The sequence below is a fragment of the Corylus avellana genome, chromosome 5, assembly GCF_965113065.1.
Source record: "Corylus avellana chromosome 5, dhCorAvel1.hap1.2, whole genome shotgun sequence".
Taxonomy (NCBI): domain Eukaryota; kingdom Viridiplantae; phylum Streptophyta; class Magnoliopsida; order Fagales; family Betulaceae; genus Corylus; species Corylus avellana.
In genome coordinates this window covers 19623531-19765306 of record NC_142494.1, presented here as the reverse complement: position 1 = coordinate 19765306, position 141776 = coordinate 19623531, and the positions used below count along the sequence as shown (strand labels likewise).

Sequence of the window (141776 nt, the reverse complement as noted above, 5' to 3'; positions counted from 1 at the left end):
TCCCTTGGAAAACTAGGGCTGTGGATATTAAGGACTTTCGTCCTATTAGGCAATGTTTTCTATCTTTTGTTTTATGTTCTCAAGTCAAAGACATTAACAAACAACCTAACACACAAAATGTTTTCTCCTTTATGTTACATCATAACACTTTTTTAAACAACCTCCCCCCTCTTCCTTCCTGAAAAAAAAAAAAAAAAAAAAAAAAACATAGCCTTGGTCTTGTGGGTGGTGTTTATTAAATCATCTCTAAAGTCCTATCCAACAGGTTGAAAAAAATGACGAAGAAATTTATTTCCAGATCTCATAATGCGTTCATTAGGGGGTGACAAATTTTATATTTGGCTCTTATAGCTAATGAATGTCTTAATAGTTGAATTAGATCAGGATAACCTGGTGTGCTCCGTAAATTAGACTTAGAGAAGGCTTATGATGATGTTAACTGGGATTTCCTTCGGTATCTGTCGAGGAAATGTGGCTTGGGGAGAAATGTAGAGTTTGGATAGCTCACTTTATTTCTACAATGCATTTCTCCGTGATGATTAATGGCTCTCCTTTTGGATTCTTTAATAGCCTTGGGGCCTAAGACAAGGGACCCTTTTTCTCCTCTATTATTTGTGGCTGTCATAGAAGCTTTGAGTAGAATGTTGTCTGGCAGTGGATAGGGAGCTCTTATCAGGTTTCTCGGTGGGGTCTAGAAATATTGACGAGCTCCTAGTGTCTCTTGTCTTGTTTGCAGATGATGCTTTGATCTTTTGCGAGGCAAATCCAAACCATATTTATCATTTGTGTTGCCTCTTATGAAGCTATCTTAGGGTTGAAGATTAACTTATCTAAATTAGAGTTAGTCTTCGTTGGCGTTGTAGATGATGTTGGTGGTTTAGCTCGTATCCTTGGTGGTAGGGTGTCCTCTTGTTTGCCTTCATAGTTTTTGGGTTTTCCTTTGGGAAATTCATACAAGGCCAAGTGAATATAGGATGGTATTGTTGAAAAAATGGAACGTTATTTGTTGAGCTGGAAAAGGCTTTATTTGTTGATCAGTGGTAGGCCGACACTGATTAAAATCACTTTTTCTAATTTGCCCACTTATTATTTGTCCTCTTTCCCATCATCATAGGTGTTGCTAATCAGATTGACAAACTTCAAAGGGATTTTCTATGAGGTGGAATCGGTGATTTGGGGGTTTGACATTTGATTTAGTTTAACCAAGTTGTCTTGAGGAAATGGTTATGGCGTTTCGCCACATATAGGGAAGCTTTGTGGAAATCGATAGTGGAAACCAAATATGATAGCATGAGGAGAGCTTGGCAGTCTAAAGAGGTTGTTGGGCCCTCGGAGGCGGGGGTGTGGAAAAACAGTAGGAGGGCGTTTGACTGCAAATTGGCTTTCATTTTCTAATTGCTTGTGAGATAATACAGTTAGGAGTCTTGACTCACCCAGCATTATGGAGGTCACTTTAGTATAATGGCCAAACCAATATAGTAGCTGATTAAACATGCTCTTGAATTAGGGACAGCACAGAACCAGTTTTTATCAGAGACTTGAAATAAATTTATTAGGGCTGGAACCTTTATTGTCATAACTTTTGCAAGGGCTTTTTTAGTGTGCATTGGTGGGCTTTCATAAACTTCTTGTCCTCCACTATAGTTAGTGAAGATTGTCTCTCTCTCTCTCTCTCTGCTATCTTTCACAGTGAGCTGGAAGCAATTAAGGTGGAATAAAAGCAAAACAATTAAAAACACTTTGTTGGTCCAAAATAAATAAAGCACTATTTGGATAAGCTTGCACCCATAACTATAGGATGAGGTTACTAAGAAGAGTATGCAAGTTAGGTTAAGATTACCCCTCTCCCTCTCTCCCATATTGAATAAAATAAAAAATAAATTAAAATTAAAAAAAAAAAAGTTAGGTTAAGATTAGGTGGATATGATATTAAGCTTTAATCATATCCAACCGAAACAATTCCTGCCCACATTAACCAATCTTTGATTCAAAGGTTGTCAGTGTCGTTCACTGGTGGTCCCTATTACTCATTGCACCAGATGGCCTAAAAATGTTTGATCTCGTAACCCAAATTTAAATTTAGGGGAAAAATATAAAAAAATTAAAATAAATTAAAAAAAAAAAAAAAAAAAAAAACTCACAAACTAATGGTTGTTTTTTTTTAAGAGTTTTACGATGTTCAAAAGGTGCTAAAGTAGCCCAGCAAATTATCAAAGTGTGTCAAAAATGCCACTTTTTTTTATATTCCAATAATACTCTTATTCTTTAAAAAAAAAAAAACTAAAAAATGAAATTTAAAAAAAAAAAAAAAAAAAAAAAAAAAAAGGAAAGGAAAGGGGCGGCTTTCCTTTATTATATATATATATATATATATATATATATATATATATATATATATATATATATTAAGAATGATATGTGTTGCCATTTTTATTGGCGTTGACATCACATTTAACAGAATTCGTCATATTTTTTAACAAAATTTGACTCTATAGCCTAAATTGTTTTTTTTTTTTTTTTTTAGAATATCTTAGAAACCTTTTATTTTACTTTCATACGATATAAAAGCGATTTGTAATTTAGACTAACTACAGTGACTAATTATTTATTTATTCCAATTTTTTTTTTCTTTTTAAAAAATTGTTGTTTTTTTAATTATTTAATTGTTTAATTTTTTAAAAGAATATGGGTATTATAGGAATATAAAAAAAATAAATAAATAAGTGACCTTTTTTATACATTTTTGTAGTTTGATGAACTAATGTTAAATATTACATTTTCATCCTATTGAGTTGATATAATCATTAGTCTTTGATTTTTTTTTTTTTTTTTTTTTAACAAGACTTATGGGGACTGTCAGAGCAGTCCAGTGAAATGAGGGTGTAATATGTAGTTTTTACTCTAGTGTTGCTGCTAGCTAGCCAAAATGGTTAGGTTACGGTTTTGTAGTGTGTGTGTGTTCGGACCACACATGTAAATTTTAAAATAACAAGTATTTTGAAAAATCAAAAATTTTCTATGCCCTTAGTTGAGCATTTTGTACTAGTTGGTTCACATCGGACCCAGATTATAGAGAGAGAGAGAGAGCATAAGGAGCTTCCATGGATGAGTCTATGAAATTTTGTTCATGAATTTGATTCGTGAGCTAGCTGCTGTATTTTGGTGATAAAATTCTTGTGGAATTCCACAAGTTAACCTACTAGCTATAGTGAGAGGGAGCTTGTTTTGGTATGTATTAGGGATTAGAGAGCACTAATGAAATCTGCTTAACCCCCAAGCCCACCCCCCCCCCCCCCCCCCCCCCCCCCCAAAAAAAAAAAAAAAAATCCATTCTCTAAGGAAATCAAGGTCAAGTAATTAATTATGAGACCCAGAATATATTTTTAGAAATCTAGAATAAGTTCGCGAGAATGCTATATTGCAAAATGGATTTTAAAATTAATAAGTAGGTAAAAACTTTGAATTTCCTTAATAATATATTTTTATTTTTATATTTATTTGTAATAGAGCTTGTAAAAGTATACGGAAGGGTCACAGTCCGACCAATTTAATTAAATAGATCAAACTTTTTAACTCTAACTCTTTAATTTTTTATTAGGTTTATATCGAATTCGAGGGTTATGTCAAAAATTATCTGTCATTATGTCGTATGTCGGGTTTTGGTTGTATCAAAACATGAATATAAGATTATATAGATTAATCATAACTCGACCCATTTTATTAAACGAGTTGACTTTTCAACCTCATTTAATTTTGTGTTGAGTTCCCCGTGTCAAAAATTATCAACTCTATTTATTTTAAACATGTCAAAAGCACGTATTTTAAATCTTAATCATAAAATAAATAATATCAATTTCAAATGCAATGAAAATGATCATATTCCGTAGAGACTCTAGATATTTTGTAGTAGAAAATTAAATGAAATTTAATTAATGTGAGTGATGCCACCAAATCCAACAAGCGTAAAGTTAATTGATCGACTTTTTTTATAATAATAGCCGTCTAATAATGGTGAAGAAGCAGCATTCCATGAACCAGTTAAGCAACCATCATCGTCTCTGTCAATTCTTGGCTCCATGTCATATTATTTGTCGTCCAAAACAGAGTGACACATACTCGATGATTGGTCTTTGGATTTCAACGATGAGACCATTTTGGTTTTTCCTACACAAAGGGCAATTACAACCATATTCAATGCATGAGTTTTATATAGAGTTTTTATTACAATATCTAGTAACGACAACTTTTCTATTTTCCTTTTTCCACTTTTAGTTTCGGAAAATGATTTTCATTTTTACATTTTATAAATTATTTTTTGAGTTTGAGTTTCTCATTTTCAAACAGTCAGACTACCACCGGAGTTCACTAGACCATTAGATCCTCCCGCCAGAGTTCTCCAAACCTTTTACAGAAAATCATAGGTCGTTTTTTGCATTCGCACATTTTCGTATGATCCAAACATAAGAAAATATTTTTCAAAAAAAATCATTTTTTTATTATCAGTTGATGAGACTCCGTGCTGATCGACAGGCGACAGCTGTCCCGCCGTTTCCTTACATACATACATGATTCATCGGTGATGCGTCAACACATATGTTGACATTCTTACTATAATATACAATACTGGGACCCATTAATATATATATTAATTAGAAATGGATTAAAAAAATAATTTCTAACATGTTACGAAATGCAACGCAGACAAGATTCGTCTAAACCCTGAATTAAATTAACAAGTAATCCGCTTGGGCAGCTGGGGTTTGACTTGGAAAGCCATGATGTGAGGGAACCAATAAGAGCAAATTATATATATATATATATAGTTGTCGTTATCTATATACTCGTATGCTTTTGCCTGGATTCTAAATTCACTACAATATTTTAATTAGAGCTCGGATTCCAAATTTCAATATGAAATGGAAAACGAAAGGATAAATCGTAAGATGAAATGACATTTTAATTATATCCAATCAGCATCAAATCTTTTCATTTCCCCCTCAATAAGATAGCTCGGTTTCCTTAATTTACCATATAATGTATAACCTCGTCCGGTGTTCATTTAGGGTGTCAATTTATGTTCGTGTGTCGGATTGAAGTTGTATTAAGGTAAAGTTATATAAACTAATTCTAATTTGAACTTAATTAGACGGGTCAGACCTCTTAATTCATAATCAATTTTCAACTTACAACTTTAATTAAATATCATGATCTATCAAAATAACGACATCGGTCATATTTACAAATTACGATGTACAACCCACAATACCCTCGAAGCTCATGTCTAACGCCTACTCTGATTGCTCATCATCTGCATTAATACCCTCTATAAAATAAAATTTTACAAGTGAAAAGTGAGTCAATAATTGTAATGCTCAACATTTATACCAAATTATTTTTCTGCATTTGTAAATTACATGAGGTGCTATTGCAACAGAAAATAGATCAAGCTGTAACTGTAATAATAAAATAGCTTTAACTAAAAATTCATAATTACAGTTATTCACATGTCTTATACAATTATGTTCCATATGTACAATCTACTGTTACATTTATATTTGTTCACACTTTTTAAAATTATATTTACAATCAAAAGATAACGTTGCTATACAGTTTGACAATTTTATTGGTGGAACAGAGTTCATAGTTCAATAAGTAAATATAATTGACATGTTGTATATGTGCACTTGAGCCCTTTTCAACATGTTCAATATGACCATGTTCAATGTCCTCTCTCTCGTTCAACCGAAAAGGGTAGTGCTCACCACCCCGCTCAACTAGGTCACCGCTAACTAACACCAAACAGATTGAGTTGCTGAATGTTCTCCCCCATTCAACTTGAAAGGTCGAGCATACCACCTTGCTCAACTAGGGTTCCACTGCTTAAACCCATACAGATTGGGTTTCTTAAACGCACCACCCCGTTCAATCTTGGTCATCAAATGATTAATTTCAATTGAATTTGGCACATTGAGCGTATTACCCTTGCTCAACCTCAAGTTTCGAGCGTACAATCCCTAATCGAAATGGGCTTGCCTTGGGTTAACATTCGTACTAACACCTTTTTTTTCTTACTAGCATAAAACTATTTCTTTGAAAACTAGTTTTAAAAACTCTCTTTGTACTCTGTATACCCTTCATATATTTCTTTTGAAAACCTTGTTCTCAATCATATTGCAACTATATGGTATAAAGAGTTGTCTCATATCCATAATTAATACTATGCATGATAAAACATTAATATCATCCTTGGTAAACAAATTACTTAGAAGATGCAGGTAAAATCAACTATCAAGAAATTTTATTTACACATGGTAAAGGCATTACTTGTTGCTCTTAAACCTTTACTAACTTTTACTCTGTATTACGTGCCCATCTACAACACATTATGTTCATTAGTTAGGACTAATCCTTCTTTAAAAACCCTAACACTTCATCTAGTCCTTAAAACAATATCTTTCCTCAAGAGAACTCAAATTTTTTTAACTTCTAAATTTATCTCATTTGAACGGCTAGCGATTGAGCATTGAATAAGACATTTTGTTACTATCTCGTTCAAACAAACCCTATCTCATTTGAACAAGAATTTCTTGTCTTGAAATTTTCAACGTAAAAGTCATTCTGAGTCCAAATTTTCTCATCACCAATCTTGTCATTCATATCATATAATCATAATAACCGATTATGCATTCCAAAGTACCTAATATAGTAATGTACCATCAAATTATTCATTTGAATTAAAAACCCAATTTCCCGTTTTATTTGTTGTATAATAATTCTATTGAAATTTAAGCATCATAACCTCTAATGTGTTAACATAATCAACATTTAATTGATAGAACCTAACACTACAAAAAAAATGACATTTTCTGACGTGGCTACAGTACCTATTTTGTTGCCACGTCAGAAAATTTCTGACGTGCAACTTTTAAAACGTCAGAAATTTTTTTTCTGACGTTTTAGATGTTGGAGCGTCAGAAAAATATTACAAATTTGAAAAATTTAAAAATGATATAATTTCTGACGTTGCAAAATTCGCCACGTCAAAAAATTTCTGACGTGGCAGAAAGCCACGTCAGAAATTTTCTGACGTGGCAAACCACCACGTCAGAATGCTATATATATATTTAATTTTGTATTTATTTCCTGACGTGCCAGGTGTCACACGTCAGAAATTTTCTGACGTGCGACACCTGGCACGTCAGAAAATTATATACATATATTATTATATTTTATATATATAAATATATATATATAAATTAAACTTAAATATATGTGCAGCTTTGAATACGCGCGTCCCATCTCTATCTCATCTGCAGCTTTAATTTGAATATTAATTATTTTTTTATATATCTTTTATGTCCTGCATGCAGCTGGAAGACCACTGCCCAAGGTCCCACTGCCCAAGGTCTCAGCTTTTTCTTTTTCTCTTGTTTTCTCCGTTTTCTTTCTTTCTTCCGCGCCATAGCTGAAGCTTGATCAAGCTTTTTTTTTTTTTTTCTCTTCTCCACCCACCGGCCGTATATATATATACTCTCTCTCAAGTTCAGTAGTTTCTCTCTCACGAAGTCTCTGATCCTCCGCAGCTAAACCCGCCGACCGTCTCTCCGCCATCGATCTCCGGCCGTCGTCCTCTCTCCCTTCGTTTCTAGCCCCTACAAGAGCTCCTCACAGGTATATATACAAGAGCTCCTCCGTTTTCTGAATGTACACTTTAGTGTTCTTCTGCAGTTCTTTGGTAGTACATTTTTTAGTGTTCTTCTGCAGTTCATCGATCTCCGTCTTCTGCAGTTCAAAATGTCAAGCACATAGCAAAACACTAGGCATGGAAGTGCAGGCTACGGTTGGCCGGACAGGTTCTCTGTGGCTCTATCTATTAATCTAAGATCAACAACACTGTCAAATTCCAGTCAAACCTTGACATTTTGAAAAAGGAGATGAAATTAAGGCCTCTTGGCAGAAAAGCTTTCTTGACGACCCGGCCATGTTGTGGCTGCCAATCATTCAATGACCAAAGCAGTGGAGCAAATTTCTTGACCAAAAATTCAAGATTAAACAACATCAAACAAATTGAAAGGTGCAAACAAAAAAGCAATTAATCGTAAATTCAACAAACAAATAAAAAAAAAAAAAAACTAAATTTTCTGACGTTGGAGTTTTACCACGTCAGAAAATTTTCTGACGTGGCATTAGTAACACGTCAGAAAATTTTCTGACGTGGTAGAATTTGCCACGTCAGAAAATATTTCTGACTTGTGATACACTAAAACGTCAGAAAATTCTGACGTTTTATCCACTAACACGTCAGAAAAAAATTTTTACTGACACCTATGTTTCTGACAATCAACACACGTCAGAAAAAATTTCTGACGTGTCGGACACTGGAAAATGTCAGAAAATTATGGTCAGGAAAAAATGGAGAGAGAATTGGACAAAATCTTTACCTATATGATCTTTCTTTAATATTTATGTCTCCATAACTTAAATAAATGGAGAGAGAATTGGACAAAATCTTTACCTATATGATCTTTCTTTAATATTTATGTTTCCATTAATCTCTCAAAGCTCCTCTGTCTTTCTCTCGCTTCAAGTACTTTCTAAAATCTCTCTCTAGGTGTTAGAAGACAAAGGAATGAGAATTTTGCAAATTCACATCTCAAAGGGTTGGTATTTAAATAGGCGGCTTATTCGAACAAACACGATAGCCATCTAAGCATCGAGTTTCCACCTTGGCTAATTTTGTGTGTGACACGTGTATGATTCGAACGTGACTTGTTTCGTTCAAACGAGAACATTTTTTTAGCTATTAAGAAATTCTCTAACATGTGACACATTGCTTTTGACTTAACACGTGGCATTTGACTTGATAATCTCATACTTGAACAGGGATGCTTCTAATATTACCTTTGCAAATGTAATTGCTGTTATTATACTTATTTTGTTTGCTTTTTTCTAAATGAAAAGCTTTAAAAATTTATAAGAGTGGTGATTTTTCAAGCACATTCTTTAACCAAGTATGTGGCTTCTTCCTTTGTATTTGGAATCATTTCACAATATCTCTAGAGCAAGAGTGGAAAGACTTGTAACCATTTATATATATATATATATATATATATAAAAGAGACATATTTTATAATAAAAAGGTGTAGTGAAGAAACTAAATATTGCTAAATGACCACGTATTGCATTCCTTGCTTCCCTCCCAAGTGCCGCATTGCCCCGTTTCACGCGCCAATTGCCGCCCACACCCACCCCCTCAAGCTCCCCAGCCAAACTGCACCTAACCTTACGTAAAGCTCGAGGCAAATTAATTCATGAGGTAATTCTTAGGTCTGAAAACTCACACCTTTTGACGTGAGTTCCATGTACCAACCGTCCAATCTCGCTCGTTGCACTGGCTTCTTCTGGGCCGTTGATATCTCCGACGCTAAGGATCCCGTTTACGCATGATTATATCGTGTTCCGTGAAGTAGGTGATCGATCTCTTTTGAGAAAACAAGGGTCACTCGCGCCTCAACAACCTTTTTAGGCTTTCAAGACACAAGTTCCTGTTAAGTGGGTCTTATGTCCTACTGTCCTAGGGTGCTGTGCTGTTCCGGACATTTTAGAGTCATATGGTCCTTATCCGTTTTCATCAATGGGCTCGTGTATTTATTTATTTGATTTATTATTATTATTATTATTTTTTTCTGAATGGGAGAGATTGTGATGTGGTGTCATAAGTCCTAAATTATTATCTTTTTAAAATTATTGCATTAATTTAACCAACTTCCGTGCATATGCACCTCATTTTAGTGGTTGTAATTATGTTTTCAAATTGCATCTAGTGTTGGATATAAAATTATATATGTCAGTTTTAATTTATATTCATCAAACCTTATCTTGTTAATTTTGTGTTAAAAACACGAGTTGTGTCTAAAATTGCTAAGTCTTTTATTAGGTGTCGAGTTCGACCTATTTTATAAGTTAATTATAACTTGACTTATTTTATTAAATGAGGTAAATCTCTTAACCTTAACTCTTTAATTTTATATTATGTTCATTATGGATCGTATTAGCCCTACATCACAGCTTCAAAATCCAGTCGTACAATAAAATAGCCAAAGATGTATATGATGTTCTTAGAATTTTGTTTACTAAAGTGTTTTAGAAGTTTTTTTTTTTTCAAGTGTTATAATGTTACATAAATGGGTTTTATAGTTTAGATTGTTTTGTTAAGATTTTTATTTAATAAAATAAAAGAAGAAAAAAGGGGTCCTTTTACTCATTTATCACGCAAAGGGTATGAGTCAACTCATGGGTGATGTTTAAGTTGTCCTAATTTGTCATCTCATTATCCAACTTGGAAAGTGGGAACCTGATGAATGCCCACGTTCCTGAACCGTACCCACCACCCACAAAGTGAGAAGAGAGCCCACGTCAGGCTCAGGCTCAGGCTCAGGCCCAGCCAAAACGGACAAAAACAAAAAAAAAATTACATAAATAAATAAAAAACAAAACAGGAGGAAAAATGGAAAAGGTAAAGTTTTTGGCCTTTTCCCATGGTGTTTTATCTTTCAGTTGCAAAACAGTCGGTACCTGCTCGTGTCCCTGAAGGCTGAAACAAGACCACCACCATCACCAACAACTGCAGCAACCCTGAACATTCACGTACGAACACGGAGTGGGGGGGAGAGTCCACGTCATCATCTCCAGCTCCTCACCCAAATCCAAACGTCTTGTATTTGTTTTTTCCTTTTTTTTTTTTTTTTTCTTTTTTTTCTGTCTTTGAATTTGGTGTACGACGGTTGACCTAATACTGATAGATTCGTTGCCATACGAAACTCAATTCACTCGAACGGATACATACCACAAACACGCGCATTAGAGAGAGAGAGAGAGAGAGAGAGATGGGCAACTCATTTGGGTGCTCTGCGTCCGGCGAGAGGCTGGTATCGGCGGCTCGAGACGGCGATTTGATTGAGGCCAAGATGCTGTTGGATTGCAACCCATGCCTCGCCAAGTACTCTACCTTCGGTGGCCTCAATTCTCCTCTCCATTTCGCTGCCGCTAAGGGCCACAACGAGGTGCTTTCCCTTTTTCATTTTCCATCTCTCTTGTAGCAGTTGCCCGTTAATTTTTATTTTTATTTTTGTTCTTTTCTGGCTATCATTTTTCTTATTGTTTTTAATTTGTATTCTTTTGGGTGTGTGCGCGTTTGAATAGATTGTGACGTTGTTGCTTGAGAATGGAGCTGATGTGAATTCGAGGAATTACTGTGGCCAGGTACGAGATTCGGTGGTTTTCTCATCTGGGTTCTGTTCTATATTGCTGATTCTTTGTTAGATAATATCTAGTTTTGCATTTAAATATTTGGGTTTTTCATTTTGATTTTGAGCGCGCTTTGGGACATGGGTGTGGATATTCTAGAGCAGATACGAGTTTGCTGGCTTTGCTATTTTTTAGTCTGGCTAATTTTGCATTAGTATTAGATAAAATTGTGTGCTAGCAAACGCTGCTATCAGAAGGATTTGGTAGCTTGAATTATGCTCTTCAATAAGCAACCAATTAATGGATCTGTTGAATCTGGTTCATTAGAGAGCATTGACATGAAAAGTTACTGAATCAATTAAGAGCAAAATTTGGGCAACCCATTAATCTAAACTAAGATGATTGATGTTCCCACTGATTTTGTGAATATGACGCTTGTCATTTCTGTGACCCTTTACTTGCATTTGTATTTGAAGACGGCGTTGATGCAAGCGTGTAGATATGGGCACTGGGAAGTGGTGCAGACTCTTCTTCTCTTCAGATGCAATGTGAGTTTAGTTCATATATTTGTTCTTCGACAATCTTTTCTGTTTTACATATTTTTCTTTTTTTGTAAGCTTCCTAGCATAATCCTAAGCCCCCATGTGGCTGGTCAGAGTCAATTTGGGATGAAATGATTTTATCCTTAAAGTCCTTTCTTTTTTCTCATATGTGATGTCACTTTTCAAGAATAAATTGAATGTGACCCATTGTTTTGAACATTTTCTTTTTCACTTATTACAGGTTACTAGAGCAGATTATCTTAGTGGGAGGACAGCTCTCCATTTTGCAGCCGTAAGTGGCCACGCTAGGTGTATAAGGCTCGTTGTGGCTGACTTTGTTTCAAGTGCTCCGTATGAAGCCATACATGCACATACAGGTGGTGATAGAGGTGATGGCATAGATGTAAAGAACAAATACGACCAAAGGTTTGGGGCTTGAACTGATACATTAAATACATAGATACTGCCACGATGAACATGAAAAATGAGTTCATTCCTGTTTGTAAATATTCAAAAGCCTAAATGCTCTGTTAACAATAGAAGACTGCGTACTGAATGGGAACATAAATGAAAAATGGCTTACATGAATTCTTGCTGGAAGAATTATAACATAGACATTTGAATAGAATTTTTATTTTCCTCATTGGACAAGCTGTCATCAGATAAGATATTTGCCCAGTCATGTCTATTATAGATTCTACATAGCATTCCATCTATACATTTTATTTCTGCTATTTATTTATTTTTGTCCAGTGCAGTGCGCTGTCCAAGTTTGTAAATAAAGCAGCTGATGGTGGTATCACTGCTCTTCACATGGCTGCATTGAATGGGTATTTTGATTGTGTACAACTCCTACTTGACCTTCATGCAAATGTTTCGGCTGTAACATTTCACTATGGAACGTCCATGGATTTGATAGGTATGCTCTGTGTTTAAGTTTGGTAGCTTTTGTATCTTGGATGGTTGTTTCGTGATCATGCTTCAGACTGAAGAAGAAGTACATCTTTGCAGGAGCTGGAAGCACTCCATTGCACTATGCTGCTTGCGGGGGTAATTTGAAATGCTGTCAGGCAAGATTATATGAGCCTTGTGGGTTTTTGAACATATTTGTGGTATCTATTGAATTTGAAATGATGGTGTTCTTTCTTCTTCAGATCCTCCTTGCAAGAGGCGCCTCTAGGATCACCTTGAATTGCAACGGGTACAGTATCTGGGTCTTCTGGTGTTAACTCATGGTATTAGTTCATCTATGTGACAAGAGTGAAGAAAATTTGTCTATTCTTGCAGGTGGCTTCCTATTGATGTTGCCAGGATGTGGGGGCGCCATTGGCTTGAATCACTGCTAGCACCCAATTCTGACTCAGCACTACCAACATTCCCTCCGTCTAATTACCTATCGCTGCCTCTCTTGAGTGTCCTTAACATAGCAAGGTAATATTAAATTTAATTATGGCTTCTGAAGGATCTTATCACTTTGAAAGTGGTGCTGTAGTAAAGAAATCACAGAAGTTTGACATGGAATGCTTAGCTTTGTAGAGGTTACCTTGGTTTTGGCTGGATGTCAGCTCATGGTTTTCACTGGGTTACTGGCTATTATTTTGTAAAATCCATAACTGTATACACTTGATGTGTTTGAAAGAAAGTGAACTAGATGAGTAGTTAATATTGAGTGGAATTCTTCTTTATGTGAGTAGTATAAGGCACATATGATGGGTGGCAGTGTCTAACGCCTCCTTTTTGAGTATGTTGTTGATATATAAGGATTTGAGATCTGTCAAAGAAATGCTTCTTCTTACAATGAACTAAAGGATTTCTCCCTGTTGAGGTTTGACACTCATGGTTTCTGCCACTAGGTGGAATCTTTGTTGTTGTTGTTGTTGTTTTTTTTTTTTTTTTTTACCCAAAAATAAAACCTTTTTTTTTTACCAGAGATGTCACTTGACATTCAAGCAGGAAAGGTTGCAATTTGCAAACCATGCGGTTTCTTTTGTTTGCAGATATTAGCTTAACCATGTTGTCTGCTATCGCTTGATGCATATTGTTTCTGCAGTTTAAATAAGTCTATAAAGTCTTCTTACTAGTTTACCATGCAAATCTGAAACAGTTGTTTACCATTTTCTTTAAATAAAGAAGTAACATGACAGAAAGGTCATGGAAACCCAACTAAATTCAAATGCATTAATTTGTTCTACTTAAGCTTGTAATTCTAAGATGTGTTTTGAACTTATTTTTTAGAAAATTGAAAATCCTTTTGTATCACTTTTTTGGGATTGGGAGGGGGTTTTAATTGAATTCTAGACTATATCTTTTGTTTCTTGTAAATACCTGCGAAAGCAGGCTGCTCTTCACCTGTGTGGACCCCAATTTTGTAATGGTGCAGCTCACTTAATGATAATGAAAATGACATGACGCTTGTGAAATGCTCTGCAGAGATTGCGGACTGCAGTCGTCAACAACCTCCTCTGATGACACTGATGTCTGTGCTGTTTGCTTGGAGAGAGCATGTTCTGTAGCTGCTGAAGGTCTATTCCCTCTCTTTTGTGCGCATCTGTGCTTGTGTGTGTGTGTGTGTGTGTGTTGAGAAGTAGATATTTATTCATCTCTACTCTTTTTTCTTCTTTTTTATTTTTCCTGTTCCTTTCTCTTTTTCTGTTTTCATGATTCTATACTATATGATTTGTTCTTATTTTTTTCATTTTTTGTTTTTGTAGCCAGAACATATCCGAATGCTAAGTTATCAGCGTTTTAAATTTAAAATAATAGTAGTCAAGTTTAGCAGTGTCAACTGGTATTTTGGTTCTTTCTCCTGGAGTTAAATCCCTATGTGGTTTACTCGAGGCCGAATTATGATGGAGAAGCATAGGGATACAGATTAACGTTGCAGTTTCTATTTCTTTCAAATACCTCAGTGAAGGTTAGATCTTTCTTAAGATAGACAAGTGAGTTCATCAACAAGGTTGGCTAACCTCTAGCTGGCCAGCTGTTTGGTACTAATTGGAAATGAATAAAATTGACTTAATGACTTCTCACTCATGGATGAGTTTGGAAAGCTATTTATTTGCAGCATGAGTTCTTGATGGTGGCAATTCACGAACATTATTGATAAGCTAGACATGTTAAGAATATTGAAGCAAATGGTAGCCTTAGTTTGCTAGTCACAGAACTTGATTCGTCTTGCCAAAGGTACCCATGATGTTATGAAGAAAGGAAATTGCCCATAAAAAAATATGGTTGTGATGAGATGCAGGAAGATAGAAGCGAAGATTAGATGAGGCAAAGTTGTCCGAGATGGTTTGGTCATGTGTGACAAAGACCTATAATTGGATCACTATGAAAGAATTATTTGATCTGTTTAAGGTGCATAAAGTGGACAAAGAACAAAAAATCTAGAACGATGTGACTGAAGAAGTGAGAAAGAACTCATCAAAGAAGATGAATGGAGAAGAATGGTTCATTAGCTGACCCCCATTAATTGGGACTAGGGCTTAGTTGAGTTGAGTTGATATGTTTATGAATGATATATATTAGAAACAGTGAAGATGAGCACGGTGCTCCTCTTTTGCTGATTCATTTTCTTTAGACTTCTTGTCTGTGAAATATGAGCATGAAGCTAGCTATCACTTCTTACAAAGGTTTACCTATGACCAGTGTACCCTTCACTACCATTGGTGTCCTTCATTATTGAGAGAGATGCAGAGTAAATTTTCCTCTTTACATGATTTTCCAAAACTTTTTTATGGATTAGTTGTTGAAACATTGAAACTTACTATAGAGTTCTTTAATTCCATAAAGTCGATCATCTTGGACAAAGTAATTTTTCTCTATTTTTCATGTGGGTTTCCTTCCAATTACTTGGTATGACACTTTTAACTTATCTATTGGTGTATATATGATTTCAGGATGTGGGCATGAGCTTTGCGCAAAATGTGCTCTCTATCTTTGCTCCACAAGCAACATTCCTTCTGAATTGGTTGGTCCACCTGGGTCCATTCCATGCCCTCTATGTAGATATGGAATTATCTCTTTCGTCAAGTTGCCTGGTTCCCAAGTGAAAGAAAATAAACTACATATGTCCCTTGGCCTCTGTACCCCTTGCATGCTTCACCCACGTGAACCCGACCATCCATCTCCAGCTCGTACGCCAGAGATCCGAAAGAATCGTGTGGCTTCGGTTTCTTCAGATCTATTCTGTCCGGTCACTTGTAGCCCATTTCCATCTGTTACCATTCCTTTATGCACCTGCAATGATGGTCCATGCCCATCATTTGAACCGCGGGAGGTAGAAATACAAGATGAATCGCCACGCCGCTCACAAGCAACAACAATGGAACATGATAAAATGGAAGGGCCGAGACTGGAGAGAACCAGTTGTTCAAGCATGTTTTGGGGCAGAAGAAGCTGCAGCAGAGAGCATCAGTGCAACTCTGAAATAAATGCTTAACAAGATTGGTTGCTGGATGGTCTCTTCCATTCTTCTCTGATGATAGAATTTTTTATTAACGACAGGCAGTCCAAGGTTGTTGTGTTTGATCTCATCTTCCCAAAAAATGAAGAATATACATGATTCCATGTTTGCACCCGGTATTTGTTCGGCTGGCTACATGGTGACAGGCATTTTGACCACATTCTCGATTGTTTTTAAGGTATTTACAGGGCTTATGAAATTTGTATGTTGGGAACTTGGGCTTGTAATTGATTTGTGATTGAAGGTCGTGAAAGAGCCGAGTTTTTTTTCTTTCTTTCCAAGAAATGTACGAATGATCGTAAATAGTGTTTTTGTAGAGTAATCTGTTCGTAAATTTGATTTTGTGAAGCGAGAAAATGAGTTGCTGGGTTCAGAGTGGTTTATTCCATTATTGCTAGTATATATAGCTTTTGCCCTCGACATCTTCAATCAAGTAACAACATAGTAGCTCAGTATAGGCAAGATCAGAAGAAGAATTAGTTAGAATACAGAGAAAGCTCGATCTGGTTGAAAGAATTGCAGTGGACAAACCTATATGTGTAATTTGTAAGAGCATTCCTAATAGAAGAGCCAAATGTTACTTTTATCTAAAATAACTCTTCAAATGTTTAAAAAATCTCCTACATTGGATTAGCTAAAAGAAAATGTAAAATAGATATTTGATTAGAAGAGCTAAAAAAAAAGTTAAATGTAGCGGCACTTTTTCAGTGAGCTATTTTATTTTTCATTGTTTCTCACATGTTTTCTCTTTTTCTCAAATATTTTTCTATTTTTTCTCTGCATGTTTTTTTTTCCCAAAATTTTTTTCATTTTTCCTCTCATATGTTCTCTTTTTCCAACTTTTCTTACTTTTAATAATATTTTAATAGAATAGATAGAAATATAGCTAATCGGATGTAAAGACATTTAAAAATGGCTTAACTAAACTAGATAAAAGTGAGTTTTTAAAAGCTATTTTACATAAAATATGGCTCCTCCATTGTGAATGCTCTAAGAAATTTATTACCAACATGGAAAGCTCTTCGAATTAAGCGTAGGACTTAAAAGAATCTCCTAAATAGGTCCTCTAGCCCATTGAAAAGACTCAACAAAGCTAGAGCCATGGCTCCTCCGACAGACAGGAGAAGACTTTGGAAATGCTCCATATGCCTGTATATAAGGCTTATGGTATACAATTTCACTACCTTACACACTATCACTAATACTCTCACCTGACCAGAGACCTCCCTCTCTAGCCCTTTGAGGTCGGGGGTTTTTTAATGTCTTCTATATTTTTTGCAAACAGAGCTCTTCCTTCTCTAGAAGGCAGCTTGAGGCTATTGTTGGTTCCGTACGCTAACACTAAGCATGCCGAAGTTAAAGAGAATATTACATGTACTTTCAAGTACTTACTCCTTAACGTAACAGTGAAAAATTACCATTAATATATTATATACAGATTATCTCGTTCAAAAGTTAATGGTGATTTTTACTATCATATTAAAGAGTTAACACACGAACAGGAGCGGAACTACCCTTGGGCTTGGGAGGCCACAAGCTAAGGGATGGTCCCAAAAAAAAAAATTTACATTCTAGTTCCACCCCTGTACATGAAAGTACATGTTGAGTTACATGGTAGAAATTGGTGTGATTCTTTTTGCTATTCCAAGACATGCATTTATATTGTAGAATGCAATTAAAAAAACAGCTTAACGAATGGGGAGAGATTTGCTGAATTTGGGGTTATAGGGGAGGAGACACATTATGCTCTTTCTGCAGAGGGTGTATGAAAGAACTGCAGACGAGTGAATAAAGCCGTTAATCAGGTTTGGTTCAAAGGAGTCTCTAAATTAAATGTCTGTCTGAATTGTTTGACTTATAAAATGATGCTGATTCAATTAATTAATTAATTAAATTAAATTAAATTAAATTAACTCCCATTAAACAAAATTAGCCTTTATTTAAAAGTCGATTCTCCGCTCATTACACACGTCTTCTAATTTTCCATTCTCGACAGTCCAAAGCCGAGAATAAGAATTTCAACTCAAATCCAATTTAATTAAATGGCGTCAAGCATCCTTTATAAGATGTACATCACTGAATTTCACAAATTCGTTATAATGGGATTTTATTGGACACAATTGATAATGACCTTCATACTAATTATATATTCCAAAAAATTCCCTGGAAGAAAAAAATATATATATAAAAAATCCAAAGAAAAAGTAAAACCATGACACGTTTTAGTGGGAGCGTTTGGCAAACCCCTTCATCATCCCCTTATTACTGTTCATGTACAATTTCTCCAAAAAAAAATTAACATAAAAACATTATATATTTTTTTTTTAACTTTTTTATATCACATTATTTATTTTTTATATCGTATTATTCACTTTTTAATATAAAAAATGCACATCAATTGTTTTTAGCTAAATAAGAAAGGAAAAAAAGGAGTTGCCAAACACATCACATTATCACAATATTCTTGGAACACTCTTATCATTGCATGCCACGTACACACTAGTTGGAAACCTATCATCGACCAAATCCTTAAAGAAACCTAAAAAAAGTGATCATGGGACCCCTGATGTCCCAAAACCTCAATAAAGGAAAAACAGTACCTAGTACAGCACGGCCTATATACTGCAACCATGGTGATCGATAATACAATACCGACAAGATGGAAAATGAAAAAGAAAGGAAAAAAACAAGCTTTTATTATGGGTGATGGAGGAGGAAGAGGAAGGAGGAAGACCCATCTATTTTGATGTTATTCGATTTCTTCATCAATATTGCTTTGATTGATTCATCTTCTTCTTGCAGCGGTTTCTCTCTGGGCATTGAAGTAGACTGCAGCCACTGGCAGGCCCAAACCATTTTCTTCTGAGAATCTTCTGGTGTTGAAATGGTCTCTTGTTGCAGGAGCCCTCACTGTCTGCCTTCGTCCCTGCTTGAACAAGATGAACACGTACCTGTGGATGCCAACTACTGGCTTCGGGGTCTCATACGCCACCGTTTCGTTTCCTGTTTAAACAAATTTATTCTAAATCCTTCATTTTAAGTCATAACCATTCCACAATTTAAAAAAAATTCACATTTTTACTCTCACATTTTAAGTATATTTACTCTCCGATATAAAATATATTGAAAATCACTGTTAAATTTTAGACAAATTATTATTTAAATTTGAATTTAATGATGATTTTCACTGATACGTTAAGGAGTATACACTTGGAAGTAGAAGTATATATCATTTCTCTTCAACAATTAGTGCGGATGTGGGAATTATATAATACAATAAGAACTAGCTAGGGTTAGCATAAAAGTAGGGAGAGGGGCATTAATGGAAACTCACCAAAAGAAACATCAGTGGTACCAGGAATGTTTGTGACCATCCTGAAAGATATAATAAAGTCAGAGTTCAACGACACATATTCCAGACTAAAGGATCTCCGTACAGTAATTTTTTGACTAAATTGTTAGTAATTTGAACAAATAATTATATGAGAGAATCATATGAGACTCGTCTACTCAAATAAATTTTGAGCTGTCCAGCTATTTATCTAAGCAAGTGAGTTTTCACATTACATGTTCAAATTGTTAGCAATTCGAATAAATAATTGTTGTAAATCCCAATCTTATTAAAGGCGGGGCACAAAAAGGACCAGGGCTTGATGATACAAACCAGTGGAGATGTTCTCTTAAATATGGATCACTAGGGCTTGGAGCATCTGGGTCTGTCATAATCTTAAAAGACAAGAAAGAAGACAATTAAAGTTGACATAGCAAGCATTGTAGAATAGATTGTAATACAACATATATAATTGTTTTGAACTCACTAGTGTATAAGCGGTCCTCATGTCGTTCCCACCAATCTCTACACGAGGTTTAGAAACAATGACACAAGGCATGAGCTCATGGCCATTGGAAACTTGCTTGTTAGAGCTGTAAGTCACATTCATTCCAACACTTGGGCTGAAAATGTCCACCACCTCTCCCACCACTCTCCCAATAGTCAGTGGTTCCATGAGCCTAGCTAGCTTGACAGAACCACAGAGAGAGAGAGAGAGAGAGAATACGGAGAAGTGCTAATTAATTTGTGGTATTAATGTTGGCGCAATGGGTTTTATAGGCACAAGGAAACATTAGAAGCTGAGAAAGAACCGATGCTTTGGAGATAGCTAGGCTAGGCTAGGTTGTCTATTTAGGGAAAGGACATGTGTCTTAGGCTTCCAAACTGATCAAACACTGTCTCTTATCAAGAATGTGGAAAGATGAGAGTAGAGAAGAAGGTAATTTGCTGAGTTTGTACGAAGATATCCCTGTTATGCAATATTTTATGTCTGTCATGCAGAATCTAACATGTCTTTCGCCAATTGGTAAACGATGGCTGGGAATGGAGAATACAACTTTTTTTTCCCCCACTATAATACAATATCTTTGACAAATGGGAATTCGGCTTTTAAGATGCTTCTCTACATGCACACACTTTCTCACATTGAAAAGGTTCAAAGTATCTTTCAACAAGCTTGGGAATGTGTTTTTAATTCAATGGAGAAAGACAATAAGCAAATGGAGCTTGTTATAGCTATCTTCTTATAGTCTTGTATTACCGGTGTTTGGCTTTAAATGGTATGGCACGGCATAATTTAAGAATCCTACACTGATTTTTTTTTTTTTCCTTAAATAATAACACATTTTCCACTTTTCTTTTCGTGGGATTTGTGTAGATAATAGGATTGTATATTGAAATTTGAATTACACATATATGTTTGCCATTGGCCTTAAAAAATGAAGGGGCTTAGAACTGTAGTAGATTTGATGTAAGAAAAAACAGTAAAAATGTTTTGTATGCAAATTGATAAAAAATTTGTTTTATAGTGATTTTTTTATTTGAATAGTAATAAAAAGTTATTGATATAATGTAAAAAGTAAGAATGTTGGGAGTTGATTTTGAGAGGAATAGTATAAGTCCATTTTTAAGGCCACTGGCAAACATAGCCTATTGTACAGGTGGAGCCTAGCTATATATAGAGGCCAATAATACAGATACACACATGCGGGACAATGTACAATATATAACCTAATAGCCTCTTCAAACTCAAAATTAATGCAGTTTGAGAGACCGCTTTGAGTTTGGAGACAAGATCGTAAAACTACCTTGGAGCATGTGACTTTGTGAAGAGGCCTGCGAGCTAATCATGGGACGTAATGGATATGAAGTTGCAATGAGCATTGAATAAGATGGTGGCGGATGAAGTGATCACAATCAATCTCAATATTTTTTGTTCGTTCATGATAAAACGTGATCATTATGGGCAATCTCAATAGCACTCATGTTGTCGCAATACACAGGAGTATTGAAGATATTATGGTATTAGCTAGAGCACGATATTCTGCCTTAGTACTAGATCAAGCAACAACAGTTTATTTATTACTTTGAACCTGTTCAAATGTCATAGCCTCAAATAGTGCTATTCTTGAACGAACTTACACCTTATATTCAAGTTTTCCTAGCCTTGGGCCTATATAAGCATCATAACCTACGATTTTCAAAAGACCCAGGGGCTGAGGCTGCCTTCATTCTCTAACATCTTCTAAAGTTTATTAAACTACACAAATCAAACCTTTGGCCACCAGTCTTTTGGTTTGGAGAGGAAGTGTTAAGGATATAAATCCTTTTGATTAATGAGGATATGATTTGTGATTATTGTTGATTTGATTTGTTATTAATTACTCTTAATTCAAGGGATTTGTTTTTTATTTGAAATTATGTCAAAGCTCTATAAATAGAGTTATGTACTCAAATCATACATCAATGAAACATGTAGCCTGTAAGACTTTAGTGTGCGGATGTAGGCTATAGCCAAACGGCCCAAACCACCTTAATCTTTGTATCATATTTATCTTATTATGTGTTTCTATCTTGATAAAAATTGGCCAGAGTTATAGAGTTATTGTAGTAGGAAACAAACAGGTCTTTTGTTGCATACAATTTAGGTTTACTACAAAGGATTTGTAAGAATAACTTATTGTAATTTGATCTTTATAGTGGATAAGTTACATGAAGTCGGCTGCCCTTGAATTAGCTTCTTTTTTTTTTTGAAAAATTCTTTAAAAAGTTTGCACTTTGTTAACAAAATTATTGTGTTTGCTTTTATTTATTTATTTATACTTATTGACTAGGATTAATTGTTGAGCCGCTAAGAAAACACCTATGCACCCCCCCTTTAATTGTTATTTTGGGTCATTGAGAGAATTTCAAAGAAGGTGGAGGGCAATCTCCATCCCCTCCACCCTTTTTCTCGTTAATTGTTTTTTAGGATTTTTTATATAGGTTAATTGTTGGTGTGACATATCTACCTTATTACGTGGCTAGTAACTTGATAATTGGTTGATATGATAAAAAATTACAAAATAAATTTTTTTAAAAAAGGTCAGAAATGTAAACGAAAAAGCGAGTGGATCATATGAAAAGTGATAAAAATCTAGAGTGCACGAGTACTATTAAATAGCAGTTGTAACATATTCGACCATTAATGCTAATAGTTGCAGTATGATATATACATCCAAAGCAGCACGTGTAAAAATGTCTGCATGGAATATCAATAAACCCCCTCTGTGGTTGACACGTATTTGAGTTTGAAAGAATAAGATGAAATTATTAGCTCTCAAAAAGATGCAAAAAAATTTTCCCTTATTCCTCCTTTTCTGGCATGCCTTCATTGCCTTAATCATCAGAATAAATTAATGGAAAATCTGACGTTTGACACGTGTCTCTCACTTTTGATAAGACACTCACTCTTTTTCTGATCAAAATAGCCACGTGTGGGCTCTATTGGACGTAGAATTAGAATTTCACAGACATTGCTATTTCTAGTGTTTTCTTGTGTTATTAGCTTTTGCCCTTCTCATTTTGCGCAAAAGTATCAAAATTAGTTTTCATAATTCTTTTTTTTTAAAAAAAAAAAAAGGGAAGCATTCCATACTAATTGAATAAAAAGGTTACGAGCGAAAAGTTCTTACAAATAGAGCAAAAACTTTAAAGCAAATTATAGTCGAAACTAAAATTATAGTCGTCAACTGAATTCACAAAAATTGATGGGAAAATAAATTCATATTTACCATTTTATTTTTTACTTATGGAGTAAAAGGTAATTTAGGAAAAATGCCAAAAACCTCTTGAAAATTTTCTAATCCAAAAACCTCTCGAAAATTTGTAAGTTTGGCAATATTGTTTTCAAAAATATGTTTCTAAGGTCCCTGAAGTTTGACTTTATATCAAATAATTCCCTAAGGTTTAAATTTTATTAATTTACTCCGTAAAGTTTCAATTTATTATCAAATACATATTTTTGTCTCCCTTCTGTTAAATTTGCCACATTATACCCAATCAAAAGGTGACATGTGTTGAGGACAGTTTTTGAGTAGTGACGTGACATGACTTTTGTGAAGCGTTGTTGTGTCCAAGGAGGCGTCGGGCTGCAAGATAAAAAATAATAGGATCAAAGCTATCGGCGATTGCTCTAGCGGGGAAGCTCCGATGCATAAGTTAGATTTTGAGGGAAGAAAATATAAGCAACAAGTAGCTGAGCAAGAGTTGCGATTTACATTTTATAGGCATGAATCAATTGGTGTTTCCCGAAACCTCTTACCTCCATATCCCTAAGTATTTGCTAGGCAGTTACTGGCAAAGAATATGGGTTGTTAGCCTTTATGTGATCTCAGAGTCCTGAGATTGTGGGAGTGGCGGTTATGCCTAGTGCTAGACGTGGATGTCCGAGTATCTATCAAACACGTGTTTGTGTTCAAGTGTTTGACAACAGGTCTATGTTCTGTTGAGCGTAGATAGTTGTTTAGATACTAGATAGGTTCTTCAGTTTATCTAGGGATCATAGATTTCTCACCATGCGAAATGACCAACCTATCCTCGGCCTCAAACTATTATACCTGTAGTGAGTTGAAGGTGTCTGACTGGGCTGTCCAAACCCTCACTTGGGCTGTCTTAGCGAGTTCATTCATTGGTTTGGGCCTAAAGGCATGTTGGGCTTATGTGGCTGATCCATGACCCAATAACATGTGTCCTCTTTAATATATATATATATATATAGAACAATCCAAGGATTTAGATCGGGCCTAAGGCAAGACAACATGTGGAATAATTTCTCTTAAAAATACGGCAGAGACATTGCTAGCCCAATTCCCTTCATAGTCCAACCTAGGAATTTTTAGCCCCTTAAGGTCAAGTAGAACTTCGGCTTGCGCTATATCTCTATTTATGTTTTTGGGCCACTCAGGCCCAAAAATGCATGTTCCATATTCTGATTCACCCGACCAACACAAGCCCATTTTTCCTGTCTTGCCAAACAATCTCTTTAAGGTTGTGTTTGGGACATTTTGAAAATCCATGCAGAGAGTGGTTACTAGGTTTACAATACGTACGGTGGTTACAAGCCTTTCTCATCATCATTTGATTTGAAAAAGCTACCAAAGACAATTAATATCCTTAAATTTCTTTTAGATTTTAGTACAAATTTCATTATAATTACTTTATCATTAATTATTAACAAATCATGCAAAAATTAAAATTAGGATAAAGTCCACTTAACTCTCTCAAACTATCACCTTAATGACAATCTTACCCCCCAAATTATCAATTGCGACAATTTACCCTCCAAACTACCAAAGCAATGACAATGTATCCTCAATTTTAATGAAATGACAAAATTACCCCTATAAAATTTTAGTAAGACAAAAATACCCTTAAAATTTATTTAAAAAAATTAAATTTTAGTATTTTTGTTTTTATTTTAGTAAGGATAATTTTGTCATTTTGTTAAAATTAAGGCTACATTGTCATTGTTTTGGTAGTTTGGAAAGTAAATTGTCGCAATTAATAGTTTGGAGGGTAGCTTGTCATTTGAGTGATAGTTTGAGAAGGTTAAGTAGACTTTATCCTTAAAATTATAAGCAATTGTTAAAAAAACATATGAAAAAATGTTTATGTTTAATACTCACCCAATCGACTCCCAAAGTATTACTATTTTTGCATTTTAGCTTATAAAGTTTAAAAAGCGACGATTAGCTTCCTTCTCCCCTAGATCTTAAATTTCTACTCATTGAGCGAGAGTCTGACTTTCGAAATGAAAACTATCAATTCTATTAGTGTTAGTTGTCTTGAGTTCCACTGATGCCCTAATGAGGCTAGATTAGGTTATGTTCCGTTGGACTTAAAGAAGCGCATGCAGTTTTCACCATTTACGCCCCTCATGTGTGGCTCTTAACAGTCAAGTATAAAATAGCTACAATTTGTCTCTCATCCGACCTTGTTAAATATATTGTATAGATATATTGAAGAAAGAGAGAGAAGGGAGATGGTGAAAACATATAATGACCTACTTTGTATGTTTTCTATATTGAATTATATTACATAGCTCATTATTTATAGAGAGAGAATAAGTAGCGGACAAAAAAAATCCTAAATTAAACTCTATAACACATAAAATAAATAATCTAAAATAATATTAAATATATTCTTAATGGATGAAATAACAAATAAATATATAGGAAAAAATATAAAAAAGTCCGTCAAACTAATAATCGTTTGCGATAGAGCCTCACATTGTTCAAAAGGTTTTAAAGTAGCCCATCAAACAACTAAAATGTATCAAAAAATATCACATTTTTATATTCCTATTATACCCCTATTATTTTAACAAATAAAATAATTGTAAAAAAAAAAACCAAACAATTTTTTAAAAATACAAAAAAAAAAAAAAGTTTTTTGGAATAAATAAATAATTAGTCATTGTAGTTGGCATAAATTGCAAATTGCTTCATGTCATATGAAAGTAAAATCAATGGTTTTTGAGATATTCCAAAAAAAAAAAAAAATTAGTCATTGGAGTCAAATTCCGTTAAAAAATTGTTTTTATTCGTCAATTGTTTTTTTTTTTGTTTTTTTTTTTAAATTGTTTTTTTTTAACAATTATTTTATTATCTTATTTGTTAAATGAATATGAGTATTATAGGAATATAAAAAAGTAAGTGACTTTTTTGATATATTTTAATAGTTTGATATGCTATTTTAGTTATTTTTTAACATTATATGGTTTTACCATAAATAACAATTAATTTAGAGGACTTTTTTTATCTTTTTCTCAAAAATATATATGTTGCATTTAATAATGAGCATTGAGCATGTGAGAGTAAGGTTAAACATTTCTCAACATGAGAGAGAAGTAACTACTCTTTACCCAAGAAACCCATTGTCTTGGATCAATCCAACCCATCAGCAATCCATCAGCAGCAAACAAAGAAGAGAGAATAGAGGAGGAATCTCTGCCTCTCTCATCTCACCCACTCCTGTCTTCTGCCAGTTTTTGTAGCTGCACTTTAAAGATACCCAATTTTACACCATTAGAGAGAGAGAGAGAGTTTCAGAGATGCCCAGTCACTGCCAATTTTACTTTTACTCACGCCAAGTCATTTCACAATCTTTCAAAATCTTCCTCTTTTTTTTTTTTTTTCACCCTTTCAAGAATCACATATCTTATTTTTCTTATTTATTTATCTTTTTCCCCCATTTAATCATCTAGGCGTGTACGCATCTATGACTTATCTAACCCAAAAAAAACCCATTAATGCATTGTTTCTTTTGGTACACAACCCCCCTATAATAGCTGACGTCTTTGCAGTTTGCATGCAGGTTTTCATTTCCTGCCGTTGATGACATAAATGTGGGGCCTGATGAATTATTTAATTTTTTTAAAAAAAAAAATTAATTTAAATTTGAAAAAAGCATATGATGGAATAATTTTCTGAAGACTTTCATCCTCCAGACCAGACATAATTAATTTCTTCTTTATTTATTCTGGTGCCATTGATTTTACATAAATTCAGGCCATCAATAATCCATGGTAGGATTGTAACCAAATTAATACCCTACACCTAATGAAATCACACCTAAGAAATGAAGGTCACTAGTTCGAATCCCTCTTCTCTCTCCTGTTAGTATGTGTCAAAAAAAAAAAAAAAAAAAAAAAAACCCAACACCCGCCTTAAACAATTAATTTAAGATCTTGCATCATTTTTTAAATTTGTTCAACACGTTCCATAGAATTTAAAATTCAAGAAAAGGAAATATTTACTTATTTCCTTCTTTTTTTTCTTTTTTTTTTGTTACTGCTAGTTCTATTTGGTAACTAAAAAAAAAAATTCAAATGACTCACGGATTTTATTTCCTGTTCATGTGCTGAACGAACTAATTATTACCATCTGAATTTTATTTTTTGGGGACCATCGAGCGGCTTGCCCGTGTTATGCTGATCAATACGGTCGTGCAATGAGTACAGATATATGATGATTACTTAAAAAAGTAATTGATAAATAGTTAAATATGATTTTTTTTTTTTAAGAGGAAACATTTCATTCTTGTTCATTCATAAAAGTCACGAGTAAAAAAAATTCTTACAAATAGAGCAAAAATTTTAAAGTAAATTATAGTTAAAGCTAAAATTACAGACATCACCAATCATACCAAATCAACCATATATAACAAAATCATCCGCTAACTCATGACTAATCGTCAGGTTTAATATCATATTTGTACTAAACAAAAACAATCCAATGTATAGGTAGCGCTTATTCTTCGGCCTTGAGAGCAGAAAACCCCTAAGCCGATACTCATCATCCTCAACCCAAAAGCTAGGATATCGTTCACATGTGAGGTGCACATGAGTTTTTAATAAAATTTATTTCAACTTTGTTTCTGCTATTGAAAAAACATGTGTTTTTCACATGTTCAAGGGACACGTGTCGCTTTTATAGATTAGGTTGAAGGAGATTCCTCCAACCTAGTTTGGAGGAAAACTCTATCCCATATTAAATCATTAATGTCATTAATAGCAGTTTACTAACTTAGACTAAATTTAATGTGTCTTTTAAATGTTTATAGACACTTGACACTATTTTAAATGGGTTGAAAGATATTTTCTTCAGACCGGTTTGGAAGAAATTTCTGTCCTAAGAGTAATGTTATTATTCACACTCATTTCACACGCTGAAGTAGAGCGTTTTAAGTGATTTCCTAGATATTGTCAACCACTTAAAAAAAATTCAACTCCAAACATTCTTATTTGTTACATCGTATCAATCACTTTTTACTATCATTCAAATAAAAAAAACACTACAAAATATATATATATATTTCATTTTTTCATATCAAACATTTTTTTTTTCTTCACATTGATCAATTTTTGCTACAATAACAAGGCAATGCCAAACGAGCCCATATTAAACATTCTCATTATAACAACATACTTTCAAACATTGCCTATTAAGTGATCAAACTGTGTTTCTTACTTGTCTTAACCCCCAAAATTATTGTGCAATTATTCTCTTTCATTATAAGTAAGATGTTATTAGATTTCCCATAACAAAATCCAAGGGTGATGAGTACTAAACTAGCTTTTCTAACACTGCTTAATCCAAATTTAGGGAGCGGCTCACCTCCGGTTCAAAACCTCCTATTTTGTCTTATCTCTATTCCAAATATATATATATATATAGCTTCCTAAACTATTATTTATGACTATCAGTTATTTTCAATTTTCACAGTATTGGACTATTTGTAGTTAAAAATGGACGGAAACTTGTGCAAATGACTTATGCATGCAAATCTTTTATTTAAAATGTTCAAATTACCCTTAAAAATAAAAGTTTAGGGAGTAGCTAACCACTCCAAAATGTTTTTTTGAAGTGACCAAATCAGCCTGAAGCATAGTTTGATGGAACAAGATCTTCTCCTGTTTATTTGAACTGGATAATATCCAATTAGTTATATTATAAAGATATTTTTGTCTTTTTTCTTTTTGTGTGGGCAAAAATACTCTTCCAATTTAAGTACGTAACTGGATATTATCCTAAAGATGATCATAATTCTAATTAATTTGGCCACCCTCAATGGGATCTGGGGGGTTGGCCAAACCAACCTCCAAGATTACAAGAGTGGCCAAACTACTTTCCAATGGTACGACGGCCATTTGGATAGTTTAATTACCCTTATAAATTTTATTTAGGGTGACAAACCACCATTCAGCCCAAATGAATGGTTGAACCACCTCAAATTTTAAGAATAAATGCAAATATATGTAATGTCAATTCTAGAGAATAAGTGTATTTCTTTCTGGTTTTTTTTTTTTTTTTTCCTTAAGGATAATAAGTGTAATTTCACGTTCTTAGACACATGGCCTTAAAACTGCCGTTGGATCTTTAGCAATATGAGTCACATTTCAGTCATTAGGGTAAAAAAACAAGAGGTTTTCAACACTGTTTAGGGAGTTATAAGAAGATGAAGTGAAACATTTAGCCATGACTAATGGATTTTCTGTCGCAGGTACCGGGTCCAGAATAATACTATATTATACTTGACCTTTTATTGTTCTTCTTCTCAATTATACTCTGGGTTTTTTTTGTTGTTGTGTCGCAAAGTTGCAGAGCCCGTGAAGCCGTGAGAATCTTTCGCAAAACGACAGTCCGAAGCTTCTTTAATTGTACAAGAATATTGACCATACTGTTTGCATATATATATATATATATATATATAAAGAAAAAATATATTTATCCTACAAGCTTAAGATTATAAAAATAGGTAAATTTAATCACTTAATCAATACTTTAACATTTCTTCTCATGTGTTAAGGTTCGATCTTATGACTTTTGAATCTGATATCATGTTAAACTATCATTCATCCAAAAAGTTTAAGCTTATATAAAGAAATAAATTTAATCACTTAATCAATACTTTAATATTACATCATTTTCATTTTTATATGTGACTTATATATATGGTTCCATTTTCAACCTATAAAGTTTGTTAACTTTGTTTGTATTTATGTCTATTTTTAAATGAAAACATTTTTTCCTTTAATTTATTCTTTCTTTTCACAAAACCTCAACAATTTTTCAATAAAATTAAACCCAAGACCTGGGCTGGGGCTAAAAAAAAAAGTTAATAAGGATTTGTATTAAGTGTTGTAAAAAGCATACTAGACGGACCACGAAGCCAGGCGTGCTGGGTTTCCGGTGGAAGGGACAGCTCAGAGCTCAAGGCCATAGCCAGTTGGTAGCCCTCACGTCTCATCAAATCTCTACTCCTGATGTTGAAGGTCAAAATGTGTATAATGTATATGATCGTAATAACGAAAACAACCCTCTCCACCAAAGCTTGAAAGCTCCAGCCTCCTATGGAGGTAGGTAGCTGCAGATTCGCTTCGATTCCAGCGCTGTCCCTTATGGCCTTTTTCGTCAATTCCCAACTCCTGGTCTCAAAATCTGGATCTTGGACTGTGACTGGGAGTCTTAGGAAATTCCTGGGGCCCATTCGTGTTTTCATTCTACAAGCCATCGTGGGGGTAGGGGTGGGGGTGGGGGGGGGGGGGGGGGGGTCCCCCCAATCCCCAATCAAATCGGATCAAGACGAATACAACAAATTTTGGATTTCGTCGGAAAAATTATGGCTACTAATTATCAACCCATACAAATGAGCCTATTTATTTTATTATGTGAAGTTCAAATTTATTTTAAGGAAAAATATATTTTTCTTTTCGAAATTATTTATTCATTTACACTTTAATTTTTAATATTTAAAAAGTGATACTTAATCCTTTTAAATTTTTAAAATTGTTGCAATTTGACAATTCTGACTTTTCTCCCAAAATACTCTCATCCCAAGTTTAAAAAAAATTTTAAAAATTAAAAAGTGTCTAGTCTGGGGTGGCCGAAGCCATCCATTAATTTTTAATTTTTTTAAAAAATTCTAATTTTTTTTTTTTTTTTTTTTTTTTTAACTCGGGATGGAGACATTTTGGAAAAAAAAAAAAAAGAAGTCAAAATGATCGAATTGCAAACAATTTGAAAGTTTGGGCGGTCAAGTGTCACTTTTTAAACATTGGAGGTCAAAGTATAAATGAGTAGATAGTTAAAATGTATTTTCTTCTTTATTTTATTATTTTAAATCGAGATTCTTGGCCCCGTTTGGTTTTTGTCTTTGTTATTGTAGCTCTTTGTTATTGTAACTGAAAATAATTAATGTAGTATAAAGATTGGTATTCATATTTAATATGAATAAAAGTTTTGTTTGTTAATACTTTTTAGATTTTTTTTTTTCTGGTTCAAAAAAAGTGTTCAAAAATAACGTAATATTAAAATAATTTTTTGAGTATTTTGTTAATATTTTTTTTTTAAATTTTGAAACAAGTGTTATAAAAAAAACTTGATAAATGTTGTCAATAATATGCTTTGGCACCGTACCTATGTTGCTTGCATTCTCTCACCCATCTTCCCACCATCTCCTCTCTCTTGTATTTATTTTTTTATTTTTATTTTGAAAAAATCAAGATGTTGAAAAAGAAAAGATGGTGAGGAGATGGGTGGGAGAATGCATTGCAGCAAATCTCCTTTGGCACCGTACCTGTGTAGCTGCTCAACGGCCAGCATAAAAGCCTCTTTTCCCATTACACTCATTTTCTCAAGGACGGACTATCACACAACTCACGCTGAATTTTACAATCAGAAAGGTTGATTTAGTTTTGCTTTTTTCACCCTCGTCCCTCTATTCCTTTTAATTGCATTTATATAACCAACCCGAATCGTCTATTTGGGACCATATGAGAGAACGAAAAAACAAAAGTATGGATATCGCACCGTACGGAGTACACTCTTCTCAAATAAAACATATTCGACGACGGACCACGAAGCCAGGCCGTGCTGGCTTTTGACTAGATTGCCACGAAAATAATATTAATTAAAAATAATAATAAAAAGAGAAAATGTGGTGGAAGGAATTCTCCAGTACTGCAGAATCTTCCTTCTTTTTTTTTTTTGGTAAACAAATCTTCGTTGTTTAGTGCGACAAGATTCTTGTTTTGTATATTAAATTGTGAGAAGAAGTCGTAGAAAAAAACATATAAAAAAGCTAGACTTTGTAGACTCTACCATAAACCATGCAACTACAGCCATGCAAAGTGCAACAAAAAAAAAACCCACCAAAGACAAAAAAATATTCATGAAAGCACGAACAAAAAGAAGAAAGTAATATATAGACAAAATTCCGCACTAAAAAAAAATATATGTAGGGAGGACAAAAGCCGGGTTTTCTGAGAGGAGTTTGGTCTCAAAGGATAAATATCAAGGCCTACGGGGGTTTTTATGCAAATAAAAACAGGAGTTGCCGTTACAATGCCTCAAAGTCACGTGACCTGCGTGCTCTTCTCTGACACATATAACTTATTTTGGCTTTTGGCGCAGTACGCCTCCCTCTCTTTCTGTCTCTCTCTCTCTCTCTCTCTGTCTCTGAGCTCACCCACTATCATCTATGGCTTTCAAACTTCCCAACCTCAATCCCTCTGTATTTATGAAGGACCTTTTTATATAGCCCTGGCCATCTTCTATTGCTCTATTCAGAGTCCAATTTTATGTAACCTTTGCCACCTTCTTACTGTAACAGCTAGCAGCTATGGCGGTCAAGCCTCAAATTTTCACTCTTTTTGTGCTTCACCTATTCCTCATGGCTGTTTCAGACCAAAATGAGCAAAACCCAGAAAGAAAAGCTCTCCTTTCCTTCAAAAGCTCACTTGAAAACCCACATGTTCTTTCCCAGTGGAACCAAGAAACTCCACACTGCCGCTGGGTCGGTGTCTCCTGCCAACTCGGCCGAGTCACCCAACTCGCCCTCCCAGCTCGTTTCCTCAAAGGCCCACTGTCTCCCTCTCTGTTCTCTCTCTCCGGCCTCATTTCCCTCGACCTCTCTTCCAACTCTCTCTATGGTCAAATCCCACCTCAAATATCCAGCCTTCAAAGCTTGAAAGAGCTTTCTCTGGGCGACAACGAGTTGTCTGGGGAGATTCCGGTCCAACTCTCTGAGCTAACGCAGTTGCAGACCCTCAAACTCGGCCCGAACTCTCTCGCCGGTAAAATCCCAGAACAGCTCGGAGAAATGACCAAGCTCCGAACCTTGGACCTCTCCGGCAACGCTCTCACCGGAAATGTCCCGACCCGGATCGGGAACTTGACCCGGCTCCAGTTCTTGGACATTGGAAACAACCTCCTCTCAGGTTCTCTCCCACTAACACTTTTCACAAAGCTTCAGTCTTTAACCTCCTTAGACATATCAAACAATTCCTTTTCTGGTACAATCCCACCCGAAATTGGTTACTTAAAGAACCTCACTGGCCTTTACATTGGCATTAACATGTTTTCTGGTCAGTTTCCAAAAGAAATTGGTGAGCTTCGAAAGCTTGAAAACTTTTTTTCGCCGTCTTGTTTTATAACGGGTCCATTGCCCGAGGAATTGTCTGAGTTAGAATCACTAAGCAAACTCGACCTTTCATACAACCCATTAAGGTGTTCAATCCCAAGGTCCATTGGGAAGTTGCAGAATTTGACTATATTGAATCTTGTCTACGCTGAGCTCAATGGGTCGGTCCCGGCTGAGCTTGGAAACTGTAGGAACTTGAAAACTTTGATGCTTTCCTTTAATTCGTTATCTGGCTCGTTGCCTGAGGAGCTTTCTCAGCTCCCTACGTTGACGTTTTCTGCTGAAAAGAATGAGCTTTCGGGGCCATTGCCTTCCTGGCTTGGAAAGTGGGAAATGGTGGAGTCGCTTCTGCTTTCGAGCAATCGGTTCTTGGGGAAAATCCCGCCCGAGATTGGGAATTGCTCTATGCTCCAGCACCTTAGTTTGAGCAATAATTTGTTGACGGGTTCGATACCGGAGGAGTTGTGTAATGCGGCGTCGCTTATGGACATTGATCTTGATAGTAATTTCCTGTCGGGGACGATTGAGAAGACGTTTGTGAAGTGTGGGAATCTTTCCCAGTTGGTTTTGGTGAATAATCAGATCATTGGCTCGATACCAGAGTACCTTTCTGAGCTTCCACTGATGGTGCTTGACCTTGACTCGAATAACTTTACGGGTGTAATTCCTAGGAGTCTCTGGGATTCCACAAATTTGATGGAGTTTTCTGCTGGGAATAACCTGTTGGAGGGCACTCTCCCTGTGGAGATTGGCAAAGCTGTTAGTTTGGAAAGGCTAGTCATCAATAATAATCAGTTGAAAGGCACTATTCCGAAGGAGATTGGGAATCTCACAGCTCTCTCTGTTCTTAATTTGAACTCGAATCTGCTGGAAGGGAACATTCCAACCGAGCTTGGAGACTGCACTGCACTCACTACATTGGACCTTGGAAACAACCTTCTGCTTGGCTCTATACCGGAGAAACTTGCAGACCTAGCTCAGTTGCAATGCCTCGTCCTTTCTCACAATAACCTATCTGGGGCCATTCCTTCGAAGCCATCCTTTTACTTTCGTCAGGTCACTATGCCTGATTTGAGCTTTGTTCAACACCATGGGGTGTTTGATCTGTCTTTCAACAGATTGTCTGGCCCAATACCTGAAGAATTGGGGAGCTGCGTGGTGGTGGTGGACCTTTTGATCAGTAACAATATGCTCTCTGGCGGAATTCCGAGATCCCTCTCTCGCTTGACAAATCTTACAACCTTGGATTTGTCAGGGAATTTGCTGACGGGTTCCATTCCACCGGAATTCAGTGAGTCCCTCAGGCTTCAAGGATTGTATCTTGGAAATAACCGGCTCACAGGAACAATTCCTGGAAGCTTAGGGCGATTGAGTAGTTTGGTGAAACTTAATTTGACTGGTAATAGGTTATCCGGTTCGATTCCAGTAAGTTTGGGGAAGTTGAAGGCGCTGACCCACTTAGATTTGAGCTCTAACGAGCTCAACAGTGAGCTTCCTGCATCTTTATCGAGCATGATGAACCTTGTGGGGCTTTATGTTCAGCAGAACAGACTTTCTGGTCTGGTTGATGAGCTGTTTTCCAATTCCATGTCCTGGAAGATTGAAACTATGAATTTGAGTAATAATTTCTTTACAGGGGAGTTGCCACCTTCTTTGGGAAATTTTTCCTACTTGACACATTTGGATCTTCATGCCAATTTGTTTGCAGGAGATATTCCACCTGACCTTGGGAATCTGATACAACTTGAGTATTTTGATCTTTCCAGGAATCGGCTCTCTGGACATGTGCCTGAGAAAATATGCAGCCTGATCAACCTGCTTTTCCTAAATTTGGCAGAAAATAGATTGGAAGGGCCTATACCCAGAAGTGGTGTTTGTCTGAACCTATCAAGAATTTCACTTGCTGGGAACAAAAATCTGTGTGGGAGAATTTTGGGTTTAGAGTGCCAGATTAGAAGCTTGGAGAAATCAGCTCTCTTAAATGCCTGGGGACTTGCTGGGATTGTGGTAGGAGTAATATTCATTGCTCTTACTGTTGCTTTTGCTCTACGAAGATGGATTACTGGAAGCTGCAGGCAGAATGATCCCGAGGAGATTGAGGAAAGCAAGCTAAACAGTTTTCTAGATCAAAATCTCTATTTCTTGAGCAGCAGCAGATCGAAGGAACCTTTGAGCATCAATGTAGCCATGTTTGAGCAGCCTCTTCTGAAACTAACCTTGGTTGATATTCTTGAAGCCACCAACAATTTCTGCAAGACAAACATAATTGGAGATGGGGGTTTTGGAACTGTATACAAGGCAATCTTGCCTAATGGAAAAACAGTTGCGGTTAAGAAGCTAAGCGAAGCAAAAACACAGGGTCACCGAGAATTCATGGCTGAAATGGAGACTTTGGGAAAAGTAAAGCACCAAAATTTGGTCCCGTTGCTTGGATACTGCTCAATCGGCGAGCAGAAGCTCCTTGTGTATGAATATATGGTCAATGGGAGCTTAGATCTTTGGCTGAGAAATCGGACAGGAGCCCTTGAAGTCCTTGACTGGGACAAACGGCTGAAGATTGCAACTGGTGCTGCTCGTGGGCTTGCTTTTCTTCACCATGGATTCGTCCCCCACATCATCCACAGAGACATTAAAGCCAGCAACATCTTACTCAATGAAGACTTTGAACCGAAGGTGGCGGATTTCGGGCTGGCAAGATTGATAAGTGCTTGTGAGACTCATGTCACAACTGATATTGCAGGAACATTTGGCTATATTCCTCCTGAGTATGGGCAGAGTGGGAGATCCACCTCAAGGGGAGATGTTTACAGTTTTGGCGTGATTTTGCTTGAATTGGTGACTGGGAAAGAGCCAACTGGGCCTGATTTTAAGGAGATTGAAGGTGGGAATCTGGTTGGCTGGGTGTTTCAAAAGATCAATAAAAGGCAGTCTGCTGATGTTCTTGATCCAGCAGTTCTCAATGCTGATTCAAAGCAGATGATGCTTCAAATGCTGCAGATTTCTCGTGTATGCCTCTCTGATGTTCCTGCTAATAGGCCTACCATGCTTCAAGTATTGAAGTTGCTGAAAGCGATCAAGGATGAGTGAATGCAGAATTTCTTTGCCTTTGCCTTAGTAGGGGTAATAGCTTTGTTGTCATAATATTTGAGTAAACTATTTAGGGAGAGTTGGGGATGCTAAGTTGTTTACAGTTTCTGTTTACTAATCTAACCGCAATTTAGAGCTTCAAGCATGATTGTGAGGGTTTTATTAAATAATTAGAGTAAACAGACCCTTCTCCTAGTCTATCTTTACAGCTAATCCATAATTACAACTCATTGCTGTAACCTATCTTTGTATTGAGCTAATTCATATATTTAACATGTGCCAATGAAATCTTCATCTTTCATTTTTCTTCAGATAATGTACTCCGAAAATTATTCCTGTCAATCTGGATGTTGGGTTGGTGCTCTTTGCTCGAAAGAGCGGTCTTTCAAAATGATAAGAAGTTGAGTTGCTTTGCAGCCATACTCCACGAGGCCTCAAAATCTCCATGGCTCAATTTATTGAAGCATTTGAAGCTCAAGCCAAAAGCGGTATTTTCATTGAAGCTGAACCCAATTGTGTTCTATTAACGGTATTTTCATTGTGGGAATTAATTGTTTCTCAAACACTTGTTTAAGGAAGCAAGTATTCAAGATTTTTGGTTGAAGGTTGATTCTCTATTTTCATGGAAAGTCTTCCAGGATTTGTGTTAACAAAAGTAAAAACTGATTGGTTAAGAATCTAAAAAGCCATGCCAGAAGTAAAATATTGGGGTAGCTCATTTGACAGCTGATGGACAAAAAAACTGTTATAACTAGATTGTTTGTTTATTAGACCGACTATTTTCTTTTTATGCCTAATTGGGTGTACGTTTGAGGGGTTTAAAAGTGTGCTTAATACTTAAAAAATTCGTTTTAAAAAAATATACTTGTTTGGTAAAAAAATTGAAAGCGCTTTTAAGAATATAAAAAGTTTTAAAAAGACAAAAATTTACTTTTGGCAAAAGCTTAAAATTGAAGCTTTTGTCAAAAAGCGTTTTTTTGACTTAAAATTTCTATTTGTTAAACGCAATCTTAAACATGGTCTTGAACCACGCACTCAGCTGCGTTTTCATTGATTGATTACTATCCAACCCTGCGGAGTCACTAACATTTGTTAGTTTCTTTTGTGAAACCAAATGCAAAGAACATTGTCAAATGTCTGTTGATATCTATATGATAGAGGTTTAGCCTCCCTAGATTGGGTTCATCTTCACCCTGATTTCTCTCTTATCCACCTCCCGGCCTCCATCTCAGATCATAACCCCATCTCTCTAAACACTAATACTACCTCCTCCTTTTTGCCTAGACCTTTCAAATTTGAAGAATTCTGGACTCTGGATCCCTCTTGTGGTCTGGTCATTGCAGCTACTTGGAAGCATTTGGTTTCTGGCCCTCCAGGCCTTGTTCTGGTGAAGAAGCTGGCTCAAACAAAAGCAGCCCTTAAAAGGTGGAACAACCTTATTTTTGGTAACATTCAAGCAAAGATCAAGTCCTCTCTGTTTAAGATTGATCAGGTTCAGATTTCCCCTCCCAGCTCCCAAGCTAACTTGCAAGAATCTCTACTGAAAAAAGAACTTGATGGTTTATTGATTAAAGAAGAATCTCTTTGGAGGTCGAAATCCAGAGAAACTTGGTTGCAGTGTAAGGATCTCAACACCAGATTTTTCCACTCCTCTACTCTGATTAGAAGAAGATCAAATGCAGTAAACTTTTTGAAGACAAATGAAGGGGCATGGATTTCTGATAGAGCTGAAATTGGAGGGAATTTTGTGTCCCATTTCTCCAATTTGTTCTCCTCCTAGGTTCCTCCTATTGAAGAAGATATGCTTAGTCTTTTTGATCCTGTTGTCTCTGCAGAGGACAACTCTTTCTTATGTGTCTTACCTCCTGAAGAAGAGGTGGTTCAAGCCCTCTCCAGTTTAGGATTAACTAAAGCTCCTGGTCCGGATGGGTTCACAGCTCTCTTTTATAAGAAATACTGGTCCATTGTCAAAACTGATGTTCTTGTTTGCATTAGAAATTTTTTCCAGAATCATCATCTGCAGCAGGAGCAAAATCACTCTCACATTGCTTTGATTCCAAAGCAGCAGGGTTCTCATTCAGTGCACCATTTTCGGCCTATCAGCTTCTGTAACATTGTCTACAAAATTATTACAAAAATTTTGGCCACTAGATTGAAGACTTTGCTCCCCAAGATCACATCTCCCCTACAATCAGCTTTTGCTCCTTCCAGAAATATCCAAGACAACACCATTCTGGCTCATGAGCTTCTGCATTCTTTCAAAAGCAAAAAAGGGAAAGGGGGTTTCATGTTTCTTCATATGGATATGGAGAAAGCTTTTGACAAAATGGAATGGGATTTCATATTATCTGTTATGAAGAAGTTGGGATTCCATCCATCTTGGATTAACTGGATCAGACTATGCATCTCCTCTTCTTCTTTCTCCATTCTTATTAATGGAAGCCCCTTTGGTCAGTTTTCCCCCAAGAGAGGCCTTCGTCAAGGTGATCCCCTCTCTCCATTCCTTTTCATCTTAGGCACAGAAGTCCTATCTAGATTGCTGTTTAGAGAAGAAACTCTAGGAAACATCAAAGGGCTGAAAATCTCCAGGAATACCCCAGCCATCCACCACCTCCTTTTTGCTGATGATCTCTTGATCTTTGGTAAAGCCACCCTCAAAGAAGCCAATAGTATCTGTTCTTGCCTTAAGAAATACTGCCTCTGGTCTGGCCAATCCATTAATAATGGAAAATCTTCTATAAGATTCTCAAAAAACACCAACCTCACCACTGCTGCAATGATTCTTGATATCTTGCCCTACTCCAAAAACCCATCAAAGTCTATTTATCTTGGTCTCCCTATCCTCTTAGGCAATTCCAAAAAAGCAACTTTCCTCAATATCCTTGATAGAGTTAAATCTAAGATGGATGGATGGCGTGCAAAGTCCCTCTCTCAAGCTGGAAGGTTGATGCTTATCAATTCTGTGGCTACAGCCATCCCTTCCTATGCCATGAGCACTTTCTTGCTCCCAAAGAGTCTCTGCAGCCAGTTAGACAAGGTTTTCAAAAAATTTTGGTGAGGATTTCCCTCATCAAAAACCAGGAATCTCTCTCTCAAGTCTTGGAACTCTATCTGCACCCCCAAAGTTTTTGGTGGCTTAGGCATTAGGAGGATGAAAAATGTGAATCTAGCCCTCATATCAAAGCTTGGTTGGAAGCTCCTCACGAGTTCAGACTCTCTTTGGGTGTCCCAGCTCTCAGGTAAGTATCTCCAATCTGAATCTTTCCTCTCCCCCTCTTCCCTTTCTTCCTCTTCTTGGCTGTGGAAAGGCATCTTAAAGTCTAAGCCAATCATCTCTCAAGGTGCTTGCCATAGGATTCATAGTTTTTCCTCCCTTTCTGTTTGGAACTCCTCCTGGATTCCTACTGTGCCTTTTTTCACCCCCACTCCTCTTCTTCTGAGTAGGTCTTCTTATCCTGACTTGATAATATCGGATCTCATTACCCCAAATGGCTCTTGGAATCTCCTTCTTATGGTCTCTTTGTTCACTTCCCCATGTGTCAAAGAAATTCTAAAGATTCCAATCAGCCCTAACCTTTCCACTTCTTTTCTTTGGACCCCCTCTTCAAATGGCAATTTTTCTACCAGCTCAGCTTATAGGTTGATTAGCAACCCTAGAACCTCTACTGTCATTTCTCCTCTTGAGTCTAGCTCTTGGAAGGCTTTATGGAAGCTTAAGCTTAATGCTAGGTTGATTTTGTTTCTCTGGAAAATTGCTTGGGACATTCTCCCCTCTAAAGTCAGGCTGAAAGCTATCTTCAATATCCCTAATTCAGAATCCCTTTGCCCTCTTTGCAGCTCAGAAGAGGATTCTCTTTCCCATCTCTTCTTTCGTTGCATTTTTGCTAGAGTTGCATGGAGATCCTCTTTTTGGCCTCTTGATTCCTTAGCTTGGTCCTCTCTTAGTCTCCCAGACTGGATAAAAGGCATCATCTATCCTTATTCCTCTTTTGGCATTCCTAAAGCTGAATTCTCACTTGTTTCAAATTTATGCTTCGGTTTTATGTGATCTTCTCTGGTTTTCTAGAAATAAAGCAGTGCATGAAGGCATTATTCCAGATATCATTTCTTTGGCTAGCTCCATCAAAAGAACCTCTCTGGATCATGCAGCAGCTTGGAAGTATTCCTCCCCTATTACTGTAAAAGAATTTTGGTCTCCTCCCCCAGCAGGTTCACACAAGATCAATTTTGACACTGCTATAAAGGAAAAATTTTCAGTGCAGGCTGCTGTTTGCAGAGATTCAAAGGGTCACATTGTTAAGGCTATTTCCCAAATAAATCCTCCATGTGATCCCATCTATGGTGAAGCTCTTGCAGCTCAACTTGCTGCCTCCTTAGCAGCCTCTTTGAAGCTCACAAGTTTCTCTCTTGAAGGTGACTCATCGGTGATTATAGATGCTTTGCAAAACCCTTCCATCACTTTTGACTAGCATATACAATCAGTGATTGCCAACTCTTTGTTACTCCTTAAAGCCTCCCCTCTTTGGGAGGCATAGAAAATTCACAGAAGTGCAAACTTCTACGCTCACCATGTGGCTTATTGGGTTGGGCCGCGACAAGAGTGTTCTCGGGCTGCATTCCCACTTATTCCCCCCCCCCCCCATCATTCCCCCCCCCCCCCCCTCATTCCCCCTATGTAGTGGAAAGGATCCACCCCCCTCTCTTTCTTTCTCCTGTTGTAAGGCCTTTGGCCCCTTGGTTTGTTAATGGATGTCTTGTTACAAAAAAACCAAAAAAAAAAGACCACCCTCCCTAATGGCAAGCACTGACATCATTTTTCCTTATCTTTCTAAGAATAGTATTATTTAATAGATTACTATTAATCTATTAATATTATTCAACAGATTACTATACGACTCTCATATAATTTAATGATGTAATAGTAAAAGTTAATATTTAAATATGTAATTTTCTATTGTATAACAATCTACTAAATAGCATTATTTTCCTTCTAATGTTGGTGGGCCGGATTTATGAAATATAACCTCTAAATGGTATTCTTTTCTTTGACTTTCGCATGTTAATGCGTCTTTCCTTCCCTAGAATTGGACTCAGGCCATTTCAACCTAGTCTATGACGTTGAAGGTGGTCCAAAATATCTGAGACATGAGCACCTCAGGCTAGCTCCACCCCCTGGCCGCCCAACATGAGAAAGCCTTAATACCATGCCCAAGTCCCAAAAAGTGCAATGAAGTCTTTGAAAAGTAAATTCCCAATTGGTCATGGCATATATTGAGGACTGGGTTTGAATTTCTACAATGAAAAATTTTTATATATACCTGATTAGTTTTAGCCGTTTTAAATTCGTATTGATGTACTAGTGGGGTTGAGTCAGGCTATGAATCAGTCGGACTTGAGAAAACGTTCCCTCATGTGTGGCTCCCAACGGGTCAGTCCTACTATAGTCAAGTCCAAATAGAATAACCACAATTAGTCTCTCCAACCTACCATTTTTAATTAGGAAAAAAAAAGTACTTGTAAAGTAGGAGTGTCAATTCGTGCTCGCGTATCGGAATCGAGTCATATTAAAATATAGATATAATTCTATATAGATCAATCATAATTCAACCCATTTAATTAAACGAGTTAAACCTTTAACCCTAACCCGCTAAATTTGTATTGGAGCTCCCAAACCACGTCAAAAAAAGATCGGCCATACTTTACCTAAAAAAAGAAACTAAAGATAGATAGATCAATTTCTGACCAATCAGCTTAAAAAGGAAAAAAAAGAAGTTTCCTTTGGGTGAGAGGAAGTCAAATAAAGGCAGCTACTTTTCCTTCTCTCTTTTCCCTTCTTTCTCAAACTAATTAGGCAAGAGATGAGTTTCTTTTCCCTGTAAAGAGACGTCTGTAGACGCCAAGGCAAGAAAATTAAAAGCAACACGAAAAAAAAAAAATTTTAGAAATCCAGCCGGAATATCTTCAATATTTTCTAAGGCGGAATTGGAAAGCTCCACGCTCTCTCTCTCTCTCTCTCTCTCTCTCTTTTGTCTCAACACATTGAGATACCCGAAACACGTCAGCTTCGTCTTGACGTCCCTAATCATCATTTTCCATTAATTAATTTTTGGCCCACCACAAGAAAACAGCGAATAATCCAAAAGCTCTTTTTTCCTATTTTTTGTAATTTTATTTTTTATTTATATAACGTAGGCAAAAGAATAAGTAATCAATTAAGATTTAAAGTTGGGTAACAAATTCAGTCTTTGCCACTTGGCCACCGTCCAGAAACAACAACAAAAAAGTTCCAGAAAATTAATGCGGTGCGCACAGCATGAATATGAGATGTCATGGATCTTACGTTCCATCAAACAAAAGCACAAGTAATGTCATTAATCCTTTATTAAAGCACAAAATATCTGATTATTATCTTTTATTAAAGGTTTTTTTTTTTAATAAGAAGAACATATCCGATTGTATTAGTGTAAGTAAGATGAGGCGACCTTTTATTTATTATATTACACTTTTTGAACACTTTATCTTTTTTCTTTTGATCTCACAGTCTTCCAAACAATTTGATTTTTTTTTTTTTATTAGTTAATTTCCCAACAACTTCGCCCACCACCATCGAACATCGATCACATCACATCAAACTAATTAAAAAATAAAATCAAATAAAAAAAATTAGCCGCCTGAAATTAAATTATCGTCTTCTACCCGTTCCTCTCGTTCGTTCGTTCGTTCATTGTTCTACAGAGCATCATGGATTCCACGTTTTAAGGCATAGCAAAAAGGAACGACACAAAATAAATAGAGAGAGAGAGAGAGAGAAAGAGAAAGAAAAAAGTTCCAAGAAACTTCTTGAAATGGGTCCCATTTAGGTTGATCATGCACGTGACACAGTTTTAGTCACGTGCATGTTCCACAGGGACTCGGATCCAGTGCTTCACTCCTAAATTCCAGTCTACTGAAACAAATACTAATCAATTACACACCCTCTGATTATTAGGATCGTCCCAGTGGCACTGCTTGAGCCACGGTGCTTTTCGATCATCAGCGTTACTCTGACAATCCAACGGCTCTGATTTCGCGATCCCCGCCCCAGGCAGGTGCAGCCGCAACTCCGTCTCATCCTCCTCCCCCGCCTCACCCTTGCTTTCCCTCGCCCTCTTCCCACCGATCGCCACGCCGAACAGCCTCGCGCTCGTTTCCGTCTCCTCGCGGAGGAACCGCTTTGACGGTATCAAATCTAGCGGTTTTCCGGCGATCTCCGATTGGTTACTATTCGCGAAATTTGACATCATAGTGAAGATGTTGTTGCAGAGCGATTTCATTTCCGCCAACTCTTTGCTCAGCTGCACGTTCTCTTTCCTTAGCCTCTCGTTCTCGTCGGCTAGATCCGCCGGTGCTGTGGTCGGCGATGAGTTCGTGGAAATCACTTGCTCTTCTCCGGAATTCGACGGCGATATCATCGGCTTCACGGTCGGAATCGCCGCCATAGTAACCGTCACCGGCGCCGGACCTGTTCCCGTCGGCGATGTAATCTTTCGGCGCTGAATTTCGCGCAAAAGCTGCTTCTCCCCTCGACGGAAGTACTCGTTGGAGAACTCCCATCGATCAGGTACTACTTTTCTAAATCCCTACGAAACCAAAACCAAAACGAAAAAGAAAAAGAAAAAGAAAAATCAAAACCTGAAACTACAAAGCTTTATAATTAATATAAACAGCGAGAGAGAGAGAGAAAAAGAAAATTACATAGGTGTTGAGCTGGCGGACGAAGCTAGAGAAATTGTTGTGCTTGAAATATTTGGGGAGCAAATCTTTAGCGAAAACGGTGGGGTTCCAGACGATGAAAGTGGATCCGTCGTCGTTCCATGAGATTACGTCGTCTATGATGTGATCGTCGACCAGCTGAAACGTTTTAGTCAAAAACGGCGTCGGTAGAGATCTCTGGGACTCGCAGCTGGTTGACTCGCCGTTTTGCTCCACCGGCGGGGCCATAACAAAGCCCCAAACAAACCAAACTCTTAAAACAAAAGAGAAAATATTGGAAGGGAAATTGAGAGTTTTGGTCGGAGAGGACGGAGAGAGAGAGAGAGAGAGAGAGGTGTTTGGTAGTTCTAGAAGCTTCCTGTGGGAATTTAATGGTGAGAGAAGAAAGGGTAACGAAGAAAACGAGAGAGAGAGAGAGAGAGAGAGAGCGAGCTAGAGAAGATATGAAAGAACGAGAAGCTACTACGCTACGTCTTATCTCGGGAAACTTCCGTGTGAGATCCTTCTGTGCGCATGTGCGAACGTGGCAGTGTACCATCTCCTTGGATAGCTGTTGTGGTAAAATCAGTTACGTACGTAATTGAAATTTCTGTGTCTCATTTGGGGAAAAACATAATAATATGTTTTTTTATTTGTTTGTTTGGGCTTCAGAAGGAAAAGCCCACCGTTTTTTACTTTCTTTTTTTAATTTACATCCGTTAATCCCTAGATTTTTATTTGTTAGGGTCCAGGTTCTAGAATCTAAGCAAATATCCAACATAATATAAATGGTAGAAACCACTAACGTGACGTTTGGTTTACAGAATTTAATTTTTTATAGCGTTTATGTTTGTAAGAAGAACATACTATTCTTGTATTTAGAAACAATTAAGAATGTGAGATAGAATTTATAAAAATATAGGATTTTCATGTTTAGTTTTGCTCTAAATTAAGCTTTCATATAAAATAGTTGGTCACTTATGTATACAAATTTTACAAATGATCATAGTTAAACCCAAGAGTAGCATTGAAAAGAAAAATAACCATAATAATATTTGTAAATTGTAAGGTGGTTTAGCGTGTGCGCTAGAAATGAAGGCAGAGAAAATGTGAAAAGAATCCGTATTTCAAGCAAAAGGCAATTGAGTATAATATATGAACATAAATTTTTTCTAAATCGGTCCGGCAGTTCTTTCCCAAATTATCAGATTCGTAGTTTAACAAATCTAAAGGCTGCTTTCATTATTAATAGTCTCTGTGGGACCAAAACATAGTAAAGGCATTTTCATAGATTTCTTTTCCTAAACAGTTTTTTTTTTTTTTAATGATTGGATCAAAACACTTATTTGAAGTACAACAAAAGGAGAAGAAAACAAAATAAGTCCTTGAAAATTAATCTTGACTATCTCGGGTGTTAATTATCAATTTGTTTCCATCAATTTATTTTCTACAAATTATTTTTTGTTTTTATTAATTAGTTGACTTGCTAGCTATTTAGTCAACAGTTTATACCAAGTACATCTACACTTACATTAATCAAAAGAGGAGAGATCTTTGAATATTCATAGGGTGAAATTACATCTCGGGTCGTTTGATATAATTCTGATAATATCCAATTGTTTTAATTAATCAATTATTTTATATTGATTTATCCTTTAAAACTTGCATTTTTATCCTATTTCTTATCTCACTCCAATCACAGTGAATAAAAGTTATAAAACGGTGTAAGCTAGAAAAATAAAAAAAACAAACAAACAAAACAAAACAAAAATCCAACCCAGGAGTTTGGTTTTGGGGGCAAAGAAGCATGTGGGGATTTGTTATGTGATGCCACTCATCAGCTGTTGACTGTTGTGGTGTGTTTCTGGATTCTTGCGAGTCTGTCTCCGCAATATCTTTTTCCTCTTCATCACCTGAGCATTCGGGCTTATTAAACAAATGTGTCCACACTTCATAAAATTACCATTGAATTTTGAAACAATTAATCTGTATATATTTTATATTAATGGTAATTTTTACTATCATATCAAGAAAAGTACCATCATTCATTTTTTTCTTTCTTTTTTTGTTTAATCTTTTGAAAAATTATGTGATTGTAACTTTATGTTGACTCTGTTAAAAAATTGAATGAATTTGGGTAAAATCTACTTAATCCTCTCAAACTACCACCCCAATAACAATTTACCCTCAAAACTATCAATTGCGACAATTTACTCTTCAAACTACCAAAAAAATAATATTGTACCCCTAATTTTAACAAAATGACGAAACTATCCTTACTAAAATAAAAACAAAAATACTCAAATTTAATTTTTTTTCAAATTTTTAAGGGAATTTTTGTCTTATTGAAAATTTTATAGGAGTAATTTTGTCATTTTGCTAGCATTGGGGAGTATACTGTTGTTGTTTTGGTAGTTTAGGGGGTAAATTGTCGTAATTGATAGTTTGCGGAGTAAATTGTCATTGAGGCAGTAGTTTGAGGGGGTTAAGTGGACTTTACCCAATGAATTTATACGGAAAAATTGATTTGATAACCTAGAGAAAACTTAAGGAGTTAAAAGATAAAAATAAAATGTTTTGGAGTGATTCAATGACTTTCCCAAAAGATAATAGAATCACATAATCACAATTAGGCCTATTCACCCAGTCCAATTTTTGGCCAAAACAGGAGACCGGAACCGGGGTACCCCAGTTCCTAGTTTTGGGCAACCAAAACCGGGAACTGTGTCCCGGTTATCTGCCGGTTCCGATTTTACCCGGTTCGGTAACCGATTTTTTAAAAACAATATTTGCCGTGACCCACGGTCACCTTCTCCAACAACATTCTTACCGGACCTAGCCACAAAAACTCTTTTCCCTCAGCAAAACCTAGAAAACCCACAACCCAAAACTCCTCTCCCTCAGCAAAACGCAAAAAACCCACAACCCAAAACTCCTCTCCCTCCAGATCGTCCATGTCCATCCGATCTTGCGCTGATATCTCCTCGTCCAGCTTCTCCTCAACCGCCTTAGCCACCGTCAACTTCACCAGAATCTGCGCACCAAAAATTCAATGCCAATACATATATGTATTATGTATGGACAAAAAGACACAGAGAGAGAGAGAGACTATGTGTGTGTTAGAGAGCGGCGGCTGGGTAAGGAAAAAGAGAGGCGTGAACTGTGAAGTGAACCCCTAAGTTGCTAAAACCAATATATATATATATATATGCACCCGGTTCTGGTTTCCTGGTTTTTACCGGGTGCCAAGAACCGGAAACCTGAACCGAGTCTCCGGTTTCCTAATTTTCCGGCTCCGATTCCGGTTCCCGATAATTTTTGACAGCCCTAATCACAATCACCAAGTTAATTGTTCAAATATAAATAAATATAATAATAAAATTGCATGATGGAAGTTCAAGTCAAGTATTTGATTTTTACAAAACACAATTTCAAACGATATTCATTTTCATTTTGTTTTCGAGGTTTGCGCCCCCCCCCCCCCCCCCCCCCCCCCCCCCCCCCTCTTCCTTCCAGCTTCTCCCCGGTTTACTTTGTTGGTGGACACTGGAATCCACCGCCACTGCTACCATTTCCTCCATTTTATTCCGGCTGACAAATTGATTTAAGTTTCTAGCTAGAAATAATTTTTCGTAACTTTTTTCCTCTGAGCAGCTAGATAATTTCATCAAATTGATTTGGATTCCCAGCCGCCAAACGGCCAAACATTTGTTTGTCTTTGAACAATGTCCCCTTAGAGCATTTCCAATTAAAGAACCAAATATTACTTTTATCTAAAATAGCTCTTCAAATGTTTAAAAAACCCTCTACATTGAATTAGCAAAAAAAAAAAAAATGTAAAATAGATATTTGATTATAAGAGCTAAAAGAAAAGTTAAATGTAACAACACTTTTTAAAAGAATTATTTTATTTTTCATTGTTTCTCTCACCTGTTTTCTCTTTTTCCCAAATTTTTTCTTACTTTTTCTCTGCATGTTCTCTTTTTTTCAAATTTTTTTCATTTTTTTTCTCACATGTTCTCTTTTTCTCAAAATTTTTCTTACTCTTAATAATATTTTAATATAATAAATATAAATATAACTAATTAGATGTAGAGACATTTAAAAATGGCTTAGTTAAACTAAATAAAAATAAGTTTTAAGGAGTTATTTTACATAAAAATATAACTCCTCCATTAAGAATGCTCTGAGGTGGTCAGAAAAACAATAATGGTGAACTTCGTTGGTGGGGGCGTGTGTTTCTCGTCCAAACATTTCCTGTCGGTCCCCCCATAAACGGGTCAAAATTTGATCCATTTAGCACGAGTTCACAACCACGCATATGGTGGTGATACAAACCCTTGGAGTACAATGCTTTTTATATCCAATATCCAATATACCTATTATTTTATCCACCAAAGGAAACCGACTTCTTTGTTCTTTTGCTAAGGAGCCATTTTCCTCATTAAGGAAAATCAGAAACAAACAACATCCGCAAAAACAAATAACTTATTCATGAATATTATTCATTGCCTATTTTCTAAAATTGTAATTTAGTTTCCCCCCCCCCCCCCCCCCCCCCCCCCCCCCCCCTTAATGTAGGATTAGTTAACAACATTAATTGATGATGTTAGGCCATGACCCATGAGTCATGTAATCCTAGAGAATATCATATCATATACATTCTATGCAAAATAGGCCAGATCTTACAAGAATCATGGTAATAGACAACAACACTATATTCCTATTCAAACACAACCCCTTAATTTCAGGATGCTTATTCGGTCAAGCTTGACCTGACCAACCTAAATCAAACCAGAACATAAGTAGGTTGGCTTCAGATTGAACATAAAGTGAAGCTCATAACCTGAAACAGTAAAGTTGCATTAACTGATCACTATTTCTTTCCAATTGCATAAAGTCACAGTATTTCAATAATAAAGTCAACAAAATCTTCAAATGCATATCAATTAATATTAGAGTTGAAAGAAAATTGGATAAACGGGCATGAGGATAAACTGCTTAGCCCATCAGGGGTGAAAGCTTCTGGATTACTTGGTAATTGGTTCTGGAGGGTAGGGTCAGTTACCCGTAGGAGTTTGATTAACGGTGAGGATTGTTGTACAGTATGCGTTTGAGACGTGCAATTAATCTGAGTAAAGTTCTCCTATGTTATTAAAAAAAAAAAAAAAGAGTTGAAAGAAAATTGGACATGCCTTGAGAATCATGTTGGGGTTCATTTTGTATGTAGTTAAAAAAATGAAAATAAATTGAAGACATGAATGCAAATTCATGCAGAACATTTTAAAGTGTGAAATTGACAAAACAGAGAGAGCATTAAAAGTTATGGTCCAAAATATAGAGCAGTAACAGTTAAGTGGTCCTTAGCTTTTAATCGGTCATAAAGTGTTAAATACTGGGAAAAACATGGGCATTTTTCCTATGCATAATATATACTATTCCTATAAAACAAAAAGGCTGACTGTGGGGAGGGGGAAGATCAAGAAGAAACAAACAATAAGAATATGCTTGTGAGTAACCCAACTTGCATTTAAAACCTAGAGTGCTAGTAGCTGCAAAATGGTGACAATTATGATCATTACAATGATGAATTCTGCATGAGTAAGTCTGAGAAAGGGATATGGGGAGGACCAAAATTTTCTTTACAGCTTAGATCCCAAATGTGGTTTAGTATATTACTAACAGTAGTAGTCATATTTTGAACTCTGCATAGTGGCAAGTATCCTGTCGAGGATGGCGATATCAGATTTTTATTTAACATACAGAAAAGATGTATAATATGATGTCAATACGAGTAACAACATACCAGATAAGACCAGCATCCTATGGGGAAATGGACTATCTGCTTGCTTAATGAGTTGATTACTAGAAGGTGTTGTTTGCAAGAAATATTGCAAATTGTCTCCTATTAGATGCCTTTTTTTTTTTTTTTTTTTTTTCACTTTTTCCTAGTAAAGAACATAAAATGAAAACCAGACAACCTCGTTATATGCTTGAATATGTCTCAAGCCAGTCACGATTAGATATCTGATATGCAAGACAGTACTGTAAAGATGACATTTAGGATGGAAAATTAACAGCATAAAATTTAAACTCTCATTCTAGTCCACTATAAATGTTAAATGCATAACCAACTGTACAGATGAGTTGACAAACAAAATTACCAAATAAAGCATTTGTAGCTCAGCAGATTGTGCGTGTGATCATTTAGAAGAATTCCATTACAGCCACAATGAATAGACAATCAACAAGTCGCAGAAATGGAAGGTCAAAACCAAAAATCATTCATCAAGACACGTACAAAATGCCATGACGATACAATACAAGGCTTCCTGAAGTGAAAACAGCCCAAACAAAGACAACCCACCAAGCCAAAAACAAAGCCACTTCCTCCACAAAAGCAGAGCAAGACAATAGACCATATTCAGATTGGTAATTTCCAAAAGAGTTACCATCAATCTGAGATAAGCCAACAAAGAGTAGAACCAGGATTGGTGGCGCAAAAAACTGCAAAACTATGAGACATAAGTAGTGGTTGTGAAGAAAAACCTTCGCCCTGCTAAAATCCAAATCTGGAACCTTGCTAGCATGCAGCCGTTGGTACCAAGATAACAATGCCTCATTCAAATACATCTGCACGTTTGGTCTTAAAGCCACAATTTGCAATAAACCCGAAAGCAACAAGCACCAAACCCTTAGCTGATTAAAATCCGAACGAGACATACCAACATTGCCAATCAACCTCTCAGCATTCCCAATTTCACCACCCGCACGCCCTCCTTTCTCATCATCATTGTTCTTGTTAATAAGAATTTCAGAAAATGGATTAATCCAAAGCAATGCAGTGAACATAATCAACATATTATTCGCATAAAGAATCATTCTAGCAAACCATCCACAATAAATCATCGACAAATTGCTTCGAAGCTGATCCGTTCCAAGCCAAAACGCCCTTGCATTTTTCAATGCCGGCATAAGCAGAAACCCCGCGAGGCAGCCCATTAAAACAGCAACAAAAACCCTCCCGAACCCACTAACTAACCCAAAATTGAAATCCAAAACCCTAGGAACAATCTCAGAGCAAATCATAAGCCCTAATATAAACCCCAAAACCCCAACCAGCATACTCAGTTGCTTCTCCGACCACCTCGACGCAGATTTCTCGAACGAAACCTTCGCAAGCAATACAAGCAACTTACAAACACTTACAAATCCTAACAGAAGAGGAACAAAAATTCCATTTTCCCAAAACCCAGAGCTCTCTGAAGCACCCAAGTAAAATTGAAGCAATAAAGAATAAAGGCACACGAATGAGAGAGTAAAAACAGTGCGATACTCATCGAAATAGAGGCGGGATTGAATATGGCTGTCGTCGAGCTTGATCCTGAAGATCTGGGCATTGTTCTCATCGAACTCGAACTTGTTCTTAGATTTGTTCCTCTTCCTGGGCTCGGCGTTGGCTTTGGAAGATAAGTTTTGGTAGCCGTCGAGATTGGCGCTTGCGTTGGAGCTCTGGGGTCGTCTAATGGCGGCTCGGGGACCGTCTTGGTTGAGGTTTTCGGGTTGGATGTAGGTGTAGAGGCCATGGAGGGAGATTGAGGGGATTTTGAAGAAGGAGAGGAGGAAAGTGAGGGAGACAGTGAGAGATGAGTGGAGTAGTAGGTTCTTGTATGTCAGGAGGAATTGGAGCATTGTTTTAGTGTCTTTGCTTCAGAGGGAACAATGGGATTGCTTGAGAATCCAGATCTCAATAAGGGTTTCAACTGGAACTTTGGGTTTGACGGTTGGTCCAGGAGGAAGATGGATCCTTTGATTCCTTCTCACGTTTGGTCGTTTTGGTGGGCTTGGTCAGAGTAATCTATTACTTTTATTATAATAATAAGGATTTTGAGCTCATTCATCTATTACTTTTATTTGAACCAATTTGTTTTAGATTGCTATCTATTTTTATCCAGTGTAATAGACAAGGGCTCTAGTTTAGACCCCACATAATTTTGATTAATATTTTTCTATTTTTAAACTATGCATGAATATTATCACTAGTACTACTTATACTACCATTTATACTAAAGTTATTTTCATATTTATGTTCTATATACAAAATATGTCTATAATTGTCTTTTTTTTTTTTCTTTTTTTTTTTAGGAAAATTTATTCTGATTTCATTAATAGAGTAGTTAAGAGCATAAAAGCTCTTACAATCACATAACATAAAGTTCTGAGAGATTATAGTCTAATCTAATAGATTACACGTCATAGAGGTCAAAAACATACAGATCTTACATTGAAATCATATCTATGACGTCGAGCATCGGCAAACCTCGCCCAATCTTCAGCTTATAGAATAGATTTGCTATAGGCAGACTCCTTCTCGACCCGAAGGCTAGAAAATTATTCACGCCCTCAACCCAAAGGCTAGGACAACAAAGCATACACGAAAATACAAGGAAAAAACAAAGCAACAAAAACCCACAAACCAATAGCACCATCGGAGTGAGGAGCGGAGGGAAGCTGCCAGAAGAATCTGGCCAGAGCGCAAAAGACATAAAAAGTCCACAAACACCAAAGGAAGGCTGCCAGAAGAATCTGTTCGGAGCGCAACATTTCTAGCATCGGAGCGTGGATGCCCAAAAAAAGATGCCAAAGGTGTTGTTGGAAGCGGGCGGAGCTGGAGAGCGCAGTGAAGGTGCACGTGTTGAGGTGGGTATGACGGAGGGAAGTAGATTGAGCTTTGAAAAGTCCGATCCAAGAGCCCAATCAAAACCTGGACAAAGACCTGGCCGAAGATAGTGGACGGCACGACTGGCGCGGTGGAACTGAGCTTTCTAACAGGGAGGATGGAAGGGCCAAGAGCTAATACACTATATCCGATCATTATTATATAGTGTCATTCTATACTGTAGTTGGTACCTAACACCACCTAAATGCTTCTTGGTCTGTAAGACAAGTTCCCAAATGCCAAAACAAGCCTAACTCCAGCTTAGACATGTGGATAGAAAATATGGGCTTTGAAGCAAGTATAGGTGTATGAGTTTTACAACAATTAGAAATGAAGCGATACACAATTATAATAATCAAGAATATTTGCTTTAGAACATATGAACATATCTTACAAACTTGTTTACAAACTCTTACAAGTAGTGTGACTTCACCCTCAAACTATTTACATAAATACATGTAAATGTACTCACTGTATGGTCTATATTACATTCTATGCTTCTACTTGAAGAAGTTGTTGCTCTTTTATAGAAAAATGGGGGAGAAAAAAAAGAAAGAAAGCATCTTTACTTTTTGAAAATGAAGCTTCACATGTTTAATTATTGTTTGTCAACTTGCATAATCTTTTGCCTTTTACAAAAGAGTTCACCAAACTTCTTGCATGTCTTATCTCATCATTCTATCTAATTGATAAGGTTGAAATATTCTCCGTCTCCTATCTATGGCGAAGCAATAGGGCTTTGGTTGTCTTCAATATGACATCTTGACATAGTGCTCTTATATCATCTACTAACAAGGACAAATTGCAATAAATCAAGGTTTGTTTATTGTTATCATGTTTTCAAGCAAATCTTCAGCTTTTCTAATTTGATATTTTGTAAGAGTTTAATCAATTGGAATTTCGCTAACAAACTATCTTTTACTGGTTGATTCTTTAATTTCTCTTACCATGTTGAACAAATCAATTAAGCTTTGTGCCCAAGAATTAGTTTCTACAACTCAGAAATAAACCATTATTTCTTCAAAGTATTCTTTTTCTGTTGTTGCTTTTAAGTACCAAACCTAATAAGCTAGAAGACTTTTGGGAAAAATATAAAAAAAGCCTCTCAAACTACTAGTTGTTTGCAATAGAGTCTCCTAATATTCAAAAAGTACTAAATAGCCCGCTAAACTATCAAAATGTATAAAAAAAAAAAACCACCTTTTTATATTCCTATAATATCCATATTCTTTTAAATAATAAAATAATTGTAAAAAAAAACAATTTTTTTTTTAAAAAAAAAAAACCAATGGACGAATAAATTCAAAAAAAAAAAAAAAAAGTTTTTAGAATAAATAAATAATTAGTCAATGTAGTTGGCTTAAATTACAAATTACTTCATGTCGTATTAAAGTAAAATCAATTTGGTAGTTTGATGGGATACTTAAGTACCTTTTTTTTTTTCTTTTTTTTTTGGGAATATCTCAAGAATCATACATTTGATTTTACTTTAATACGATATGAATCAATTTGTAATTTAGGCAAACTACAATGACTAATTATTTATTATTTATTCCAAAAAAATTTCTTTTCTTTTTTTTTTGTTTTTATTCGCCCATTGGTTTTCTTGTATTTTTAAAAAAATTGTTTGGTTTTTTTTTTTTTACAATTATTTTATTTGTTAAAAGAATATGGGTATTATAGGAATATAAAAAAATAAGTGTCATTTTTGATAAATTTTGGTAGTTTGGGGGCTATTTTAATACCTTTTGAACATTTAAGGCTCTATTGTAAACGCCTGGTAGTTTGAGAGATTTTTTTTATATTTTTCCCAAGATTTTTTCTGACTATCCATCCTGCTATCCAAAAGGTAAAGTATTTTCTCTAGTTCAAAATGCTTACTAGATAACCAAGTAATGTCTTAATCATAGAAGAAAACTACTACTATTAATCTATTGTTAGAACTTAAAAAAATCGCTTGGTTGATGATTCCCCATTCTAATATCTTTAATATACCAATCAGATTGATATTTTGATGACTTCGAAGCTGGATTTGTCTGATCTTTACTCTATGATTTTTAATTTTTTATTGAAAACTTTGAAAAACATATATAGGGAGGGAGAAAGCTTTTTGCTTTCTCGAATAAACAAATTCTTTTGATTTTTCACACTCAATATTTTAAAAAATCATTTTCTGGTAAATCAGAAACAATGAGAAAATTGTTTATCTTTACAAAATCTTTTTCATTACTCCATTTTGTTTTATCAACAATATTAGAGTAAATTTTTTAAAATTTTTATATCTTTGTTGTTTGCTCAGCTATTTTATTTACCAAACAAAACATATGTTGCATAAACTTTCTTTTTTTCTTTTTATATATTTAAAATTTGGGATTTCTAGGATTATAGAAATATTTTATTTCCGAATAATAGTCTTGTCTAGGTGGTTTTGTTAAACTAATTAATGATTAAGTGATTAAATTTACATCTTCCTATTAGCTTAAGCTTTTAGGATAACTGGTAATTTAACACGGCATTATAGTCAAAGGTCCTGGAATCGAACATTGATTCTGTCAATTCACCCATCATTTAAATGATTAAATCTACCTCTTCCTATCAGCTTAAGCTTTTGAAATAACCTGTAATTTAACAGGTTGGAGCTTTCCAAGCCTTTTTGGCAACACTATTTCAATCACCTTGATTAGAATTCATTAAATCCTGCAATAGAGATTAATAAATATTAGCTGCTTCTTTAGAAATTCTTTATGATGGTTCTTGCAAAGATAATCCGCAACATAATTGTTAGAACCTTCTATAAATTTAACTTTAAAGATATATAATTTGCATTGACTTTGTATCATTTTAAGAGACTTGTTTTTCCTTCATATATATCTCATTCATCTATTTTTTAAATTTATTATTAAATCTGTATGATTATGTGGGTCCTACAAATTTAATAATAGATTTGAAAAAGAGATGAATGAGAGATTGAAAAAATAACAGTTCTCTCATTTTTAATATTCTTCCTCTGATAATATTTCTTTTATTTGTCAAAAAATCTCTTACATCTTTATCATCTTTTTTATAATAAAGTTTGCAGGTGCAATCTAAATATGAAAACTTTTTATTGCCAATTTAATAACAAAAGGTTATTTTTTAGATATTATGGGGAAATTACACTTACTCCCTCCCATCCCAATCCAATTTTTAATGTTTCCCAAAACTTTTAAAAGTTGCAATTGACTCCCCAAACTCCATACTCCTTTCACTTAGCCCCATTTTCTAGGGAATATGACTCACATGGAATACAGGTGACATAGAAATACAATTATGCTCATAGATTAAAAAATAATAATAAAAATAAAAATAGAAAAAATAAAAAAATAAAAAAAAAGAAGGAAACTTTACTTACCCCTTATCTTTCATCACTTTTGCAATCACTGCCTCAAATTTTAAAAGCTCTCAATATAGAGGATTTAAGTTTAAAAATTTTGTAATGTCATCCATACTGTTAAGATTTTTCGTTAAATCCTAACGAAAGACATGAAAATTTTCAAAATACCCTCAATTTTTTTTTAAAAAAAAAGAATAAATTGATACAATCCACATCTAAATTGTAACGGTAGGGGCGATATTGCAAACTTTTTAAACTTGAATAGCCGATATTTAGTGTTTTTAAAGTTTTGGAGGGAGTTATTGCAAAATCGATGAAAGATTAAGAACGTAAGTAAAGTTTTTCCTTTTTTATTTGATGCAGGGTTATGTTATTTTGAAATATATATATATCTCGGATATAACAAAAAATCATAATAAAAGGGGTAAGTGAAATGACTAGGTAGGTTGGGGTCAATTGCAACTTTTAGAAGTTTTGGAGGATATTGCAAATTACGTAATAATTTAAGGGGGTAAATATAGTTTCCCCAACTATGATATGATTATGTTCATTTGGTCATAATTCTTCTTTTTGGAAGTGTTTTTTTTTAGACTATGATATTTTTTAGGTCTAATTCCTACATGAGATGTATCTCCTTTGAAGCATTTGTTTGAAGGATAAGTTTATCTCATTTTTTTTCATATATAAAATAATTAAAAAAAAAAAATCTCATTTTTTAGAAAAAAAAAAAATCAGAACTTCTAAATTGTTTTTATTTGTGCTTACTAATTCTGAATTTTTTTAGTCCAAATAATTTTATTTTTATTTATTTTTCCTTTTTAAGTTTTTCATGAAGAAAAATTTATTTTCAAAATAGAGTTTTTTATATAATTTCTTCCACAATACTTGATGATTGTTTTGAAAAAGACGCTTCTTGATGCATGTTTTCAAAAGAACGGAAATCATATGTTCTTATATAAGCGTGGAAGTCGGTGCAATTGAGAGACATGGGTCGGCTACAAGAATTCAAAACCAAATAGAAGAATAATATTGCATGGGCCCACAATAATCGATCGGTGACCGACTTTTCATAGTCGTTGGATATATTGAAATAATAATAATAACAAGAATAAAAAGAAAACTTTGACGATCGAGTTTCAGGTTCAAGCTCAATATATCAAATGTGGACATGCATTTTAATGTATTGAAATATCTCCACAAAAAATGAGTTATTTTTATTGATATAAAATCAACCTGGAGCATGAAGCGGAGGTCACTAGTTCGAATCTCCTTCCCCCTCTTGTGCGGACATATCAAAAAAAAAAAAAAAAAAAATCAACCTGGAGCAAAATGCTCTATCATACAATGTCAAAGATACAAGTTGAAAACTCTACGATTCCAATACTATCTATTACATACCCAATAACCTTAAGGGTATTACAAAACACACCTTATAAATATCATGATCACAATCAATATATAGATTTGCAGCATAAACCAACGAATCACATCTCTTCTATTTCATTGTTTTATTCAGAAACAAAAAAATAAAAAAGAAAGTAAAAACACCCCACTCTCAATGAGGACGTCACTAAATTGGGTGCATAATAAGGTGAGTACACGTGGTAATATAACAATTGGTCATCAAAAAGAAAATAGAACAGAGAAGTAGCCCCCAGCCAAAATGAGTAGATGCATAGCCTAATGCCATAAAACTTCCACACTCCCCAAGTACATGTTTGTATCTTGTGAGACCCCGCAGGCACACGAGCTTGACAGCTACATCTTTATTTTTGCTCCATTCGAATACAGGGATGAAGGAAGTACCCGGTAGATGTTGACTTTTGCGAGAGAAAAGTTAAAAAAAAAAAAATGGTTGATAATGTTATTTATTTTTTGGGAAGTATCAAAACCAACGCACCATGTTTTATATATTATATATAAAAACATGTGTTTTTTAATTTTTTTTCTGGTGCAGCACGATAAGGAGAATCAACATAAAACTAAACGCTTTTGTTGTTGTCGTTGAAATATAAAATCTGAATGTCAGATTGCAGCTGGCTTCCACGTTCAATTAATGGGTTATGATAATTGATAAACGACATGACCAAAGAATTTGAAACGACGCTTAATTGTTCGGTTGGTAATGGTGCATATATTATATGCACATACATATTGTGGGAGAAATCAAATCATGCTACCATTTCACGACCATGAGTTTGAGGGAACTAGCCCCGGCCGGTACTGTTTATGCATCATCAATGATTATGTTTGTTAATATGTTTTAGAGGTTTTTTTTTTTTTTTTTTTTTAAACATCTATTTAATCAAAAGAGATTACAATAGAAAAAAATTCAATTTTGACAGACCCTTAGCACTTCAGTGATCTCAAAAGAGATTACAATAGAGAAAAATTCAATTTTGATAGACCCTTAGCGCTTCAGTGATCTGGAAGGAGACCAGAAAAGATAAAGGCACTAGCGAATGCAGCCTAGCCTATTAAGGCCACAGCGTTCAATGATGGATAAAACCATCGGGAATAAGAAAACCCTTAAAAACTTAAATCTTGACAAATTTTCAAACAAACTATGAAAATTAAGCAAAAAATGAATGGTGAAAAAAAGATTTCCTTCACAGACACAAAGTCTGAAACCTAATCGATTTGGATTGATTTTAAAAATTCAATCAAGATTAGTACCTCAATGAACTAAAAGAAGACCAAATAGACGGAAAAAAGATACTCTACACATACACAAAGTTTGAAGCAAAACCGGTTTGGATTAAACAAAACATAATGAAAATACATGACAAAAAGCAAGAAAAAATATCTAAAAGTTCAAAAAACAGCAACATCAAAAGAGGAGGCGGAGTCGTGGAGGAGCTGTGCTTGCGTGAGGGATCACAAGGTTCGTAGTTTGACTTGTAGGAAGGATGGCTTTAGAGAGCAGAATCTATTCTTTTTCTCTCCATTACATTACATCAACTTGGTGAATTTGCAAAGTAAAACTTCCCCAAAAAAAGAAAAAAAAAATATCCCTCGTCGCCGATCGAGAGATAAGCTTCAACAAGTTGCATTAATTGCATTGTAATATATATGAAATGATTAAGTAACCAGCTTTATGATAAAGATTTGATTTGGCCAACAGACTAAGACCGGAGACTATATTTCTGCCTGTCCTTGTCTACATCTCTCTCCTTTCTATCCCTTTGCACCAATCCAAATCTTCGCCCATTACACCATACAATAATGGAACGACTCATCATCATCTGTCGCTACAAATATCTCACGTTTCAAACTCTCCTAAACAAAATATCTACCTTACTAAATTATCTGTAAACCAAGCTTAAGAACAAATTAATTAATAGGAATAACAAATGAGTAGAATTTTTTTTTTTTTTTTTTTCACATTATTTTTGTATGACATGCACCTATCAAACCTACTACATACTGATAAAAATACAAGGCCAATTTGGTCATCCACCCGAGCAACAGCAATCTTTTCTAAACTACACTAATTAACACGGCCATCTGGCCCATCACCCCCACAAACAAAAAAAAAAAAAAAAGCAAAGAAAAATCGATATTGAAAGAATCTTTCTCAGCTGACAGGTGCCATGGTGTACGTTAGGAGGAGTCTCTCTCTCTCTCTCTCTGTCGACTCTAATCTTTATCACCGCCTGCTTTACCTTCAAGCTGTGGGACCACCTGCGGGGACATATAAGTCCTTAATCTAACAAGAGATAATCAATTAACCCCAATCAACCAACGGATTAATCACCAACTAACCTGATCTTGAGATATTGGAGGATTGCACGGGTGAGATGATCCTCTCCTTGCTCTCTTGTCAGCTCGACCGTCCATTCTGCCTCTACCGCTTCCAGCTACAAACCCAAAACAAAGAAATTAGATTCTCAGCTCAAAATAATTCAAAAAGTGCCCCAAAAAAAGGGGTCGGATTATAATGTCACAAATATCTCGAGGCATATTCGGCGGAACACGAATTTCTCTAGGCCGTGTTTGACACGTACGTTTAAAACAGTAATCACGTTAACGAAGCCGACAAGAAATAATTAATGCATTAACACAAAATGTGCACACAGACAGGACTTTACAGGGAGAGTTTCAGCTTTACTAACATGCGCCAGTTGCACCACACCGGCGCAAACAAAACAATGAGAGATGGCTATCGTATTTACCGGCGGTGGCATGCTTTACTTTTCTTTGCGCCTTCAAGTCTAGGGTTGACTCCGAGCTGTCCGGCAAGTACCGGTCCAGCCGGAGAATCCCGCTGTTGTTTTCAAACATTGCACGCACAAACGAGGCCTCCATGGTGTTCAAGAAGTGCAAGTGCTTCTCGTTGGTCCATGACCCTGTTTGATGGGCTGCTACATGCGACTCCATGGCGCCTGAAAACCACCTTTGATGTCGCCGAGTAACAGCTCCGGTGGTTCTGAGTCGGGTTGTGTTGTAAATTTTCGCAGAAGGTTGCGGGGTCTTTCATGCGTTAACTCATTTGAGTCTTTTATATAGGGTAGCTTTCCTTCTTTAAGAGCTACAAGGGGTAGTTGAGGTGAGAGTATTGGACGCGCATACTCGCCATCATTGTGGAACACGTGTATTCTTTAACTGTATTTTCCTTTTTTAAAAATTAGAATCAGAATAAATAAGTACATTAGAACGTCTCTAATAGGTAAATCAATTAGTTGGGACTACGCCTAATAAAATGAAGATCACTAGTTCGAATTCACTCTTTAATAAGTAACTCAATCGGTTGAGATCACGCTTAATAAATCGAAGGTTACTAGTTCGAATCTCCCTCTCCTTTTGCGCGGACATGTCAAAAAAAAAAAAAAAAAAAACCTTAAAACTAACTCTCTTCTATCTCAAAATAAACGCAACTATTTCATTCAATTTATTTATAATTTCATATTTAACGCATACTTTTAAATGCTACATGTATCATTGCTCATTCAAATTTTAATATTAATTTTTACAGTCACAGTTTTTTTTTTTTTTTAATACATGTTGTATAACTATGATTGATGAATCACTGACAAATTGCTCTGCCAAAACAATATCACTGATACATGTAAGAATTTCCTCCAGCCAAGTTGTATCTATGACTTGCTTAATTGCCACTTTGGCTAATCCATGGACCGCCTTATTCGCCTTCTGATTCACGTGTCGAATCTGCCATTTGGGGAAAAAATTTAATACAACTAATACATCTTCCACGAGTTGCCTAAACATACTATCATTCCCCCCACGAGCTTGTATGGCATCCGTAACCTGCTTGGCATCACCCCCCGACTATTAACTATTGGATTCCTCTTTCATGGCAGAAGCTAACTCCATAGAAAATAGCCATGATCTCGGCTGCAGTTGGCTCCAGGTAACCTAGTTTCGATACACTCCTAGCCACAAGCACCTTACCTTCCTAGTCGAGCATTATGATATCAAAGTCCATCCGACCTCCCCTCACATTGAGAGTTGCATCACAATTCACTTTATATGAGCCCTCCGAAGGTTTAGACCACTACAGTTGTCATTCCACACGCACAGGAGGAGTCCGACCTTCGGGCTATGTTGCTTGTTGGAACTCCTGTATGGCATAGGCTGCTTCTCTCATGATTGTATCAAGATGGAGAAACGTGCCTTCATGAATCCATGTGTTTCATCGAAACCATATTTTTCGGAGTATTTTCGCAAACAAACAAAAGTCACCCCCCTACCGTCAGAGTTCAAGAGTAAGCAATTGAGAGTATATATAACATTTCTCATTTTTACTTATTCTTATATGTTTTTACATAGAGTTACATTTTTATCTAACAATGTTAATGTGACAATTTCAACCACCGTTTAATCATTTATTAGGACTAGCACATAAATATTATAAAACAATTACAAAATAAATATGTGGTATATAATGTTTCGCTTTTAAATATAAAATGTGAGTTAGTTCTTCAAGAGTAATAAGCAATATATGTTTCATTAATTAACATTCTATTTTACAAATTCATAGGGTAATATAAAGGGCATGAGTTTTTTTTGTTCTTATTTTTATTTAATGAGAAAAAGAACGTGGTTGATCATGTATGAGAAAAAGCGCGAGTACCTAAGTGTTTAAGTACTCGAGCGGTTATAGGTACGAACGATGTGGGGGTAAAAATATCTGGATAGCTTTACAACTAGAAGATTGAGAACCGAGAGATATTTTGGGCGGGGGATAAAATAATACAAAAATATCTTGGAGGGGGATTTATGAGATGCTGACTCTTGGGCAGTATTCCCGTCTTGTGGGTTTGATTGATTTTTTCTCTCCCCTTAATGTTATGACCTCGTTGTTGGGTCAGATTCACGAAATTATCCTTGACGCAGTCAAAGTCAGCAGAAATGGTTTCGATGTGGTTTAATGGCAGCCCGACATCTGGTGGTCTGTTTCTACACTTCAGCTTACCTAATTTTCAATACAAAATTAACCAAATAAATAAGAAAAATACTATTTAATATTTTCTCTGTATTTTTTTTTAAAAAAATATTTTTAGTAATTTATTATTATTTTTATAATTAAGATTAATTTAAGAATAAATTGAACATATTTCAGTAAAGAAATAATTCTTTATGTTTGTATGGTTCATTCAACATTAGGAATGAGGACGCAAGAATACAGGTAAATATTTTTTAAAATTAATAAAAACTTGAAAATTTTGTATAATTGCTTTGCTTGTGTGTGACGTAAGCAGCTGCCACTACAGTAAAAGCAGCTGCAAAGGAGAGTACAACTGTACATGGGAAGGGGAGGCAGTCGTGGACCAAACTGGGTGGGTAGATAAAATAAGTATTTGTTATGATCTGTTTATTATCCATTTATTTTATACATATTTTTTTATAATAAAATTCATCTAAACGTCATAAAAAATAGTTATATATATAGAATAAATAAGTACTTGTTTATTTGTAAAGTACCTATTTTGTCAGCCATATCAAACCAAAAGAGTGAGGCTTGGGAAATATCTGTTCGGAGTTTGTCATTCTTGGGAAATGATTAGGTGCAAGTGATGAGCAGGAGAATGGGCGTGAGGCCGTGGGTGGGGACCCCGTGGTTTAGATGCTTCTGTACCTGACCAAAACTAGAAACTATTCTTGGGGGCTTGGGATCCAAAAGGACGCTAAACATGATGGGGTGATGGCCAATGACTTATCTACCCCTATACACGTCACCCAATATAGTCGCCGGTGTAAAAGTAAACTGTAAAAGGATAAAAAGTTGCGTTTTTACTTTTTCCCATTTATCTTATCTGTACAAACGTAGAATCAAGCTTTTTACCTGTACAAACGTAGCATCAAGCTTTTGATTAACCAATCAAAAAATAGTGAAAGACTGCAAGTTAGCCAATAATACATATCATAAAATGATATATACACAAACTTTTTTATTTTTTATTTTTTAATTTTGATCTCTTTGTTGCTTACAGAACAAAATGTTGTATGTTTAGACCAATGACAGAAGAGTGTTGTTAAAGCATTCGTAAAAGACTCTACTTTTTTATTTTATGGACCCATTTATCATGGAACATGCGTTGTTGTGCCATGTTGTAGAGAGAAAGATAGTTTGTAACAGGCTGGCAATTTAATTCACGACATGAGAATTTGATACGAATGCGATACGTAATTTTAAGGTTAAGATTAGGGTTTAGGTTAAACGGGTTCAGATTATAAACGGGTCACCTATTTATGACACGTTTAATAAACGTGTCAAGTCGTGTCAACTTGCGAGTTTGCGGATTGACACGTTTGACCCGATATATTTTTATTTATTATTTATTTTTATTTCAATTTTGTAAGGTTACTAGAATTTTGCCATTTTGGTTAGGTTATAAAAAATAAAATGACTTTAAACGGGTTAACAAGTCGGGTTAGAACCTATTAACATCTAAATTAAACGTGTTCACGGGTCGTGTTGTGTCGTCTCAACCCCTAGAGCTAACAAAACGGGTTGACGGGTCGACCCTGTTTACTACCTGTAATGACCTAACACCCATTTAAGATAAACTCATACACGACCTGTTTAGTTAAACGGGTCACCCCCCAAACCCAGACACAACACAACTATTTCAAGGGTTATCCGACATGATCCGCTTAACCCATTTAAAATAATGGGTCATGTTGGGTTGACACAATACGACCCAACCCGTTTAAAATTTGAAAATGAAATGCAAAATGGGCTAGACAAAATGCGATCTTTCCAGCATGAACGGTTTAAGATAGGAAGAAGAAATGATGTTGAAATTGCATATCGAAAACCAAACATTATAAAATCATATTTAACATTCTCAAAATTACATCTGGGAAAGGACAAAGGAACAAAAATACAGACAAACAATGGTAGAAAATAGTTCAAATGGAGATCATCAATCCATGACCATACTTATTATACATACAAACTCCCATAAGCAATCACAATGCACTCACTCCACTTCCACTTGTGATAAAAACAGATCTAAAGCCAAGTGTGACTCGTGTTAGAGTCAGCCTTTAGTAATAGAATTTGGTAGTCTTCTCCACTCTTTGAACATAACTTGAGCTGAATCTCGGCAGAGTGCGACGTCGGCGGCGAGAGAGAGGGGGAGAGTGGCAGAGTGCGACGTTGGCAGGGAGTGGAGACAGAGCGGCTAGCGGCAAGCGGAGAGAGTGAGTCTGTAAAAGGGAAAAAGAGAGGAAAATCAAAGAGTGATGGAGAAAGAAGAGGGGGCGACGCAGCGTGAGAGTGTGAGGAGAGCTGGAGAGGAAAAGATGTTTTAGGTTTAGGAGGTCCTCTGTCTTTTAGGGTTTATATATATATATATATAAACGTGTTTGGCGGGTCACCTGTTGGTTGACCCGCTAGGTACAAAATAAACGGGTCAAACCCAAACCCGATAACTTTGTGTCGGGTTCGTGGGTTGTGTCAAAATTGCCAGCTCTACCCGACCCGACACGTTTAGTTAAACAGGTTACACGTGTCGTGTTACCTGTTAAGAAAACGTGTCGTGTTCGGGTTTGGGTGTTCGACACATTTAGTTAAACGTGTCGTATTCAAGTTTGGCATAAACGGGTTGACACGAACCTGACATGCCAACACGTTTTGCCAGCACACCACATATTATTTTACCTTTAAAAGAGTTATCACTATGCCTTTATAACATGGTTGCAACAAAAAAATAATGAGGAAAAAGTTCATATATTCCTCTTAAACTATGATTCAATTCACATACAAAGTTTTAATTGGAACTTTTAATTCCCAAATAACTATAATTTTTTATTTTTTTTTTGGCAAACTAGATCGCCAATAATAAAGTTTACGACAACATCTAAAGATTAAAAGACATATATGTATAACGTCACCTTCTTCCATAATCATAAACATCCACAAATACATATGTAGATAATTTAACTAGGTAATACATGACTCCACATCAATAGTACTAAAACCCAATACACATACATATGCTGTGATGTTACAAACAATCTTTTATTATTCAATTATGATTTATTATTACTTAAATATTTTTTTTTACCATTGGGTCTTAAACCAATTTTTTACCGTTGAGTATCAAACCAGTTTTTATGGAGAAAAAAAGAAAAAAAACTAAAACATCTTTAATTTAGTTTTCTACATTTATGACTGTTGCTTGGAAAAACTGGTATTGACCAAGGTCTAAAGGGATTTGTCCATTAACAAGATTTTATGGCATTTAATTATTTGACCGTTTGGTCTATATATCTTCTAGATTATATATGTATGACCGTTGGTATTAAACTTTCCATGACAGTTACATATATTCATGCAATTTAATAGCATGAATCAATAGCCCACTAATTCTTTTTATAAAGCCACTAAAGAGCACTATATAATATACTCTTGATATAGATTTTCATGAGATTTTTTTTTACTTAGTTATATATACATTATAGAAGCAAATAATTAGGGGCAATGTCCACCTATTGTCTTCTATTTCTTGTATTTTCTCTATGTGGTTTTGTTTATCAAAAAGATTAAAGGGTTGTTCTACTAGTCTTTGTTATTGGAAGTGCGTCCTTAACGAAGGTGGACGTTATAGTCTAATCCTGGGAGGTTGCGTGTCAAGAGATCCGATCGCAGCAAGTTACATAATCCAGGAGGCACGAATCAACCTTTAAGGATAACGCTCATGTGTAATTCTATAGCATATTGTGACATCTTTCTATACTCTACTTTTCATCTCTTTTATTTTATTTATTAGAATGTTAAATTTCATACTGTAATTATTTTATATCAATGAGAATTTGTGCACCATCCAAAATTATTTCCAACAATCTTAAAGGTTGATTCTTGATGGTTGCACAAATATCTTTTTTAAAATTATAATAATAGTATTTAAACTTAAGAGAAGTCAAATACTATAAGAGTTTACGGTATGCAATTCGCATATGAAAAAGATGAAATCAAATCTTGAGTGGAAAGATTTTGTTGTGGAAAAATATCTGATAATTGATTCATTTATCAGAAGAGGTGCTTAATTTAATGTGTAGGTATTGAAAGTGAAAATATTTTGATTGAAAGAGTTTTTGATTATTTGACCTCTAATTGTATTATTTAATTTGTTCGTTAAATAATATTTTATTGATTTGGTCACGAATCTTGCAATAAATTTTTTTATGCCTCTTATGGATTTTTAGAACTTAGCACTTTATGTTATGTTGTGCTAAGCTTGGCTGAAAATCATCCATGTAAATTAATAATAATAACTGTGAGTAGTTACTCATGTTGTGATGGAGAAAATACATAGGCATTGCTAATTGTGTGCAGAGAATACCACTTTGCTAAAAGATTTTTGCAGGTAAGCACATAGTAAGAGGAAGAGATGTGGTGCGTGTATTGAGTTGATCGGTTCTCACTACACCTAGTTGGTGTGTGGTGGCAACAATATATTTGGAAGATCTTGGAGTAAAACTGTTGGCTCCGCTGTGAGTTTTAAACTCTGATTCATAGGTCTTATTTTTTTTAAGACATAATATACAATTTCATTTATTAAAAGAAAAATCAAGTGATGAAGATGCTCATTGATTGAATTGAAATTTATATCACATGAATATTGTATTTGATAAGCGGTGACCATTTGTTGATTATTCTATTTCAAAAAATAAATAGCATCTAGCACTTATGTTGGCTATATCATGCTAGATTAATACTTTAAAAGTATTTGCTAATTTTTCATCTATATCATTTAGCTTTCAAGTTTTCTTGACATGCTGATTAGAAATAAAAAAATATGTGATTATTGAGGTTCATTTGGTATATGATAAATTTATCATATCATAAGAATTATATCAGTGGCATATTTATTAAAATGAGCCAATACTAGTCGATTATTATATGATTGAGCTTGATACTTTGTATATTTATTGGGGCTTTGGTTAAAAAGATTTTCTTTTAATATCTTGATAGAATTTGTGATATGCAACCACTATATATATAATATATAAGGATCATGTTGAAAAATCACAAGTCGTGATTAGTATTTGTTTTTAACAAATCAGTGCTTCAAGAAAACTATCAATTGAGAGAAAATAAAGAAGATGAAATGACAAATCATACTTAAAGAAAGATGAGCTTATAGAAGTCATTTCTTAAAGCACTTGTAAACTATTAATGAAAATGTATTTTCTTGTGAATATTTGGTTTATTCCATTAATATTTAGCATGATAGATTTATACATGTAAATCTTGGCTACATCAAGGGAATGAAAAGAAATTAGAATATTGAAACAAATGATGAATTCTATGATTGTCAGTTTTGGGCTATTCACCAAAGTGTGGGGGGGAAGCTATTATTTTGTTTGTCACATTCATAAGCATTGTTTGGAATACCTCGAAGTGTGGGGGTATTTGACAAATGTTATGTTACTCGAACCTAACATGAGGAAACTTGGTTTTAAAACCTATGATTGTGATTTTATTAGTTTTGCATATAATAGTTCACGCTATAGATTCCTTATTATCAAGAGTGGTGTTTTAGATTACAATAATATTATTGAATCTAAAAAATGTTATTAGCTTTGAGCATGTGTTTCTTTGAAAATAAGGAAAAAATATTTCATGATTTTTTAGTGCTTTTAATAAAATTGTTGATGATGTGTAAGAATTGAGAAGAAGCAAGTGAGCTAGAACGAAAATGAATCTTGGTATGGATTTTATTGCTTATGTTGTTGATGAAGATCCAATATGTTATGGTGAAGCAATTAAATCTCTTTTTGATGCATTTTTTGGTTAGAAGCTAGAAATAATGAATTTGAATAAATTATGTCTAACCATACTTTGGAACTCGTTGAGTTACCTTCTAAAAGCAAATCAATTCATTATATATAGGTGTTTAAGAAGAAGCTTAAACTGGATGATACAATAGATAAGTACATGGTAGACTTGGAAGTTAAAAGCTACAAGTAAATGCAAAATGTTGATTAATTGCTACTTATTTTCCAGTTACTAAAATTGTATCTATTGGAATGTTATTTCCCATTACTTATATTTATAAACTTATTGTACATCAAATGGATGTCAAAGTTATTTTTCTAAATGATGAAGAAATTTATATGGAGTAGCCCGAGGGACTAGTAATCCCCGGTCAAAAACATAAAGTGTGCAAACTGATGAAATCCTTGTATTGATTAAAGCAAGCTCTTAAACAATGGCGTTTGACAAGGTGATGTTGTCTAATTTATTATTGATTAATGGTGCAAGTAAATGCATAGCAAGTTTTACAATAATGAATGTGTCATTATTTGTTTATATATATATTGACGACTAGCTTATTTTATTTTTGTTTAGCTAGCATTGATGTTGTATATGATACTAAAATATTTCTTGCATCTAATTTTGATATGTAAGACATAGGTAAAGTTAATATCATGTTGGACATTAAAGTTATTAGAGATAATGATTGCATTATTTTATCTCGGATATATTATCTTGAAAAGATGCTTAAAAGATTTAAACACTTTTATTATACACCTATGTCTACAGACTCTACACCATATGATTCAAAATTACACTTGGTTAAGAATCATAGTGATGTGTGTTTTTGCAAGAAAAATATGCACAAATCATTGATAGCTTGATGTTATGACAAATTGTATATGCTTTGATATTACTTATATTAGTGAGTAGATATATTCAAAATCATGGCATTAAGCATTGGGATGCTATCTCTAAATTGTTGAGATACGTAAAGGGTACAATTAATTTTGGTTTGTCATATTGTGATTATCCTTCTATATTGAAAGGACTTGTGTTTACTCTAGCTAGATGAGTTATCTCTTGGAAGCCTTCAAAAAAAAAAAAAAAAAAAAAGACTTGCATAGCAAGGTTTACTATGGAGTCCAAGATAATTGCCTTGGAGAAGGCAGGAATTGAAGATGAATGGCTAAAAACCTTATTGGTTTAATTTATTTGCCTTTATATGCTAACACAGTTCCACCTATGTGTTTATTGTGATTGTTAGGTTGTTAAAGCTCGAGCAAAGAATTTATAATGAAAAAGTGCACAATATTGTGAGGTAGCTTATTGAGACTGGTATATGTCCATGGACTTTGTGAGGTCATAAAAGAATTCTGCAGATTCTTTGACCAAGTTACTAGCAAGAAGGCTAGTGAGAGAAGCATCGAGGGGGATATGACTGATGCCCAAATCATGACACTGTGATTGATACCCAACCTCTGTGATTGAAGATCCCATGAATGAGGTTTAATGAGAAATGAAGTCATGAGTAAAATGAGGTATGATACTCTCAATTTATGTTTATTAACTATCTTGTTGAGAAGATTAGTGATGAGTCCATCCCTATGGTGTCAGACAGTACAAGATGCAGAGTGATTAAAGATGAGCTTAAAACTCTTAATGGATCTATAGTCCTTACCTGTTGGGATAGGATGTTCCCTGCACACACTCCTGATGGATATCACCTATATGAGTGTGGAAGTGCTATCTCCTATGAGACTTTGATAGGTCTCTAGAGCGCTCATAAAAGCCATTTTATGGTATAACAACAAAAGATACAGAGTGAGTAAGGATGAGTTTAAAACTCTTAATGGGTCCATAGTCCCTACTTGTCAGGATGAAATGTTCTCTGCACACATTCTTGATGGACGTCACCTATGTGAGTGTAGAGGTGGTGCCACCTCCTATGAGACTTTGGCAAGTCTCTAGAGCACTCATGAAACCCAGAGGCGCATGGCATGTATAAGACGCCAACCCGCTATAAAACATCCTAATTTTCTTTATTTGATTTGATTTGATTTTTTTTTGGAGAAAGTTATGTGGATGATAAGTTTGATTAACTTGTGGATTTAGTTAAAAGAGTTTAACTCTACCATAGTTCATTAAGTTTTTACTTATTTATCCTAGGTGCGGTTAAAACATTCGGGTACCACATCGATGCATGCTTTCAATCTCCTCCTATTCAATTGTTTGTAACATGTGAGGGACTGTTGTAATGTTACAAACAATCTTTTATTATTCAATTATGATTTATTATTGCTTAAATATTTTTTTTACCATTGGGTCTTAAACCATTTTTTTTACCGTTGAGTATCAAACCAGTTTTTATGAAAAAAAAAAAAAAAAAAAAAACCTGAAACATCTTTAATTTAGTTTTCTACCTTTTTGACCGTTGCTTGGAAAAACCGGTATTGACCAAGGTCTAAAGGGATTTGTCCACTAACAAGATTTTATGGCATTTAATTATTTGACCGTTTGGTCTATATATCTTCTAGATTAAATATGTATGACCGTTGGTATTAAACTTTCCATGACAGTTACATATATTCATGTAATTTAATAGAATGAATCAATAGCTCACTTATTCTTTTTATAAAGCCACCAAAGAGCACTATATAATATACTCTTGATATAGATTTTCATGAGATTTTTTTTTACTTAGTTATATATACATTATAGAAGCAAATAATTAGGGGCAATGTCCACCTATTGTCTTATATTTTTTGTATTTTTTCTATGTGGTTTTGTTTATCAAGAAGATTAAAGGGTTGTTCTACTAGTCTTTGTTATTAAAAGTGCGTCCTTAACAAAGGTAGACGCTATAGTCTAATCCTGAGAGGTTGCATGTCAAAAGATCCGATCGCACCGAGTTCCATACTCCGGGAGGCACGAATCAACTTTTAAGAACAATGCTCTTACGTGATTCTATAGCATATTGTGAAATTTTTCTATACTCTACTTTTCATCTCTTTTATTTTATTTATTAAAATGTTAATTTTCATACTGTAATTATTTTATATCAATAAAAATTTGTGCACCATCCAAAATTATTTCCAACGACATATATAGTTTTCGTGGCTTATCTGAAAGAGCAATGCAAAAGAAAATGAGAGAAAAGAGTAATGCGACATCACCTTTCCACCTTTGGCAGTGGGTTATTAGATTGGTACGTGAGAAATAAGACTTCTTGTTAGGTTTCTTAGGCATTGTCTTTACTTCTCAAATACGCAAGTCGTCGGAAAAAGAGGGTAGACTCCCAAAGTGCATTAACGGTTGAAACTACCTAAAATTGTGACTTGCCAATGTTCAAGAAACAAGATCGAGGTTTAACCGTTCAACTTATTGCATAGGTGATCTCGTACCAATCAATGGTGATGGTCAACAACCTTTGGCAGCAACTGATAGAGACCTTGGCAATCAGCGGCAAAAAATAATCTCCAAGAGAGAGTGCATGCAAGAAGGAACACAACTACTTTGGGTCAAAAATAATAATAATAATAATAATTATGCTACTTAAATGAGATATTTTTAATTAGAGAAATACTAGGTTTATAAATAAATTTTATAAAAAAATTGATGTAGTACAACATAATTAAATATAAATAAAATTTAAATTTTAAAAAACTCAATAATATTATAATCGGGCTTAAGTATTGTTATTAAACGAGGCTTAAGCTCAGGTAAGTGGTATACATTATCGAAGAAAAAGCCAACATTATTTTATTCTTACAAAAGCCTTGTAACAATTATTTATTATTACAAACATTAAAAAACCAATCTCATTCGAGATTAGTGTGGCGTGATCGGACGGCTTCAGGGCTCTCACCCAATACCTCGCCCAATTTATACACAACCATCTCAAACAGTACAAACAAAGCCCCCTCGTACAAACTCCCCATCGGAAGCACCGGCCGAGATTTCACCGCGCCGCCCTCAACCGCATCATCCGCCATGGTTTGCGCCGGCACGTAACAGATCACACTCGCATGCTTGACGCACGAACCGGTCTCCGGCTGAGCCGTTAGCAACAGAACTCTACCACCGTGGGATCGTGCCACGTTGCATATGGCATCGACGGTGGAGAATCCGCCGGGGCCAGCGGAGGCGATGAGGAGGTCGTTGGTGGCGATTGGGGGAGTGGTCATGTCGAAGACGAAGTGGGCAGAGAGGCCCAAGTGGGCGAGGCGCATGCAGAGGGCCTTGAGCATCAGGCCCTCTCGGCCCACTCCGTAGAGGAAGACCCGCCCGTTTTGGGCCGATGTGGTGGTGAGCTCCGTCAGCAAGAGGTCCAACGGGGGTGGGTGGGGATGGGTGGGTTTTGAGAAGATACAGGATATGTCTGAGCATATCTGTGAGGCAAGGGAGGCCATTGAACTCATATCTTTCTCTCTCTCGGCTTTTGGTTATTTGTATTTGTTAAATGGAATAGATGCTTTTTCTTTCTTTCTTTTTTTTTTTCATTACGAAGGGGATGTGGGAGAGTGATAAGGAGCGGGTGCGCATGCGTTTCAATGGGTTAGGTAATGCCACGTAGGATTTGGCCCGGTATATGCATGTGAGATGTGATTGGGCCAACTCCGTCCAATTTAAGATTTAACTTTTATTTATGTGGCATAAAGGTCTATAAGAATTGTGTTATATTTAAAATTAAAATTAAAAATAAAAAATAAAACAAAAATCAAAATATATGTCCATAAAAATTGAGTCTTAGATACGACTTAGTTGAACCCCTATAATATCTCTATGCATATAATAATATTGTGGCTAAGGTTCATTTAGAATTGCAATTTTACAAGAATAAATATTACAAAACTTAAGGCATTTGGAGTTTTGGAGTTTCGGTATTACGATTTAAAAATTATTTAATTTAAAATAGGAAAAAAAATCTACAATTTTATAAGTAGGGTATGGGTGTTTTTTTGAAAATGCGTGAATTTAAGCTAAAATCACGATTTCGCATAACAAATATTTGATAAAATAATAATAATAATAATAATAAACATTTTTAACATGTTTTACCAAATAACTTTGAAATTTTAAAAAATAATAATTTTTAAAATTGCACTCATTAAAACCGCAATCCAACCCTAAAAGACAAACACAGAAATGAACCACATACAGCCCGTTTGTTCAAACTCCATTGAAATCAATCTGTAAGCAATCGGAGAAAAGATCCCAGGAGACAACAAAGAGCACAAACCATGGAATTATGATAACCACTGCCCATTGAAACACCACTGAAACATAATTCATACTGACCAGGTCTTGAGCAGAAAAGGAAAAAGCCCAAATCATATTGAGTCCATGTTGTTCGATAAATGTTGATGGAATATGACAATTGCTAATTCCAGAATAAAAAAGCTTATGATGGTTCAAGGAACATCCTCCCATAATCATGTCATAACGAAAGAGGAAAACTATATTACACAGACAGCATTGAACAACGTAGCGGTCATATAAAAACTTGACAAAAAACTACAACACTGCAACAGCATGCAGTAACAATTGTCAGTTTTTTGAGTCCTTGATTAGCTTGATCTACGCCCCATTAGCTGGAGGAGCAGAAGATTTTTGACACAAAATTGCAGTATCTTCTTCATCGATATCTATTTCCTTCACACCAGCAGTTAGAGATGAAGACGAATCACATTTCCCATCTGTTTCCATAACACCATTACCACCCCCGTTGACTTCATCCTCAAGGAATGAACCTTTCCGACGGAGTTCTTTTACTTTGAGAAATTCATCATAGTGAGCTCTTCTGTGCTCTCTAAAACTCATTCCATTCCTGTCGCCCTCAGAATCTGAAAATTTTCCACAAAAAGACACGGTAGAGAGCGTCATACTTGCAGTGGTGGAAACAACACCAACCATTCAATTAAACACTAAGAAAAAGATTCCAAGAAAAGTGGGGAGCAGGGGAGGAAAATGAAATGACGATCTCTTTCTATGTCCTTCAGTATCAGCCAACTGTTATCATCGAAGAAGATATTAATAGAGTACTTTTATATGAATACGTGTGCAACTTCAACTAAATCCATCTATTTTTGGCCATGTTTAACTAAACCACATAGCATATGGTACCTGCTCCCTTGGAATACCTTGAACATTGTAATCCAATTTAGATAATTAAAAGTAAAATAGATCTAACCTTTTTTTAATTTTTTTTTTTTTAAAAAGTAAAATTAAGATTGTTAGAATGGCTGAATAAAAAGGTGAGAACTATAAAGAAGCACGTAACAAAAACCTTCATCATCCTGCTCCGTGACATCAGCCTCATCCTCAGATGATGTCCAGCCACCTGATTTCTGGCCATCCTTTCTACTTGAAGAAGCCACATCACATAAAGCAGTTCGTATTGCTTCTGCATGAATTGTGTCACCGACACAGTCATCAAAGCTACCTCGTATAGGAGACAAAGATCCTACATTATTCAACACAATCCAGAGAGCATTGTTTTAGAAAATTGAATCAACTGCTGCAAAATCTCAGATACTAGTATAAATGAACTTAATACGGTCTATCCCTGCAAAAGATTGACACCTTCTCTTTTTTTATATGTATTTTTGCTTGGCAACAAGAATGGTACTGCTCAAAGTGAAAAGTTAATGAACACTACAGCATACATACATCCATAAAGCATCATTCTTTCCCCCCCCCCCCCCCCCCCCCCCCCTAAAGTACATGCATATACATAGAAATTCAGTCTGACAGGAATCTGCAGAAGGGATAACAAAATATAACTGGACTCACCATCATCATCAATCATGTGGTGATATGGTGTCTTGGGTTCAGTGATTTTCTGCCTCACAGGTTTATTCGCTTCAATTTCCCCCAGATTAGCCTCATCCCATCTTACACGCCCCCTGTTATCCAAATGGGAAAAGAAATGCTAAAGTTAATAGTATATATCGAATTATAAGATTTATAATAGAGCAGTTACCAACTCTATAACAGAGAATTCATAAAAGTTAATAGAAACAAGGGCACAAACCTAATATTCTAATGCAAGATATGGAGAAAGAGTAAACCCCAAAAAGGATCTCATACACACAGCACTAATTAATCACATCGCACCTCACTCCAGAAAATTATGGTAGGCTGCTTTGCACTATTAAGCTGATTTTGAAATGGCCAATGAATATTTTCTTCCACCTTGAGAACTCAAAACACATTAAACGTGTACTTTCCCCCTAGCATCCACCACATTGCATAACTACACCTGAACATCCTCTTCTCAGCAATTAAATAGCAATTGTAATAAGACTTGTTCATGCATTACATCTACAACTTCCAGAAACACTCTATGATGATAAGATAATAACTCTTCCATTTTCATCTTCCTATGGTCACATCTGCTAAATCAAAGGCCTTTTTCACCAGCCTGACCCACAGTGTCTAGCATTTCACTTGTTCTTCTAGCACCTGCGCTTCAACCAAGTCAAACCTTATTGCTGAAATCATATATCTCTACTGCAGGAGTAAACCATCTGGATCACCTTTTTGCACACCTAGTCTTCAAAAAATTACTCCCTCTTGACTTCAGTTAGATCTACCTTCTCTTTTTATGAAAAAAATCATTTATGATTTCCCTGCATTTTGCTTTAAATTATTGAGTATCTGTAGCACCCATAATATTCAGATTCTAACATCCACTTCAACCCTGTCGTCATATGTTAACAACTAAAGAAACAAAGATTGACATTTTTGAGCAAAATTATGGGTAAATAATTGGGAAATCAGGCCAGGATCCCCATGTGCTTTTTGGCCACTTTGACTTTAAGACCCCAATTTTCAATTTGATAGATTTGAGACTTGAGTTTTGGCATATTTTAAATTCGAAATCTCTGTCAGCATTTTCATTAAAGTAGTAACAAAAACAAAAGTGAAAAGACACTTATGCTCCTCAGATCAAAAGTGAAAAAAAAAAGAGGAAAAAAATGCATAATTGATTTTTGGTCCTGAATCTATTGTGGGCTAGTGTAAGTTAATTGCCAACTAGTAAGTAAAGGGACCATGTGAAGTGGCTGAGCTGAAGTTGGACAAAATACCACCACCACCATCATCATCATTATGATAGCACCGGCCAGTGGATGAGAGAGATGGAGAGGGATGGATGGTGGTGACGATGATGATGATGATGATGATGGAGGAGAAGAAGATGAAGCCAAAATGGGGGTTCGTTTTCCAAATAAATGAGCATGGCTTTGGCACTCGATTACATGAAGAAAAGGGACAAAACAAGGACCTAACTACATTGACTACTCGCTCTTCATCCTCAATACCCCTCTTCCTTTCCTTCCATATTTCTACTCATTTCCTCTTGGCTTCTTATAACTAGTGACCCTATTCAATGCCTCCACGTGATTTGCACGTGATCACCATATATGCCTTCTTTTTTAGTTGGACTTGGGATCCATAGTGGTTGTAGAGATTAAAAACCATTTAAGCCTAATAAATCGCGTAGTTAAGAGTGTAGTTAATTAGGGGTACTGGGTAGAGTTTTTATTATAAGTCAGGCTACTAAACAATTAGATTTACTTGTCAAATTTTGCCGCTTAATTTTTTTTACTATTAAAATACTGTCACGTGAGTTCGTGGGATGTAAATCTCCTACAAATGTGAGAGAATTCTTATATGACTCACTTGCCCGAACAGAAGGTAGGTTGCCCAAGACATGCTCATGCAGGTGAACCCGTAAGGAGTCTTACATTTTGATGCCCAAATTACTGAAGATCACTATTTGAGTTTGTAAAAGGTTATAACAAAAGTTATATTACTCCAAATGTTTTTGTGTAAGATACTGTGTAAAAACTACAAGAAAACACCTAAGTCAAATTTCTAAACTATAATACAATGACAAAGTGACACGTGGTATGCAAGTGGCTCCATTTTATTGGTTTGACCTGTAATTACTTAGGTCTTAGGGGATTAATAAGTGGTTACGTGTCTAGCAAATCAATCTCATATTCTATTTGCATGGCAATCTACGCAGCATAACAACAACAAAAAATAAATAAAAAGTTTGCTTATCATCTTCTAAAATTAATGCAAAGCTAAGTACAATCAGAAAATAATTAAACATTTGGATTTACATTAATTAATTATTTAAAATTGGAGAAAAGATTTCAATACGTAAAGTCTTGTGTAAAAGCTAGACTATTCTGGAAAGTGGAAACGCATTGTCTGCTTTTCATACACAACCTTTTTCATAAACAAATGTTTCAGAGTTAGTCTTAATAATGAAATCAAATCATCACTTTTTGACCACCCACCACATCACATGCCGTTTATTTTCTCAACTGAATTATGAACCCTAGTTTTCATCTAGATCAACCACTCCTACACTAAAATCTTACGATAAAAAAGGAAAATGTTCAGGCCAATATGTACAATTTTTTATACAGTAAATAAATAAATTTAATTATTTAGTAATCGACAACACCAAACAGCAGACCAGATTGGTTACCAACCCAACAACAATTGTATATGAGCCTCGAGTATATGCAGGGTCGCCAGTTTTGAAGATAATGTCAAAGTTGTTTTCAACAGTAATGATGAGATACATACATTTGATTGCTCCAAATGAATATATGTCTTATATTTTAAGGTGTGTACGTAACAGGAAGGACCCAACGGTATTGAAACTGAAGGGGAAATTTCTAAAATTCAAAAAGGTGACTCCAACTTGGAAAGGGCCAAGGGGCGTGCTGTGCAGGTGCAGCCCCTATTTCTGTGTGCCCCTAAGTCTTTAGACTCTGAGAGAAAATTAGAAAATTTGATCGAAATGTTAACAGAGGTCTTGAATTTAAAATGGGGCTAAACTTGGGTCTCAAGTCTATCAAATAAAAAACTGAGCTCTTAAAGTCAAAATAACAAAAAGCACATAAAGCATATGGGGTCCTTGACCTGATTTCTCAAATTATTTTAAAAAAAAAATTGTGTCTAAAGGCCAAAACAAAATCCTTGCATACCATATTTTAGAAAACACCAAATCATAAACAACTTCTGATAAAGAAATTATGTAAATTACGTCATTTTGCTGCACTGGTGATCTCCTCAAACGCAAAACAGTAGCTCAATCACTTTATTTCACTGAAAAACAAATTATAAAACTTCTAGTTAGATTCTTGACATCAGATATAATAATAATGAATTTGAGATATTACAGTCAAGCCCGTCTTGGTGTGTCTCTACTAGAATATGCAAGAGGTGAAAGGAAATTCACAAGTTGGCAAGTGGACACAACACACAAACAAAAGTATTAATAAACCATTTACACAACGGGGAAATCGCAACCATAAATGTAGCAAAATCAACATATAAGTAATATCATTACATGCACCTTCCAAATGACCTCCCAGCATAAATTTTTCATGTAAGGTATAACATTGCAGTGAGCTGAAAATCCTCACTTGAATCTAGCTTACCGAAAAGAATTCGTACGTAAATATTATCATTGTATCTGAAGCCGACACACTATTTCCTGAAAATACTCGATCAATGTACAAAATTCAAAAATATGCCAAACCTAAGAATATCTTTTTTTTTGATAAGTAATCCTAAGAATATCTTTTACAAACTGAGAACATAGAAATCCAATTTCACTACCAGAATCCCCACCTCCAATCCCTGTTAAACACCAAGAATATATATAATCATGTAATAATACACCAATAATTTCCTTTATAATCAAAATCAAATTGTACAAAATCCAATTCCATTTTCAAGAAATTGAACCTCCAAACCAGCAAAGACCAAAATCACAAACTAAAAATCCAGCATTCAGGTATATATATAACAAAAAAAAAAATTAATAACTATCGGAGCCACAGATCGATCATCGCTCATGACGACCTTGGAAATATCCAAGACGACATAGATCCTTCACAGTCCGTTTGGTTGCTGAGAAAATACGCGGGAAAATGAACAAATAACGATCGTAAAATTGGTCGACTTCATTTTTATAGACGAATCCAAATATTTCGTTTCTGTCCTTTTCTCTCGGTTCTTCGGGAATCAAACCGATCCTAAAATTTAAAACTAAAAAAAGTAATAAATGAAATATGAAAGAAAAAAAAAAAAAAAAATTAGAGAGATTTTTCTTTCTCGTACCTGTGATTGAATGAAATTTTGCGAGCGAGTTTTGGGTTTTCGATGAGCGGAAGAGAAAATATGGAAAACGTTCGACTCCTTTCCCCTCTAGCTACGTTTTGGGTTTTTTTGCTTCCCAGAATTACCCCTCGTCGTAATAGGCAATGGCGGTTTGACTTTGTGATAAGATTAAACCTAATCTTCCTTCAAAAAAAAAAAAAAAAAAGGATTAAACCTAATCTGTCTACAACTGTTCCTTCGTTTCACTATTTTAGGAGTGCCGCTTATGTGTGGACTGCACAAAATTCACCTTTTATGCAACCCACACAGTGAAAGACACCTCAGCAAGTTGCAAATTAGAAAATAGGTATGGCTACATTTGATTATACTCTCATCATAAATCAAAACCAACAAAGATTAATACAATCCTTCACGCCTAACCCCAACTCCCCGTCCCTCACGCCCAACCGGCACCACGCCCAGCCCACCGGTGAGGCCCACAGCGCACAGCCAGCCGCCATCCCCCGCCGACACCCCTCCCAGCCCACGCCCAGCCCACCCAGCCACCGGCACCACGCCCAATCCACCGGTAAGTTGATTTAACGCCCAACCCACGCCGGCACACCGCAACCCACGCCGAAACGCCGCAACTGGCTTCAAAAATCCGACGGCTTCAAACACCCAGCCCACCGGCACCACGACCAATCCACCGGCGTTTTATTATTTTTCGTTTGGTCTGAACTTGTCTGAAATTGTGGAATTTTGGTCTGAAATTTGTGGTCTCAAAATTTTTTATCTATCATTATTTTTTTGCCATCAAAATTTCTAGGATTTTCATGTAAACAAATAAACAAACACCCATAATATTTTCAACTAATATTTAAGGAAAAGTGACAGTGAGCCATTGAAAACAATGGGTCTAGGCGGGATACAAGAAACGTCCACATTGGGGCTTACAGATGAAGATATTCTCTAATGAGGCTGGGCGGCGTACGCTGGACGCGAGATTCTCGAAGCCGACTGTGCGGGGAAGAGTAGTGCAAGTTGGGTGGCGTGGGCTGGGTAGAGAAGGCGTGTTGCAGCAGAAACAGTCAAACTGGTTTTGTTTGTTTTGATTTATGATGAGATTGTAATCTAGTGTATCCAAACCTATCTTCTAATTTGCAACATGCTTATTTGGCATTCATTAAGTGGGTTGCACAAAAGGTAAACTTTGTGCAACGTCCGCATCGAAGATATTCTCTGTTTGGAATTAGTGTCTGAAATAGAGTTTTTAGGTAAAAAAAAAAATTTGGCAAAAGTTTTTATTTTTTATTTTTTGAACAAAGACTCGAATATTCTTATTAATAACGATTAGAAAGTGGAGTTAGGACCCCAACAAACAATCATGTGAAAGAGCTAATTGCTCCTTCAGTACAATGTCACTAATACAATTTAGAGTTTGATTCAGCCAAATTCTATCACCAACATCTGTTATGGCTGCTTTTGACAACCTGTGAGCATCCTCATTGGCTTTCCTATGAACAAAAACACTAGACCACTGGGGGAATGTCTGTAGAAGATGCCTAGTATTGTCCACCAAGTGTCCAAAATGACTCCACGTGCTCATAGGAGTATTAATGGCGTCCACTATTTTCTTGGCGTCTCCCTCCATTATCACAAGTTGCAGTCCCAGCTCCCTCATAAATCGAACGGCATGAAAAGCTCTTAGAACTTCCCTAGTTGACGACTCAAGAGAACCTAGTCTTGTTTTGCTCAATGCCGCTACAACCTGCCCTCTCCCTTCCCGTATTACGACTCCAATTCCCATTTTATTCTGAGTTTTGTCTATGGCCACGTCCCAGTTTGCTTTTAATCTTCTTGTTTCCGGAGCTTGCCATGACTTTCCATGTTCAACGGGACTCACTTTCGTACTTTGGAGAACTCGGTCTTGTTACTGCTTTAATTCCATGATATTCTCGACTGATTTCCGAATAAGATCGTTTGGGCTAGAAAACTGACCTTCATGGATCCAGGAATTTCGCCTGAACTATAGCTGTTGAGCTAGAGTCACAAACAATGTATAATCATCCAAATCACACTTAAGAAAAATATTCTTAGCTAGCTGCAGAAAACTGGTTCCCTCTTGCACACATTTTTAGAACACACGTCTACTATTTCCCCAAGCGTCCGAAGTTGCTGGGCACCCCCATAATGCGTGCAAGACTGTTTCTGGTTCCCTCTCACATATCGGGCACCTCGGATCCTTCACCACTTGTCTCTTGAGGAGGTTATCCATAGTTGGAAGTAGGTTGTGGGAGGTTCTCCAGAAAAAATTCTTGGCAGCATTTGGGACAAGCAATTTCCATATTTTCTTCCATAAGAAACTCTCCTCCTTCGGGGTTGAACTTTCTGGATTATTTCTGTATTCCAACTCATTAGCTAGGTGATAGACACTTTTGACCGAGAAACTCCCCAAATTCGTTCCCCTCCAGATCCAGACATCTGGCTGGTTCAAATGAGAGTTCAATTCAAATTTGGAAGGACCGTTGGATTCCTTCACCAACAAAACTATTCTATTCAATCTCCGGTTAGAATTCTTCTTCATGATGCAACTACTAATTCTCTCATTGATGTTGATAGACAATAGTGAAGTTATCCAATTGTTTTCAATCTTGGGAAGTTTGTCATGGGCAATCTTGGGAAGTTTGTCATGTTCCACGCATAGCTAATTATGGAGCACATGGTTTAGCCAAATTAGCTTTGGCTTTTGAAGAGGATCATCTTTGGAGAGATGATTTCCCAATTTGTATTGGTGCAACAGTTTTTGCTAAGCAAGAGTTTGTATGATCTTTGTTTTATAATTGATGACTATTTAAAAACAAAAAAAAGAAAAACAATATTACTATATGGCGACATACTTATGTGATATAAGAAAGAGATGTAAAATGAGTTAGTGTATGGATTGATCAATAAATAAAATAAGTTACAAAATGGTTAATGATATTAGAATAATAAAATGTTAATAATAAGTTCCTAAAGTGGTAAATAATTATTTATAAAAATAAGTTAAAGTTAAAATAAATAGTAGGATTGGAATATAGAATTAAGAAAGAAGAAATTAAATGAGCTGGGGGTAATAATGCATTTTAGAAAGTGAGAGAGCTTTAAACAAAACGGAAATCTATCCCCCTGCCTTCTTCTTTCTTCCTTTCCCATTTTCTCCCTCACTTCTCTTCGTCACGCACAGCCGAGAGTGAGAGAGAGATTCAGAGAGAGAGATGCAGCGATTGAGATCGAGAGAGAGATTCAGAGATTGAGAGAGAGCTGCTAGCCAGCCGAGAGAAGATAAAAGAAGAAGAAGAAAGTGATGATCAAAGAGGGGTTCCGGCCATGGGTGTTAGTAATCTCTAGCTTTCCTTTGTGTTTTCATATTACCCATTGAGTATTAAGCACGAAAATCATGTTAATTGTTTGGGATTTGGTTTGGGTTTGATTTTAGGGTAAGTTGTGAATTGGGTTCTAGTGAGGTAAAATCTCTAACATTTTCTTATGATTTTCGTTATACCCATTGGACTTGGAGCTTGAAATCATGATGATTTGTGGGATTTTTGATTAGGTCCGAAATTAGGGTTTTTGTTTGGGATTTTGGGGCTTTTGTTATTTTGTTGTATTGATGGTCGATTGGGGTGATTGTTGTCAATTTGTTGAGGTTTTTTAAAGCATGATTGAGTGGGTTGTGATTAATGGATGCATTCCATTTTATGGCCGAATGGGCGTGTTGATTATGAAATTGTGTTGAGCTTTGGAAGTGTTGTTAATTTTGGGTATGTTCTTGGTGGATTTTGATGGTGTGCTAGCCGAATGGTTGTGTGCATGAAGCTTGGGTATTTGATTTGCTATAATGGATGAGTTTTGGAGAATTGAATGTTGATGGTTGCCTTGGTGTATGTGTTTTAGGTTGTGAATTTCTACGCTTTGAGAAGAAGCTATATGTTACCTAAGGCTTGATTTGTGGTAAACATGTAGGGTTAATATTATGGATGAGGAAAAAGAGGTGCGATCCTTTGTTGTAGTGTTTAATAGAATGAAGATTGTTGTTCGTAATGATTGATGTTTTACGGTTTACTATGGGTTGTTTTGGTAAGCTAGCCTATTGAGGTGTAGTGTTTATTCTAGGACTTTGATTTGAAGATTGATGATGATTAATGGTTAAATTCTTTGCTAGGATGTGTAAGGGCTTTGTGGTTCCTTGTGGGTTAATTCTTGTTGGATGGTTTGGCTTAGATGAGTTGATGAGTTTAGTTGATTGTGTGGTTTTGATTGAATTATGATTTATGGTGATTTTAGGTCAGTGAGATTTGTCATGTGGTTTCCATTGTTGGATACTTTGAATTGAATTGAATTGATAAGGTCAATTCAAAGAAAAAATGTATTACAGGATATCTGTTGCATTGATTTATTTATTAAGGCATTACTGGTAGCGTCTCGTGGTTAATTGAGAAAAAATTTCCACTTCATCCTTGAATTTATGGATGAGAGAATATTTTATTTTCTTCTTGAAGTGTTTGCAGAAGAAGGTATCTTTTTGATTAGCTGAACTGTGGTTTGTTTTTGTTTTTTGGTTCTAGCTAAATGCTAGGTCTAAACTTTGTGCTTGTCAGTCGCAATGTTAGAAAGGATGTCCTGGAAATGGACTTTGACTAGTTGTGTTAGTGTCATAGATGAAGTACAACTAAGTCAATAATAATAATGCAATCTGAGATTGGGCCATTAAAAGAACTCAAATCTTCATTTCTTTTCTCTTTTTTGTTTATTCTATTGCCCGAACTTTTTCCTCTTTGCCCTGTAATATTGACCATCTCTATTCCTTTTCCAGAAGCATCAAACTGAGAGTACAAGCCAGATCAAATTAGATGTTGTGAAGTCCTTTGATTGCTGCCCTTGAAGGTTGGGAGGAACAAGGGACAAGGAAGAGTAAAGAAGTCAAAGATGTTCTCATTGTTTTATGGACTTTGGAAGTATGTGTTTAGCAAGACTGAGTTTCATGTACTCATTCTTGGAATTGACAAGGCTGGGAAAACTGTAATGCATCATCTTCTTGTTTTCTGTTAGATTATTGAACTCTTTGTGTGGTCCTTGAAATGCTTTTGTCCTCAACTCCATCAACAATATATGGATCTTTTAAACTTTATCTGTGTTGAAAATATCTGCTGGATATCACTCATAATCCTTGCATAATCTATTCATTTGTAGACTTTGTTGGAGAAGTTGAAGTCACTGTATTCAAACTTGGAAGGCCTGCCCCCTGATCGAATTGTTCCTACTGTAGGACTCAATATTGGTCGTATTGAAGTGTCAAACACGAAACTTGTGTTCTGGGACCTTGGAGGTCAGGTATGTCAAATTTATATGTAAAAATTATGAACTTTACAAAAGTATTTTTGCACAGATACACACATGCACATCCTCGTATATTTCAAGAGAAACAATCGTTTTTGGGTGCACCAATATTAAAACTTCATGAACAGCTGGAGAACCAACATCTAATGGTCATTTTAACTTCTATTATAAATTAGAATGGTCATTTTCTGCAGTCTTTTACATCCCATTAGTGCTTGTATTATATTTATTCTTAACGACGACCAACCTGGTACTGGAGTGATAGAATCAGAGGCATTTATGTAGATGATAATTGTTCTTGGAAAACGTTTTTCAACTCACATATTGCATCTGTTTGGCTGATGTGGAAATGCTACTTTGACGTTTTTATGAAGTTTGCTTACTGATGCAAGATTTTGATCCTGTCAGCCTGGTCTTCGTTCAATTTGGGAGAAATATTACGAAGAAGCACATGCTGTGATATATGTAATTGATGCCGCTTGTCCATCACGGTTTGAAGATTCAAAATCTGCACTGGGTAAGTGATGTTCAATTACATTAACTTGTCCATGTGTAGTGCCATCTGAATTGACTGCAATTTTTATGGCAAGGACGACTGGTTAGAGTTAACTCTTGAATTATGCGCTAATTCCTTCAATGCATTACCAGAAAAGGCTCTTCGACACGAGGATTTGCAAGGAGCCCCTCTTTTGATACTAGCAAACAAGCAGGTGAGATCAGCTGTTGTCTTTTTTTTTTTCTTCTCAAAAGTGCTTCAAAATCATGATTTCAAATTCCCGGTAAAGTTGTGGCAATTTTTAGTTTATTGTTGAAGTTAAGGAACAACAGTATTGACTATGTTGGAAATTGAAAAAATTTGTGCATGATTTCTTCTGGGTGAATATCTTATACTCATTGACTTCTTAGTTGGAATTGTTTATTTTAACGTAGTAAACCATTTTTTGCTTTTATGAATCATTTGCTGTTCCTATTCTGTTGTACTCGAACATCTTTAATCTTTCGAACTGTCAAAAGTTATTCTCCTTCGTCTCTGATGAACGTTGGTTGAAATTCTTGTTTCCATTCTATTGTGCTTTATATGGACAAAGAGGAAAAGCTGTGCTTGAGAAAGAAAAAAAGAGCAAAAATGAATTTCACATATTTTTTATTTTATCAAAGTCTGCCTCTATTGGAGTATTAAACACATTTAAATAGACTAACTAACAACTAAACCCTAATCTAATTGACTTTGGGTAAAGCCCATTTATTGAATTACTAAAATATCCTTGACTCTTGAAAATTAAGTAAAACATAAAACTAAACACTCATTAACCCAATTAGCTAAGAGAACCTAAATAAAACTACATGCACCAATATTACCAGAAAGTTAAAAAAATAGAATTGATTTTTTAAATTGAAGATTCGTGTCTTGCCCCTTAAATCAAATAGTCATACTCACTTCATTACATTTCACTTTGATGGGGCAGGATCTTGCTGAAGCTGTATCAGCCGAAGAACTTGCTCGATATCTTGATCTTAAAAAGTTGGATGAAAGGGTTTACATGTTTGAAGCTGTTTCAGCATATGATGGGTAAGAAGATGGATCTAACTGGTCGCAGTGTGATTCCTGCTTTTCATATTCTTTTCCTCTTCTCCACAGCTAGATGTTCAAAAAGTTCAAACAACAAATTTCTGAAATTTGATTGCAGGATGGGGATTAAAGAAGGTTTAGAATGGCTGGTGGATGCAATGGAGAGAAGCAAGAGAACTCAAATGTTGAGAGCTCGTGCAGGTGTAACTGGCCCCGCTTCTGCATAGGAGAGACTATATCACATTTAAGTTCGTTTTTCACATTTTCTTTAACATCTGTAGATAAATCATAGCCAATATTGGATTCTACTTGATTAAAAAAACATTTTTTATATACTTATTCAACCCAGTATTGCTTATTGAATTTTTTTAATCAGCGGATTTGTATTACAAAAAAGTAATGTCTCTCCTGCTCGGAAATACTGCTGTTGTGATGCTAGATTTTTTTTTTTTTTTTTTCCCTGTTACGATCCCATCACCAGGCAGACAGTATGTCAGAAACAATTGGTTTTATGCAAAATGCTATTTAGATTTTAAAATGGCAGACATATAAATCATTAGGACTTTCTCACTGAAAATCAGGGGTGGCAAAACTAACCCATGTCTATTTGCCCGCCCAAACCGATAAGGTGGTTTGAGTGGGACAAGGATTCAATAGTATCTACTTCATTGTTAAAATTGGAAGTTTAAGAGTCTAATGGTGATGATGATACGTTATTTAAATTTTGAGAAAAGTTTATTTACTCTGAAAGTATTATTTAATTGATAATGTTTTTAAAATTCTTTAATTAGTTAAAAAATCTCATTAAAAAAAAAAAAAAAAAAGTTAAAAAGAAAGCAAAAAAATCCCATTACGTTACAAGAAGTGACTAGTGAGCCGTCCAAAAGAAAATGTTTGGCATTTTTTTTAATGTTTTTTTGATGTCTTTTCAATTATGATGTGACTTTTAAAATTATCAGTAGATTAAAAGTCAATAATAATAATCTTAAATTCAATGATAATTTTAAAAGTTACATCACATGTTGAAAGAACACTAGAAGAACACTTAACATTTTCCTTATGGCCAAAGAGTCATCTATTTGCTTGTGTCATTTCTTTAGTCCTCACTTCTTTCCATCCATCTTCTACGCGCATTCATCCGAGCTCTGCCATTCCTCCGTTCGTAACACTCCATTTTCGTTCGTCTTGATTTTTTTTAGTCAACCACGCAGATCGCAACTGTCAACACATTAATGCACCATTCCTGGTTTCTCTTAGAAAGTTAGGATGCACCCTTGGCTATTACATATAATCCGGCTTTTAACAAATTAGCTATTACATTATCTGGATTTGATTCATGGCTATTGTTTGATCAGTTTTTCTACAATGTCAACCTTGGCTATTGGACAAATGCGTGTGATGGAAAGGGCTTACCAAAAATAATAATAATAATAATAATAATTTATTTAGGGTATTTTTGTCATTGGAGGACATTGACAATTTTTTATAGTTTGAGGAGACAATGTCGCAATTAAAAGTTTAAAAAAATATTGTCAATTGAGTAATAGTTTTAGAAGAGTATGCAAACTTTTCCTCAAATTTAAGACATGTAAACATTAACATCTTGTACACCGTTAAGAATTGAATAATTTACTTCATTAAATGCATAATAAATGGTTAATAACTAGTTATATATCCAATCCATTTATGAGCCACCCTAATTCGTGTTTGCCACCCTCACTACTGAAATAGAAACAAAGATTGTTCTTCTGGTACAAACTAAGATTGTCAGCCAAGATCCCGGTTATCTTACCTAATTTCATTCAAAAGGAAACAAAGATCAGACTGTCTGATGATGTTTTGTTGACCAAATACAAGACTCTTTTAACACCTGAATTTTCCAATTCGACGTGGATTTCATGCTGTTCAGTTTGAGGCGACAGAACCTGGCGTGCGGGATCTTTCCTTCACTGCTGGTTCTGATTCTGGGGGAAAAAAAGAAAGAAGACATGTTTGATGATTCAACCATGCAAGGGATAGCTAAATTTAATGAACATATATCTCTATTACAACTTACAATTGAGTAACTGCAGGTCAAAGACAAGATAAACTGAAGGAAGAAAAAGACAGGAATAGATTTTATAAAACTTCAGTTGGAAGTAAGAAAGTGGATTGTTAATTATATGCTTCAACTTCAAAATTCTTTTTTCTCAAACAGTGATACAAATTACTAGACTAAATCTTGTCTAGGCAAGGGAGAATAGCACGCGCACACACACGAGACAAGATCCTGTCTAGGCAGAGGAAGAATACCAACTACACAAGATTCAAACAAACCTAATACCTCTACCCATCCCTTGCACTTCAGCAAAGCAAGATTCATATAGATGTAAACTATGGCTGTGCACGGGAAGATAGAATTAGCCATTCTGAATGTTAAATATAGGCATGCCAAAAGTGTAAATATATCACTTTGAGGCAGGCTCTCAAAATCTAGGCAAACGTATGTCTGAAATCATCCAAACAAGTGCATCACTTTCTAAAGATAATACCAGGTACTGATTCTGCTGTGCAGAAAAATGACAAAGATCTAGCAGCTTGGGATTTCTGAAAGCATCTGGGTTTTACTTTCTGAAGGTACCAAATGCACCCTATGAGAATGTCTTTCTTTTAGCTTCATGAGAATGAGGTGGCATCTATCTAAGCTTTGTTTGGGTTCCCAAAACAGGATATAGCAGTCACGATATATAGGAAAGAGAAGCACTATTTTAAAATATGCAAGCTTAAAGAAGAAAAAGTATGCGCAGATCCTCAACTTAAATGAAATCTTGAGATGACCCTTATTGCATAGCCCTCAATTCAACACAGAAACACATCTAAAGAAGCACTAAGAGATTCCTTAGTATATACTACGTGCATAAATTAAACAATATGAAAGCAGTGAAATACTGATGCAAGCTTACGATATGAATATGCCCCTATGCACAATCTAGGCCCATGATTTGAAAATTTCAAATTCTTTAGCAACCTAGGCAGACTTTAGGCTCACTGCAGGTCATCTGTGGTAGTAACCAGATAGAAAGAACGGCAAAGTGGTAGAACTACAAGCTTGCAGCTCAAACTTCTTTACAGATTTCATACTTCTATAACTAAACCCTCCTCCAACCTGGCAAGAAAAAGCATACTCTAGGTTCTTAACTTCATGTTTTGACCAAAACTTTAGCAGAAAACATTGAGGATAACAAACTTGATTGTATGGTTGAGTGAAGAAATATATTAAGAAACCAAATATTTCATAATTTTCCTCGATTTATTATGATATTATTCTCATTATTAGCATCAGATTCTGATTTTATTTTCATTAATATCATTAAGTTATAATCTCCTCTATATAAGCATGTAAATGCCTTATGACCAATTCAAAAACAATAACTACAAAATTGGCTTTAAGGCATTTGAAAGTTGATTCCCTCGAAGTGATTATTTGGAGGCCCAATCTCCTTGAAATGATCAATATATCTCTTCACTTTATTTCATGATTTCCAAGCAATAGAAACCCTGAGTTTCTATCATTTGGTATCAAATCCGTTCGAATTTTTGTCCTTTTCTTCTCTTTACACTCCGATTTTCTTAATAAACCCATTTAAAAAAAAAAAAAAAAAAATTGTTGTTACCATGTTTGGTTAGTGCAGTGTGGTGGTTAACAGTGGTGTTGTGCATTTTGTGTTCAATGAATGAGGAGATAGTGTGGTGCAGTGAGTTGGAGTTGTGAAACAATATCAAAATTGTTTCAAGCACCTTCGCAATCGAATCCGTGATTAGTCAAAAAAGAGTTCATTGTGACATTTATTGTTGGTCTTCGCTTCGACATTCGACCTGAAGGCTTTTGATGTGAAGTCAAAGCCTTCATACCCCAAGCCATAACAGTTTCAATTTCATTTGCAAGGATGCAAGAGGAGAGATTTCCCTGGAAAAGTTGCCGAATAGTCAAAGAGGAAGTAAACCAATGGTTGGCAGAAGTAGCTCATCTTTTACTCCAGCTAGGAAAACTCCTTCCATGCATTTAACACAATAGGAGTTCAAAGAATGAATGATAAAAGGGTTATGCTGACATTGAGACAAAAATGGCAGTAGAAGGGACATCAATGCAAATAGGGGCAACTACTGATGATCGAACTTGTAGTAGAATATACCGAAGTAATTGAGGATAGTGAAGAATCCAATGAAGAAGGTATGGAATCCAACGATAACAATAATTCAGGTACTTTCACTCTACATGCTTTAACTGGTTATTCCAACCCTCAAACTATGTGTGTCTTTGGTATCAATGACGACTTTGACTGATACGGACAATATTAGTAATTTCATGTATATTGGTATTGCAAAACGGCTTTCACTTTTAGGATGATCTTGTAAGAATTTTGAGGTAACACTTGCAGATGGGAGAATCTTACATTACCAAAATTTATGTCCTAAACTTAAAGTGAAGTTGAATGCACAAGATCCAAAAATTAAAGACTAACCTCTTTTTACTACCGCTGAAAAATTGTGAGGCTGTTTTGAGTATTGACTTCTGAGTGGTTTGCGAACTTTAGGAGATATTTATTAAAACTTTCATAGTTGATGATGAGATTATGTTGAATGGTACGAAGGTGACTCTCAAAGCTTAGGAAAGCAAGATACTCACAAGAAGGAATGTGATTGAGAAAGGTAACTTGCCAATGAAAGATTTTGTTAATAATCAACCTCTCGGACAAGGTAGTTTTGAAGGACAGGAGATGGTTAAGCAGCCAAATATTTTTTTAATATTTCTTATGATATTATTCTCATTATTAGCCTCATATTCTAATGTCATTTTCATTAATAGCATTCCCACAATAACTTGTAATCTCCTTTATATAAGCATACATATCGTATGGCCAATTCATAGAAAAGAAATATAAAATTTCCTTAGGCCTTTGGAGGTTAACCACTCGAATTCCCTTTATTTTCAGATTTTCAAGAGATAGAAACCTCAAATTTCTATCAAAATATAAGAAACTATGGCTTTTTTTTTGGAGCTAAAAGATGCAATGAAGAACCATAATACGACCTTTCAAAAAAAAAAAAAAAAAAAAGAACCATAATACGAGAGAATATCAGCTAAGTTAACTTCAAAGAGTAAACAAAGACAATATGGAGGTCAACGAAAAATATGGGTTTGGCTGGGAGAAAAGTTGCAATGTCCTATTGGGTGAGAAATCAAGGAAATAGAAACTACAAGTAGGGTTGTAGTCGAGCAAAGTCAAGCAAAGTATTAAATGTTTAAGCTTGGTTTGTTTAACTTTATTTCAAACACTAGTTGAGCTCGAGCTTTACAAGCTAGATAATATATTCAAACTCGGTTCTGAACAAACTCGATCTTATTCACGAACAACTCAATTGACTCATTCATTTCTTATATAAAGTAGATATCATCATTTTTTATATTTTTTGATAAATCCATGCTAATCATCAGTTACTAAATTATTATTAAGATTTGATCATTTGAGTTAATAAGATATTAATTTTTATTTAGAACTTACAAAAAATTAACTTAACAAACCTTCTATTTGTAATAAATCATACATAATTTTTTTTATTATGAAATTGATTATTTATATCATATATTATAACCTTCCCGAGAGTTTTAAAAATCCCATCTCTAAGTCTATATGTATGTTTTACAGTAAATTATACCATGCAATACTAGTAAGCACAAAAATGAGGTGTGAATGAGAAAAGGCATATAAAATAGTAAAAGCTTAACTGGAAATTAAGGCCTTAGGCCTGGTCTTGAACAAGATCCGATGCCGAATGATCCCAATAACGTGCAATTCAACCCTAGACGAAGAGCTAGCGTCACCGATCTGGTTGTCGGACTCGGAGTGTTTAGTTTTCTTCAGCACCAACAATGGCTTCTTCAAGGGCACTTTCGACCCTGTCAATTCATGATACCCAACCGTAAGAGTATACACCTCCTGAACCAAATTCAAATTTCATGTTATTGGAATCTTTCTTGTCCAATTGATCAAAATTGGGGGGGAGAGAGGGGGAACCTGAGAAGAAGGGCGGCAGAGGAGGCCGATCTGGAGGTTTTGGAGGCGGTCTTGGACGGCGGGTTGAGCTTCTACTGTGCCTTGCAATTCTACGATTGCCCATTCTGGGCAATTTCCTTCACCACAATTGCACTTCACTCGAATCTGCATTCTTCGTTTCCTTTCCTATTTCTTTGTTATGGTGCCGCTGGTTTGTTGTTTTTTATCAGACTGCAAAAAGGTTGGGAATTATTTTCGGCGGCAAAGAAGATTGGAAGTTTCCCGCTCCACGAACGCCGATTTTGTCCAGTTGAGTAAAGAAACGATGTCGTTTACATTATGGAAGTTATTCTCATGTTGGTATCCTATTCTCTCGACCTTCTCGGACCATTTTCATCCTGCTCTTTATTTTGGAAAAATTCATACTTTTAAAAAATGAGGTGTTTTTTAAAATTATCATTTGATCAAAATTCAATAATGATCAATCACTACTCTAATTATAATTTTAAAAGTCACATCATTCTTGAAAGGGCATAAGAGTAACATAATAATGACTTTTAACATTAATCAACGGACTTCTTATCTCGACAACTTTTATAACATGATGTGACATGATGAAAATGAGATAAATTCAATTTTTGAAAAACCCAGTTATATTAATCTTAATCCCTATTTTTTTTTTTTTTTTTTGAAATAAAATTCTTTCTAGCTACCTCGATAACATGCCAACCTTTTAGTAAATAGCGTTTTTCAAGTGTTTCAATACCTAGAAATAAGAACTAGGATAAAAAATAAAATGCAATTTTTTTTTGTATTTTTTGTATTTTTTTTTTTTGTATTTTGTATTTTCTACTATTAATTGTTACAAAATAAAGAAAAGGACAAGTGATGACTTCTAAAAATCCTATTGAAAGTGGCCCATTTAGCAGGTTGGCGTGTGCTCTAAAGTTGACACTACAGGAGACCTTTGAGGCGGTCCAAATGTGAAAACATTAGAGCTGCATGTGAATGGAATCTCCTTCTAAGCAAAGGGATTGCAGTTAAAGGAGGAAGCAAGATTCATTGCCAGCAGGGCTTTATCCATCAAACTTCCTCCCTCAAGCAATTAGATTAGTTATCAAACTCGAGCTGTGTTTGGTTGGTAACTTGCAGCTTCAACAAGGACAGCAATTAGGAGCAACACAAGCTCAGTGGCATTTAAAGGACTAAAATAGTTAAACAGTGTCCAATACAAAGGAGTCCAGCTTACTATCAATACAAACACCAGAGACAAAAGTATGCAATAATGACAACTATTGCCTAGCTTCTTAAAAAGTACACAGAATCACATGTAGATAGTCATCATACTGCAGTGGGGCATTAGCACAAGAAAACAAAAGGTTGTAGTCCTGGAAGTATATCCTTCTACAAAATCTCTAAACTGTACAAATGAAGTCAAGTGGGTTTTGCCTATTATTGGCACCGATCGCCTCTGCCTTCACTTTGTCGGCGGAGCACAGTCGTAGCTGAATTCTGCAAGCTGACATTTCCTGTTTGTGGCAATACAGGCTCTACCAGAGCTTGATGTCTGTAATTGGGTATCTCCAGAGTGTCAATTTTCTTTCCCAAAAAATCGGTTTGACAAAATTTATTATAACCAACAGTCGATGAAGTCAAGCCACTACTTGCCTGGGTTTGTGATGAGCTTTGTTGTGAATGAAAGGAATCCTGAATATCAAGAACACAGTCCACTGGAATAGCACCAGTAAGAGTTTTTACAGCAAATTCTATGCATGGGTCCATCCATGAATCACTAAAAGCCATATTGAGAGGTGATCCTGGTTTCTCATAGTCCCTGTAGTTATTTTCAACCTTCCTGGCATGCTCCTCCGGAACAGGCAAAACAACAGAGCATCCTTGCTTCTTGTCACCCTTATTTTCTGTTTCCTCCATTTTAGTTTTATCTGGAGAAGCTAAAGTAGCCAAGTCCCCAGTAGCAAGCTGGCTATTGTTGGATACCGACGACAATTCTGTGCTTTTGGGACGGTCAATGCCTTCCCCAGTGAGAGTTTTTATCGCAAATTGGATGCATGGATCTGACCATAGATCCATGGAAGGCAGGTCGACAGGAATATCTGGCTTCTCATTTTCTTCATTCCCTTTTCCAATCCTTCCAGAAAGTTCTTCTGAGATAGATAGGTTCTCCACAGGCAAAACAACAGAGGATTTTGGCTTTTTCTCATCCTTATTCTCTTCTTGTATCTTTCCAGCATGCCCTCCTGGTGTGGTCATGTCTGCAGATGTATGTTTGCTATTGATGGACTCCACCAACACTTTAGTGTTTTTGGAACTATCAAATTTACTCTCTGCTTCCATCCCAGCCTCAAGCTGAGCAGGCTTTAGGGATGCCCAGTGAGCCAAACTACCAGGGGAAGAACTCGGAGGTGTACTAGCCCCTGCCTCACCTGGCTGCTTACCAAATCGGCGAGCTCGACTAGTTTTTAGTTCTGGCGTTGGATCAATATCAAGGCCAGCAAGTCGTTTTGAAGCTCGACGAGGCAAGTTATATTCTTTCTTGCTTTTAGATTTGCGCATGTCAATTTGGGTCTTTTCATTTTCATGCGTTGTCTCCTTACTTTTCAAAGATTGATTAGCTGGATGCAATTCAACCGCAGGAGCAGAAACAAACACACTTTTAGCAGAATCATTCTTCCCTTCTATCTGCTCTGAAACCTTGGTTTCTGGCAGGTTAGAGCTACTCAAATCAGTGTCCAGCCTACCTGCTAGACATTGTGAATGCATATCAGATGCAATATCTTAATAGTTAGGATTATCAACAAAAACCCATGAACCAACTTCCTATATTTCCTGTAGATAATCAGTAATTGGATGCAAATCTTTTTACCACTTAAACGTTCCATGAAGCCCTAACTTACCCATACACATTAACATGTCTTCTTGAACAAAAAATAAGAAATAGTTGCAACATTGGAAAAACCGCATTCTAATGTAATTTGTTGAAAGTACCATTCCACTATTCTCAAATAGCTTACACTTCTGGAGTAAATGGTTATTAACAAATTTTCATTTGGTCTTCTTTTTTTAGCAATTTGTGAAGTTTCACCATGATAAACATGGAACTCTGAAAGTCATCCCCCACCCAAAGGAAGAGGGGTGGAAAGAGCATAATAAGAGGAAAATATGACAGCACTGAAATAATCTCATAATGAGATGGGAATTCAGAAACTTACACTGATCAGAAGTATGTTTGGAGAGGGGCACACATTCTTCTGTACAGGAAGGTTTAAGCATCGGTTCCTCCTTTACCATCACATCCCACTTTGAGCTCTGATCACAGATAATCTCTTCCCTTGTGCTGCTGAGCGCTGATTTCTGCTTCTTTGCTACAGCAAGTGACTAAGATAGAAACAAAAAAAAAAAAAAAAAGACACCAAGTTGAATAAGTGCATTTGTTCTCCCGTGTAAAGCTAATAATGTGACAAAAGTTGAAGCTTAAAAAGACATACATCCAAAGACTAGAGATATCTAAATCATGAACAAACCTCCAAATTGTTATCATTTCACATACTCAGACCTTTACAAGGCGAGTAATGCTAAAGGTCCCCCCAAAATTGATGTGACTTTTAAAATCACAATTGAATTTGTGATAAATCACTATTGAATTTTGATTTAATGATGATTTTAAAAGCCACATTAATTTTGAGAGACATAAGGAGGATACAAAGGAGACGTTTAGCATTTAATTGTATAAGGCATACTTGAATATCTAACATCATATGTATATATATATAGCCGAAACCTCATTAGAGGTTGGCTAAAATTGCGACATGTGGCGTGAATCCATCTTTTTTAATCCTTGAACTGGTCTTAATTGTCCATCTAAATTACTGACAAGTGTCATTTTAATAATTTATTGCACCAAATCTTTACATAGCCACCAGCCATGTACTCCAAGATTTTATTTCAAAAATTTTCTCATATGGGATTTCATTAAGTAACGATATATAATGCTCTCCAAAACTATAGGGAGACAAAATTTAAAATTTAAAAGCATACTACATTAATTACCCATAATCTTCTTCTTCAAAAAAAAAAAAAAAAATTACCCATAATCCGCCATATAGGTATTGCATGCATTAATTCTAAACAATTTATGTTCTTAAGCATATACACATCAACGGTTCACATCATATTCTAACTTTAGATTTACCACCTAAACACATTATTATGAGAAAGATGATACAAAATTCAAAAACTCTATAGATTGTTATAACCCTACATGCCTAATGATAGAATGGCCTCCAATCTTCTTTTTTCTTTTTTCTTTTTTTTTCCTAACTCCACCTCAACATTTCAAAATCCTAGGACATAAAAGGAGACAAGACAAACTTTTATCAATTTTCTTAAATAGCCGTCCACCTAGCCTCCTCTCTTTTTCTTTCTCTTCCATTATTTCTAACAAAACAGGCACAAACCCTATATCTCATAAGAAAATAATGGAAATGGGACCCAGGGTTAATTATCAGTACAGGAGATTTAGTGGGTATACACAAAGGCATTTCTAACAAAACAGGCACAAACCCTAGACCCAGGGTTAATAACAAAATAGGCAATTTGGAGATGGGACCCAAGGTTAATTATCAGTTCAGGAGATTTAGTGGGTATACACAAAGGCATTAGGTTTTTTTTATTTTTTATGGGCATGTGTGGCTCTTCTCTTTTCCTCGGGTCTTTCTATTTTGTAACCTTAGTGGGTTTGTATTAACCCTTCTTGTTATTTCTTTATTTTTACAAAATCTCATTCAACAAAAAGAAAGATTCTTTGTTCCAGCTTTCACAAGGCAGACTGACCATTTTATTATAGCTGTCGACCATCTATGAACCAACCAGCCCTAAAGTTGAATTGAAAATGTTAGAAGAGTGTGTGGGTATTTTCATCATGAGAAATGCTGGCGGGAAAGGAGAGAGTAGGTAGAATGAATGCTCTTAACGTGTGCATGTTTTTCTCTCTTCTCTCTCTTCCACCTCCGCCTGTGTGCAGGCGTGAGGGTGGCGCGTGTGATCTGTTTGGGAGTCTAGTTTGTTAGTTGTTTGGTTAGTGATTATGGCTGATTCAAGAGAGTGGTCTGTGGAGTCCAAGAAGTTTGAGTTACTGATTAAAAGCTCAGGGGTGAGGATCTTTGAAAGAAGTAAGAGGATACAAAAGTCCACTTTTTTGAAGAAGGATGAGTTGTTGTGGTTGGTGCGCATTGTCGAGGACTTGGTGGCGGTGGAAACGTCTGAGGTGTTTTGGGACCAATCCAGAGCAGGGTTCCCACGGGTTATTGCACAGAAATGCGCCAACAGACATGGACGATTTCTGACATTAGAAGAGTTTGATGGAAGGCGTAGATGCGGATCGATTATCATTCCAGAAGGTCGTCATGGACAAGGCTGGGACCGTTTTATCATGGAGGTCCGACTAGCAAAGTCCTCTCTCTGTGAGGCCAGAGGTGTTAGGGAGGTCAGAGAGGGGGTCAAGGCTAAGGAAGGGGTGGGTAGGAGGAGTTATGCTGAGGCGGTGGGGTTGTCGCTGCAACCGGCAGAGGAATGTTTTAATTCTTTTTCGGAACCGATCGCCATGGTGCCAAGGTGGCTGAAAGAGGCTTCCGCAGAGCGGGATAAGCAACATCAAGTTTCTGCCAGAATAGGGGGGGACTCGAAACAGGTTACCACGCCGGAGTGGATTGCTGATGATATTGCGGAGGGTCCGAAGAAGACTTTCTATTCAGGGACGGCGGGTTTGCTCTGTCCAAAGGTAGGGGTGTCTTCGGGTGATGAAAGCAGGGCTCCGGCGAGCGGTTCTTCTTTTCTGGCGAATAGCTTCCATACCACGGTAAGGCAGACTGCAGCGTATCTTGGAGTTGATCACGTGAAGGAACAGGAGAGGAACGAATGCCATGCTGTGCAGTCTTTCTTGCGTGTGAAGGGTGAGCTAATTAATGCTAAGGAGACGTTGAGCAGGTTGAAAGGCGAAGTTGACGTGGGTATGGAGAAGCTGGATGCTGCTATAAAATATCTAGAATGTCAGACTTCTGTTCCCAAGGCTGATGAGGTTTGTGTTTGTGGATCCGCGAGAAAGAAGGCCTTCAATCTCAGGGCAGTCCAGCATAAGAAGGCATTAATGATAAGGCCCAAATGGAATCATGATAAGTCTGGGAAAGCCGTGAAGACTTATTTCAGGAAAAAGGATGCTCGGCCCATTAAGGAAAATGGGCTAGTTAGTGGCCCGAATAGTAAGGCCCCGATTATTCAAGAGTGCAAGGCAGTGGAGTTTGGGAAGAGTCCTGTGGAGATAGGGGAGTGCTCGAGTGCAAGGTCGGAGCCGGAAGGAGTGCTGGAATCGTCGGAGGGTGGTCACACAGCTTCGATGGGTGTCGATGATATCCCAGATTGCTCGATCCATGTCGATGGGTCTGGGCGCGCTGAGGGATTGGCAGATCCCCACGGGCTGATCGTGACTACAGCCACGGCAGAGGAGCCGATGAGGGTAGCTTCGGCGGGTAAGGGGCCGGCGTTGATGGTTCCGGTGAGGGCTGGTGTTGAGGGCGTGCTTCCGACAGTGGAGTCCACGGTTCAGGCGAGGTTAGAATCTGGTGACGGTCCCGGTGAGTTTTCTGGCAGTACAGAAGCGCCGATACTTGCCGGAAACAACTGTTGCTCGCCGGCGATCGTGATTAAGGACAGGGGGGAGACGATTCCGTGCCAGACAAAGCCGGAGAGGCCGTTGGTGGTTGCCGCCGGAGAGTCAGAGACGGCCGGCGATTTGTGCAGTGCTCCGGTGGTCGTGATTTCGGAAGGAGGGGAGCCTCTGTCGAGCCAGACAACGCCGGAGGTGCCATTCTTGGTCGCCGCCGATGAGGTACTTGAGTGGGTCGAGTCTGGGGAGATTCCTGGAGCTGTCGGAGCAACGGCGATGGTGGTTTTGGGCGGTGGGGATACTGTTTCGCACCAGAAGATGCCGGTAATGCCAGGTACAGTGTGTGAGGGCAATGAGTTGGTACCTTGGTATGGCGGTGAAGGGTCCCAGGTTGTCGGTCAGGCTAGTGGGGGATTGGGTCAAATGCAGCAACTAAGGTACACTGGTGGGATGCATGTCTGGGACGATGATCCTTCAAATGGTGGACTCCAGTGTGCAGGTTTGGTTGGTCAGGTAGTGGTAGCTAAGAGTAGTGGGGGTGAAGTCATGGTTGATGATAGGAGCAAGGAAGGTGGGAGGGCAGAGACGTGTGAAACAGAGGGGCCTTCGCCTTTGAACAGTTATGGGCCTTCGCCTTTGAACAGTTATGCAGCAGGTTATTCCGATTGGGTTATTCAGTGTGCCAATGAGATATATCCGATCGTGGGGATTTCGTTTGCCGGTCATAAGCTGCAATTGTTAGCTTTGTTAACCTCTCTAGAAGAGGAACGTCGAAATAATGGGATGGTAAATACTTCCAACAGCGGCACTAAGGGTAAAAGGGAGATGAGGAATTTGGAGTGTTCAGTGAATTATGATGCCAGAAGTGGGAGCTCGGTTCGGGGAAGCAGGAAAGGGAGGGGGAACGTAGCAGTGTTATGAAGATAAGCATAATCTCTTGGAATGTGAGAGGATTGAATAAGAGGGATAAGCGCTTGAGGGTGAGCAATTTGCTTAGGGACTGGAATGCAGATGTTGTTTGCCTTCAAGAAACCAAGATTCAGGCTATGTCTAGAAACATCGTTCGCAGTTTATGGAGGCGAAATCATGTGGATTGGTGCTGTTTGGAGTCTAGTGGGGCCTCGGGTGGTATTTTAATCATGTGGGATACTAGGGTGGTGGAGAAGATCGATGTCTGTATAGGGGAGTTCACCCTGGCTGTGTCTTTCAGGAACGTGGCAGATCTCTCTGAGTGGGCTTTTGCAGGGGTGTATGGTCCGAATATTGATAGGGATAGAAGGCTCCTTTGGGATGAGTTGGCTGGTGTTCTTAGTTGGTGGAACGTGCCATGGTGTATTGGGGGAGATTTCAATGTTACCCGTTTCCCTAGTGAAAGATCTGGTGGAGCTCGTTTGGATTCTGCTATGATGGGTTTCTCAGATTTTATTTCTGAACAAGGGCTTATGGATCTTCCCCTTGGAGGGGGTGTCTGCACTTGGTCGGTCTCTCAAGATCCTCCGCTATGGTCTAGGATTGATCGGTTTCTTGTTTCTCCAGAGCTGGAAGCCTGGTTTCCAGGGGTGAGGCAGAAGAGGCTTCCACGTCTATGTTCGGATCACTTCCCAATTATGCTAGAGTTGGGGGAGGTATCCCAGGGGAAAAGGCCATTCAGGTTTGAGAATATGTGGCTTAAGGAGGAAGGGTTTGTTGCGTTAGTGAAACAATGGTGGGATTCTTATGAGTTCGAAGGTTCGCCGAGTTTTGTTCTCGCTCGCAAACTCAAGGCCTTGAAGCTGAATTTGAAGACTTGGAATGAGGAGGTGTTTGGTAACATTGAGAGGAATAAGCGGACTCTTCTTGAGGATCTCCGGGTGTTTGATGAGCACGAAGAAAGTAGGGCTTTGAACGAGGAGGAGTTAGCGAGGAAGGCCGAGGTTGTTCGAGAATTAGAGAAGTGTACTCTTATGGAGGAGATTAGTTGGAGACAGAAGTCTAGGGTGTGTTGGTTAAAGGAAGGGGACAAGTGCACTAAATTTTTTCATTCCATAGCCAACTCAAACAAAAGATATAATTCGATAGAGAATCTTATGATTGGGGATAATCTTTCTTCAAATCAGGATGAGATTAGTGAGCACATTGTTGATTTCTACCAAAAGCTCTTTGCTGAACATCACAGTTGGAGGCCTTTGGTAGATGGTATTTCCTTGGATTCCATCTCAGAGGGAGAGGCCAGCTGGTTGGAGAGAGATTTTGAAGAGGAAGAGGTTAGAAAGGTCGTGTTTAAGATGAATGGTAACAAGGCACCGGGCCCCGATGGGTATTCTATGGCGTTCTTCCAAGCTTGTTGGGATGTGGTGAGGGAGGACATTATGAGGGTCTTCAATGCTTTCCATGCTGGCGGAATGTTTGTTAAGAGCCTCAACGCCTCGTTCATTTCGCTTATTCCAAAGATTCCCGGTGCCATCAATCTTAAAGATTTCCGCCCGATTAGCCTTGTGGGAGGTATGTACAAAATTATTGCCAAGGTTTTAGCAAATAGATTGAAGGTTGTGTTGGACAAGATTATCTCCAAGTCGCAAAATGCTTTCATCAAAGGTCGGCAGATTTTAGATCCCATCTTGATTGCTAATGAATGCCTTGGGAGTAGGATGAGATCTGGGGAGCCAGGGGTCATTTGCAAAATGGATTTGGAAAAAGCTTACGATCATGTGAATTGGGGCTTCTTGTTGTACTTGCTAAGGAGGTGTGGTTTTGGAGGGGTTTGGTGTTCCTGGATTCATCATTGCATTTCCTCGGTGCGATTCTCGATTCTGGTAAATGGTTCTCCTAAAGGTTTTTTTAGTAGCTCCAGGGGTTTGAGACAAGGGGATCCTCTCTCTCCTTTGCTGTTTGTGTTTGTGATGGAGGTCCTAAGTAGGATGATTTCGGCGGCGGTTCATAGGGGGTTGTTAGAAGGCTTCAAAGTTGGCAACACTACAGTCTCCCACCTTCTTTTTGCCGACGACACCTTGATTTTCTGCAATGCTAGGCCTGCCCAGTTACGCTACTTGCGGAGTTTGTTCTTGTTGTTTGAAGCTGTTTCCGGATTGAAGGTTAATTTGGCTAAATCGATGCTTATCCCGGTGGGGAATGTGGAGCAAGTGGCTTCGTTAGCCGGCATTTTAGGGTGTGAGGCAGCTACTTTGCCAGTGAAGTACCTTGGTCTCCCGTTGGGAGGCTCTTGTAGGTCCAAGCATATTTGGGATGGAGTGATCGAGAAGATTGAATACCGGTTGGCCAGCTGGAAAAGGGTGTTTTTGTCGAAAGGGGGTAGGGTCACCCTTATTAAGAGCACTCTTGCTAACATGCCCACTTATTACTTGTCTCTTTTCCCTATTCCGGTGAGTGTTGCTAAGCGCATTGAGAAGCTTCAACGCAATTTTCTTTGGGGAGGGATAGGCGAAGAGTTCAAATACCACTTGGTGAAGTGGTCGCAGGTTTGCACTCCGATCAAGGAGGGAGGGTTGGGGATCAGGAATTTATTGGTCTTCAACCGCGCTCTTTTAGGGAAATGGTTGTGGCGTTATGGGTCGGAAAGAGATGCTTGGTGGAGAGTTGTGATAGATGCGAAGTTTGGAAGTTTATGGGGAGGATGGTGTTCAGTTGAGCCTGGAGGCACGCTTGGGGTAGGGTTATGGAAGAATATTAGGAAAGGGTGGGAAACTTTCAAAGGCTTTACGAGATTTGTGGTGGGGGATGGGTCTAGGATTAGCTTTTGGCATGATTGGTGGTGTGGAGATTCAGCTCTCAAGATAGCTTTTCCGATCCTTTATAGTATTGCTTGTGCAAAGGAGGCCTCAGTTGCGGATAACGTGGAAATGCTAAGGGGATCCAACCAGTGGAACGTGAGTTTCTTGAGGGCGGCTCATGATTGGGAGGTGGAGGCCTTTGCCTCTTTTTTCCAGGTGTTACATTCTACAGGAGTGAGAAGAGGGTCGGAAGATAGATTATGGTGGAACCCTTCCAAAAGAGGTACTTTCAAGGTCAAGTCTCTCTTTCTATCCTTGGCATGCTCGGAAGGGAGGAGGTTCCCCTGGAAGAGTGTGTGGCGGACACAAGCTCCTCCAAGGGCAGCTTTTTTTGCGTGGTCGGCGGCTTGGGGGAAGATTCTGACCTTAGATAACCTCAGAAAGAGAAATGTGATTGTGGTAAACAGATGTTGGATGTGTAAGAAGAGTGAGGAGACGGTGGATCACCTTCTTATTCATTGTGAGGTGGCGTCTGCTTTGTGGAGTGCCTTTTTTGGCCGTTTTGGGTTATCATGGGTGATGCCTGGTCGGGTTTTCGAGTTGCTAGCTTGTTGGTGGTCTGCAGGAAGGGGGGGGAGTGCTACAGTCTGGAAGATGGTGCCTACTTGCTTTTTTTGGTGTTTATGGAGAGAGAGAAATAATAGGTGCTTCGAGGATGTGGAGAGGTCTTTCGAGGACTTTTTATCCTATTGTTTTCATACTCTGTATCTTTGGACTGTAGCGTTTGTTTTTCCGGTTTCGATTAGCTATAATGATTTCCTTGTACGTTTTTCCCTTTCTAGTTAGGTGATCCTCCTTGTATACTTCCAGTGTACTCCGGGGCGCCTACGCTTTTAATAAAGTCAACTACTTACTTATCAAAAAAAAAAATCATGAGAAATGCTACACTTCCCAATTTTTTTTTCCAAAAGCTGATTCCCAAATGATGTGTCACTATCTCATGTGATGGTGACATATCATTTGGAAACCAACTTTTGGAAAAACAATTTGAGAAGTGTAGCACTTCTCTTTGGTCATTGTTGTATTTTTTAAAGCCTATATAATACAATGTGTGAGGTAGGCCATGTAAGTGAAACGAGCCTCCTCTCTCTCTAATGCTTTTCATGCAAACCTTTTTTTTTATAAGTAAGCCTAGGGTTAAATTATTTTTTCCTGTGATCCTTGGTTTTTCTCCCTGCTTCTTCTCTCCCCCTTCTTTTCCTTTCTTACTTTTCTCTCACCCAATCTACACATGCTACTGATCGAAGAGAACTGAGATATGTCCGTGTTAGGAGAGTGATGGCGTTGAGATCACCATCATCAATGGTGTGATGATGCCATCATCGCAGTTGTTGGTTTTGTTGTGGTTGGTGGTTTGATGTAACAGAACCGTGATCGTGGCTGCTATGATTTAGGTGTTTCCCTGCAGTGAAAATTCCGGTAGGGTGGTTGGTTGGTGTGGTTGATGCTCTCTGTGTTGGTTAGTGCTGTCTCCGGTGGCCGGAGCAAAGGGTAGTGGCCGTAGTTTCAGTCTCCAGTGGATTGCGTAGGTTTAATCATCGTTTTACTTGTTCCCCGTAATCGTCATGGTAGCCGGCACTGTTTGAGAGCAACTGGCGAATTTCCGGCAAGTTCTGAAAAAGAAGGCTATTTTGTTGCAGGTGCTTACTGTTCCTTATCCAAGATAAGGATATCTATAACCTAATTCAAGTTGTTCCTAATCCAAGGATAGGATATCCTTTATTTAGTTGGGCCGAGTCCAGCCCATCTTCAGTTCAGCCTGACCCACTCCGGCTCGACTCATCTAGCCAGTTCTTCCGATTCAAGCCGGTTTGAGTTTTCTCGACCGATTCATGCCGGTTCGGGTTATTTTTGTCTGGTTAATGAGTATTTATGCCGGTTCTGGTTCGGTTTAGGCATATTTCAGTCGGTTCAGGTCAAATTTATGGTTATTTCGTTTGGGTCCAACCAGTTTCTGTTCATTTATGCAATTTCTTGGTTGTTTTGATTCGGAATGGATCTGTTTCTTGTGATTTTTGGCATAATTCAGTACTATCAATGGGTTTTCCAGATAGTTTTTGTGGTTCTTTGCTGCTTGCTTGGTTCTAATTCCAGTTTTTGGGATTAACTGATGATGTTAGTACACTGTGTGGTGGATTAGACATTATGGCCACCAAATCTGATTTGATCACTTCAGCTCCTATAGCTAATGCTCCTACGACTTACGTGAAACTCAATGGGAAAAACTATGTCAATTGGGCAAGATCAATGGAGGTATTCCTAAGATCACTTCAGCTCCTATGGCTAATGCTCCTATGGCTAATGCTCCTACGTCTTATGTGAAACTCAATGGGAAAAACTATGTCTATTGGGTGGGATCAAGGGAGGTATTCCTAAGAGGGAAAGGTTTGTATCATCATTTGCATTCGGGGAAACCTTCAGACTCTAGCTCCACTAGCGTTTGGGACCAGGAACACATCAAATTATCTCTCTTATGTTGAATAGTACTGAGCCTCACACTGGATCCTTGTGTATCTATCTTTCTACTGCCAAGAATATTTGGGATCATATCAGATATATGTACTTTGGTAGTGGGAATATCACTTGGATTTTTGAGGTGTAAACATTATTTTGGGCTTCGCAAGTGCTTAGCATGTGGATGAGTACTACAATCAGGTTGTGGCAATCAATAAGGAGAGAAACGTGTATTAGCTACTCTCCACTAACCTTAAGACTATGGACAAGCAACTTCAAGATATAGATGTGGTTCAAATTTCTTCTTGGCTTGAAACCCGAGTATGAGTATGTTTGTGCGCAAATTTTCGGTGGTTCAGAACTCTCATCTCTACATGATATTTTTTCTCAGATTTAGCACACTACTCTTTCTAATCATAGCTGTCGGTTGAATTCTTGGCATAATGGCGATCCCTCTGGTTTTATTGCTGCCCGTGGCTGTTGAGGTGGTCGTGGTTTTCGTGGTGGACTTGATTCTTGATGAGGTGGTCGAACTAGAAGTCGTGAGCCTCACAAATACACTCGTTGTAGTCGTAGTAATCATTTTATGGATTATTGTTGGGATTTACAAGGTAAACCATTTGGGCTTGCCCATTAGGTTTCTTCTCAAGAGAATTCTCTAGCCACATCTGGACTACCTGCTAGTTTGAGCCCAACTCTAGATTCTAATCAAATCGACATTTCGAAAGATGAATATGCTCATTTCTTAGCCCATAAGCGGGTCTCTTTCTCTTCCACTACTACTTTTGCTCACTCAGGTACTACATCTCACAATCTTTTATACTCCACTAGCGACCTATGGATTTTCGATTCTAGAGCAAATGAACATATGACTAGTTCATCTACTTCCCTCTCTGATTATCATCTTGTTGATTCACCTCAAAGCGTCACCCTAGCTAATGCTTCCCACTCCAAAGTTGCTAACTCTGGCGATATACATTTGAATCCTAATATTGAGTTGTTGTCTATTCGACGTGTTCTTGGTTTTCTTTTTAATTTGTTATCCATTAGTAAAATTACCCAAACTCTTTTTTTTCTTTTTTTTTTTGATAAAAAAAAAGAAAAAAAGAAAAAAAGAAAAAGAAAAAGTGTTTTGGTAATTTTACTAATTTTATTGCAAAGTGCAAGTTTTGGTCTTTTTTTTTTATTTAAAAAAAAAAAAAAAAAAAAAAAAAAAAAAAAAAGAGTTTTGCTAGTTTTTACCCTCCTTTGTCCATTTTTCAAGATCTCAAGACAAGACAAGGAGGTTGCTTGGTATGGGGCATGAAATTGGTGGATTATATTATCTGGATCTTGCACCTACATCTCCCCCTTGCACTTTGCAGTCCTTAGTCTCTGCTCTTCAATGGCATTGTAATCTTGGTCATCCCTCACTTTCTACATTGAAGCATCTAATCCCTAGTCTTCTTCATGAGTTGTTTGTGCATTGCGAAGCTTGTCAGCTTAGTAAACATCATTGTCTCCTTTTAGTAAAGAGTTGTTTGTAGGGTTTTGAGTCCTTTTGAGTTCCGTTCATTCTAATGTATGGGTCCCAATTAATATAGCAACCAATAAATTCCACTATTGTGTGCCCGGATGATTTTTCTTGTATGATTTGGTTTTTTTAATGAAAAATTGTTCTGATTTATTTTGTATTTTCCAAATTTTCTGCAATATGGTTAAGATTTAATTTCTCAGAAAATCTTTATCTTACATTTGATAATGCCAAGGAATATACATCTAGATTTTTGCTTCTTAACTGTCTAAAAAAGGTACTATCCATCAAACCTCATGTGCTCACACTCCACAACAAAATAATGTGGCTAAACGCAAGAATCATCATTTATTGGATGTTGTACATGCTCTCTTATTTCATATGCATGTCCCAAACAATTTTGGAGTGATGTTCTCACTGTTTGTTTGTTATCTCATTAATCGAATAACCTCCTCAGTCTTAGATGCTGCCTCTCCTCATTCTCTCTTATTTCCTTCTTCATCCTCGTTCTCCTTGCCACTGAAGGCTTTTGGGTGTGTTTGCTATGTTCATAATTTGGGTCCTGGAAATTATAAGCTTGGGCCTTGCAGTACTAAATGTGTCTTTCTTGATTATTCCACAACCCAAAAGGGATATCATTTCTATAGTCTTGTTCTTCAACACTACTTCACTAGCGCCAACGTCACATTTATTGAATCTATCCCTTATTTTCTTGGTCCTACTTTGGGTAATTCTACTCTTGAGCCTGATGTCACACTCATACTAGTGCTTGTTCCGACCTGTCTGAGTCTATCTCTCTTTCTCCTCCAGTCTTGTTGCCTCCTCACTCGCTTGCCCCTCTCCTACATGTCGCCTTCGACCATTAGCTCCTACACCCCCACCATCATCCTTCGTCTACAGATCCAATGTCCCCACCTGCATCTGACTTCTTACCTATTGCTTTTCGGAGAGGTAAACGTTCTTGTACTACCTAACATCCTATCGTTTAGTTTATATCTAGTAGGTCTTTGTCCCTGTCACTTTCTTGCTTTGTTTCCCATTTCTCTAGTGTTTCTATCCCAAAGACAGTGCAGGATGCGATATTTGACTCTAAATGGAGGCAATCTATGAAATTGAAAATGAAGACCTTACATGGGAGCTGGTTCTGTTACCGCCCAATAAACAAAATGTTGGTTGCAAATGGGTTTATAATGTTATGTTTAATCATGATGGTTCGAATTTTTCATGAAAGGACCAAACATATTGATGTTGATGGTCATTTCATCAAAGACAAAATACTCAATGGAGATATATCTACACCATTCGTGAAGTTTGAAAACCAATTAGTTGACATGTTTACAAAATCTTTAAGTCATAACTGATTAGAATTTATTTGTGGTAAAATGGGTTTATATGATATGCTCCAACCCTAAGGGGGAGTGTTGGAAGAGTTTGTTAGGGTATGTGGGTGTTTTTGTCGTCGTATTTTTCAAAACCTATGTAATAAGATGTGTGAGGTAGGCTGCGTAAGTGAAACGAATCTTCTCTTTCTTCTCTAATGCTATTCATGCAACGTCACAACAGAAAGAAAGATACTGCAGTTGATAAAGAAATTTAACCAAGTGAAAAAGATATAGATATAAACTTGGTGAATTCAATCATGAGTGGACTTACAGCAATATTATCATCTTCCAACTCCACATCAGTGCTGCCATTGTCCTTCGGCTTGGATGCAAGCCTTCCTAATTCCCCAGTTTCAACATAGCGAAGTGCGTCCTTCATAGAGTGGAATATATACCCACTGACAGGATCAGTGTAGAACTGCAGATATCAAATATTGATTAAAGATATATAATTTTCTGTGGCTCCGCAACTAATATCTAGGGCACAAACAATTTGCAAATTACAGATGATAAGTCAAACATATCAAGAAACTAGCAAGATGTGAGCTGACACATGAAAAAGACACAGAAGATTTGCAATTAAATGACTGAAAAGTATGGTGAAAAATAAAAATCAGACAAACATATTAAAATACCAGAAAAATGAATTAGAGATTGAATACCGGATCTCTTCTGATCTTATGACCCTTTTTTGTTACTCTGATTTCTTTGATCCATCCTGGAGGTAAACCTTCTGCTATAGCTTTCTCAACTACAACCTAGATTGCTTGAATAATCAAAGTTTTCATCTCCAAATTAATAAAATCAGATTAATATTAGATCATAAGAATAAACAATATCATAAAGAGCAGATTGTATTAACACTCAACAGACATTTTTTGCAGATCGCTTGAGGGTGTCTTTTATCTTCTGTTCTGGTTTAGGATTGCAGACTTCTTGAGTGTCTTTTATCTTCTGTTCTGGTTTAGCATTGCAGACTTCTTGCGCGTCTTGTATCTTCTGTTCTGGTTTAGAATTGCAAACTTCTTGAGTGTTGAGATAGCGAGACACCTCTGCCCTGGAATTGAATCTCAGTCCACTTGAGGGAGCAAAGTAATACTGCAATAAGCACAAATGGGAATATAAATCTGAATTAGATCATCTTGCTAGACGATAAACCAGAGCTCCTGCATCCTAAATGATCTTTTCTCTGGGTGGGCGTCTTCATTCATTGAATAATCAGAACTCAAGGAGGATAACATGCTAAAAGGTCTATGCCAACACTAAATACTACTGCAGAATGCAAATACATATGAAGTTGCACTGAATACATGCTACTAAGGAATTTTTGAAAGCTTAAGCATAACAATAACAATAACTTTTAAAAATGGGTCCATGAAACTTAGGCCAAAATACAGCTGTTATGTCAAAGAGGCTTCCTAATGCTTTAGAACCTTGCATATTTCTTGAATAGAAAATGTTGTCAAATACATTTTTTTGGGTGGCCAGGAAAACACAGGAAACAAAAGAACATAAGGTATTCAATTTCATCCTAGTTTCCTAGCGACTTTTGGGGATGAAAAAGCATGTGAGCTAAGTGATATAGTTTTATTAAGTTCAACTGAAAGGAGTTTAGGTTGTATTGGATCTCCTATACAATTTGCATAACTTTTCTTACAAACTAAAGCAGTTGCACTTCACGAGGAAGGGGTGGGGGATGCGATTTGCATGACAAGCCAACACACAAAAATCCTCTACCCACCACCAAATCTTCATATAAGCACTATCTCCAACAACAATGGGACAAAGATATCCAATGTGTATTGTGTATATCCCACTCCAATGCAACTATGCAGCGTAGTGACCATTGTTGTAAACAGATATCTTCAAGGAATACATAACCCCTGAATATTTTGTGAATACTCACATTGGAAGAAAAATTTGTCCTTGCAAATATCATAGGATTCCTCAAAACAATCAAATTAAACTCCCCCAGTATACAACAGAACCAGTAAAGGCACTCAGTCAAAGATTGCATGGCTTCCCAGTTGCATAAAGAAATATTCAGGAAATGGTAGAAAGAACACATTAGAAGCAAGTTGGAAACCCTTTCAAAATATTTCTCTTAAGGAAACCCTTTTCCAAAACCACCACAGCACAAATTTGTGTTCTGCATTTTGATTCCCTCCACCACCTAACAGCAATCTCTCTAAGGTCCTATCCAGCATCTGGGAAAATCATATCCTAAAAAGCTAATTGATAACCTTCCACATCATTATGCTTGCAGCATAAGAACATCAGTGTTCTTTTATCTTACTATAATTGTGCACACAGCTCTATAATCTCTATTGTTGATGTTGCATTGAGCTGGTTATGCATGATGCATCCCGCCATCACAATTCACAACAAATGCAGCAAAATTTTCCATCATTTTGCTTTCATAATCTCCAAATAACACAGAATTCCTTGAAAATACACTAATCTGACAGCATGCTTTTCCATGTAACCTTTAGTTCATATCTACCATTCTACACACAATTGGAGGAATGATAGTAGCTCTGTTTGTTAATGTATTTTGTGGGTTTTTTTTTTTTTTTATTTAAAAAATGGTTTGAATAACTGTTCTGATGTGAAAACTATTTTTGTGTTTTTAGGAGTGTTTTGGGTTTGATTTATTTTAACACAACAAAAATTTTAACAAACGAGCCAGTAATTTTGGCATCGCAAAGAAACACCAACCAACTCTAACAACCACCATTTTTAAAGCACAAAAAACGCCCTTTAAAATCCATAAAAGGAAACTAATCAGAGAAAAGCTAAAATAAATACTCCCAACAGTAAACTGATATAGAAGATCTTGCACATTTCTGAAACTATAAGCTTGAAATGAGAGAAAAAGCAGTAAACTTATGAGTCAAAATTATGCTCTTTTTTTTTTTTTACCTTATCTCTTTTACCATGCTTTCTCACTCGCACCTCCACGGTCCAACCCGGCGGAAGCCAGTCCTCTGAACTCTCTTCCGTCATTTTCCGCCGGAATCTGACTTTATTCGTCGATGATCGTCGGAGCCGTCTCTCTCTCCCCGAATATGTGTGTGCGAGTCAAGAGTTCGGACAAAAGGCAAACTCCGGAACCACGTGTTGCCAAACTCTGTGTGTTGCGATTGGTGCCGCTTTAAAACGTGTCGGAGACAATTCTTTATCCTCTGCGGCCACTTTCCGTGCTGTTCCCTGAAACATGCTGCTTCCACTTGTACATTATGGTCGAAAATATCCTTCGGTTTCTTTCGAAATACCCACGTGTCCAACAAACTAGAAAATGTTGACGAGGAGCACGAACAAATTAGTTTTGATTCGACCACAAACGAGATGTAATTTTTACACTATTCTAAACATATAATAATAATAATAAGTAAGTAAGATGAGTATTACAAATCAATATATTAAAAAAAAAAAATGTGATGATGTCGAGATTGAAATGCAAATTGCATGCCACCTAATATTTATCAAGCAAAAGATTATGAGTAGAAATGATAAATAAACTATAACAAAAGGAAATCATGCCAATAGTGTAGCCTCTTCTTTATATATATATATTAGTTCAGAGTAATGCTAGACGTCATCTTTTTATTCTCCTAAAATTCCTTTAAAGCTGATGTAATTTTTAAAATCACTATTAAATTTTAGATGAATCATACTTGAATATTGATGCAATGGTAATTTTGAAAGCCACATCAGTTTTAAGAATATTTTAAAATGATAAAAAGATAATACCTAGCATTGCTCATTAGTTCGTGTGGCAATTGTTAAAAGTTAGTGTGTAATGCTAGATATTATCTTTTTATCATTCTAAAATCATTCTGAAGCTGATGTGGATGTTAAAATCACCATTAAATTTTAAATGAATCATACTTAAATATTAATCTAATGATAATTTTAAAAGCCACGTCAACTTTAGAAAAATTTAAAAAAAAAAAAAAAAAAAAAAATACATAACATTACTCATTAATTCGTGTGGCAGTTGTTAAAAGTTAGTGTGCGTAGAGGACATGAGGTCAAAAATGTAGTCGTGGCGAAATTGTAGCCTTTTGTTTGAATGTAGAGGTACACATGGGAGTATTCCCCATGGGCGGTACTGGAATTTTCCCAAAGATTTTATATGCCTAGATTCTGCACTCTGAGCTCTGAGGCTTCAGTGCTATGGCATCAGCTTCATCCATGGTACTTTTTGGATATGGTGTTATCTTTTTATCTGTTCGAAAGTTTGCAGTTAAAACTGTGCCATATTTTTACTTCTTTCCGAGGAATGCTACACTGCATTCTACCCATCATCTCCTCACCATCTCTTTCACCATGTCATCTTGATTTTTTCAAAAAAAAAAAAAAAAAAAAAAAATGCAGAGAGAGAAGAGATGGTGGGAGATAGTGGGTAGAATGAAGAAAAGCATATCTCCTGCTTTCCTTTTATTTACTGTACGTCTGTACCCTACCTCTAGGTTAAACCTTCAACATGGCTCTTTTTGGTATTGGCCTTTCTGGCCTTGTTTTTTTTAGCAAAATTTGATTAATATATATATATATATATGGTATGAAAAAATAAAAATAAAATTAGTTTGTAGTTATTTTTTTATTTGAATAGTAATAAAACATAATTAATATGACAATGTTAAAAGTTGAATTTTAGATAAACAATATGAGGCCATTTTTTAGCCATAAGAATGCTAAGTTTACAAACAAATTTTACAAAAAAGCTTTTATAAACTGATGTGGTATAACCAGTGGCAGATCTAGGAATTGAAGTTACTAAGGGGCAAAAAAATAATAAAGCATAATGATAGTTTTTTTTTTTTTTTTCTCTTTATGTATTATATTTTTATTTTAATATGGTAAATATAATCAAAAAATAAATTATATCATAATATATGTATCACAAATCAAATCAAACTCATCAAATTACCCAACAAAAAAAAAAAATCAAAGTAATTATTAAAAATCTTCATATAACGACGTCACAAACACATAATAATTTAAACTACTTGCGAAATAAACTAAGTACAATTAAATGACTAGTAGTGTCTAAGAAAAATGAGTACCTTTTAGTGGGCTATTAGCATACGGCTATTTCTTTTAGAAAAGCCTCAAATCTCAAAGCATTAATCACATTAAAATCAAGAGTCTACATAGAAATAGACTAGAGTCTAAATTTAGCCAAAAAAAAAAAAAAAAAAAACCACATTTATCTATAAACTATGACCAAAAACACTATAAAATTCACCTACTATCTCTTTTTTAATAATAAACTAGGAAAAATTACAGTTTACCCCTCAAAGTTGACAGCGTTTTTCAATTCAAACACTAAAGTTTCAATTTTTGCAATCCACCCCTACAAAGTTTCAATTTGTATCAATTCGACCAATATTATCCCAAAATTTTCATATTGCCCTTTTTTTATGAAAAATAAATAAATTTGAGGCTGTAAAAATGCCTAGATAGCCAAAGGAGTGGCTACGGCCACCCTAATTTTTTTAAAAAAAAATTTTATAAAAAATAAAAACTCTGGGCAATATGGAAAGTTTTTGATACAATTGGTCAAATTGCAAAAATTTGAAACTTTGGGAGGGTGGATTGCAAAAATTGAAACTTTGATATTCAAATTAAAAAACACTGTCAACTTTGAGGGGGTAAACTTTAATTTTTCCAATAAACTATTATCTACCCTCTCTCCCCTATTAAAATATAACTTTATTCTCCATCTCCTTAATAAAAAAAAAAAAAAATAGCCTCCTTTCTCCACACTTCAACGTTGATGACCGTTTGAAGGACAAAAAGAAAGTCATGGTGCCCTTAAAATTTTGACTGACTTAATGAATTTTTTTTTAAAAAAATTTTACCAGGGGGGCTGCCCCAGGTCGTCCCCATGTAATTTCGTCACTGGGCACAACATGGTTAGATATAAGGTAAGTTCAAATTTTGAAAAATCTAATTATGTTGTGCCACATCAGTTTATAAAAATTTTTCTGTAAAATTTGTTTGTAAGCCTATCACTCTTTTGCCAAACATAGCTGAGATTTTTCACATTTTTCCCCCATAAAAAACTTAACTTTAATGCAGCAACTCCAAGTAGAATTATTGGATTTTTTTGAATTAGTTATAAGTACAATAATTTTGCCCAAACAAATAATTCATATCTTTCATAAACTATCAAATCATAGTCACTTTTTTTTTCTTTCTTTCTTTCTTTCTTTCTTTTTGGACAAAACCATGGTCAGTTGCATTTTCTATATATTCCATTAAAACTAATTTTGTGGAGGCAACCTGTTTCTTTCCATAGATGCCATTACATTTTTGAAGAATTTTCAGGGCAATTATACATATTTAAAGTTGAAATCATCATCTCAACTATCTCATATGCAATGGGTAGAAATGAAATTGTGCAAAATTAATATTTTTTTTTTTATAATATATCTCTTTACTTATCTAAAATTATAATTTATATAAAGCATATTTGTGTAAGTATTTTAAGATTTAGACATAAATCAATTGTCAGCTTTGTACAGTGTATATCTTTGGCAATAAAGAATAATAGTGATATGATATATAACAAACAGTAATCCAATCAATTGTGAAGTGGGTTTGGTCCACCAGGGGACCCGGGACAAGGACAAGTCTGTGTGAAACTGTGTGAGTTGAAGAGATCTTCTTCTTCCTGGACTCCACAGAGGTAAGGATTGCAGAGAAGCTTTGCAAAAACATGGAAGAATACTTGGTCCTTAAACTTTGTTCTTTTTCTTCACTAGAAGCTTGCATCTGTGGAAGCATAATGATAACAAGTAGGAAGAGGATTAAGGGTTTTTGAACTCTCATGATTTAAATGATGGAAAAAGAGCCAGTAGAGGAAAGCTTCAAGCAGAGGAAAACAGAGTGTTTATGTTGTTTGTAGCTGTTGGGAGGATGAAAGTCTATATATATAGTAGGAAAACTAAGCCAAAACTCAATTCAACATATATTATCGATTTTCAATTCTTAGGGCATTGTTTGGCAAAGCCTTTCATCTCTTTGTAACTGTTTTTTTTCACCCTTCTAAAAAAAATAAATTAAAATCAAAGCATTTTAACCTCTTCTTTTTCTTTTTTTTTTTTACTTTTTATATCACATCAATCACTTCTTATTATGGATGAAACTATTTGCTAACCGTATTAACTACTAACCACTTTTAAAGGTGGTTAGAAAAAATTGCTAACTGTCTATATATATATATATATATATATATATATAAAACGACATCATTTTTATGTTTAAATATATATATAAAAATGTATAAAAATTTAGAAATGAAACGATGTCGTATGTAGTAGGGTATTATCATATTACCATAAAAACGATGTCATTTTGGTTTTTTCTTTTAATTTTTAATTTTTAATTTTAAAAAGCCATTATTAAGGTTATTAATCACTAATCGTCGGTTAACCGCCTTGGCGGTTATCGAAAGCAATTAGTGAATTTTATTAACTGTCTAAGTGGTTACGGTTGCAGTTTTAACCAATGGCTCAATAACCACTAACTATAATCCTTTTTCACTCATACTTTTTATTACTATTTAAATAAATAAATAAAATACTACAAAATATCACTTTTCCATAAAAAAAAAAATTCAAAACTTTATATTACATCAATATTTTTTACTACAATTAAAATTAAAATTTTTTAAAAAAAAAAATTGCCAAACTTTCGTTGCAGGCATATATTTCTGAATATGTCATAAGTTGACTTTTGAGGTAGTAGCTTTCTGGCTGAATGTACCTCATTTTTTTCAATAAAAGGCCAAAGATTAAAGAAGCTGTTGCTTCCTGCTCACCGCACGGCTTCAACATTCTTATTTTTTACATCACATTAATCACTTTTTATTATTATTCAAATAAAAAAATCAATACAAAACAAATTTTTTCATTTTTTTATACAAAATATTTTTACTTTTTACTTTCATATCAATCAAATCTACTACAACACCGTTTTACTTTCTTTTTTTCATTATATTGCCAAACAGAGCCAAATTTCTTGTTGGAAGAATTCTGAAGGGTTTTGGAAGTACATCACCTGCCGGCTGCCAGCCAGCTACTAGTAGTCTAAACTAGGGGGGGCCTCAAATAAAAATTTGAGGCATAAAAAAACAAAGTAGTTAAAATGAAGTATTTTTAATTTATATCAAATATTAAAATTAATTTATAATTAAACTTTCATGCTCAAGTTCATAAACAATTTAAATAGGATTTAATTAGTCGTGTATCATAACTCGTAACAACGACCAACTCAAAATCAATGGCGCCTGATAGTAAGTATAACATATCAAATATTAAAGAAATAAATAACAATAAACCTAAAAAACAAAATATTAAAGAAGTGATGAAATGGCCTCTCTCATTTTATTTTTCTTGAAGCTTTTTATCTTTTCTTAAATTTTTTTTTTTTTTACTAATTTAATATAAAAGGCATTTTTAAGGAACTTTTATAAACGAGGGGCCTTAGGCGGTGGCCTAAATTGGCCTAGCCATAGAGCCGGCTCGAGTCGCATTTTTCCGAAATTATAGGCCGACTATGCATTCACTATTAAGCCTTATTTAAGAAGAATGCAAGAGTTGGGAAGGTGTTGACTTAGGCTACTCAAATTTTGATACACAATATAACTATTATACCTAGACTAGGGTTGGCAATTTGGGTTTGCATGTTGGATTTGTGTTGTGTCGAGTTATAGATATGTGATTATTTTGATCAATTTTAACTTAACTCATTTAATAAAACATGTCAACCAAGCCTTTTAACTTGATACGATCCATTTAAATAAATAAGTGACCCAACACAACTCGCATATTAATAAACAGATTGTGTTGAGTTATCTCGAACACGCCTACTTAAAATAAATGGGTTAAATTGACCAAATTACTTGGTATGACCTTATTAGCATAATTTCATATAAAGGCATGTTACACAACCATGTTTCAACCCTTTTTTTTTTTTTTACTACAAATTTAATATATCAACAATTAGATTTGTGGAGTCATATGAACGAAAAATGATAGAATTCATTCTATTTTTAATCATCTCCATAGTGAATGGATGAATCCATAATTAAATTTGTATGGGTTTACATAAGTTCACGAATCTAATGGTTGATATATTGAATTTGTAAGATGAGATGAAGAAAATATTGATGTGAATCATTTTTCCATGTGGATCCCACACAAATTCAATAGTGGATTTATCTATTTACTATGGAAATGGTTAAAAAATGAATAAATTCTATCATTTATCTCTCATATATTATAAACATAAATTATATTAATCATAACACAATTACAACTAAATTCACAATAATCAGTATCCAATAATCTATAACCATAATTAATAAACATAAACCAAAACTTCTCCATGCAATATCCAATCAAAATGATGTTATAGTCCAATAAATTTCATTTACACAAACAACAAATAACAAGATAAAACCTCCTCACTAAGCAAACATCAATTATTCAAATAATGGAAAGTAGATGGAGTTGAAAGGTGATTTAAGAAATCTTTTTTGGTTGCTTAAAAGTAAGATAAGGTTTCATTTGTTATATGTTATATGATGGATATGTTGGAGGGGTGCCAATGTATTTCTTAAGATTCATTTGAAGAGTCAATACCATCAAATACGTATCAGACCATTTATTTCTTAAGGATATATTGATTTATAATTAGAATGAAGGGGACATTTTCTTCACCTGCAAAAACTATTTATTATGTTGAGAGAAAACAGTTTATACATTATGATAAATAGTTTTATGGTACTGGGTGACTGATATAAGTGTAAAAGTTACTCAATGGAGTAGGTGAGGAGAAAGTGGAGGTTGTGAACAGAAGAAGAACCTTTGAAGACTTCTTATAAAGCCTTTCAAAGCGACAAGAAAAGTTGAATTTTCTTAATTAAAATGTTCATCAAACCAGACAATGGCTCCTTTTTGAAGTTGTCTATGAAAAATAAGAAGTATAGTTGTTGTGCTTGCTGTTGAACCCATTGGTTCACACATACATACACACCTTGGGAGTTTTGTCACACAACAATTATGAATTATGTTTGTTGTTGTTGATTATGATGCAATATCCACTCATATTGCACTGATAAAAAAAAAAATAATAAAAAAAAAAATAGTGGTTAAAAGACTAGATTTGAGTGCACTCATGTAAAAATACCTCTTTTTTTTTTTTTTTTTTTTTTTTTTTTTTACACTCGCCCGGAATAATTATAATATCTATAATATTCAAGTGTGCTACATTTTTTGGATTATGTTTGAGAAATTGAGCTTTTAAGTAAAAAAGAGCTTTTGAGAAAAAGTTTCATTTTTAAGTTTTTGCCAAAATGCGTTTTAGCCATTTTTAGGCTTTTTGAACCCTTAAAAGCACTTTTAATTTTTTTTACCAAACAAATATTTTTTTCTTCTAACAAATTTTTTGAGTGTTAAAAACACTTTTAGGCCTCTCAAACGCAATCTCAAATAGGCCTTAAATCCTATTAGTTTTTCGTCCTCTTAATTGATAGTATTTGTAATGTTAACTCACGGTGGTCCAGTCCAGTGTCTTCCAAATATACCAATAAATCTATTATAAGTTTCAACTTTCATGACCAAGACAAATCATAATTGATATATTATAGTTATGAAATGTTCAATTTCATTATCGACTATAAACTTTCTGGTTAGTATTCTCTCTCTGTGTGGAAGTTTGAGTTGCAGGTTCAAAGGATTCCGTACATCTAACGAATTTTTTTTCCTGTGGTCTCCTACAACACCATCATCCTCTCAGTGAAAGATCCGAGTACTTCCACCTTTCAAAAAGTGCTAAACCATGTCACCGCATTCATTGCTCCATCCGAGTATTCAACTTTCAGAAAGTGCTAACGACCGTGTTCATTGCAACTAAAGGGAGCAAAAGTCGCAATTATAATTGCATATAAAGAAGCAAAAGACAACTCCATACATGTAATTGAGCTATGCCACAATCCTCGATCAAATAAAATACACGGAAGGAGATAGTCAGATAGAAGTTGCAGCTCTGAATCCCTGAGACTTAACATTCACCAACTCGTTATTTAACAAACTAAACTTCAATCAAACAAGTGTTGCTTATAAGAGAGCTATCCTACTCTTCTTCAGCTTCTCCATTGGGAATGATTTCCAAAGTTTTCACGCTTGAGATACCCAACCATCATCACTCTTCTTTTGGAGCATGATCAGCAGCAGGGGCTTCCTCAGTTATAATAGGTGCACTTTCTGATGGACCATCTTCAGCAGGTTTAGCAACATCACGGTCTGTAGATTCTGCAGCTTCACCAGGCTGCCTGACAGTTCCAACTTTAACATACTTGCTCATAAACTTGTATTCCCAGTCCTGCAAAGCCTCAAGTTCGAATGGACCAAGACCAGATACATCCCCAGTCAGGTCTTTCTCTTCAAAAGACATCTTTGCAAGAGCTCTGCTAGCATCCTTTCCAGCAAACAGTGCATAAGGTCCACCTGGTCCATAAAATACCCTGCAAGGAAGATGGGTTTTGATGCTCAAATTAAAAGCATCCGTAAATATTGAATATGAAAAGACACATGGAAACGAGATCTCCCAAGTCACAAAAACAATATTTTTATCCGAATACAGAAAATTAGAAGTCCAGCAATGACTATGTAAACGATCAATAAAACAAGCAGTTCATTTTAATTCCTAAAGACATTAACCCCTACAGAACTTTGGCAGTAGGTATTTGTGTTACTCGCTATGAATATTCACTAGAGCAATCTAGCTTCACATGAAACTAAACAGATGAATTACCTAATTGAATCTAAAACAAAACGCCAACTATATATGGTTAGGCTCATCCCTAGAACAAGGAGAGACAGGAAAACACAAACAAGAGAGTTGCATAACAACAAACATAGAAAAAGAAAACCATGAAGGCAACATGCCAACCCCTCCCTGGCTTAAGGTAGTGCAACTCCAAATTGGGCTATGAGTTTAATCAAGACTTCAGCTTATCTTCTTCTTTTTTGAGATGAACGGGACCTACTTGAAGGCAGTACCACTTTGTGTATCCACTCCTATCAGGTAAACCCAAGACCCATGCCTCACACCCCTCTCAACATAGACCATTAAGTCCTGGACTTCGCCCAAGGAGCCAAGTGTATCAACAGAGAACCATATTTTTCAATTCATGATGCCATTTGTAATCTAAAAGAAAAATGTAATGGAAAATAATCCATTTGGCTTAGTGGTTTCAAGATGTGCGATTGGAAAAAATACCGATTTCAAAATGCAGTTAATGAAAACATGATTTTTAAAAACGCAATTAGAGTTGGGTAAAAGCACTTTCAGCCTTTTAAATTGTGCGTTTTAAAAAACACACCCTCTTACCTGTGACTTGAACACATGAATTTTTCCACGTTTTCAAACCAACATTTTTTTTTTTCAAACTAAACACCTTCTGCAATTTTGTTTAAAAATGCACTTTTGGCTTGTTAAATCGCATGGCCAAATGGCCTTTAAATAAACCCAAAAACAAAAACAAAGGAAAGGAAAAATAATTGCAAAATTAACAGGAATACCCTTTCCCAATTAAAAAAAAGGTTTTGTTGTTGTCTCACAACTCAAGAACATAATAACAAGATTTTAAAGCTTTTAAGTAATAAGAGCCCTTTGTACATAATTCAGATAATGGCATATCCAACCTACATTACAAGTACCTGCGATGTAGTTGAATAAGAATATAAACATATTTCAGAAAACCAAATTATCACATCAACAGTAACAAACCCTATATTCTGCTGAATCAAGTGTAAGATCCATAATAAAATATGGCTCATTAAAGATCCCTTGTTACTACTTCATGACATACGATACTACTGGTAATAATTCCAAAACGCATAATCGAGAAGTATCCTTTTCTACCATAGACAACCACCGCCAAAAGTGCATATCCATAGAGAATCGGATATGTAACTTCCTCTGAGTTGGGCTCCTCCATTTCACAGTATGGACGTGTGTGAATTGTGATATAGAGAAAAACCCTCAAAAGTAAATTGGAAAAAAAATGCCAAAACCACAAAATTAAAAGAAACAACGATGATTTTTACAAACCCGAAGGCAAGGTCGCCATAAATTTCATACGCCCAACAGCCAAAGCAACAGATGACAAAAAAACATCTAAAAACTCCACGCCAAAAAATTCAACAAATTTCACATACTCAAAAAGCCCATAAGAATCCAAAAGATGTCGGCTAATTACCATCACTTTCAGGCAACTTTATGGCAAAACACCCAAAACCCTTTCAAAAGTAATCTGAAAACCTCAAAAGGCTCCACACTTTTCACATACCCACAATCGCAGAATCCCAAAACGCCTTTAAACAATTCGTATTATACTATTAGTTATACAAACCCAGATGCTAAAATTAACATTTACCTCGAAAAAAAACTAAGAAACCCCAAAAAAATCCACAAATTCGACCTACCCAGAAACTCAGAAGAAAAATTCTAACATAGTACCTGCTCTGCGACACGTCGTAGATCTGGCCCTTGATAGCCATGAGCAGAGGCTTTTGGGGGTCAGATCCATCGTACTGCTTGAGCTCCTCCTCGGTGACCTCCCCGACCTGCACCGGAGGCGGCAGAGGCTGTGACTCCTCCTGGACTTCCCTGGGCCTCTGATACTGATCCGATGATCCGAACAACCCCGATATCACGTAGTACACGGCTAAGAACAGAGCAAGAACCGTAAAGAAGGTCGCCGGAGAGAGCCCCGTGTAGACCGCGATCGCCTCCTTCAGCGTCTCCCACAGCTCAACAGCCATTTTTGGTTCAGGTTCGATTTTCAGCGAACGACTGAAATATATGAGAGAGAGAAAGAGATGAGACTTTTTTTTATAGGTATTATCAACTCGTCAGAGCTTTAAGGGTTACTAATTATTCCATTTTCTAATTATATATATATATCTATATATATATATATATATATATATTATTGTTCGAAGGCAATGAGATTCCACAACGTACCAGATGGGGACAGGGACTGACCGGGATCTCCTATTAATCAGGTAGGGGTGTGAAAGGGGGTTTGGTACTTTGGTGGGTTCTGCTCGGGCAGGGCGTTTTTTCTAATTTCTCTGCCCCATTTCTTTTGGATAAGCAACTGTAAAAAATCTTCATTTCACTGTGATTCTTAATTGTCTTCTTCTTTTAGTCATGTGATCATGCATATTAGATGCTTTAAGGAGGCATTTTCTTCAATGTTTGCATATTAGATTTTGTTTGTTTCTTTAAAAAAAAAAAATTAAAAAAATTAAGTGAATATTATTCGGTGTTTGATTTGTACAAAAAATTAATGACGACGGCCAAAAATGGTTGGACAACAATGATCCGTGGCGGATTCTGGCCAACTCTAGCTACTAACGGTGGCTGACAGCAACAACGAATAATGAACCGTAAGAAAGTGCGCGTAAGAAAAAAAAGTTCAAACTCGAAAAATAATTTATAATTTTAAAAATAGAAACAATTGTACGAAATTAAATAAGGTTTTCTAATTGATGAAAAATATTTTCGACTTAGACTACAATTTTCAATTGTAACAAAAACCGAAAACAAAATGTTTTCCAAAAAATACTTTATGTATAGTTATGATTTACATACATGAAAGATCACTTTCATTATTTATATTATATTTTTATTGATTTCTCTCTTGTTTACCCTTTATGATTTCCCATTTTTTAGGATTTGCTCTCCAAAATAAAGAATAAAATGTAGAATATTTTTAAAAATTGTTCTTCAAAATAGAATTATTATTTAAAATTTAAAGAAAACCTTATAAAGTAGATGATCTAATTACATCCTTGTCCTTCATAAGTGAGGTAATTCTCTATCATTTTTTAGTATAAAGTTGTTTTTATCTTTACTTTTAGAGAACACTCAGTAAAGGGGTATTTATAGAGTTAAAAATGGCCTCATCTCATTCTTTTACAAAGACGTTTGGTAACACAACTATAAAGTCAACTCAGACGGCTTCCTTTTTTTGACTTTTTGTTTTCTTTTTTCTTGTCTTTGAATTTTGAAAGGAGGACTTGAAGTGACACCTAAGCCATGAAGCCATGACGATTGGTGCAAATTTCATAACTTCTTTTTTTTTCTTTTTTTTTTTTCTAAATACTTTTCTCCATTTTTGGGCAGAAAATATTACAAATAGAACAAAAAAAAAAAAAAAGGGAGGTGGGCACCTCAATAACATACCCAAATGAAGACGGCGCTAAATATGAAACCAGAATAACCGAACAAGTAATAGACGCATAAATAGTCCCAAAGAATCATAAACTATCCGGGCCTCTATAACTTGGGCATAAGCCAAAAAATCGGCTGCACAAATCAACAATAACACCTAAACAGAGGACAAGCAAAAGCATCTCTCGAAAGAGACATACAACTAACCCAAACATTTGCCAGGAGTGAACAACAACCATCGAAGAGTGGTTGAGGGGGGTAACAACACCGTCAAAAACATTTAAGAAATTGTCATCAAGGAGCAACAAGCTCCAGAAATTCACAAAAAGGCTAAGAAAAATGATTAAAGTAATTTGGAGCTTCAACTATAAATATTGTAAGTTTATAAAAACATTATAATTTAGGTGTGAGCTTGAAAACAATAAATGTAATTTATTAAAATAATAATATAAATGTAATTTTTAAGCAGGTAGGAGTAACCAAATCCTACGGCCTTGATTACAGAAAAGTTCTAGTTGTTCCATAGCGTTTTCTTCATATACTGTATTTTATGAATAATGCTTCAAATTAAAATTAAAAAAAAAAAACAAAAAAAAAACGTATCTTTCTTTATGTTATTTTAAAATTAATATGACTCTTAAAATTATTATTAAATTTTGATTCAATAATAATTTTAAAAATAAAAACATATAAGCATAAAAATAACATTTATACTTATTTAGTTATTTCTATGGGACTCCTCTCCAAGTTATTGGTGGAAAATAGGTGGCCCAAAATTATTACTCGTTTGCCGACAGTTTATATCTTTACTATGAGTGCTGTAGCTTGCGGTTAAAAAATTACACACACCCAAAAAAAAAAAAAAAACTATACATTTATGATAAATACTCTTGGCAAATGGCAAGAGTATTTATCAATCAGTTATTTTATATAATTAATGAAAAAGTAATCATCTATAATTTCTCCATTCGCATGGTTCAACTGGGCATCAATGAATTATGATCCTTTACCGTTTAAATGAATTGAAAAATATCGAGTTAGTTATATTGAAAAAAGTATTTTTGTTCCCTCAAAAAATGAAAAAAAAAACAAAAAAACAAAAACAAAAACAAAAATACCCATCAAATATAACTAACTAAATATTCTCTAATTCAAATGAACTGGAGAGAATCTTGTTCTGGCCTTGATGGGCTAAGGTAGCCAAAATTAGTTCATAAATCAGCGAATTCTTTGTTCATATCTGCCTATTTTTGTTCAAAATTTCAAGATGCTCATTTTGACAAAATCAAAGTCCTGCCATTGAGGGGGTAATTAGGTCAAGAGGTAGGTAGTAATATGAAATGTGAAGATGTGGGAGCTATGATCTCAAAACAACGGTCCAATTAAGCAGCTATGACATCCATGATTCTAGAACTATTGCTCTCTCTCTCTCTCTCTCTAAATATACACTAAGACGGGTTGGGATTCACATATATTAACTGTTCAAATTACTAACAATTATCGTAAGAGAGCATCAAACTATCAAAATAAATTTTAGGGGAAACTTCAGAAAACCCTCCTGAAGTTCCAGCCGATTTGAAATACACTCCATGAATTTCCAAAACTCTCATTTAAGCCCCATGAACTTCTATTTTTTTCTCACTTTGGACCCTTTTAACATTAAACTACGTCGTTTTGAATGTTTTATACCCATTTTACCCTTCCCCAAAACTACGTCGTTTTGTGTCCTAAAATTACCCAGCCTAAAATGACGTCGTTTTAGGCATTAATTTTTATTTTTATTTTTTTAAAAAAAAAAAAATTAAAAAAAAAAAAAAAAAAAAAAACTGAAGCCACCCCCTTGGCCAAAATGGGGTGGCTGAACCACCCCATTTTTGGCCAAGGGGGTGGCAGAGAGCCACCCCCTGGCCGGTCTGGGGGTGGCCGGACCACCCCCTTGGCCATGGAGGTGGTCTGGCCACCCTCAAAAGGGGAAAAAAAAAGGGGGGGGGGGGGGGGGGGGGGGGTTGCATATGGGGTGGCCGGACCACCCCCAAGGGGCTGGGGTGGTTTCGGCCACCCCATACCGGCCACCCAAAAACACCCCATCCCCTTTTTTTTATTTTTGGGCCAAGGGGGTGGCCGGACCACCCCCTTGGCCATGGGGGTGGTTCGACCACCCCCAGATCGGCCAGGGGGTGGCTACAGCCACCCCCTTGGCCAAAAATGGGGTGGTCCGGCCACCCCATTTTGGCCAAGCCACCCCCGGTTTTTTTTTTTTTTTTTTTTTTTTAATTTTTTTTATATATATATTTTACTTTTTAAATTTTTTTTTTTAAAATTATGCTTAAAACGATGTCGTTTTGGGCTGGATATGTGTTGTGATTTTAGGACACAAAACGACATAGTTTTTGGGAAGGGTAAAATGGGTATAAAACATCCAAAACGACGTAGTTTAATGTTAAAGGGGTCTAAAGTGAGAGAAAACCAAAGTTCAGGGAGTCTAAGTGAGAGCTTTGAAAATTCAGGGGGGGTTTTTCAAATCGGCTAGAACTTCAGGAGAGTTTTCTGAAGTTTCCCCTAAATTTTAAATTATTTAGCAACCTATCTGGACAGTCATATTTCATACGCACAAATTAGTAGTAATTTCGAAACCTAAATCCCCATAAAAAACCTACACCTACAAAGAACAATTTGTCAAACAATAAAAACGGCCCAAATCCTAAATCCCCATAAAGAAACCTACACCTACAGAGAACAATTTGTCAACAATAAAAACGGCCCAAATCCTTCACCAAACCTACCCAAACCCTTTGTTGCTTGCTTCATTTAGGGAGGATGAGAATTAATAGAATTTCGCTTCTAACTACTCTGTTGTCTCCCTTGATCAAAGATACCAAACATGTTCCAAAAGTAAAAATAGGGTATACACAAGAAACATTAAAAAAAAAAAAAAAAAAAATCAGAATATCAAAAGGCACGTCTCTAGTTATACATTTCTAATAACCTGTTTGAGAATGCGTTCGAGAAATAGAGCTTTTAAGTAAAAAAAAAAAAAACAGTTTTTTTTGGCAAAAACTTCATTTTAAACTTTTACCAAAAGTGTGTTTTGACCATATTTTTAAAGTCAAAAAGTAAATAAAAAAAAAAACTTTTAAAATTGTTTACCAAACATGCTAATTTTTGTTTAGCACAACTTTTTAAGCTCTCTAATGTAATCCCAAACAGATCCTAAGACTTCATATCAATCGCAAACATAACCTTTCTGTCTGCTAGTCTCTATCGCTTTTTTTAAAAAAATAAATAAATTGAATAAGGAAAAAGGTTATAGGGGAGGATTCTTTCCATTCTTGATCAAAAAGGAAGAGAGAATGAGCGATCCTAAAAACGAAAATGGGGTGAGCTCTCCAATAACAGATCCAAAACAAACTAAAATAGTGCTGAAATAATTACAAATGATAGAAAATTGGTCAAACAAGTGATCCGGTCCTCTTAAGAGGCCACACAAAGAGGTTACAGAAGCAAAAAGGCCACAGATTAAGACAAACATATCTAAGCCCCCACTTGGAACCAGCAACATCCACCAAAAGGAGGATGAAGCCGAAGATGCACTCTCTCACTTCATTAGGTTACACTAAATACTTCCAACATTTTTTTTTTTCTTTCCGTCTCTCTCACTTCTATTTGATTTATAGGGTTTTCATCAATTAAATCCTCTTCGCCATCACCTCCAGACCTCAAGTGAGCAAAAGGATTGTGTGTGAAAGTAAGCCCCTCAAACCCAGATTTTTTTTTTTTTTTTTTAAGCATCAGAAAAAATAAAAAAATAAAAAAACAAAATAAAAAAAAGAATGAGCTCTTACTTAGTGGCAACAGAAACAGAGAACTCGGCTTGAGTCTCCCTCTCTCTTTGAAGCAACCCCAACATCGGCAACAAGAAAAACAGAATGAGGGGTAGAAAATATGTTTGTAAAGGAGCATGGCTGTAATTCCATGACAATGATGAGTATTTTTGTCAATTGGTAAATTTCATTAAACCAAATTTGTGTCGCACAAATGGAATTAAAAGCATGTTTTAGGAAAAGCATAAATTCCAAGCTTTTCCTAAAATGCAGTGTTCGGCTTTTTGTGGCCTCTAAAGCTTCAGAATATTTTTACCAAACCGTTATGTTTTGTCTCAAAAGAGCATATTTGTTACTAAAAATAATTTTTAAACTCTTTAACACAATTATAAACAAACTCTTAGAGCATGTTTGAGATTACATTAGAAAATATAACTTCTTAAGGCCCCCCCCCCCCCCCAAAAAAAACAGGGAACTTATTTTATAAAAAAAAAAAAAAAAAAAAACTTCATTTATAAGCCTTTTCTTTTGGCCTTTTTAGCGCAAAAAAACGAAAGTATTACTCCTGAAATTTTTTTTACCAAACATGACAGCTCACTGTTTGACACGTCTTTTTTTTTTTTATATAAGTATTAAAATACTTTTTAAGCTCCCCAACACAATCCCGAAGATGTTCTTGATACAAATAATTAACAAAATAAGATGCATAACACATGGTTATGCTTCAATACAAATATGGAAATGAAGTGTATACAAAACAAATAAGGCCAGAGATAATGCCATAATCGGAAAGCGTTTAAGAAGATGGCAAAAGATGTCCTACAATAACAATCCCAAAGAACAAATACACAATAGTCAAAAAAAATGGTGCACTCAGCACTGTCTAAAGCTCATCTCCATCTCCAAACATGTCTATCTGCAGTAGATATAAAACAACCTATTTTACTTTCTCATCCACATCTGATATCTGTAACAATCACAAAAAGGTTCCAAGACACCAACCCATCATCAATGCATGTACTGTGACTATGAACATATGGGGTCATTAGCAAATGTAGACATAAATGTGGTGTTAAAGAATCGTGCAAACAAATACTGACCATCAGTGCTACCTTGAATCCTGCAAGTGAGACTACAATGTCAGCAAGTAATTCATCTCTAAATATTTCAAGTCAAATCTTCATAATTACTGAAAGTGAGTGAGGGACCAAAATTGAGAATCCCATTACAACAAGAACTTACTACATGTACAAAAAATACAGACATCAATAATCCCGAACCAAGCAGATGATGTGTCAAAAACCTCAGAACCCCACCACCACTGAGCCAGGGGGATGCCTTTTAACAATACAAGTAAGACCACAGACAGCTCACGTTTATGTTAATTCTGTGACATTTATCCCGTGTCTAGCATAAAAGCAATACAATAACCAAAGGAAAAAAGAGTCATATACTACGCTTCTAATTCATTGAAGTACAATCCCTGCATGCTCTAATCAAAGTGCAAGAGAGCTCACCTCATCTGCTTTCCAAAACCCTTCCTCATACCTGTACCACCTAACGTGCCCTTCATCATTTTTGGTTCGCTGGCACATAATGCATGAGTCTTTCATGCATGTTAAAAATTCGCGCAACCGAGACGCCCTGTCAAGAATAGATTGATCAATTTCTCGAACAACTCTTTTAGATGCAGGAGGTGGAAGGACTTCTATCAGAAGGCAATGCGATATGTTAAGCACTTCTAGGTGTTGTAAACCATCAAGGATAATGATCAGAGCATCCTTGTCTACAATTGAGCATCGGAGACTTAGGACCTGTAGTTTTGGAAGATATGTGGCTAGTGTAGAAGCAAACAAAATGTTACAAGGGCCCATAATCTTCAGTGTACTAAAGTTCTTGCAGTTCTTGGAAATTTCCTCCATAAGATATGGAGGATTTGCTATGCTAGGCATTGTTAGGGACTCAAGATCTTTCCATGCGCGAATGGCCTTGCATATTCCAGTCTTTTTTATTCTGTTCCAAGCCGGCAGAACAAGTCTTCTGAGCTGTGGGCATCTGCAATAAAGACACTGTTGTTTACTTCTCAATTCAATACTGGCTAATGGTATGAACACATCTTACAAATAAATCCAGTCTGATTGTGGGTATACAGATTAATATTCCATCCATCATCATGACAATAAGAAGCATGGTCAGCAAACCAGACCAAACATTTCATATAAAGGAGATATTAGCAATACTATCTGAAACCTTGAGGAGGGTGAAAACATTTGGCTTCACAAATGCCAAAACTAATGGAATTACCTTTCAGCAGTATAAGTCAACTGCTCATCATTCACGTACAGGTTGAAATGGAAAATCAAGGTTGTTATGTTTCCCCTGCTGAGACTCAAAGAAATCTTCAACAGACGAGTCAATGTCTTATCAGATGGGCTATCAACGTAAACATATGGCTCTAATAGGATTATTATGAAATTAGATTTCAACATTGATAAATCAAGTGTTCTCCAAAGCAGAGGATCACAAGCAGCCATACGCCATGCACTACAGACATGAGCAATGCCCTTAGTTAACTCAAATATGTCAAAAGACTGGAAAATCTTCACCAAAATATCAGTGTGCAGGTCCTCCCATCTCCTTACAAGGGAGTAACAGTCTTCCATTTCACCAGCTTCTCAAAATTCAAAGGACTTTTAACGCATCCAAATTTCTACATGAAAAAGAGTACAGGGAATCAATATAAAAGTTTCATTTCGTAAAATTCCTATAACAAAAAACAGAAAATAATAATAATAATAATTTTTTTAAAAAATCAAATATGATCGGAATAGCCAGCATCAGTTTGTTTGTTTTCATAACTTCAATTGGCAAACAAATCCCCCAATGCCATTTGAAGCCATTTGATTATTCTTAAAAAATCAGCAGATGCAGAGTAGGCCAATGCTGTTAGCTTCATCTGTGGGTGGAAATGGCCACAAAGGAAATTGCAATATATCTCCTAGATGTATATACTAGGACTGTTTACTCTGCAACTCAATGCAGAATATAAAGAATCAATCATAATTTAATTACAAATTTGGCTGACTACCAGTAAGGAATAGTACTATACTTGTAAAAGTGATAATAACCATGACTATGATTAAAAGAAGAAGAAGAAGAAGAGTGACAACAAAAACAACAATGAACCTGTAATTAATCCATGACAGCATCAACAGTTTTATTGATTAAAGCATGATAATCCCTTTGATTTAATTAAATCATATACACTGCAAAAATATAAATATTAATAGCTAAATCTTTCCCACATTGTTCCTCTCTTTAGGTGATCATCAATAAGACAGATCCTAAATTATTCTCAAAACATATGAGAATAAGGTTTTATGTATTGCAGAGTGGAAGGAGACCTAACCTTTATATAGAAAACCTAATGGATTCTTCTCATCACAGACTCCTAACATATGGTTTACCAAATCAGACAGGACTCATATTCCTATACAGCTAAAGTACACAAAAGTTTAATAACTTAATGATCACTCAACAATATTTGGCCTATCTGCATAATATTATACGCTACAAGTTCAATATTTTAGCAAGCCAAAACTCACAATCAATGGAAGTCCAATTAAGAAAACATATTCTAACAATCCAATCTTTAGAAAAAAGAATTGTACTCGGACAAAAATTAAAAAAAAAAAAAAAAAAAAAAAAAAAATCAGGAATTTCTCAGTGCTTAGCACCTGAATTAAGCAAGTCATATTCATCAAGGATTAAATTTTCAACAAATCAAAAAAGAAAATCCAACGAATCATACTAATATCAATTATGAACCAATACGTCAAGCAAATGATAAATAGCGCACACGAAAGCACATATACAGATCATATGAATGATCCTTGTGGGTCGTGTAAGTTTCAATTTCGTTTTCGTAACTGCCATAACCCCCATGAACAGATAAACCGCAAAGCAGAGTTGTAATTTGATATTGAAAACAATACGTCTGAATTGTACAATTCAACTTCATGACCACTGAAAACTCCGAAATTTCATTAAAAAAAACACACACATAAAATCCAGAAACAAAAATAAGTTTTCGTGCCCAACACTTTCTGGGTCTTACCATTTCCATTCAGATCTCCTATCCTGATCAAATACGCATCCTATACATACAATCACACATACATACACATATATACAAAAAGGTCGACAGAGAGAGAGATCGAGACCTTAATTCAGATATCAGTGGCGTTGGATCTCGATGATGCAAGTCTTCTGTGTCTTGGCCTGGTTCGAAAACGAATAAGATTTCTTTTCTTTAAAGAAAAAACTGTACTTTAATCCCTCTAATTACCACACAATTTTTAATATTTCTTTAAATTTAAGAATTTGTAGAATGAGATTCTAATATTTTTTCTGCCCATTTTAATATAGAATTCGAATTCTCACGTGATCCTTGTCTGATTGAGCTATTCATGAGAAAAATAATTTTTTTTTTTTTTTTTTTCACAATTTGATCTATGGAGTCTTAACCCTTGAAGGCTAAATCTTAATTAAAGAAACAAAAATAATCAGAATATCTTTTAATAATTTAAATTTTTTATAAAAAATGTAAAAAATAAAATAAAAATAAAACAACACATAGTCGAGGCATCTTTTATTATTATTATTATTATTTTTGTTTATAATTTATTTTTTTAAACTGAAGGGTTAAATACTTTTTTACTCAATGTGGTTTAACAATTTTATTTTTTACCTCATTGATTTTATTTTGTATCACAGATGGTACATCGATAATTGCTAAAAATGGAGATGATACTTCCGTTCAAAATTCGACGGAAATCCACATCAGCACCCTTAAAAAATAGACATGTGTCCATATGCTTAATTCAAAGTAAATAATAATAATAATAAAAAAATAAATAAAAACTAAAATGATTAAAAAAAAAATAGAAAATGGGTGGCCGACACCCCTGGCAAGTTTGGGGGTGGCCGAACCACCCCCAAATGCCATGGCCACTCCAGAACGACCAGTATGAGATGGCTAAAACCACCCCAAGCCAAACTGGGGTGGCTAAGCTAGCCACCACCAAAAGCCTTCGGGGTGGTTGGCCACTCCCAAACTAGCAATCCCTTTGGGAAAAATAAGGGTGGCCATTTTGTTCAAAAGTGGTGGCTCTTTCTAATTTATTTATTTTAAATTTTGTTTTTTAATGTTTTTAATCATTTTGGTTTTATTTAATTTTTAATTTTCAATAAGATATATGGACACGTGTTGATTTTTTAGATGTGTTGATGTGGATTTCCGTCAAATTTTGGACGGAAGTATCATTTCTATTTTTAGCCATTATCGAGGTACCATCTGAAACTAAAAGGGCAAAAATATAAAGTTATTAAACTAGAGGAAGTAAAAAAGTATTTAATCCAAAAAATTAAGTAGCAAAGAATAATTAAAATGACACATTGTAAACTTTTAAAATTTAAAAGGACATTAAAAATGCGTGAAAGTTGAAGTAAGTGAAATTTAGGAATTTGATGGTTGTGTTTGTTACCCTAGGTGTTCAACTGACCCGCCAACCGATAACTGATTATAACTACAAACCGATAACCGTTAACTGATTTGGTAGTTAGTTATTAAAAACCGCTAACCGACTAGGGCGGTTGCGATTAGCAGTTTTAAGGGGTATGAAAAGGCGGTTATAACAAATGACCACTTATATATATATATATATATATATATATATATATATATATATATATTTGGTTTGTATTTTGTAATATCTATCTAGATTTGGGATTTGTCTTTTTAATTTTTTTCATTTGAATTTGGATTAATGGATTTGTGCTATGTTTTTTTAGCCATGTTTTTGGGCTAGAATTTATTTGGCCTTTTTTTTTTTTTTTTTGAACATTTTGGCCTTAAACCCTTGAAATAAGATCAAAAAAATGACAAATTAAATGCCCAAAACAGTTAAAAAGCCCAAACGCCCATTAAAAAAAAACGGTTATAACCACGTGGTTATTGGATTAAATAACCGCTAACCGTCAGTTATAAAATAATCGATAACCGCCTAGGCGATTGCGGTTATTAAAAACTAATAATTGCCCAAGTTGGTTGTAGTTGCGATTATAGCCAATAACCAACGGTTATAACCGTTTGAACACCCTTACCCTCAACCGCCTACCGATGGTTGTGTTGTTTATCTGGATGGGGCTCGAGAAGGGTTGGAGGGTATTTCAAGACTCATACTCTTGTCTGTATCCCTTGTATTGAGGATTTGAATAAAATTGAAAGGTCTTGAGACGATTATGCCCTTCTTGTCCCTCGCTGGTTTGTAATTTATTATGTTTATTGAACTTTGCCTACTTTAACCACTTTCTTTGGTTGTATGAGTTACTTTGATGGTTAGGTCATTTATTTGACACATTTCTAATATTTCTTTTTCCTTCTTTATGTTGAGTAGAACAAAAAAAAAAAAAGTGAACTTCAAGAGTAAGTTTCCTTTTTAATTAATTTATAAATAAAAAAAGTTTCCCTTTTAATCTCCTCTTATTTCAAAAGATAAAACATAGAAAGAAAGGAAAGTGGGATTCGAAGCCTTTAAAATGACTTAACTGCCCAAGAGTTGGTCAACTTGACATGCCAATGAAGATTCGAGGAATCCAAGTGTCGGGGTACAAGGTGGACGGGTTCAGCAAGTTTTCGATGTGTTATGAACTTATGACCAAGTAAGTCTCGTTCATACTTTTTTTATTTTTTTTAGGAGTAGGGATAATTCGGATATATATATATATATATATATAAAATTTGATAAGATTTTGCGATGATTTTTGGTCTTAGGTAGGGAGAATTCGAATTTATGTTATGATATGAGTTATTATTAAAAAAAAAAAAGGTTTTGAATAGTTATGGCAAAAACATGACATTTTTATAAATTTTAGAAAAAAACTTCACTACCCTTCACTACAAAAAATCATTTTTTTCTTGATTAGAGTTTTCTAACGTGTCATGGTATTTGATATATCAAAAAACTTTTCTAATGTAACGCTTCTGACATGTGTTGAAGATAAAAAACATACGAGTCAATAAATTTTTTTTACTAACGTGTTACTGTTTGACACGTCAAAATTTATTGATGTGTTACTGTTTGGCACATTAATAAATTTTTTTGACATGTTATATTTTAACACGTCAATAAATTATTAATGTGTCAAGACACATCAATAATTTATTGACATGTCAAAATTAACAGATCAATAAATTTTAAAAAATTATTAAAAAATAATAATTTTTTTTTTTTGAAATTTTTTTTAGAATTTTTTTTTTCAATTAAAAATTTATTAATTTAAATTATTTTTCAATTAATATATATATATATATATATATATATATATATATATATATTTTAATTTTTTTCACCATCATCTCTTTCTCTCTCTCTCTCTCTCTTCGTTTCTCCATGGCCAGGCAATTTCACTGTCTCTTTCTCTCGATCTCTACAGTCCCCTGCTTCTCTTTCACTTCCTCTTCCAAACTCTAGATCTCTGCATCTCCCTCTTTCACTTCCATTTCTCTCTCTACGACAATTTCCTTCTTGGTAAAAATTTTGTCAAAAAATTGGAACTACATATAGTAAAAGCACCAGAACCCAGCTCACTGTCTGCAGATAAAAAAACCGACCCAGAATCAAACCAAAAATTGGAAATCCAATCAAAATCAAAGAGCAAAAAAAATCCCTAACCCAGTAAGAGAAAAAAAAAAAAATCAAAATCCCAAACCCAGTAGAAAAGAAAGACTGACCTGCGCAGGTGGGGAGAAAAGAAAGAAAAAAAGAGAGAGGGAGAGGAAGAGATAGAGCAGGTGCGGAGAAAAGAAAGAAAAAAAAGAGAGAGGGAGAGGAAGAGATAGAGCTGCGCAGAGGGAGAAAAGAAGAAAAAAAAGAACCAGCTCACCACGCTTGGGCGGGACCGCGGGAGAGAATTAGAAAAAGGAAGGGAGAGTAAAAAAACAAAATGAATACATTTAAAATAGAGAGGGAGACCTAAGCCGGATCCATCTTTAATTTTTCTTTAAAAAATTAATATTTTTAAAGAAAATAAAATATTAAAAAAAATTAAAACTATTAAACAAATAAAAGAAAAAAGAAAAAGAAAAGGGGTGGCTCAGCTTTTCTCGCCGGAGATCCTTGGGGAAATTCTCCAAAAACCATGGATCCGCTTTTCTCACTTCTGAACCACCATATCCCACAAGCTTTTTAGCTTTTTTGCTCTAGGAACTTGTCTATCTCTTTCTGTGAGATAAGAGTGTTGTTATACTTCATCTTCCAGCCAATTTCATTCTAATTTTGTATTCTAAGAGAAGTCTCCAAAGAAAAGTAATGGGCAGGCCGCAGGGAATGGTATTGGGGTGGTGGAAAATCCTCCAAGCGAGGCGGTGCTGGCCATGGAGGAGATGGGAATGGTTGATTCTTCAAGGAGCTGGATAAAGGAGGAAGAAGAGTCAAAAGAAGATTGTTGATGGTGTAAAGGAAACTGAAAGTGGTGAAAATGAGTTTAGGAGGTGGCCAAAACCGTGGGGTGGTTTTTCCACCGCTTTTAATTTTTCTTTTTCTTTTTCTTTTTAATAGTTTTAATATTTTAATTATTAATTTTTTTAATATTTAATTAATTTTATATTAATACTTTAAAAAATTGGTCGTTTTGGGCTACCGGATTGCACTACCGCACCTAAGGGTCTGTTTGTTAACCCCTTGCGCACTGTAGCCTTTTTCCACGGCACTGTAGCTCCAACTCGGCGCCGAAGACATTGAGAAAAGCAGTCAAACTGCTTGCTGCACGCTGACTATTTTACCCCTTTCTTATGCTAGACAATGACTATTTGCACCTTCAAAACACCCACACAAAAAGCTTGCTGAAATTTCCCCCCCCCCCCCCCCCATATCTCACAGCACAGCGTGAATATCCCCTTCCCCACCAACACTCACCCCTTCACCAAAATATACCCAAATTTTTTCCCCCCCATCTCACAGCACAGCGAGAAGCTTCATCTTCCCCAGCAACACCCACTCCTTCCTCCTCCTTCCATATCCTTCCTCTTTCCACCATTCTCTTTCTCTTTCCCCCATTCTCTGTGGATCGTTTATATAGGAGGATCAACAGGGGAAGGGAATCAGCCGCACCTTCATCACTAGCTGAATCGATTTCTCTGAAAAATTAAGCAAACCTTGATTTTTGATATTGATCGGGGAGATGTTCGGAGTGACTGACCGGAGCTATCCATCGGCATAACTGGCTTTTAAGCTGTGGCAAGACAAATGGGGGAGCAGGGAGAGGAAGAAATGACGAATTGCGGAAGAAGGGAAAAAAATTGGGGACAAGGAACAGTGCCTCCAAGAGGGAGCTCAGAGCTTGGGATGAGGGAGCTCAGAGTTCCTTTGTGTGGAAAAACAAATGAGGGAGGAAGGAGAGGATGAATACGAATTGCAGAAGAGGGGAGTTTTGAGGGAGCTTGGGAACGTCAGGAACAGTGCCTGCGAGAGAACTCAGCTTGGGGATGAGGGAGCGTGAAGAGTCGTTGGTTTTCTATTTTTCTAATAAATGGGCTTATTTGTCTTTTACCCCATTGGTTTTCCAGCACAATAAGCGCAGCAAGTGGGCAACAATTGATGACCTGCTGCCAAGCTACAGTGTCACTACAGTGTCTTGGGTATCGATGTTCGTGCTGGCATTTGCCAAACACCCCCTAAGTTAGATCCGTAAGGGATAGAGCTACGCTGGGCGGGAGAAAATTAGACAAAAAGGAGGGAAAGGAAAAAAATTAAAAAGGCAAGAAGAAGGGTGCACCGTGCATGCATGATATGATGGCGCTACAGGGGATAGGACGTCGGCAGGTTCTGATGGCTCTCCATGGAGTACTTCCCAATGCAGGTTTCTGCAATAATGGACTTAAAAATTAAATATATAATTAAAATAAATATTTTTTATATAATTTAATTACTGACCTGTAAAAAAATGCCTCGTCAACAATTTTTGACGTGACAGTTTCACACGTCAATAAATTCTGACCAGTGAAATTGGCAGGTCATAAAATTTTGACCTACTAATTTCATACGTCAATAAATTATTAACGTGTTAGTTTGACACATCAAAAATTCTTGACGTGTTAGTTTGACACATCAGTAATTTCTGACATGTTAAAAATTACAAGGTCAATAATTTTTAGAATTATAAAAGATTAAAAATGAAAATTAATTTAGCAACAAGGCAGTATCTACCACATAAAATTTTTCTGACGTGTTGATATTGCTGTCACTAAATAGTGACGTGGCAACATCAACACGTCAGAAAATTTTTTATTGACATGTCACTATTTACTGATGTAGCAAAAATTATGGTATTCTAGACATGTTAGAAAACTTCTTGTTTTTTGTAGTGAGCTTCTTGAGCTTCCATTACATTTACAATTACTCATCTAAACTTCAAAAACTCTTGATTTAATGTATCCTTCTTTTATTATTATTATTTTTTTCAATTTCACCCCTCCATTAGTATTTTTCTTTAAATCCTAATGAATGGATGTCAAAATTCTCAAAATACTCATATTTTTGTTAGGGAAAAAAATTTGCATGGATTTAGGCGTTAATCATGATTTAATGAAATTTGCAAAAATATACACGCTTGAATCTTTTGAAAAAAAAAAAAAAACTTTATTATTATTATTATTATTTTTTTAAAAAAAAACAAGGGTATTTTGGAATTTTTAATAGGACTTAATAGAAAATCATAACTGAGGAGTGTAATTGATAAAAAAAATTGAAAAATGGATACAGTAAATTAATAATTTTTGAAGTTTATGGAGGTAATTGCAAAAGTAATGACAATTCATAAGGGTTAAATGAAGTTTCCCTTAAATTTTATAAACTGTGTTTAACCTTGACTCGAAAACTAAAGATATGTAATGTAAAATGATTTAGTTATAATTTTGCTTTTTTTGGTATTAATTGGTAGTTCAAGCACTATAAATGATAGAAATAATATATACAATATAGACACAATGGATAATTGTATTAAGGAAAAAATTGTTAAATTAGTCTATGGGGTTTGAACCTTTACCAAAAGATCCTTAGGGATTTTTTATTTATTTATTATTTTTTATAATTGAATAAGGAAAAGGGTTACATGGAAAGATCATTTCTGCTCCTGATTCGATAGGAAGAATGAGTGAACGATCCTAAAAACGAAAATGGGGTGGGCTTCCCAACAACAAATTTAAAACGAAAAACAATAGTGCGAGAATATAAACAAAGGGTAGGAAATGGGTCAAACAAGTGACCCGGTCCTCTCAAGGGGCCGCACAAGGTGGTTTCAAAATAAAAAATGGTACAGATTAAGGCAAGCCTATTTAAACCCCCACTAGGAACTGGAAACAACCTCCGAAAAGAGGCAACAACCGAATAAACACTGTTAGTCTGTCATACTCCGATAAAGGGACTGAAAGATAGAGAGGAACCAACCCAGATCCGACTACAAAAGTCTCCGCTGTAAGATCAAAACAATTAAGATCAAGGAGAGAGTAACCCATAAAACAAACACACATCAAATAACAAAAGCTGCTACAAAACACAAGGTAAATAAAAATACAGGGAAAATTTAAAAAGCAGTAATAAAGCCCTATGAGCAACGGCATAAACAGAGGACGAGGTTGGAGAAGACTGGAGGAAATGGACACACAGAGGACACGCGGCGGCGCGTGTAAGTCACACGCAGACGCGTGGTGACTGGAAGAAGGCGATGGCAGCAACAACGGAAAGCTGGGAGGGCAGTGAAGACGTTGGTGATGAGGCGCGTTAGGGCAGCGGAAAGCTGCATATGGTATTAAAACATGAAAAAATTACTCTTTATGGTATCATTACAGACAAATAACTTCTTATGTTGAACTTTGGTTTTAAATTTTAATGGAAACCGTCAATGAGCCACGTCATCACCAATAGAAGATAGACACATGTCCTATATGATGAGTTTAGATGAGCTCAAGGCAGCGATGCTTGTTTGGAGTCCTCAGCCAGACCCCGTCTGGATGAGCATGTCCAAGTTTGAGAAACTAGAGTTCCTTTCAAGGAATGAGAGGTTGTTAGAGGTTCGGTAGGGTCATAGGATCCTAAAAGAAGGCTGACACTAACATATATGCGTGATGTATTGCATATGAAGTTGAGGAATGGACGGAGAATGTTGCATATGGGGATTGTTTTAATTGAACTTAAAAGTATTACATGAAACGTTTTCATGCATTCTTGTGTATTGTTTTAATTGTATATGACATGCATAGATGTTCATGATGAGTATATCCTTACCTTTAAGTTGTTTTATATTATGACAAAGACATGTTGAAATGGATTCATTGACAAAGGTTTTCAGGAAGAGAATTTGAAGCAAATGAAATGTTTTCATGCACATCACCATAACAAATAATGTGTGACGGTTCAAATGGTTAAAGGGTTTAAAGGAAAAGAAATGTCTAAGTATGAGATGATGAGAAACATTAAACAAGATAATAAACGATCACAAGATAAGTCAGTCGTGTTAATCATGGAATAACCCCGTCGTTGCGAGCACAAAATAAGCTAGTCTTGACGATCAACTAATAAACTGATTGTGACACTAGAAAAGTTAAAGGAAGTAAAAAAGATTAATGAAATGGTTATTGAAAGGTTATGAGGAAAGGTAATAAAACTATGCATTCATATTCGGCTATGATGATTATGATTTGATTTAAGTATATTGTGCATTACAACTTGTGATTAACTTTTAACGTATGATATGTACAATGTTATGCCTTACAATTAAGATTAGTTAAGTGCTTAGTTAGTTTCAAATGTTTTACGGTAATAGCAAATGTGACATCTCACATCGTTTGGGTATAGAGATGGGGATGTGCTTAAATGTATACTACACCCTTAATGACAACAACGCGTTTTAAAGCCGTAATAGTCATGATCCCATCAGAACTCCGCAGTTAAACGTACTTCTGCTGGAGTAGTATCATGATGGGTGACCTCCTGGGAAGTCTGGTTCGACGGGAGCCAAAAGTGGACAATATTGTGTGTTATTAGGGTGGAGTGTTACAAATGGTATCAAAGCCATTGCCTAGGCTAAGATGGGGGGAGCGTGCACAAGCCCATGAAGGTTGCTAGCGGGCACTCGTTGGGACGGACGCCAAGAATGGGTTAATCCCATGAGGGTCGCCAGCGGGGACGCTGGGTCCTAAGAGGGGATGATTGTGACGTCCCACATCGCCTGGGTATAGAGATGGAGATGTGCTTAAATGTATACTACACCCTTAATGACAACAACACGTTTTAAAGCTGTGATGGTCATAATCCCATAAGGATTCCGCAGTTAAGCATGCTTCTGCTGGAGTAGTACCAGGATGGGTGACCTTCTGGGAAGTTTGGTTCGACGGGAGCCAAAAGCAGACAATATTGTGTGTCATTGGGGTGAGATGTTACAGCAAAGTCACTCTTTCTAGTTGAAAATAAATGTTAGCATCGAGATTTACCTAAAAGGAATTTTAAGGCGTTTTTCTCTTATTTATGAAGAGTAATGTTAGGAACCATCTTTTTATCCTATTTTTATCCTCCTAAAGTTGATGTGACTTTAAAAATCACAATTAAATTTTAGATGAATCGTACTTGAATTTTGAATCGAACTACTTCATTACTCCTTTGACGAATGATAAGAGATGAGTGTGAATAGTGAGGAGTGGTTGAGCTTGAAGGGAAGAAAATTAGATAAGAGAGAGAGAGAGGGTAAAGTGGAAAAGATTGGAGATCGAAGGGAAGGAGAAAAAGGTGATGGGGTTGAGTTTGGAGGTGAAGTACTAACTATTAAGATTTGAGAAAATGTTAACACTTTTGAAACTCTAAAGAATTTTTTAAAAAATGCATGCATTGGTTAATTTTTTATTTGTTCTGAAAATATTTTAAGTTTGACTAATGTTTTTGCACTACATCAAACATAAAAAGAAAATTATAAAAACATAAAAATAAAATTAGTTTGAAGTGTTTTGTGAGTATTTTATATTTTTAATT

At 35.8% G+C, this 141776-nt stretch overlaps 13 protein-coding genes across 21 annotated transcripts; 3 read left to right on the top strand and 10 right to left on the bottom strand.

Annotated features, from left to right (window-relative positions):
• The first annotated feature begins 10520 nt into the window (after window positions 1-10520).
• LOC132183242 (E3 ubiquitin-protein ligase XBAT33) lies at window positions 10521-16674 on the top strand. The gene is made up of 10 exons (XM_059596644.2): window positions 10521-11063; window positions 11203-11262; window positions 11724-11795; window positions 12031-12215; window positions 12548-12708; window positions 12801-12859; window positions 12944-12990; window positions 13077-13220; window positions 14220-14311; window positions 15689-16674. The coding sequence occupies exons 1-10, from the start codon at window positions 10887-10889 to the stop codon at window positions 16228-16230; spliced, it is 1539 nt and encodes a 512-aa protein (XP_059452627.1). The 5' UTR covers window positions 10521-10886; the 3' UTR covers window positions 16231-16674.
• Window positions 16675-19039: 2365 nt separating this feature from the next.
• Window positions 19040-20273, bottom strand: BFT (PEBP (phosphatidylethanolamine-binding protein) family protein). Its single transcript, XM_059596643.2, has 4 exons — window positions 20073-20273; window positions 19919-19980; window positions 19589-19629; window positions 19040-19257 (listed from the first exon to the last, which is right to left on the bottom strand). The coding sequence occupies exons 1-4, from the start codon at window positions 20259-20261 to the stop codon at window positions 19040-19042; spliced, it is 510 nt and encodes a 169-aa protein (XP_059452626.1). The 5' UTR covers window positions 20262-20273.
• Window positions 20274-32573: 12300 nt separating this feature from the next.
• On the top strand, window positions 32574-37260 carry EMS1 (Leucine-rich repeat transmembrane protein kinase). Its single transcript, XM_059595459.2, has 2 exons — window positions 32574-36670; window positions 36950-37260. The coding sequence occupies exon 1, from the start codon at window positions 32750-32752 to the stop codon at window positions 36635-36637; it is 3888 nt and encodes a 1295-aa protein (XP_059451442.1). The 5' UTR covers window positions 32574-32749; the 3' UTR covers window positions 36638-36670; window positions 36950-37260.
• Window positions 37261-43451: 6191 nt separating this feature from the next.
• HSFB2A (heat shock transcription factor B2A) lies at window positions 43452-44816 on the bottom strand. The gene is made up of 2 exons (XM_059594460.2): window positions 44372-44816; window positions 43452-44256 (listed from the first exon to the last, which is right to left on the bottom strand). The coding sequence occupies exons 1-2, from the start codon at window positions 44615-44617 to the stop codon at window positions 43600-43602; spliced, it is 903 nt and encodes a 300-aa protein (XP_059450443.1). The 5' UTR covers window positions 44618-44816; the 3' UTR covers window positions 43452-43599.
• A 5712-nt stretch (window positions 44817-50528) lies between these two features.
• LOC132181292 (transmembrane protein 161AB protein) lies at window positions 50529-52222 on the bottom strand. Its single transcript, XM_059594441.1, has one exon. It carries the CDS (start codon window positions 52058-52060, stop codon window positions 50657-50659), a length of 1404 nt encoding a protein of 467 aa, XP_059450424.1. The 5' UTR covers window positions 52061-52222; the 3' UTR covers window positions 50529-50656.
• Window positions 52223-59529: 7307 nt separating this feature from the next.
• Window positions 59530-60933, bottom strand: LOC132182401 (uncharacterized). 2 transcript variants are annotated; one of them, XM_059595639.2, is made up of 3 exons: window positions 60636-60933; window positions 60226-60320; window positions 59530-60144 (listed from the first exon to the last, which is right to left on the bottom strand). In XM_059595639.2, exons 1-3 carry the CDS (start codon window positions 60838-60840, stop codon window positions 60100-60102), a joined length of 345 nt encoding a protein of 114 aa, XP_059451622.1. In that variant the 5' UTR covers window positions 60841-60933; the 3' UTR covers window positions 59530-60099. The 2 variants fall into 2 exon arrangements, with proteins under 2 accessions (XP_059451622.1, XP_059451623.1); XM_059595640.2 differs by having other exon boundaries at window positions 59530-60132.
• An 11501-nt stretch (window positions 60934-72434) lies between these two features.
• Window positions 72435-73283, bottom strand: LOC132182671 (Sugar isomerase (SIS) family protein). The gene has a single exon (XM_059595979.2). The coding sequence runs from the start codon at window positions 73111-73113 to the stop codon at window positions 72514-72516; it is 600 nt and encodes a 199-aa protein (XP_059451962.1). The 5' UTR covers window positions 73114-73283; the 3' UTR covers window positions 72435-72513.
• Window positions 73284-73999: 716 nt separating this feature from the next.
• I-2 (phosphoprotein phosphatase inhibitor) lies at window positions 74000-80001 on the bottom strand. 3 transcript variants are annotated; one of them, XM_088516622.1, is made up of 6 exons: window positions 79850-80001; window positions 79592-79764; window positions 78768-78829; window positions 75488-75600; window positions 74982-75158; window positions 74000-74538 (listed from the first exon to the last, which is right to left on the bottom strand). In XM_088516622.1, the coding sequence occupies exons 3-6, from the start codon at window positions 78770-78772 to the stop codon at window positions 74273-74275; spliced, it is 561 nt and encodes a 186-aa protein (XP_088372748.1). In that variant the 5' UTR covers window positions 78773-78829; window positions 79592-79764; window positions 79850-80001; the 3' UTR covers window positions 74000-74272. The 3 variants fall into 3 exon arrangements, with proteins under 3 accessions (XP_088372748.1, XP_088372747.1, XP_088372749.1); XM_088516621.1 differs by lacking the exon at window positions 79592-79764; XM_088516623.1 differs by lacking the exons at window positions 79592-79764; window positions 79850-80001 and adding an exon at window positions 79165-79440.
• Window positions 80002-82951: 2950 nt separating this feature from the next.
• Window positions 82952-87139, top strand: GB1 (GTP-binding protein 1). The gene is made up of 7 exons (XM_059594211.2): window positions 82952-83206; window positions 84687-84892; window positions 85064-85204; window positions 85619-85727; window positions 85859-85920; window positions 86677-86780; window positions 86899-87139. Exons 2-7 carry the CDS (start codon window positions 84800-84802, stop codon window positions 87005-87007), a joined length of 618 nt encoding a protein of 205 aa, XP_059450194.1. The 5' UTR covers window positions 82952-83206; window positions 84687-84799; the 3' UTR covers window positions 87008-87139.
• A 1269-nt stretch (window positions 87140-88408) lies between these two features.
• On the bottom strand, window positions 88409-93124 carry LOC132182802 (chromosome transmission fidelity-like protein). The gene is made up of 3 exons (XM_059596147.2): window positions 92837-93124; window positions 92548-92758; window positions 88409-88744 (listed from the first exon to the last, which is right to left on the bottom strand). The coding sequence occupies exons 1-3, from the start codon at window positions 92984-92986 to the stop codon at window positions 88686-88688; spliced, it is 420 nt and encodes a 139-aa protein (XP_059452130.1). The 5' UTR covers window positions 92987-93124; the 3' UTR covers window positions 88409-88685.
• An 861-nt stretch (window positions 93125-93985) lies between these two features.
• Window positions 93986-111747, bottom strand: MBD13 (methyl-CPG-binding domain protein 13). 3 transcript variants are annotated; one of them, XM_059596437.2, is made up of 7 exons: window positions 111533-111747; window positions 109484-109708; window positions 109273-109368; window positions 108882-109028; window positions 96046-96211; window positions 94484-95577; window positions 93986-94382 (listed from the first exon to the last, which is right to left on the bottom strand). In XM_059596437.2, the coding sequence occupies exons 1-7, from the start codon at window positions 111614-111616 to the stop codon at window positions 94293-94295; spliced, it is 1902 nt and encodes a 633-aa protein (XP_059452420.2). In that variant the 5' UTR covers window positions 111617-111747; the 3' UTR covers window positions 93986-94292. The 3 variants fall into 3 exon arrangements, with proteins under 3 accessions (XP_059452420.2, XP_059452418.2, XP_059452419.2); XM_059596435.2 differs by having other exon boundaries at window positions 93986-95577; window positions 111533-111746; XM_059596436.2 differs by having other exon boundaries at window positions 93986-95574; window positions 111533-111746.
• A 7769-nt stretch (window positions 111748-119516) lies between these two features.
• On the bottom strand, window positions 119517-122541 carry LOC132182417 (membrane steroid-binding protein 2). The gene is made up of 2 exons (XM_059595656.2): window positions 122153-122541; window positions 119517-120152 (listed from the first exon to the last, which is right to left on the bottom strand). Exons 1-2 carry the CDS (start codon window positions 122455-122457, stop codon window positions 119831-119833), a joined length of 627 nt encoding a protein of 208 aa, XP_059451639.1. The 5' UTR covers window positions 122458-122541; the 3' UTR covers window positions 119517-119830.
• A 5825-nt stretch (window positions 122542-128366) lies between these two features.
• On the bottom strand, window positions 128367-132047 carry LOC132181409 (RNI-like superfamily protein). 4 transcript variants are annotated; one of them, XR_009440244.2, is made up of 5 exons: window positions 131919-132047; window positions 130000-130405; window positions 128938-129750; window positions 128698-128815; window positions 128367-128611 (listed from the first exon to the last, which is right to left on the bottom strand). XR_009440244.2 is itself a non-coding variant. In XM_059594613.2 (3 exons), the coding sequence occupies exons 2-3, from the start codon at window positions 130356-130358 to the stop codon at window positions 129192-129194; spliced, it is 918 nt and encodes a 305-aa protein (XP_059450596.1). In that variant the 5' UTR covers window positions 130359-130405; window positions 131919-132047; the 3' UTR covers window positions 128367-129191. The 4 variants fall into 4 exon arrangements, 1 of the variants encoding a protein (XP_059450596.1); XR_009440245.2 differs by having other exon boundaries at window positions 129213-129750; XR_009440243.2 differs by having other exon boundaries at window positions 128698-129750.
• Window positions 132048-141776: the final 9729 nt, after the last annotated feature.

Bases quoted from the DNA above. Each gene is read 5' to 3' on its own strand.
- LOC132183242 (XM_059596644.2), top strand. From the start codon at position 10,887: ATGGGCAACTCATTTGGGTGCTCTGCGTCCGGCGAGAGGCTGGTATCG. The intron at 11,796-12,030 runs GTGAGTTTAGTT...CACTTATTACAG, and splicing joins TTCTTCTCTTCAGATGCAAT to GTTACTAGAGCAGATTATCT. The intron at 12,991-13,076 runs GTACAGTATCTG...CTATTCTTGCAG, and splicing joins ATCACCTTGAATTGCAACGG to GTGGCTTCCTATTGATGTTG.
- BFT (XM_059596643.2), bottom strand. From the start codon at position 20,261: ATGGAACCACTGACTATTGGGAGAGTGGTGGGAGAGGTGGTGGACATT. The intron at 19,981-20,072 runs GTGAGTTCAAAA...TTGTCTTTTAAG, and splicing joins TGAGGACCGCTTATACACTA to ATTATGACAGACCCAGATGC. The intron at 19,630-19,918 runs GTTTGTATCATC...TATATCTTTCAG, and splicing joins TTAAGAGAACATCTCCACTG to GATGGTCACAAACATTCCTG.
- EMS1 (XM_059595459.2), top strand. From the start codon at position 32,750: ATGGCGGTCAAGCCTCAAATTTTCACTCTTTTTGTGCTTCACCTATTC.
- HSFB2A (XM_059594460.2), bottom strand. From the start codon at position 44,617: ATGGCCCCGCCGGTGGAGCAAAACGGCGAGTCAACCAGCTGCGAGTCC. The intron at 44,257-44,371 runs GTAATTTTCTTT...TTGGTTTCGTAG, and splicing joins TCCGCCAGCTCAACACCTAT to GGATTTAGAAAAGTAGTACC.
- LOC132181292 (XM_059594441.1), bottom strand. From the start codon at position 52,060: ATGCTCCAATTCCTCCTGACATACAAGAACCTACTACTCCACTCATCT.
- LOC132182401 (XM_059595639.2), bottom strand. From the start codon at position 60,840: ATGGAGTCGCATGTAGCAGCCCATCAAACAGGGTCATGGACCAACGAG. The intron at 60,321-60,635 runs GTAAATACGATA...TTGGGTTTGTAG, and splicing joins AGTAAAGCATGCCACCGCCG to CTGGAAGCGGTAGAGGCAGA. The intron at 60,145-60,225 runs GTTAGTTGGTGA...ATGTCCCCGCAG, and splicing joins CTCCAATATCTCAAGATCAG to GTGGTCCCACAGCTTGAAGG.
- LOC132182671 (XM_059595979.2), bottom strand. From the start codon at position 73,113: ATGAGTTCAATGGCCTCCCTTGCCTCACAGATATGCTCAGACATATCC.
- I-2 (XM_088516622.1), bottom strand. The intron at 75,159-75,487 runs GTGAGTCCAGTT...TGAATAATGTAG, and splicing joins CCACATGATTGATGATGATG to GATCTTTGTCTCCTATACGA. The intron at 74,539-74,981 runs GTTTTTGTTACG...GAAAATTTTCAG, and splicing joins CACGGAGCAGGATGATGAAG to ATTCTGAGGGCGACAGGAAT.
- GB1 (XM_059594211.2), top strand. From the start codon at position 84,800: ATGTTCTCATTGTTTTATGGACTTTGGAAGTATGTGTTTAGCAAGACT. The intron at 84,893-85,063 runs GTAATGCATCAT...ATTCATTTGTAG, and splicing joins TTGACAAGGCTGGGAAAACT to ACTTTGTTGGAGAAGTTGAA. The intron at 85,921-86,676 runs GTGAGATCAGCT...TTGATGGGGCAG, and splicing joins TGATACTAGCAAACAAGCAG to GATCTTGCTGAAGCTGTATC.
- LOC132182802 (XM_059596147.2), bottom strand. From the start codon at position 92,986: ATGCAGATTCGAGTGAAGTGCAATTGTGGTGAAGGAAATTGCCCAGAA. The intron at 92,759-92,836 runs GTTCCCCCTCTC...AATTTGGTTCAG, and splicing joins TCTGCCGCCCTTCTTCTCAG to GAGGTGTATACTCTTACGGT. The intron at 88,745-92,547 runs GTTAAGCTTTTA...TTTTTCCCCCAG, and splicing joins GCCTAAGGCCTTAATTTCCA to AATCAGAACCAGCAGTGAAG.
- MBD13 (XM_059596435.2), bottom strand. From the start codon at position 111,616: ATGACGGAAGAGAGTTCAGAGGACTGGCTTCCGCCGGGTTGGACCGTG. The intron at 109,369-109,483 runs GTCTGTTGAGTG...CAAGCAATCTAG, and splicing joins TCAAGCGATCTGCAAAAAAT to GTTGTAGTTGAGAAAGCTAT. The intron at 96,212-108,881 runs GTAAGTCCACTC...TTTCTATCTTAG, and splicing joins TGGAAGATGATAATATTGCT to TCACTTGCTGTAGCAAAGAA.
- LOC132182417 (XM_059595656.2), bottom strand. From the start codon at position 122,457: ATGGCTGTTGAGCTGTGGGAGACGCTGAAGGAGGCGATCGCGGTCTAC. The intron at 120,153-122,152 runs GTACTATGTTAG...TCTTCCTTGCAG, and splicing joins TACGACGTGTCGCAGAGCAG to GGTATTTTATGGACCAGGTG.
- LOC132181409 (XM_059594613.2), bottom strand. From the start codon at position 130,358: ATGGAAGACTGTTACTCCCTTGTAAGGAGATGGGAGGACCTGCACACT. The intron at 129,751-129,999 runs GTAATTCCATTA...TCTTTATTGCAG, and splicing joins TTGACTTATACTGCTGAAAG to ATGCCCACAGCTCAGAAGAC.